The sequence below is a fragment of the Musca domestica genome, unplaced genomic scaffold, assembly GCF_030504385.1.
Source record: "Musca domestica strain aabys unplaced genomic scaffold, Musca_domestica.polishedcontigs.V.1.1 17, whole genome shotgun sequence".
In the NCBI taxonomy this organism is placed as follows: domain Eukaryota; kingdom Metazoa; phylum Arthropoda; class Insecta; order Diptera; family Muscidae; genus Musca; species Musca domestica.
Window position 1 is genome coordinate 11,792,721 of NW_026712230.1, and position 144,179 is coordinate 11,936,899.

A 144,179-nucleotide genomic window follows, 5' to 3' on the forward strand; every position below is an offset into this window, starting at 1 on the left:
CTTACCTTATTCTGTCAAAACATATACACATTTTTGTTTTGAATAAAAAATACAATAATTTGAAATTATTTCAAATTCAGTTGCAAAATAAATGCATATTTTCGACATTAATGTGTTGCCCATTGCAAATTTTTGGGATAAAACAGTATTTTCCTATTATTTTAGATTCAAACAAGAATGGAATTTTGGGTCGCTCAAAATTCCATTCTTGTTTCACGGGTTTTCGCAATATAAGAATTTTGTTAAAAATGAAAAAAAAAAACAAAACCAATTGTTGGATTTTAATGAGTCTGTTCCCAGCACAGAGTTGATTTTTTTAATTTCTTTAAAGATAAGCAACCTTTCTTATTGAGCCATGAACAAGCATTATGGTCCGAAATTAAATTAAGTCTACCTTTAAGGAAATAGCCAGCCGATGAATTAAGCCAGTCAAAAAAGCGTTTTATGTACTCTTAACTTAATACTCTTGAACATGTAGTCAATGACGTTAGCATCTCAAAACAAGGAGAGATAAAATGCTACACATTTTAATGTATGACGAGCTTCAATAACCTTTCGAGTACTTATATACAGTACCATTCTTTGCCGCACTTCCATGTTAATGGGGCAACTAAATATTAATTTTGATCTGGCAACATTGTAATGTCACGAGAATATTTTGACAATTCATCGCCGGGCTGGGTTTTTGTGTCTCGTACGGTCGTCGGTCGGTATCAAAAGGAATTTTTTGCAAAATACCTGAAGCCCAAGAAAAAAGTAGTGAAATAAATCCAGTGGAATCGGTATTTAATTAAGCAAAAAATCCTCTATTAACTATGAGTGCATTTCCGGGCACCGTTGCCTTTGATGAATATGGCAGACCTTTCATCATTTTAAGAGAACAAGATAAACAAAAGCGTATCACTGGAACAGATGCCATCAAAGTAAGATTTTTATTAGAACTTTGGAATTTTTCCTAAAAACTGTGTCGAAAGAATGGACTTGAAAGTGGAAAAGTGTATATTTCTAGTGTTGGAGATGATTTTAATAAACAGTTGTGCGTATTATTAAAAATTTGCCGGCTTTTTGGCTACCGGAATATTCCAGATGGTCCAAAAAGAAGTTAATTGGGATATGATTCATTATTGGAAATTGAAGAATGAAATCTTATTGAAACAAAATTATGAAAAATATGTGATAAAAGAAAAAATATTTTTGAAAATTATCTGTATTTTGTGAAAAATTAAACATTTGTGTTTGGAATTTCATTTATGTTTTCCATGACTGAGTAATTGTTACCCCCACTCAACATTTGTGCATTTATTAAAAATGTTTGAGGTTAAAGACGCCAAGCGGCAATGACTCAGACACAGTGAGCCACCATCTGATTCTGATGTCAGCCTTGCAGCGTGCAAAACTAAATCATACAAAACATATGGTGTTGAAAACATGAAAATTCGTATTAAAATGTAGTTCAATATGCCTTTACGTAGGTGTCTGTGCAATGGTACATATAAAATGTTAATACGAATTTATTCGAAACGTTAAGCAGTCAATGTGATGCAGTTAGTTACAAAAAGTATTCAAACCCCCAACTTCAAGAAAAAGGAATTTTCAAAAGAACAAAGGAGCACTCCATAGAATTCGATTAACTAGTTTTAAATACAGTAATCCATTCATAGAAGGCCTGTAAAAACCTAAAAATTGCATTTTAAAGTAATAGTTTTTATTCAAAATGAACCTTAAAATATTTTTAATTGAGAGTAGTGTACTTTAAGTTTGTGTAAAGGCGGTGACCTATATTAGGCTTTGTTATAAAAATTAAATTGAATAATTTATAAGTCCTATCTAGAAGTTTCTATCCATTGAGGTCTTGTTGAGTCTTGTGAACGAAAAAATAAAAAAAGTCGATTCATCTAACTTCATTTTAGTGTCCTTTATGTTCCTTCTGTCCCCGGGAGACATATGTCGTCTTTCTATATCTAATTTTTTTTCTCTAACAGACATGTAGAATGCATACCTAAAAACTTGTAAAAGGTTTCCTATCCAAAAATTAAACCCGAAAGGTCTATAATTTATAAATGGAACTTGCATCTTCAAAATATGTTTTATCTATTCTTTTTCAGCATAAAGCATTCTAGTGTCAAAGTCAAATTCTAACATCAACATAGATTCAAATACAAACTTCGCTTAAATGTAATTAATTTCTCAAGTTTATGACATCGCGCCATTTAGTCGAGCTGACACACTCAATTTAATATTTATTTTTCTTCTTTTAAAGAGTCACATTTTGGCCGCCCGCCAAATTGCCTCCACCCTCAAGACTTCTTTGGGTCCCAAGGGCTTGGACAAGATTATGGTGAGTCCCGATGGTGATGTTACTGTTACCAATGATGGTGCCACCATTATGAAATTGATGGATGTCGACCATGAAATTGGTAAATTAATGGTACAATTGTCACAATCTCAAGATGATGAAATTGGTGATGGCACCACTGGTGTTGTTGTTTTGGCTGGTGCTCTTTTGGAGCAAGCTGAGGGCCTAATTGATCGTGGCATCCACCCCATACGTATTGCTGACGGTTTTGAATTGGCTGCCCAGTGTGCTGTCAAACAATTGGAATCCATTGCCGAACCATTCCCCATTGATCCCAATAACAAGGAACCCCTTATTCAAATCGCCATGACCACTTTAGGCTCAAAGATTGTCAACAAATGTCATCGTCAAATGGCTGAAATGGCTGTTGACGCTGTTTTGAATGTGGCCGATATTGAAAAGAAAGATGTCAACTTTGAATTGATTAAGATTGAGACAAAAGTTGGTGGCCGCATGGAAGATTCTATGTTAGTTAAAGGTGTCGTTGTCGACAAGACCATGAGTCATGCACAAATGCCCAAGACATTGAGAGATGTAAAATTGGCCATTTTGACCTGCCCATTTGAACCCCCAAAGCCCAAGACCAAGCATAAGTTGGATGTTACCTCCGCCGAAGATTATCGTGCCTTGCGTGAATACGAACAAGAGAAATTCATTGATATGGTGAAGAAAGTCAAGGAAGCTGGTGCCACCTTGGCCATTTGCCAATGGGGCTTTGATGATGAGGCAAATCACTTGCTGTTGCAACATGAACTGCCAGCAGTACGTTGGGTTGGTGGTCCTGAAATTGAATTGATCGCCATTGCCACTGGTGGCCGTATTGTGCCACGTTTTGAAGAATTGACACCCGAGAAATTGGGCACAGCTGGTCTCGTCAGAGAAGTTTGTAAGTACATTTTAAAATGTTGCACAAAAATACGTTACTATTAATGAAATTGAATTTACTTTAGCCTTTGGTACTTCCAAGGACAAGATGCTGGTCATCGAAGAATGCAAGAACTCAAAGGCTGTTACCATTTTCTTGCGTGGTGGTAACCAAATGATTACGGCCGAGGCTAAGCGTTCCATTCACGATGCTTTGTGCATTGTGCGTTCTTTAGTAAAGGTAAGTGGAAATTCGAATTGCTCTTCGAATCCGGAAAATGAAAAAATAATAATTATATTTTCTTTAAAGGACTCCCGCATTGTTTATGGTGGTGGTGCCGCTGAAATTAGCTGTTCATTGGCTGTTGCCAAGGAGGCCGATCAATTGTCCACCTTGGAACAGTATGCCTTCCGTTCATTTGCTGTTGCCTTGGAAAGCATTCCCTTGGCTTTGGCTGAAAACAGTGGTCTTCATCCCATCGAAACCCTTTCAGAATTGAAAGCCCGCCAGGTTGGTGAAAAATGTCCAAGTCTGGGCGTTGACTGCATGTTGAGCGGTGATTCCAACATGAAAAATCACAATGTTGTTGAATCTTTGAATTCCAAGAAACAGCAAATCCTTCTGGCCACACAATTGGTTAAGATGATTTTGAAGATTGATGATGTACGCTCAAAGAATCAGGGTGAAATGTATTAAATGTTTCATGAACCAAAATCATCAAAAGCCTGAGAAATACATCATTTCAACAACAAAATTCATGTCGTCGTTACTTTTATATATATTAACCCATTTAATATCGGTTATGTTTCTCGCCACCACACTACCTTCTCTTCTTTATGCATTTTCACACAACCCAAACCATCTCGTATTCTCATTAAGTTCTGCGTATTAATTTGTTTGTTTTTCCTTTTACTGTTGGAAAGGCGGATCAATGGAATGTTTGAAAAAACAAAAAACCAAGATCAAATAAAAACTGCTTACAAAAATATAATTTTTCGTATATTTATAAATTACAAAAAAAGAAAAACAACAGCGCCTAATTTTAACTACATAATAAAAAAAATAAAAAAAAAACACAATTATAATTTTTGGCGTATTTTCTATCAGATATTGACGGAAGAAGCTAACTGTGCTTGGTTAAACAGGGAATAAATTTGTGGGACTCAAGAGAGACTAGAAATTCTACTTAAGCATCATGAGTGAGACGGATAAGATTGGCAGGCTTTGTCATCTGCAGATCCATTCTTATACCGCGCCTGAGCTTAGATTTGAAACTTAAATGACTACCGTTGCTGCTACTTAATGGGAGGAAAATTTGTCTAATAAAGTAAACAATTTTGAAGTCAAATGTCGAAATGATTTTCCCGCTTCTAATAACAGACCATAGTAGAAGAAACAAGTAAAAAAGCAGTAAGTTCGGCCGGGCCGAACTTTGAATACCCTCCACCATTTGAAACTAATTAGAAAATGTTCAAAAAAATAAATTCCATTAAAAATTCAGTTAAAATCTTTAAAATACCTAATATCGGAAGGTGCCGATATATGGGGGATATACGGTATTGTGGATCTATATAGACAAATCTATAACTGGAGGTAAAGTACTCACAAAGAACTCCTTGTGTAGAATTTCAGATGAAAAAAAAAAAATCCGTTGAAAAATGTGGCTAAAATCATCAAAATACAGAATATCGGGGGGTACCGTTATATGGGGGATATACGATATCGTTCTTTCAGGGGGTAAAGTACTCACAAGGAACTCCTTGTGTTGATTTTCAGGCAATTCCGTTGAAAAATGTGGCTAAAATCAAAATACCGAATATCGGGGGGTGCCGTTATATGGGGGCTATACGATATCGTGGACCTATATAGATAATTCTCTTTCAGGGGGTAAAGTACTCACAAGGAACTCCTTGTGTGGAATTTCAGACAATTCCCTTAAAAATGTGGATAAAATCATCAAAATACCGAATATCGGGGGGTACCGTTATATGGGGGCTATACGATATCGTGGACCGATATAACCCATCTTCGAACTTTACCTTTCTGCAGACAAAAGACAGATCTGTGCAAAATTTTAGCTTTCTGTCTTTATTCGTTTTGACTGTAGCGTGATTACAACAGACGGACTGACATGGCTAAATCGTCTTAGAATCTTACGCTGATCAAGAATATATACTTTGTTGGGTCTGAAATGATTATTTCGATGAGTTACAAACGGAATAACGAACTTAATATACCATCCATACTATGTATGGTGGAGGATATAAAAAGGTATACACACAAACGCTTGGGAGCATTGATATGTAAAAAAATTAAATGTTTTTCAAAGATAAGTAGATTTTTATATATTTTCTTATGCGACGTCATTCGTAGGTTATTATAATTCACGTTTCTCAAAATTTTTTACAAATTTAAATAATTTCTCAGACAACATTTTCAATTCCAAAATTGGTTTGACAGACCATTGTCCCAGCAGCTGTGTCGATGCGTCTACCTATATTCTTCTACCATGTCACAGACCAATAAGATATAGGCTGCAAAGCAAGTCTTGAGAGCGACGAACTTGAGAATCTTGCAACAGCTTTTAAATTTAGCGGGGGGCATGGTACAATAAGGATGTAGGACAGATTCGTAAAACTGATCCGATTTAATTATAATTTTAAAAAATTTACTTTTACACCAAATTCCGCCACAACTTTCATTTTTCATTGAAATTGGTGCGTCAAATATGTGAAATCGGCCGATAATATATATATGGGAGCTATATCCAAATCTTAACTAATTTCCAATTAATTTATCACATTTATTATTATAACCAAATTCCGCCACACATTCTGAATTTCATTGGAATGGGTCATATATATCGTGTTTGGTGCATAACATGTATGAAGTCGGTCGAAATATATGTGTTAGCTATACCCAAACCTCAACCGATTTCAATATAATTTGGCAATTTTTTTCTGGTGCCAGATTTCGTCTCTCTCGCTTTGGGTGCATCAAATATGTGAAATCGGCCGAGAATATATATGGGAGCTATATCCAAATCTGAACCGATTTTAATATAATTTGATTAATTTAAAATTCAAAATCCCGTCACATATTCCAATTTTTTTGGAATCGAACATACATATTGTGTATGGTGCATAAAATACGTGAAATCGATCGAAAATATATATGAGAGCTACATCCAAATCTTAACCGATTTTAATATAATTTGACTTATTTATTTTCTAATCAAAATCCCGTCACACATTCCCAAGTTCATTGGAATCGAACATACATATCGTGTTTGGTGCATCAAATAAACGAAATCGGTTGAAGATATATATGGGAGCTATATCCAAATCTGAACCGATTTCAATATAATTTTACAAATGTATATTTGTTTTAATTTCCGCTACACATTCCAAATTTCATTGAAATTATAGATACATATCGTGTTTGGTGCATCAAATAAACGAAATCGGTTGAAGGTATATATGGGAGCAAATCTGAACCGATTTCAATATAATTTGACAAATTTATTTTTAAGGAAAATCCATCACACGTTTCAAATTTCATTGAAATTTGGGATACATAGCGTGTTTGGTGCATCAAATGCTTAAAATCAGCCGAAAAAATATATAGGAGCTATATCCAAATCTGAACCGATTTCAATATAATTTGGCAAATTTATTTTTGTTCCAAATTCCGTTACGCATTCCAAATTTGGAGACTGTATCTGTAATCGATCAATAGTATATAAAATCTAAATTTTAGGAAGGTACCTCCGATTCTGATGCTATATCTCCACTTCCAAGTGGAATTTCAAAAATGTATATAGCCTATGTTACTTTCAAGCGATGTTGCAGAATACATGCAAATTTTCCGGAAAATCTGTTCAGCGGTTTTCGAGTCCATAAATTACAAACAAACATACAAACATTTTCCTCTTTTATAGATATAGAAGAATAAATACTATTTTTGTTTATTTGGTGTTTTCCCCATTTTTAAAATGAGTAAAATAGAGCGACAGATGAATGAAATGCATGGATTTTCTTTCGAAAATGTAATGTAATGCAACTTACATTTTTATTGTACCATGGCGGGGCGTATTTTTTCGATGTCCCCAGAAAAGGTGACTTTTTTGGCTATGAAGGGAAATTACATTGCATTACAAATACTCAACAACCTATGGCTTGGACTGATATAGTAATTTTCGAATTGGTAACGAACATCAATTTAGTGACAGGATATAAAAATTACAAAAGGTAGACGTTACGTTAAAGAGAGACTTAAAACCAAGATTCATGTGGGGTTTAAAATCATGTATTTATTCTTAATAGTCTAATTTGCACTGGAGTTGAAAAAAATGAAAAATTTACACAATCATATACAATAATAAATAACAAAACAAGAAAAAAAAATATCTTCTACATTTTAAACTTTTTTGCCATTGATTTTGCGCAATTGTTTCTTACTGATTTTGTCGAAGAATAATAGACCGGCCGCCCGTTCAATTGACTCAGGTGGCACCTGGAACACTGATAATGGCGTATCATCGCTTATCACTTGATTTGGCATTACATAGGATTCCATTTCCAAATGATTATCGGATGTTTCACCAACAATAACTTTATAGAAGTGTGTGGGAACAGCAACATTATTATTCCCAATTACTTGGTATTTTACATATTTTTTGCCATCGTCTTCCTGTTTGGGTAAATACAATGGACCCGTGCAAACATAAACGTTGGTATAGACTTTCGTTAATGCACGTGTATGGGACTCCAAACGTTCCCATGAATCACGATTAAACCCCTGACCAACTTGTGGTGCCATATTCGTCAGATAGAAGGTATCCTCACAATGCTTTTGATGGCGTTTGTGATTACCGGCTGCTGCCATATGTCCACGATCGAAACCCGAACGTCGGTAATCAGAATTTTGTGACTGAAAATAGGGATGAATGCTCTCGTCGACTTTAAAGTCACATTTCGAGCGATCAACATTTTCATTTTTAGCTATCGATTCTGCTGTTATGTGTTCAAATACCCAGTTTGGAACACGGTTTCTGCGGTCATAACTAAGAACAAAATCGGAATAGGAACGTACTGAATCCAAACTGGGGAAACCATATTTCATTATTTCTCCCACTCTTTGTGGTGTGGCAGTTAGATTAACATCTTTAGTGGTGGCAGGTACGGCAGCTGAGATGCTGGCAAATAATGGAAATGCTGGCTTTTGAGAATGCTGCAAAGTTTAATTTCTTTGTAATCGTGTAGGTATTTGCAAAAACAGTGCTTTCTCACCTTATGCAAGAGTTCGGCTTGTTGTAAAGGCAACAGTTGACTTATTTTCTTTCTTTCCTGATAACCACCATAATAATAGGAACCTAAGGCGGCAGAGGTGACAGCAAATAGTGTTCCAGCAACACGTTTATTCATTATATTCTAGAATTTTTCTAAATAATCTCGAGCAATAAATGACTCTTCGGCAGTGCACGTGAAGTAATAACCGCCTCCCTCCTGCAAGTAATTTTAAAAACATTCACTTCAAAATGGTAGCATTAGCCTTAAATGAAACAGCTGTTTTAAATTGGTTCTCGGGAGAACTGAAAATCAATTATTAAATTTTAAATAAAACACAGATATTTAAACAATTGTGAAACTATTAAATATCGTAAAGTATACACAATGAGGTTATGTATGGATTTGCAGGCACACGCTATTTTCGTTAATTTATAAACTTCAGAAAACAAAACATAAAGAATGAAAAGAATGGTCTCCAAAACGCGAAATTACACGATCGGGAAGTGATTGATGCAGCAATTGAATTGATTCTTTGGCTGTATGACATGTGGCGCGTCATTAGCTGGCCTGATGTGCCGAATGATAGCCGTTAAACTGCAAAACATCGATTTTAAATTGTGGGTTCTGGAGAGAAGTGATACATGAACTTCTTTATTGGATAAGTGCTAAAACCCCCAGAACCAGTAAAAAACCGTAGAAATAAGATTAAATTTGTATTTAATAGCTTATTGGAACCAAATTTGAAATATTTAAACATAATTTTTGCGTTCATCGCCTTTAGTATTTTCTATAAAGATTGCATTGTTTTAAAAATGAAAAACAAAATCTACCTATTTAGGAACGTGTTTTGCACATCAACAAACAGTAGATAAACGGAATTGTTGTGATTCGCCCAAATATATTTAACTTGAGACAGTCCTTTCTGACAATCTTATCTAAAAATGGAACTGTCGCGTGTCAAATTAATTTATTAATCAGGGAGTATTGCTTTTGAGTTTCTCTTTGCTACTCTATCACGAGCATGCAATATATGTTGCTGGCAAATCTTGTTGATGACATAGTCCGATGATGTAGGATCTTGTGCATGGCAGGCCTCTGTAAAAAATATATTTTAATCTACCAAGTTTACTCGATGATAAAATTTCCAACTAACCTTTTATAATATTGTATAAATAGAATTTTTGGAAACTGGGTTTGTTAGGAGTACCTCGCCAAGTAATATCAATGGCAACTTCATCGGTAATGATTGATTTAATTGACATTTTTATGAAGGAGGCCATATTTTTGCCGCCGACACGTCCTATTAATGATTCCTGTAAGAAATGTAAATTAAATGATTATGAGTTAAATGCTAAGACATCGTCTTTTAAATAGCAATAGCTACCAATTGCTTTCGCATGTCTTTATTTTCCGCGATATTTTTCTCGAACTGCATGTAATCCTCTAACGTAGTAAGTGGCAAAGTCGGTAATAAATCCTGTTCGGTTTTAATACATGTGTTTTGTCGTAACTCATTTTTGAGATGGATGAGTTCCTCCGTTAATGTCTTAATAAGTTGCTGCGTCGAATCCAGCCGTTGATTCATATCATCGTCCCGTTTTCTAAGCTCATTTCTAAGAACGCTCAAGTCCACATGTTCTTGGTATGGAGCATATGTATCATCTTTAAAATAGTTAAAAATAATATTACATTAAAGCAAGTATATACTTTTGTTAGTTTATATATTAATTTATATAAAGGGTTTCAAATGACGATATGGCAAAGTAGCCAACTTTCCGCAGACCATATATTTCAAGATTAATGTTTACAATTTTTCACATTACAAATACAAGGTTAATCTATGTAAATAATGTTTGGGTACAAATCCATCACTGGGATGCTTTATTGGGCAGGATATGATTCTGCAGGTCTCGAATCACACAATCCGATGCCCCTTCAAGAAGAGTTTGAGGAAGTAAGCTGGAAGAGCATATCCAGTTGTATATTTTTCGCTGGAAATAGGCAATCTGTAAAAACGAAGAAAAATACAGTAATAAGGTCTGAATAATAAAAAAAAAAAAAAAAAAAAAATATATATAGCCGGCTGCATTATAAGGAATTAGAAGTGTTTCTTTCCATCGAAGTGCAGTAGTCACAAACAAATCGTTAGAATGCTTCACTCGGCTGAAACTTTAGGTCTCAAATCACACTATGCGTCAGCAGCGAAGAGTTTCATATTCTAAGCTGGGAAAGCATAGGTAGTTACATCTTTTTTGCTGAGAGTCGAAAATCTGCAAAAATAAGAAGAAAAATACAATAAGGTTTGATTAATAAAAAAAAAATCAAAATAGTCAAATAAAATGCAGACGGATGTGCCGGCATGCATGTTGAAGAATTTGGAATTGAGCTTCTTAAACCCGAGGTATCTGCAGTCTACAGTGTTAGATAGTAAGCTGAAAGAACATAAACAGTAGTGGAATTAGACAATCTGCAAAAACAAGAAAAAAGGTCTTAATAAAAAATAATAAAAATACAGCTTTTGCGGGTCGAATCAAAAGAGACGTCCCCAACAAAATAGATAAAAAGTCAAAACACAATGCCCCGATAAAAAAATAAACAGAAAACAAAATCCAAAAGAACCAACGCAATCAGCTGGAACATTCAATAAATGAGCCGCGGAACTAGTACAAGGTGTTTCAGCGCCGGATTACCCATGGTACAATGAATTCAAGGTAGGGCAGAACTACCATATGATTTAAATTTTTTTATTTTTCTGGCTTAATATGTCAACTTCATTTGCTTATGTGTGTGTCTTCTTTTCAATAATAAAAAATTGTTCAGAAAATATTCAAATTCGGGTGTTTTCAAAATGCTTATTGCAAGGAATGCATCGACAAAATCTACAGTTTTTGTCGCGAAATAAACCATAAGAGATATATAGAACATGATATTGAAAATAAATTTTGACCATTCATTCAGTTTTCGCGGTTTTAAATTATTTATTCAAAATCAATGCAACAAGTTGTTTACTTTTTTATTGTTTTGATAGTAATTCTGACATTACAAGCCAAACAGGTAGACCTCTATACTTGCAATTTTTTCAAAGTTGACCTACCTTCTCTTCATTGTACCATGGGATTACCATTTGAAAACTAATCGGCTGTGGCATGGTAGAAGAATATAGGTAGACGCATCGACACAGCTGTTGTGTAAGTATTTATTGTTTTGAAAAACGAAAACAAAATATTTTCAAAATCAATGATTGGAAGAATCGTATATTGCAGGGTGAACATTAAATATAATAACTATTTTTGTCATGGAATTGGAGGATTGAGATCATATTTTTGGAAGAAAATCCAGGCATTTCATTCTCTATTTCTACTTTTTCGTTTTTTAATCAATATTTAAAATAAGCGGGCATAGCCTCGACAGTAAGCGGGCTGAAGTATGAAGCTGTTCTACCTCCTTATTGTTCCAAGGTAACCTGAGTTGGCAAAGCATACTTTAAAAGTTTTGTTCCAGTACTTGTTTGGTAGTAAAACTAGAAGAAGAGAGAACAGTTCGAAATGTCATTCTCATTTAGGTGTGCTCATGGTAGAAGAATAGAAGAATATGTCAAAATTTTAAAAATTGTTGTGTCAAAAATAAGTACATTTTTATATATTTTCTTATACGTTGCAATATGCATTTCTCAACAATTTTTACAAATTTTAATAATTTTTCATTCAACATTTTAAATTTCAAAATCGTTTTGACAGTTCATTGTCCCAGCAGCTGTGTCGAAGCGACTACCTGTATTCTTCAACCATGGGTGTGCTCAAAAAATAAGGGAACGGAAAATTAGCAGAAATGCGATAAAATTTCAAAATTCAAAAAGTAAACAGTCTAAATCGGACTGGTGAAACCTTACTGAGAATGACGCAAAATTTTTAAAAATGAGTATTGAAGACGGTAAGTTAAAATTATTAATCTATAATAATAATTAATAATCTGATTCAGCCAGTCCTCTTCACTGCTGGAATCATCCAAAAGTGAATACAGCAGTTGCTCCATATTTTCTCTTTTTGTTTTTTGCACGACAAATATTAGTTTTTCCTTTAGTTTTTAAGTTGATCATTTTCTTTATTTTTGTTGTGACGCGCGAACTTTGAAAAGTGTATATATATTTGTTAGCCTGCCAATTAATTGTCAAATTTACAATATGCACATTTCTGCTCGGCCAAATTCTTGTAGCTAAGACAGACATAAATGTGCACCACTCTGCGCCATTTTTTCTCGAGAGAGCTGCAAGTTTTGCTAGTAGTACTAATTTTTAGGTTCTGGAACACGTTACGTTTTCATTCGTTTTATTCGCAATGGCATGTATTTCGACAATACGGGTGAATTCGTGAGTACATAAGTAGCTTGGCATCATGGCTAGGCATAGTTATGACAAATTATAAGGAAAAACGACGGCAGGATTAGAGTGCGGCTCTGGCATTCCTTTACGATGTCACAAAATATGTCATACGAAAACTTCAAGCTGTTTATATACCCATGTTTTAGGTCGTTCAATAAGACCTGCTGATTTCAGCCGTACTGTCAAAATATCGGCAATTGGGATTTAAAAGTATGACAACGCAAAAAATATATTTTCAGTACAAGGGTGTTTCAATCTTTACAGTAGTTTTTCGTTGTGCTTACAAGACAAGTCTGATTTCTGATCAGCGTTCGAAAATAAACAGTACACAAACATAGTGTACTGTACCGGGACAGTATCACTAAAATAAATTTTAGCGGTAGTATACCGGTACACTACCACTAAAAAATATTTTAGTGATACTGTACCGGAACACAACGATGATCGTAGTGTACCGCAGTCGGAACAATAAAAAAATCGTAGTGTACCGGAGTCGGAGCATTAAAAAATCGTAGTCGGATAAACATTTGTATGTAAACTTTTTTAAGGACCTCTAAAGAATATTCCTGATCAGCGTAACATTGTAAGACGTTTTATGTCACCTGTCCGTCCGCCTGTGTTAATACAACATTTGATTGAATCGACCATGGTAGAATCAAGAAGGTTAAGTCATATGCATACAATTTTCTTTAAATATTTCTTTTGACAACATCTCATTGTCAAAATATATATTTATAAGTCCATTGTAAATACACAAATCAGAGATGGGAACCTATTTTTATGCAGTAAGATTTGACAAGGTAAATTAAAGAAAATGCAGAGGTGGGTATGCTTATTTGAAATGAGACTACATTGGAATAATTTTATCAAGGTCTATAGAAGATCGGTCAAGAAGACTACTCTTGACAACAATTTGACAATAAACAGTTTTTGCACAATTGTGATTTACGATATCGAAAAAAATACGAAACCAGTAGATCATTGTAGATTCTGGAACAGAGCAATAGTCCTCCAATATATCAATCAAATGATAATACCCGGGTAGAATCTGGATACATAGATATTTGCCATTTTTTGATATCAAGGGAATATAGGTTATCGTAGTAAAAAATTTTACATTCTCGCAGTTCTGGAACAGATCAATTATTAATTGAAACGGGGTTGACTTAGATGACAAAAAAATATTATAAATGTGTTGCGTACAATCACAATAAACATAAAGGATGTTTTTCTTGGACCAAATTATTATGATTGGTCGATTATCACAATGCATCAACGCTTGGGAACATTGATATGTCAAAATTGTTAAAATGTTTTGTCAAAAATAAGTAGATTTTTACACGTCTTCTTATACGATGCAAATTGGAGGTTGTTATGATATGCATTTTTCAACAATTTTTACAAATATCAAAAATTTTTCATTCAACATTTTTAATTTCAAACTCGGTTTGACAGTTCATTGTCCCAGCAGCTGCGTCGATGCGTCTACCTGTATTTTTGTACCATGCATGTTACAATGAAATGGTAAAGTAGAGCTACCAGCTGATTAAATTTTTCAAGTGTGCCCGACTTCTGCCAATTTTGTGTATGTATTTTTGTTTTGAAAAATAAAAAAACAAAATATTTTCAAAATTAATCATTGGAAGAAACATACATAGTGGAAATGGCGTCAAAGCTATTCGCCAGTTTTGCCATGGAATTGACAGATCAAACTGTTTGGATCATATTTATGAAGAAAACCCTTTCATTTTATTACTTTTTCGCGAGATTTAACTCATTTAAAAATGAGGAAAAATATTGCATAAATAAAATCAACTTGTTGCATGTGAATTTGACAAGAAGCGGGCATAACGTCAGGGCTGCATTTCTGTGGTTTTACGTAGTTGTTCTACATCCTTATTGTATCATGCCTGCAAGTATTTACTAGTTTTGAAATTTATATGCAAAAATACGTTTGCAGATGGATCTGGCTATAATTTGAGGCTTTTCCCGTATAGACAATTTTCGGTCATAGGAGGTTGTACTAAAAAAAAACTTGAAATTTCACACTTTAGTTCTTGTTATCATTGAAGTAAATCTTACATATCTACTTTTTATTAAAACTTTAATTTGCTTTATTATCATTATCATCATCAGTGTCCATTTTAAGCAATATCTAACCTAAAAGTTACAAAAATCAATATTATTCTGTTACTTAGCTGCAAAATAAAAATATCATTTTAATTATAAAATAAAATACTTGCTAGAACCCAAAAAAAAAAAAAAATGTTTGTATGTACTAAAATCGCACTTATTCTATTTGCATTAGGGAGCTATGGAAACCAAACCAATTTTAAATCTCATTTTTGTTATTAAAATTTTAGAAATTTCACAAGGAAATGGATAAGGATAGCGGCAGAGGATCACATTTCGGTTAGACAATCTACAATAATTAAAGAAAAATTACAAAAAAAAAAGGGGAGACATATTACAAATAAAAACTAAAAGTACATGTATATAAATTCTTAAACACAAAACTAAATACTTGTAGGTTAGATTAAGATTAGGTTACATTGCATAGATATTTCTTTTGTTTTTGCGTTTGTTTTTTGTTTCTTGCTTGGAAATTAGCACGATTCCTTGTTGCAATCGACAAAATTACTAAACTCGGTGGAGTTCGGTGGACCTTCACTGTAGAGATATGTTACAGGCCAAAGACGGGCAGCTGTGAAATCGCTTAAATTCTGCAAGCCGCCAGGTCTGGGTGGTTTTTGATATTCTTCAGATGTTGAGGCAGCCGATGAATAACTGTCGGAGGGTTTTCGTTTCTCGCTGGGTTTTAGAGGTTTAACACTGAGACCGGAATGTGTGAGGGTATGATTGCCAGGATAGTAACGATCGCTACATTTACGCCATTGATCTGGTTCGTCGCCAACAAAGCACCTGTTTGGGGGAAAAAAATTGTCATGTGGTAAGAGATTTTTATATGTGTTGTTGTTAAACAATTTTTTTTGCAAATATAAATTCTGTAAACTATTTGTTGTGATTTTCCTTCCTTCGATTGATTCTTGGCGAAATAGCTCTTGACAACGAGCTACTTCGCCATGAGGTCTAAATTCGCCTAATGGACGATTTTATAAAGATACATTGATCTAATGTAAGTTTTCTATAGTCTAGTATGAATATCAGCCGAATTCTAAGACATCACTTTCAGTTTCTAAACAGAAACAATACAGATTGTTCCTTTACTGTTGTACCCGTTAACCAAAGAGAAGATCATTAATTCAATCCCCGATTTCATTGTTTTAACAAGTAAAAAAACATTAAATTCGGCCGGGCCAAACTTTTAATACCCTCCACCTTAGGGTAAAATAAACATTAGAAGAAATGTGGCAAAAACCATTAAAATGCCGATTATGGGGAGGTACCGTAATATGGGGGCTACACCAAAACGTGGACCTATAATTACAATGTTTCGCCACACGAACTATGACCCATTATGGCCCACAAATACCAATTTTTAGACAAATCAGTGAAAAAATGTGGCAAAAACCATCAAAAACCGAATATCGGGAGGTACCGTTATATGAGGGCTATACCAAATCATGGACCCATACATGCAATGTTTCGCCACCGGAGCTGGAACCCATTTTGACCAACAAATACCGATTTTCAGACAAATCCGTGAAAAAATGTTGCAAAAATCATCAAATTACCGAATATCTGGAGGTACCGTTATATGGGGGCTATACCAAAACGTGGACCTATAATTACAATGTTTCGCCACACGAACTAGGACCCATTATGACCCACAAATACCAATTTTTAGGCAAATCAGTGAAAAAATGTGGCAAAAACCATAAAAATACCGAATATCGGGAGGTACCGTTATATGAGGGCTATACCAAATCATGGACCCATACATGCAATGTTTCGCCACCGGAGCTGGAACCCATTTTGACCAACAAATACCGATTTTCAGACAAATCCGTGAAAAAATGTTGCAAAAATCATCAAATTACCGAATATCTGGAGGTACCGTTATATGGGGGCTATACCAAATTTCGGACCCATACATGCAATGTTTTGCCACACGCTCAGGGACCTGCTATGACCTACAAATACCAATTTTAAGACAAATCCGTGAAAAAACGTGGCATAAATCATCAAAATACCGAATATCGGGAGGTACCGTTATATGGGGACTATACCAGAACGTGGACCGATATATCTCATTTTCAATACCAACCATCCTAGACACAATGCAAATAGCTCTGCTAAATTTTGGAGCTCTACGTCAAATAATGTGGGCTGTATCGTGATTTCAACAGACAGACAGACAGAGAGACGGACAGACAGACAGACGGACATCATTAAATCGACTTAGAATTTTATGCTGATTATGAATATATATACTTTATGGGGTCTAAGACGAATATTTAAGGATGTTACAAACGGAATGACAAAGTTAATATACCCTCCTTTCCAAGGTGGAGGGTATAAAAAAATCATACTGAGGCCAAATTCAATTTAGGAATGATACGTAGAGTATGAAGTTTGTTACTGCATCGATACGCTTCAGATAATCAAAAATCGAACATGTACCACGCATTCTTCGTCGCAAAGGCGTAATTTTGGCACCCTCTTTAGTTTATGTATGAAACAGTCCTATTCTCAAACTAATTTGATAATGGATGACCGAGTACAGAGCTTAAAATAAAACGAGAAATTTGCAGACGGAATGTAACAGTACGTCAGAGTTAGAATAATTTTCAAAGAATAGAGTGCAAGTGTCTTTAATGTTGAGGCTCAATTCAAAACAATTCTCACCCAAGTTTTGGGTATTACATTCTGTATAGAATATTCAAGCATATAACAGATTGGAATGTTTTGACCCTAATTTAAATGAATCTCAGAGTGTAGAGTAGAGTAGATTTTCTTCGAACTCCTTTGTGCAGGCCAAATCAAACCCATCCCAGTTCTGCAAAAAAAATTCGCTTTTGATGCATTTCTTATGTATGCCACGTAGCAAAACAATTGTGGTAGACTTATTTGCTACAACGAATATGGCAATCCTTTTCTGTCGTACTCGACCTTGTGATTTTTCAAGTAAAATTTAACTTCATACCTAAAATATATACGTATGACGAGTGGCATATTTTATGAATAAATATATAATCAATTATATTCGGCGTTCTTTGGAACATCAAAACAATTATATGTTCCATATCTTACGAAGACGAATTTTATGTGTCTTTTTTAAGCTTAATCATTCAAAAATATACTTTAAACCCATCATCTTGAGGAAGCTTTATCCGTGTTGTTAGGCGTGAGACAGATCAAAGCTTAATTCCTGACTTCGGCGTGAAAATACAACACTGTTTTCATTTAGCTGACAAGTGTTGCATTTTCTGGTTTCGTGCAACGAAAATATGTCGTATTTTTTCGCCGAAGTCACGATTTAAGCTTTGATCTTTGATCGAAATCTTACCCAGAAAATCTCGTGCACTCAACTTAAGGCCAATTCGACTGAAATTTCGGGATGACAATTTTCTAACAGCATTAAGGTTTTAAGTACATAGCTAGGAATACATGGCTAGGAATATTAATGACAAATTATAATGAAAAACGACGGCAGGATTTTAGTGCGGCTCTGTAATCCCTTGTCACAAAATATGTCTAGCCATGAATTCAAGCTTCATATGTACTTACGCCTTTATAGAAAAACAAGCGATATTGTTGATCTTCATACTTGTCCTAGCTGCAGCAAAATGATTTTTTAAAGCTAAATTCAAATATTTCAAAATCAAGTCTTATATTTCATAATAGAATGAGATTTCCTTGGTAATTGTACCGTGGTATGTCATTTAAGTAGTTCAATTGACAATGGTAAAACTTTTAATACAATTGTTAAAAAAAATTTTGGAGTTGGAAGAAATTCTAAATAATTTTTCGAGAACTTGATCCTATGAGCTTGACGTTTTCCGCCAGGGTGCTTTCAAGTGTCGTAGCCGTTCAAAGACGTGCAACGCTTGGTTTCGTCATAGGAAACTTTTAGCATAGGAAACTTTTAGCCGTCAAGTTTTAATTGATGAAAAATAAAGGGATTTTTACTAAATCCTTTGAAGTAAAAATGCTAGTAATCCGTTATAACTTTTCAGATTGAACACGGACACTTCTTCTGTGCCATTTTTAGCAATTCGTTATCTAAATCATTTAAGCAATTTTTTTATGTGGATGATCTATTGACTGTTGCTATGACATGAGTAGTCTGACATATTCAAATCACAGTTATATATTTTGACAGCAAACTTGCTGCGCTTACTGGTCGGCCTTAAGTTGATGTTACATACATGTCCTATTTTCCCTTATAATTTGACTTTAATATGCTATGCTATGCTATGCTATGCCAAGTTGCTTATGTATCACCACCTTTACATAGGCCAGTCCGACATTATATAGGCCTTGATAAAGTAGCGTTGTAATTAATTACTCAGTGATTACATAACTTACCATGGATAGTCGAATCCTTTCGAATAGCCACAAGGATGATCCATCTTACAGCAATAATCCCACGAGCCTATTTCACCACCCTCGATTTCACACGAATAGAAACCGGTTATGAGATTTTTCTCACAGGGACTATTGCGGCGGCACGGTTTCCCCGATACCGAATAGTGATGCCAAGCCAAATCACCTGAAAAAAAGATACAAAAGACAACAAAAATTGATAGAAAACGTAAATTCATTGGAATCATGCCACTGCTCCCAAAAATATTACCTGGTTCCCTAAAGATGTCCATGCGACGATTATTATTAACCCTTGAACCACCAATGGTGTTAACCTTATCCCGACATGTATAATCGAATGGATTCCAAGCAAATAACCAAAAATCTCTATCATCGGTGTGAGTGTAATGAACATTCAATTTCAATTCGGTTTGATCCAAATCGGACATTTCACAATTGAAGGTGGCTTTGCGTGAGCTGTGACAGATGATTGGAAAGACACACACAGAGAGAGAGAGAGAGAGATAAAATGACAGTTATGGTCAATGAAATGATAAAGCAGCACACTTACCCATAACTAAAGGAGTAGCACTTAAAGGACGTGGTATCCCGGAAGCGCATACATTCCTTTTTACACTCCATTTCAGAGGGAGTCGTAATGACTTTCTTTATCGCCGGTGGCAGTAGCTTGGCAGCCGAACCATAACCCAAATAGCAGAAGGCTTAAGGAATATAAAAGTTGTTAAAAACGGTATTGGTATTTGGAAAAAAAAAAAATATTTGGAATCCGAGGAATTATGTTCGAATTTCCAAGTGGTCCCTATTTACACTTGCGGTCTTTGCCGCAAAGAAAATATGATCTGGGAGGAAGTGAGTTAAATAAATTAAATTTCACTTTTCTTTGTGGCAATTTTAGCACGAGTGAATAGAGACACTGTTCGAAAAAATCGATAGAGCGTTCAAAATACACCGCGTTTTAATCTAATTTCAAAATGTTTGCCTTTCAAACTTCTACTCTTTGTTTGTCTTACATTTTTTGTGTTTCTCATCAACGATGGGCTGGATTTCACAACCATGTCCATAACTGGCTCTCTCGAAAATATCAAATGCCTTATCCAACACTAAATGGCGTTCCTTGTCCATATCTCTGACTGGCCAATCGCTGAGTTGGCAGTTATCGATAACACTAGCATGCCTCTGTTGACCATAACGGAAGGCAAAAGCACGACAGGTGAATTTCGTCGATTTAATGCATTCCATTTCACATTCCCCCACCGATCGCACGGTCAACGAATCTCTGACAATGGATTTGAAGAATCGTGTGGCATCAATGGCACGGAAGAAACATTCTGTTTGCAAGGAGACAGAGGTTAATTCATTTAAAGATGCATGCAAGGCCTCTCAAACTTACGAGCATTTCTGGGATCTGCCAAGGCCGTAGTTGGAGGCCCACCTCCTCTTGGGCCATCACTTCGCGAGGGCTTCCGACAAACGTTCATATCATCTGACATGGAATAGATATCGTAGTTGCGATCCGGTTCTATGTCCACGTAATAGTCCAAACGATTTATGGGTCGATCACACAGCATGCAATTGTCCCGACTTCCAGGGGAGTAGCGATAAGAGAAAGTGTGGCAAATAAAAGCATCCTGACCATAGCACAACCGTTCACATTCTGTCAAACTGGGTGCGGAATAGATGTGTTTTACAATCTTTTTGTGTAGACGAAATCCCTCTGAGGTTTTGGCGGAACATTCTTTAGCATAAAAAAAATTCAATTTTTTTAAATAATTTCCACAAAAGTTCTACAAAAGCATTTCTCACCATCTGGTCCAGGCCTCCGGGTCCATTGGTGGCGATAATCAAAGCGATCGGCAAAACCATCATGTTTGGTATAACCTCCATAACTGGAACCAGGATAACTTAAAACCGAATTGCTTTCATGGGGCGGAGCACCCTTACGCGGCGGTGGTCCCAAATCGAAGTAGTTGAAATCAATTGGATCCTTGGGTTTTGAACGATGATCTGTAAGACCCCAATAGGCAGTTTGTTTATTACGATAGCCACCATAATTGCCACCATAGGAACCCCATTCATTGTCGGTACCAATTAGGTAGGGCACATATTTCCCTCCTCCCCCACCACCACCACCACTGGGGCTACCACTACCTTTTTTGTATGTCGATGGACGGTCACGATCTAAATAATTATAGGAAGGTGGGGGAGGACCAGGACGATATGAATCCGGTGCATGGGAACCTGAGGGACGATATGGTGTGTACTCAGGACCTGGGCGATAGGGGGGACGATAACGTTCTTGTGAATGCTTACCACCATCATAGCCACCACCACTGCCGCTGGGTAAAGCTTCCCACTTTGATGGATAGGGCCGGTAACGGTCCCTATCACCATGGTGGATGTCATAACGATCAATGGGATCCAAACCGGAACCGCTGCTGCCATAACCACTATGCGAAGAATGTTCATAATAACCCGAACTGTGTGACGAAAATTCATGGGAACCACTGTGATGCTCATACGAATAAGGTGGAGGACGGCCATGGGACTCATAGGAGGGTCCCGACGGCCCTGAAGGACCATAATGCTCCAGCGAAGAACTGCTGCTACCCGGTGGAGGCCGACTATAGTAACCACCACTGCTTCCCCCACTTGGTGGTGAGGGCAAGTAATGATCATCCCTATATGGTGGTTTATCCATCCACGATCCACTTGGCTTGTTGTAGTGCGATGACGACGGTGGTAGTGGGGGCGGTGGCAGTTTACTACTACAATCTCTGCACACATTATACCGGCAACTTGGTGGAGCATTACGATCCCTCTCGTAATAGTCATAGTCGGGATGACGCAATAGATTTGAATCTCTGCGATTTGCACTGGAATACAAATCGATTTGGGCCAAGGGTATTTCAATTAGCTCACAATCACCCTGACCATGGCCGGAAGGATCCAGCCGGTAGTTGAAACCTTCACAAGTGAAACGTTTTTCGCGGCCGCACTCACGCATACATTCCTCGACGCGTTCACATGCTATGGTCCGTCGCACCCAATGCGGGGCAACGCGTTTGCCGGCCAGCACACGTCTAAAGCAAGCTGAAGAACAACAAAGAAAACAAAACAAAGAATGGAATAAATTTCGGCAATTTTATTTCGGCAAAGTTTAACGGCTAATAAAATTAATGGCTTCGCTTGTTTTTTTTTTTTTTTTTTTTTTTGCAAAACTCAAAGAGTATAAATTGCCTCTCGTGGGCTACCTTCTATGGGGATTTATAAAATACAAACATTGGCTCTGAAGTTTTCCATATTTATTTTCTTCGCCATTTATTTGTGTGAATTTTTCAATATAAACAAAAGACGTATATTTTCATTCAGCAAACGCTCTAAGATTTATACAATTTATGCCACACTTTGAAGGCCTGCTTCACGCTTTAAGTTTGAAAGGGATTAGCTGCATTCGAGCTTTATATTTTGTCACTTTGGATAGATGAAACGAACGGATGTGGCCAAAGTCATCTTCATTGCTGGCTGGCATTGAAAACTTCAAGCAGCAAAGACAATGATTTGTGGAAAATGGGAAACAAATGCACCCACAATAGTTACAATGGACATGGGAAATACATCAAATGATGGATTATCCATAGATGGTGTTGATAGTCTATGAAAATGTGTAAATTTGTTGTAATAGATAAGTGTGAAGATTTGTAATCTATAGTTGGACTTGTGGCACACAGCAAGATAAACTTTAAGCATAATAAGTCCTACAATATTTAGTTTTAATAAGTAAAAAAGTAGCCCGGCTGCCTGGCCTGAACTTTTGATACCCTCCATTATTTGGAAGGTACTGGAAAAATAAAAAAATCGCCCAAAAACACCGCTCAAATGAAAACTTTTACATGGCGACAATCCGAAGACGTGGTGCTGGATAAGTAATTTTTTGTCATAGGCTGTAGAAACGATTCCGAACTTCAAAAGCGAAATTCGAAACAATTCCGGTGAATAATGTCGTTAATATAATCAATTTAGGTGAATAATGTAGCGAAATTGCTGGAAATACCGAATATCTCGGGGTAGCGTTATATGGGTGCTATACTATAACGTAGACCTATATGAACAATTCTCTTCCAAGGGGTAAAGTACTCAGACGGTAGTCCTTGTGGGGATTTTCACACTATTCCATTGAAAAATGTGGCTAAAATCATCAAAATACCGAATATAGGGAGGTATAGTTATATGGAGACTATACCAAAACGTGGACCTATACATACAATGTTCTGCCGCACGAGCTAGAATCCATTATGACCCACAAATATCAATTTTTAGACAAATTCGTGAAAAATGTGACAATAATCATCAAAATACCTAATATCGAGAGGTAACGTTATATGGGGGCTACACCAAAACGTGGACCTATATATACAATGATTCGCCACACGAGCTAGAACCCATTATGACCTACAAATAACAATTTTTAGACTATACCAAAACGTGAACCTATACATACAATGTTCTGCCGCACGAGCTAGAATCCATTATGACCCACAAATATCAATTTTTAGACAAATTCGTGAAAAATGTGACAATAATCATCAAAATACCGAATATCGAGAGGTAACGTTATATGGGGGCTACACCAAAATGTGGACCTATATATACAATGATTCGCCACACGAGCTAGAACCCATTATGACCTACAAATAACAATTTTTAGACAAATCCGTGAAGTTCTAATAATAGATTTAATTAGCTTTAAGAAAGTAAAAATTAAAAGAGTTAGGGACTCCAGTTTTTTCTACATCATTTTTTAGTAGATCATTATAATTATAAGCATAATTATAAGTATATTTGTATTAGAATCGTATAGAGAAAGGCTACATCTTCACTGTAGCCTAAGTTATGTATTATATAGGTAAACTTAGAAAAATAAGATTTATGTTAAGTATAGATTAAGGAAATATTGTTAGCCGTAAGGTGTTCAAAAATTGTTTAAGGATATGGATGAAATAAATGAAACTGAAACTGACAAATCCGTGAAAAAATAAGGCGAAAATCATACCGAATATCGGGAGGTACTGTTATATGGGGGTTATTCCAAAACGTTGACAGATATTTTCAATACCAACCATCCTAGACTCAATACAAATCGTTCTGCCAAATTTTGTGGGCTGTATCGTGATTTCAACAGACAGACAGACGGCCATTCGACGAATATTTAGGGATGTTACAAACGGAATGACAAAGTTAATATACCCTCCTTTCTACATAATATTTCGCTATAAACCTCAGAATAAACCACATATCTAGGAACAATATTTGTTTGTGTGTTGTTTCTTTTTATACCCCTTCACTGGGGTATATTAAGTTCTTCATTCCGTCTGTAACCCATCGATATAATAATTTTAGATATAAAAAACTATATATATATATCTTGATAGTAAAATTCTAAGACGATTTAGCCCTTTTCGTCCGTCCGTCTGTTATAATTACGCTAGAGTCAAAACAAATAAATATAGGAATCTAAAAGTTTGCACAGATCAGTCTTTTGTCTGCAGTCAGGTCAAGTTCGAAGATGGGCTATATCGGTCCACGACATTGTTTAGCCCCCATATAACGCCCCCCCGATATTCGGTATTTTGAATTTTGTAGCCAACATTTTCAATGGAATTGTTTAAAATCCATACTAGAAGTTCTTTCTAAGCACTTTACCCCCTTGAAGAGAAATGTCTATATAGGTCCACGATATCGTGAAGTCCCCATTTACCGAAACCCCCCATATACGGAATTTTGATGATTTTAGGGACATTATTCACCGGACTTGTTTCAAATTACGTGTTTAGAATCCGTAATGGGTACTACAGCCTATGACAAAATATTGCGAATATTGCAGGCCCACGTCTTCGTATAGAATCCACATAACTGTACCTCCCAATATTCGGTATTTTGATGATTTTAGCGTCATTATTCACCGGAGTAGTTTCAAATTACGTATTTAGAGTTCGTAATGGGAACTACAGTCTGTGACAGAAAACTGTCCATGCAGGTCCAGGTCTTCGTATAGGCCCCATATATCAGTACCTCCCTATATTCGGTATTTTGACGATTTTAGGTACAATACTCACTGACATTATTTGAGATGTCGTATTTGAAGTTCATAATGAAAACTACAGCCTTTGACAGAAAATTGTCTATGCAAGTTCAGGTCTTCGTATAGCTCCGATATAACGGTACCTTTCTGTATACGGTATTTTGAGGATTTTAGCAACATTATTCATCGTTTTTTTTTTTCAAGTTTCGTATTTGAATATTGTAAATAGGTCAAAAATTTTTAACGGATTTTATTTTTTTGAAAATTTCTAAATTCGTTCCAAATGGTGAAGGGTATTCAAAGTTCAGCCCGGCCATCCTATAGCTTTTTGCTTGTTTCTTTTGTATGTGTTTTTTAGCTGTTTATCTAACACGTATTCAATCCGAGCCAAATTTCTCTTTTATACGTCATTATATGGGGAAAGTGTCAAAGTAAAAATTATTCTAGATCTTCATCATCAGTTTTTGTTAATAAGAAACATTGTTTATTTAAAAAAAATGAGCACTGTACACTAGCTAGACAGGGATAAAGAAATAAGAGTCTGGTCTAAAAAAAGGGTGGCTTGAAATAAGGGTGGGCCTAGAAAAAATGTATCCATAGATGGAATTTTTAGCCATAAAAGGACCCAGAATATTTAGCCATAATTAAAAAAAGAACTCAGAATGCACAATTTCTTCATTATATTATTCAAGTTTTTTCCTTTTTCAAAAAGAATAATAGGAAACTATATTCCTTTTAAACTAGAAAGTCCTTAATATCTTTCATTCTGGCGTTTACCGAGGAGGACATAAGTAAAACCATTGCACGATGGACCCACGTACAATATTTTTCAAAACTGATTGAACACCTCCATTTGTAAACCCTAGAAATCAACAGTGACCTCAATATCAACTTTCGGACTTTCAGCTTTTTCCCTTTACCCAACACTAAAATTAGGACTATTTAGTACTTTTCGAACAAATACAATACAAATCTCTTCATAACAAATTTCATGATTTTAGCTCTGTAATTTCCTTCCTTTTCTCAACCACCATATTATCCATATCAAATTTCAGGATTACAGATCTATTCCTTAACCCAATATCAAATTTAGTACTATTTAGTAGTGTTCGAACAATTATAGTACACTTTTCCAAACTACCGCCAAATCTCAAAAACAGATACCATCGCTAATCTAAATGTCAACTTTCAGAATTTTATCTTTGTCCGAAACTACCTCTATATTTCTATTCCAGGTACCAATAGAAGCCTCAAAATCAAATTTTAAAACTTCAGCTTTTTAAATTCCCCCATTACCCAATTTACTACCACTTTGTAGAATTATAGTACGCAAATCCAAATCCAGATCCTTCTCTTAAGGATATCACCGGCAATGTCATCCATATCAAATTTCAGCTCTATTCCTTTACCAAATACAAAAATTTAATACTGTTTAGTACTTTTCGTGCAAATATAGGACACATTTTCAAACTACCGCCAAATCTCAAACACATATACCATCAGTAATCTGAATATCGATAATTGTATTTCTATCCTCTCACCCAATACCAAATATAGTACTACTTAGTACTTTTCGTACAATTATAGTATACATTTCCGAAACCACTTCCATATCACCAGGCTACACATCAACGGCGACCTACACACTATACTTTCAGATTTTCAGCTTCATCCGTTCACTCTAAACCAAACTGTTCCATATTTTGTACCATTTAGTTCGCAGACTTAGTACACATTTCCGAAACCTTGATATATAAACTTACTTTCCAACCTTGATTCTCGCACCAAATTTAATGTTGTTAGCCCTATCCGTTTGCTTGATACCGAATGGAACCATTTTAGAAATTTCACTACATTTTTGAACTTTTCGAAAACTTAAAGTTCGACTTCCCAAAAAACAATTTTGGTGCATCTATCCTGCACTCCATCAGTTACTCTCATTCCAAATTTCAAAACTCTACTCTGATTTCGTTCGTCTATTACATTCGAAAAAATTCGAAAACCCCCATATCACACGTCTACGCACCAAGACTGAACCACGTGCAAAATTTCAAGATTTTAGCTTCTGCGGTATCGTCGGGGCGTTGATACTTGGTCAGTCAGCTATTTCACTACGCTTTTTTATATATAGATTATCGATTATCTTTTTTATATATAGAAAACTTCAAACAATTTCAGACTGCTGTCATTTCTAAGCCACTTGTCCGACAGCTGTAAAAATTGGTTCTCTGTGAGAAAAAATTCGTTGTTCAGCAGTTTGTAAACAAACAAAATTATCGTGCTTGCTTGCCAATAAGCACCTTCGTTTGGCCACCAGAAATCAAGCGCCGGCATGGTGATGGTTTGGGCCGCCATAACAGCCGATGGTCGCTTTCCGATCGTATTAATCGACCGTGGCATATTATCGCGAAAATATTCTGGAGGGTGTATTAAAGCCAATCATTTGGCCGCAGACCTTGGACATTCCAACAGGACTCAGCACCATCGCACTCAACACGCGCCACTCAAGAATGGACGCAAAATGAGGTTTCTCGCTTCATTTCCAACGCACAGTGGCCACCAAAATCCTCGCATATTATATCTGCAGTATTTTGGAAAGCAAGGTTGGCACTAAAAAATATCAAAGTGTCGATCACCTCAAGCAAGCGCTTCGCCGCTAATGAGCCAAAATACCTCGTGTGACGGTTTCATTGGCCGTTTGAAGATCATAATTCGTGCGATAGGTGACCAATTCGAACAAATCTAAACTCATTCTAAAATTTGATGCTATTTCCGACATTTTTGGTTTCATTCAATATAATTTAAAAAATTATGGCGTTTGACTTTGTTGTGGTTTTTTCTCTCACCCTGTATACCCTCTCTAATCATATGGCTAAGGGAATAAAAATAAAAAAATTTGAATGTCCTTTATGTGGCCATGAACGCTATTCTTCATGATCAATCTTGCATATTAGAAGAAATAATGTGAGTTATGCTGCGATATCCTTGGAGGGATATCATACAACCAATTACCTTTGGCATCCTCGACAATAATTATCGTACTGCTAATTCCACCATGGCCCGAATGTGATGATATCGGCACAATGCCATAACCCGAGCCACTGCCACCACCACCAGCATCGGCGGCTATGCAAAAAATTAGAAGAACATATGTCCCGATTAATGTCACGTAATCCAAACACGACCGCATTGCATCGACAATCGAACGAGACTATTTTTTACGAGATCCACTTAAATGATGTGCCGAAATTCGAACTTCGCGGGTTATGACAAATCACTGAAAATAAGTCACTGACATAGATGTGTGCGGGAGAGCGCGTATGTATGAAGGTATGTACATGAAATGTAATGACACTTAATTTGTTTTGCGTTTTTTGTTTGTGTGATGATGTTGAGGATTCAATGGAGTTTTTTTTTCTATGTGGAGTTGCTGGCAATCAAATGAAGAATCTCTCCACAAAAAATGTAAATTTTTATTTTAAAATTACGTAATGCTCATGAACATTCATATGTTGCTGTTGCTGTTGTTGTTGGTTTTTGTTTTGTTTCAAATGAAAATGAATTTATTTTTGGCTCGATGTTTATGTTTTTTGTAGATTTTGAATTTTCCACTGATGAAAATGAAATATTCTTTTGTTTGTTTTGGTTTTTTTAGGTGAATAAAAAAATTGGCTTTAGTTTTGTCTGAATGTCAAATGAATTAAACACTTGATGTCACACGCGTCCAATAGTGACTGTGATTTTAGACACGCAAACTTTTGGAACAATCCAAATTGGCCATCCATCACTTTCAAATGGAAAACATGGAAGACCAGACTCGATGAGGTAGGGAGGGAAGTATTAGTGTTTTCGTTTGACGAGTTTTTATGGATTAGCTATTGTTTTCCATCATGGACATTCAGCACTCATCCGTCGACCAATTCATTTGCATTCATTTGAAGTTTTAACCATAAATTTTCATTGGATTATGGCAAAGGTCGTTAAATTATTTTTTGAATGGTAATCTTTTGCAAAACACTTTCAATTTCAATATCATTTGGCTTTTCCGACAAAATACCATACATTAATAAACGTCTAAATTTAACACTTTTCTGTTGAATATATTTTTGTAAATTATTCCATTTTGTGACTTATATAGAAAATTTCGAAAATTTGTTAAACATTTAAACATTCACACTGAAGTTTGTGTTTGCCATCAATTCTATTTCATGTTTCAAATTTTCTTTTAAATTGTTAATCTTTCCCGCTGTTGGTTTGTTTTTTTTCGGACGTTTCGCCTCCGAATTTTATAATGATTCTAATGATTCGTTTCCCTATCAACGCGCTACTGAACGCCATGGCGTGGCCATAACATGGTTTTATATTTTCATGGCAAAATCTGAAATGCTGGAAATAAAAAGCTTCTCTGCGTTGTGGGTGGGAAATCAGAATGATAGTAGCCATGATGATGATGATGTTTTATCGTCATCAGCAGCAACACTAACAACACCAACTACAAACGTAGCAAATCAACGCAAAATCTCAGCTAAATGAACGCGCCATAACATCATTAACACTCGACTGCTTAGCATGGAACTTTAGTTCAAGTGGAAAACCCTAGCTCCATTATTAACGCTTGAATGTGATCATCTTCTCTTTTTGTTGGGTTCTTGGAAAAAAAGCTTTACTCATCGGGGTTCTTAAGGGGTTTGAATATGTAAACAAAAAATACAAGAATCCTTTTAAATTGAGATCTTACAAAGGCATTTAGAGTTATGTGCTTGTCTTAAGTCTTTAGTTTTGTCTAAGGTATTAGAGTAAATGTTCATTATATCTAGCAATAAATATGTATATGAATGACTTGACCTAAATTAAGCCATCATTCTAGGATTTTGTATAATTTGTGTTCTAAATCTTTAATTTTCAGTGCCAAACTTTGCGAATCATGGGGCTAAGGTATTAGACAATGTAATAAGGCAGTACAATTTGAATTTTAAATAGACTTTGCAATAGGAGGAGTTTTGAAATTTTACAATACATGTATTTTATTATTTGGAGACTTTGTGGTATGGCAAATATGTTTTTGTAAAACTACTCAGATTTGTGACTGAAATTTGAAACTTTGGGTTTGAGCAAATCAATAATTGTCAAGAGCATGTGATGCAGTAATGTACCAATCGATAAAGAGTGGAAAATATAACCGAAATTTACGATATTTTTCATGTTACCCGATTAAAGCACAAAAGTAAACAAGTTAAAAAGTATCTGTCGGTTTAGCCGACAGATGTATATCCTCAGCCAATGTTCGATTATTAAAATATATTTTGACTTGTGTTATGAATATTCAAATTGTTGACCTTCTATGCAGTTTGTTCATTTTGTATCAGGCCTAAACACATATGATATAAATATTGCGACGTGCCAGGTTTGAACTTTATTAGTAACTTCCTTCCCTTTATATGAGATATGTGATAATTTTTAGAAAATGTTAAAATGTGCGTGATGTACCACGTATAGTCGACCGAAGCATTCCATTTTCATACTTCAAGCAATACAGATAAATATATCGGAGTAAAAAATACAAGTAAATCGAATCTTTATATCCAATTTTATGTGAATCTCAAGTTTCTGGTTGAAAGCAATATTAAGACATAACAAGTTGTAAAGATAAAAGTATTGAAAATTGTGTTCCTTTGTGGGTGAGGCATCAGAAGGGATTCGCAGATATATGTCATTTTCACAACAGATCTTTTGTTAACCAAAAATGTTTGTAAGTGTAAAATTGAACACTATGTGGGCGAGGTACCAGAAGAAATCATCCGATCTCTTCCATCTTTATCTATCATCTAATAAAAATATTGTGATATGTCTAATTTGAAGAGAACTGGATGCTTTTTTCGGATTTTATGATCGTTTTGGTTATTCAAAACTTTCACCCTTTGTAGTGGAGGTACCAGTTGATGGAAATATTCAGATGTACCAAGTCTAAATCGAATCGGATGGTAAGTTCGCGTTTTGTGAGAGAGGTACCACAAGGAGTAGACCGATATATTCCTTCCTAACACCAGATCTTGGGTTCATAAAAATTTTGGGATGTGTTACATTTTAAGACAATCGGATTCATACATCACATTTTATAGGGGTTATAATTATTCAAAATTTTTACCCTTTGTGGGGGAGGCACTTAATGGAGTGGACCGATATTATCCAGTTTTTCACCTGACCTAGAACTGACGCAAATATTAGGATTTGCAAAGTTGGAGCAAAATAGGATTAATGCTTCTCTTTCTGTGCCGAAAATATTTTGTTTGTTTGTTTGTCTTTTTTTTTAATTTCTACCTTTTGTATGAATGACACCAGAAGGAGTGAACCGATGTATTCCATCTTGGTACCAGACATTGGTTTAATAAAAATATTGGAATGTGTGAAATTTGAAGACAATTGGACTCTTACATCACATTTTATTAGAGTTGTAATTATTCAAAATTTTGACCGTTTGTGGGGGAAGTACTTGATGGAATCGACCGATATTGTCCATTTTCCCCACCTAAACTATTAAGAATGCAAATATTAGGATTAGGATCAGAAAATATTCTGATGAACCAAGTTTGAACGAAATCATATACTCCCTTCGAGAGTTATCATGAGCACAAGCCAGACAGACAGACGGACGGACGGACATCGCTGGATCGACTCCAAATGTCCTGAAACGGATTTGGTCTAAAAGGACCTAGGGTCTAAAATTGTTATTTCGATGATGATGATATACAGGGTGAGATGAAAAAACTGCAACCAACTTCAGACTGCTGTCATTTCTCAGCCACTCGTCCGACAGCTGTTAAAATTATTCCAGTAACAGCTCATTATATTTTGGTGAGAATTTTCCAGAAAAAAAGTTATTCGTGGTGGAATTCAAGCGTGATAGTGAGATTTCTTTATATTTGGCTGTGAAATTTGAAGACAATCGGACTCTTACATCACATTTTATAGGAGTTGTAATTATTTCACATTTTGACCGTTTGTGGGGGAGGTACTTGATGGAGAGGACCGATATTATCCATTTTCGCACCTGACGTAGCACTGACGCAAATATTAGGATTTGCAAAGCTGGAGCAAAATCGGATTAACCTTTCTTTTTCTGTTCAAAAAATATACAACATCAGCAGAAATGGTTCGAAAAGTAAAGAAGCGACTTGATCGAAACCCTCGTCGCAGTGGCCGAAAAATGGCTTGCGAGCTGAACATATCGCAATATTCCATTTGGCAAATATTGAAAAATGAACTTACCTCGAGCCAGTGAAATTTCAAAAAGTGCAAGAACTTACACCGCAACAGAAAGAAAATAGACTCAAAAGAGCTTGGCCGAAAGTGGTAAACTGTCGAATTTGGTTTTTTCCCATGAGAAAACATTCGTTGTCCATCAGTTTGTAAGCAAAAAAAAAAAAAATTATCGTGTTTACTTGCCAAAGAGGTCAGTTGAAAATGTGCACCTTCGGTTGGTCACCAAAACTCAAGCGCCGGCTATGGTGATGGTGTGGGCGGCCATAACAGCCGATGGTCGCTGTCCGCTCGTATTAATCGACCATGGCATCCGAATAAATGACGAATATTATCGCAAAAAAATTCATGAGGGTGTATTAAAGCCTTGGGCACGCAAACATTTTGGCCGCAGACCTTGGACATTCCAACAGGACTTAGCACCATCGCATTCAGCACGCTCCATCCAAGAATAATTGTATGGAGTTAGAGTTTAGGGCTGGGCAGAAGCCTACCAATTTGGACGGTCATCGCACAATTTTTAGCGGCTAATATAAAGTATAACATTTATAACAAACTTCCACCAATACGCGAATGTATTAAATCCAGACCAAATCACAAATACATGAGAGGATCACTTCTGACCATTACAGTTATGTTGATAGCCAAGCTATAGGATATATAGAAAAATAGGTACAATATATATGTAAAAGAAATAGATCCTAGTTATTCTGCTCATAAGTCAAGAACCGCTGGATTGATTTTTACAGTTCTCACCAATTGGCAGTGGTCTCTTGTCAGAAAAGGATAATATCTATGAAAATTACTTTAAAATATTCCAATAAAAATGAGTATTTGTATACCCTCTACCATAGTATGGAGGTTATATTAAGTAACAACTCGAAATATACATTTTAGACCCCACAAAGTATATCGATGTCGATTTAGCGATGTCCGTCCGTCTGTGGAAATCACTCTAGCCTCCGAAAGAAATGAGGTGTCTGAGTGTTTGCAGGACTTTTGTTATTGAACATGGGCCATGTAGGTCCACGTTTTGGTATAGCCCCCTATATAATGGTACCTCCCTATTTTCGGTATTTTGATATTATTCATCGGAAATGTTTCAAATTTGTTATTTGCACTTCAAAATGGATACTACAGTCTATGACGGAAAATTGTCTCTGCAGGTCCACGGCTTCGTATAGCCCCCTATAAATGGAACCTCCCGACATTCGGTATTTGGATGATTTTAGCGACATTATTCACCGGAATTGTTTCAAATTTGGTATTTGAAGTTTGTAATGGATTCTACAGCCTATGACAGAAAATTGTCTGGTATAGCCGCCATATAATGGTCCTCTCCATATTCAGTATTCCGATGATTTTAGCTACATTATTTACCGAATATTGTAATGACTTATGTCGTCATATAGACTCTAACATAACGGTTTCATTCGGAATTTTTAAAATTTTAACAGAATTTTTAACAGATTTTATTTTTTTTTTTTGAAAATTCCCAAATATTATCCAAATGGTGGAGGGTATTCAAAATTCGGCCCGGCCGAACTTACAGTTTTTTTACTTGTTTGTTATATTTTTTATATTTTGTTATATTTTTTTTTTTGAATAAGATTTTTTTTGATATTTGACTTTGCTTTTTTGTAATATTTTTTCAACTTAGAACACTATGTGTTGGGATAATTATATTCAAGTCGTAATTATCGTCCGATCCTCACGAAATTACATTGAACCAAAAACACTCTGCAGGTCACAATTGAAAACAAATAAGAGAGTTAAGGACAGGGAAGAAGTCTAGCATTTTGGGTGAACATTGGATTATATCTAGCTGTGAAATGGACCAGAACTTTCGTGTGAAACAGTTTTGAATACCTAACATCTAAGGGTAAGTGTAACATTTGAGCATTATTTCAAAGACGAAATCTTCCAAAATGGATTTGGACATAAGGGGCTTCCAACATATTGTAGTGTTGTAGGGTATCGGGTACCATAGCCGCAAGACCATAGCCTTTGCTTACTTGTTAGAATTCATGTTCCATTTCGCCACAATCATATCTCAGCCACAAGGCATCTTTAATTAATTCCAAGTTTATTGACCCTACAATTGTAAAATACAAAAAGACATCTATAAATAGTCTTTGGAGTCATTAGGTCTTGTAATGAAATGCCTACAATTCCAAACAATTAACAAACTATTTTGTTTTAAAAATCACACAATTATGACTGGTTTTCAAATTTTTTTAATTTAATTCGCAACGCTTTGGCAAAAAAAAAAGAAAAAACAAACCGATCCATTCATGTTGTCACATTTTCAGGGTCTTTATGGCCATAAATACTTTGCGTTTTGCATATTTCTGCTAAATTTCTATAGAATAATTGACCAATTTTTGAGGGGCCATAATTAAAAACTATTTTGTTTATGTTTGGAACATTTTAATTATGAATATTGTGTAATTAAAATAGACATCTAACGTCATAAACATTTCATTTACATTTAATATTTACACTTTTATAAGTCAAAATAAAGTTTTTTTCGGTTTCTGTCCGTTTTTTTTTTTCACGCAAATAAACAATTCAATGTATATTTTTGGTATTTTTTTTAGATCGTAGCTTTGAAGTTTTTTTTTTTTGGATGAGAGCTTCTTTTGTGATTTTGGTTCTCCTTACAGCAGACTCCCTCATGGATTTATGTTTTTTCTTAAGTTTTTGTTTTTGGAATATACGGCAAGCCTCATTAACTGTTATAAATTTCCTGTCTTGCGTTGCCGATAAACGAATGAATGAAAACTCATTTACAACAATAGCCGACTTTGTGAGTTAACAACAATTTTTTGTTCAACCTGTCTAGTCTCATTTGGAAAACTTGTGGAAATGGTGAATATTTGTGGAACGAATGTCATTGAAGGCGTAAGTGTGGGGTCTAAAATATATATTTCGAGGTGTTACAAACGGAATGACATTTTTAGTGATTTAAAAATATATTTTCAGTCACATTTAGAGTTACAATCAGAAAGTTTTTAAGAACACTCACAGAGACATGTGCTATTGCAGAACCTGCAAGAATCTACTAGCTGTGTTGTTTTTTTTTTTTTCGATATCACTTCTGGAACAGAGTAATAATCGTAAATAAAAAAATATATATATTTTCAAAAACGTTCATAGCGTCAGATCTATAAGCATGGATTTTTAAAGAATATTTTAAATTGACTAGACTATCAAGGCCATATTTGTGGATTTTTATGGAGACCAAAAAGCAGTGGACTTTATCATTGAATGGGCTTTCTTACAACCAAATAATACAAAAATCCTCTCCAGCATATTATTTATTGTAACACCATTAGCTGAGTGTGGTTAAATCCCAGAACAACATTCAAACTATAATATCTTTAATAATTCTTGGTTTACGCAATCGAATGGCCATGTTCGAAAATGTCTGTTTTACGTTACTTGGCCACAACAGTGGCAAATGATGGTCATTGTATGCAAATTTCTTCTTCTTTTTCTATTCTCCCCTCTTTGAAGATGATGATTATTGTATTTTGCTACCCTGCCCCTGTAACGGCTGGTAACGGCCAAAGCCATCATTAGATGCCACCAGAGGCATCCATCCACTGCTTGTGGTGATGGCGGCGATTGTAATGATGATGACGCGGTACTTGAAACCCGAACATAACCTTTACATGAACGTTAAATGTTTTGATTTCCTCTTGTCTTACAAGAGGTTCGAGATGTTGTTCTGGTGTGTGTATGTGTTTGTGTGTTTGAAACGGAAGTGTTGATCACAAACACAGAGTGTGTATTACTTAGCAATGTAAAGAGCCGTGTTTATGCAGATATTTTTTTCTGGTTATTGTTGCTTGAATGGTAGTGCCAAATGACCAACAAAGGCCATTTTCATTTCCATTTGTGTTCAGATGTCGGGGTTTTTTGCATGGATTCTTTTCAAGATTGTTTATCTGTCTACTTTTGCCACTGTAAGCCGTATGGAGAGACGAACAAAATGTAAGCTCATTTAAACCATATTTTAATTGTTTATAAATCAAAAATTGTTTCTTTTCAGACTCTTCTCTTTTGGAGCCATCACCTGTCCGGCCGGTTGGTCAGTTAATGCTCTCATCAAGAATGTTGCACAACTTGCTTTTGTGTTCCAATGTTTCTTTTTTTTCGTTGCGTTCAAAAGGAGAATCTGTCTACGATGGCAGGTGTCTGTTGTCGGTTGTATGCAACCAAATTGAATACAACATCATTTTTGATGTATTCGACCCGTCAAAAGAGTTGCAATGTAATTTTTGTTTATTGATGCGGATATATTTCAACATCGGTTGTTTTGTGGAAGTTTTTTTTTTTTTTGTATTTGTAGTAGGAAAATGTAGCAATGATGTTTCTTGAAACAAATATGAAATATTTAAGGTCAAACGTCAGGTTGGACAAGTTTTATTTGTAGACTTGCGACAAAGTCGTGTCAACATGTTGAGTAGCGGATATAAATAGAAACAAGTAAAAAAGCAGTAAGTTCGGCCGGGTCGAACGTTGAATACCCTCCACCATTTGAAACGAATTTGGGAATAACAGAAAAAATAAAAATTCTTTTAAAATAATAAAAATGCCAAATATAGCCGATATATTTGGGTCTATACGAGGACGTGGACATGCATAGGTAATTTTTGTCATGCTACTTCGTTCATGTAAAACGAAAGCATAACAAGTGGAGAAAGATGAAAATGATGATTTATAAGTGCGGTTGTATGATTTAGAAGATTTTCCAAAAGAATTTTAGTTTTATGTAACTCTTTGGTTCCTTTTCTATTGAGCTTACGATATCGTCACTTGCTTAAAAAAAGTTTTTTGTTATAGGAGTTATTTTTAAAATAACTCCTGGGGCGAATATTCCAGACAAAAAACAAGTAAACTGATGAGGATTGGTGGATTTTTCCGAAACATAGGTATTCCCTGCCTTACCCCCTGGTAAACAATACCATCGTTCTCCACTAATAAACAAACATTGTTTTTATTAAAAAACAACAACAAAGGGATTAAGCCTTACCATTTTGCAACAACAAAACCAGTAAAGAAAGTCTTAAATTGGGGCGGGGCCGACTTTATGATCCCCTACACCACTTTGCTAATTTAGTAGAGCTCAAAGGACTAAATATGCCGAAGCATTTGTATCTTTTAAATTCGGAATTGTATTGCCCATTTGGTGCACAATTAATTTGAAATCGGATAAAGATATATATGGGAGCTATATCCAAATCTGAATCGATCTCGATAAAATTTGGCAAAGATATTTCTGAGCTGTATTTGATATATTTCCCTGAATATCGTTGTTACGGAGTGCATATTACGGTTGTGGGTAACAAATATAACAAATCGGAAGAATAATATATATGGAAGCTATAACTATATCTGAACCGATCTTCACCAAATTAAGCATACTAGCTTCTAGACTCAATTCGGTCGTAAGTGCCAAATTCCATCCCATTTGAACAAATATTATACGTTTGGTGCACAATCAAAGGTAAATCGGACGAAGTTATATATGGGAGCTATATCCAAATCTGAACCGATCTCGATAAAACTTAGCAAATGTATTTCTAAACTGTATTTGATATATTTCCTTAAATATTGTTGTTGCAGAGTGCATATTACGGCGGCGGTGGACAAAAATAACAAATCAGATGAACAATATATATGGGAGCTATAGCTATATCTGGACCGATTTCGATCAAATTTGACATACATATTTTCAGGCCTGATTTGGGTGTATATGCAAAATTCCATACGATTCGGGCTGATATTATATGTTTGGTGCACAATAAAAGGCAAATCGGAAGAAGATATATATGGGAGCTATATCTAAATTTTGGGTCTACCTCGTTTCCTTCTGCCTGTTACAAACAAATGCACAAAGACATAATACCCTGACCACCTTGTGGTGTAGGGTATAAATACTATGGTATCCCGAAGAAAAAAACCAAAAATGTTCTATTCCCGTGAATAATGTAGCTAAAATAATCAAAATACCGAATATAGGAATGTACCGTTATACCGGCGCTATACAAAGACTTGTACCTGCATAGACAATTTTCTGTCACAGACTGTAGGAGCTATTAGGAACTTATATATATGAATATAGGGAGGTGTAAATATATGGGGCCTATATAAAGACCTGGACCTGCATAGATAATTTTCTGTCATAGACTGCAGTTTCCATTACGAACTCTAAATACGAAATTTAAAACAACTCCGGTGAATGATGTCTCTAAAATCATCAAAATATCGAATATCGGGGGGTACCGTTGTATATGGCCTATACGATATCGTGGATACATATAGACATTTCTCTTCCTGGGGGCAAAGTGCTCAGAAAGAATTTCTAGTATGGATTTTTAGACAATTCCATTGAAAAATATAGCTAAATAAATCATAATACCGAATATAGGGTGGTACCGTTGTATGGGGCATACACGATGTCGTGGACCTATATAGACAATACTCTTCCAAAGTAAAGTACACAGAAGGAACTCCTTTTGTGGATTTTCAGACAATTTCATTGAAAAATTGGGCTACAATCATCATACCGTTATATGGGGCCTATGCGATATCGTGGACCGATATAGCACATCTTCGAATTTGGCCTGTCTGCAGACAAAAGACTGATCTGTGCAAATTTTAGCTTAGCAGACTAGGCTAAATCGCCTTAGAATCATTAGAATTACTCTGATCAAAAATATATATACTTTGTCAGATCTAAATTTATTAATTCGATGAGTTACAAACGGAATGACGAACTTAATATATGGAGGGTATATCAAGTTCCTCATTCGTCTATTTATGGTAGAGGGTATAAATAATGTTTTAACGCATATCTTTCAAGGATATCCGTCTTCTGGTTCCCCAAATAAAAACAAAAAGAAAAATATATAAAATCTAAATTGATAGTATGGTCCATGACACAATTACAGAAGGTAGAACAAAGCTACCTCCTAAATACAATTTATTTCTTTTGGGGCCCTTATTCTGTCAAAACACATACACATTTTGTGTATTGTTTTGAATAAAAAATACAATAATTTGAAATTATTTTAAATTCGGTTGCAAAATAAATATTTTCGATGTTGATGGACAACACATTGTAAAATTTCGGGATAAAACTGTATTGTTCTACTATTTTAGATTCAATCTTGTGGAACACAAAATTTCATTTATGTTTCTCGGATTTCTCCAATATAAGAATTTTGTTAAAAAATAAAAAATAAGCAACTGTTTCATTTCATATTTAAACGTCTATTTGACACTATAAGACTCCAGCACAGAGTTGCATTTTTCTTGTTTCATTGAAGTTGAGCAACCTTACTTATTTAGCCATGTAGACATAATCCTCAATGCAGTTCTTTGGATTATGACAGTTTTTTCGGACATCCGGTTATCCGGTTCGACCCGAAAGTTCGGATACAAAATACGGGTTTTATCCGGTTCGAAGATATTAATGATAAAAATCATTAAATTGTGATTTTCTCCTATAATATTACGAATGTTAGAGCTTTTTTAACTCCCTATCTTTTTAACTCCCTGTCCGCTTCCAACAAGTACATAATACCCACTTTATTGTGGGGTTATGACCAAAAACCTCATAATCTTCATTGACATTTTGGGGATTATGTCCGAACACTATTTTAGGTTTGAAGAATATTTCATGCAAATATTGATCGCGACTGGGCCTCTAATGATCCACCCGCTTCGTCCAATTTTGGCATACTCTTTCCAACATTTCGGTCGGTATCTCCCGAATAAATGCTTCAATGTTGTCTTCCAAAATGTCCTTTGAAGCAGGCTCGTCTGTATAGACATTAACTTTAATATAGACCCACAGTGAAATTAAATATTCACCGAAGCAACGTGAAATTAAATATTCACCGAACTCGCCTCTCAAGAGGTGACATATGGCACCATTTTGTTGAAACCACATGTCATGCAAGTCAAGTTCTTACATTTTGGCCAAAAAAAGTTCGACATCATCTTACGGTAGCGCTCACCATTTAAAGTACGGTCCAATGAAGCCACCGACTGAGAAATGAGAACCACTGATGGAGTACACGATAGATATATAAAAAAAGGGTAGTTGGAAAATTGGTGAAGGGACAGAGAAACATTTCTGTTTGAGATTTGGTGGCAGATTGGAACTTGATTTGGAATTAGCGTCGCTGTTCGTGTGTACTATAATTGTACGAATAGTACTGAATGACCCTTTATTTAATATAGATGTCACTGTTGGTATTTGAGGTTGAGATATGGAGATTGTTTTGTTTGTTTGCCTACTACAATTGTTCGAAGAGTACTAAATAGTACTAAATTTGGTAATATGTGAGGGAATTAGATTACGGATAGTATTTGTGTCTAAAATTTAGCTGTGGTTTGGAAATACGTCCTATATTTCTACGAAAATTACTGAATAGTACTAAATTTGGTAATGAAATAGCTGAAGTCCTGAAATTTGATATTGAGGTCACTGTTGGTATCTGAGTTTGAGATACGAAGATTTTTGTTTTTGAAAATGCGTATTATAATTTTTTGAAAAGCACTAAATGTTACTAAATTTGGTATTTTGTGAAGGGACAGAGCTGGCATCCCGAAATTCGATATTGGGGTCTCTGTTGGTATAGGCGTACTATAATTATTCGAAAGGTACTAATTTTTAATTATTTTTTTGGATGGAGAGTATATCTATAAAAGAGGAAAATGTTTGTATGTTTGTTTGTTTGTAATTTATGGACTCGAAAGCCGCTGAATAGATTTTCCTGAAAATTTCCATATATACTGCAACATCGCCTGAAAGTAACATAGGCTATAAACATTTTTGAATTTCCACTTGGAACTGGAGATATAGCATCAGAATCGGAGGTACCTCCCAAAAATTTTGATTTTATATGCACATATCTTTTGATTGGTTGAAGATACAGTCTCTAAATTTGGAATACGTAACGGAATTTGGAACAAAAATAAGTTTGCCAAATTATATTGTAATCGGTTCAGATTTGGATATAGCTCCCATATATATTTTCGACCGATTTCGTTCATTTGATGCCTCAAACACAATATGAATGTTCGATTCTAATGAAATTTGGAATGTGTGACGGGATTTAATCCGAAAAAAAATTTGTAAAATTATATTGAAATCGGTTCAGATTTGGATATAGCTCCCATATATATTTTCGGCCGATTTCAAGCATTTGATGCACCAAACACGCTATGTATCCCCAATTTCAATGAAATTTGAAACGTGTGATAGATTTTCTCTAAAAAATAGATTTCCCAATTTATATTGAAATCGGTGCAGATTTGGATATAGCTCCCATATACATTTTCGGCAGATTTCATGTATTTGGTGGACCAAACACGATATGTATTTCCAATTGTAATGAAATTTAAAATAAGTAACGGAATTGGGAGCCAAAATGGATTTTGGAAATTAAATTGAAATCAGTTCAGATTTAGATATAGCTCCCATATATATATTCGACCGATTTCATGTATTTGATCCACTAAACACGCTATGTATCTCTAATTTCAATGAAATTTGGAATGTGTAGCGGAAATTAAAACAAATATACATTTGTCAAATTATATTAAAATCGGTTCAGATTTGGATATAGCTCTCATATATATTTTCGACTGATTTCATGTATTTTATGCACCATACACGATATGTATGTTCGATTCCAAAAAAATTTGGAATATGTAACGGGATTTTGATTAGAAAATAAATTAGACAAATTATATTAAAATCGGTTCAGATTTGGATATAGCTCCCATATATATTTTCCGCCGATTTCACATATTTGATGCACAAAACACGATACGTATTTCCGATTCCAATGAAATTCGGCATGTAGCCACTCATTTGGTACAAAAATAAATTTGACAAATTATATTCAAATACGCTCAGATTTGATTATAGCCCCCATATATATACTCAGCCGATTTCACATATTTGATGCACCCAAAGCGAGAGAGACAAAATCTGGCACCAGAAAAAATTGCCAAATTATATTGAAATCAGTTGAGGTTTGGATATAGCTAACATATATATTTCGGCCGATTTCATATATGTTATGCACCAAACATGATATATGTGACCGATACCAATGAAATTCAGAATGTGTGGCGGAATTTGGTTACAATAATAAATGTGACAAATTAATTGGAAATTAGTTAAGATTTGGATATAGCTCCCATATATATATTCTCGGCCGATTTCACATATTTGACGCACCAATTTCAATGAATTATGAAAGGTGTGGCGGAGGTTGGTGTAAAAGTAATTTTTTTTAAATTATATTTAAATAGGATCAGATTGGGATATGGTTTTAATAAGAACCATTGACCCACAACGCCTTAGCCTAACACTAAAAAACAACACAACAATTGAATTGAAATACGCTTATTACGGCGAAGTATATTGCTATCTCGAATTCACTAATTGCAATAGAAATGCCACTCAACTTCAAAAGATTGCAGTTTACTGCACGCTTGGTATTTGCTATGAAATAAATAAATCCGAAGGACAAACCCTTCGTGTATGTATGTCATGTTACTTATTTTCTAATGGTTTTGGTTATTTACACATTAAAGTAGTGCAACAATTTTTTTTTTAATTTTTAAATTTGTTTTTTTTTTTAACCAACATATATTCGTAAATAAAATTTTGAATGCATATAAAATCAAAAGGGGTAGCGAAGCGCACCGGGTTCAGCTAGTATAATATAATATAAGGAATATAATATAAGGAATATAGCTGAAAATCTTAAATTTGATATTGAGGTCACTGTTGGTTTCTAGGGTTTACATATGGAGATGTCGAAATATAATTGGACAGAAAATTTACATGTGGGTCCATTTTTCAATGGTTTTAATAATATCCCCCTCGGTAAGGTTCAAATTAAAAGATTTTAAACATGAAAAATTTTAAAAAACTTGAACAATATATCACACTTTGAAAGTCGGAAAATTTAGTATAATATATGAAGTTTTAATTAAACATTTTGAATTTTCGGTAACAACAAGTAAATAGACAACGCTAAATCGACTTAGAATTTTGTGCTAATCCAGAATATATGTACTTTGTAGGGTCTATCATGAATATTTCGAGGAGCTACAAACGGAATGACTGGTTTAATATACCTTTCATAGAATAATGGAGGGTATAAAAAATCCTAACACAAACTATTGAAACGAATCGTAAATTTTAAGGTGGACTTTTCGCTGACGAAGTAGCGGGCATTTGATAGTATGGGTATAAATAACAAGGTCAAAACGGCAAGAAGTTTCAAGAATTTATTTGTGAACAAATAAATAAACTCAAAAAATAAATTCATTTTGCATTTTAAATAAAAGAAACCGCTTTACTTTTGTTCTTCTCCATTCTATGTTCTGCAATAAATCAAATGACAATTGTGGACAAGATAATAACAAGAAAACACTGGAAAATTATTTCCAAAATAGAAACATTTTAAAAGAACAAAAAAATTATCTAATTTTCACAGAACAATAACCTTTTCTCTCACACCTCAACATCCAAACACAACATTTGTTGGGACGACAACGGAAGTAAACAATTGTTGATGTGGTGCGTGTGACTCGCATGGGACAGAGTCATCTAACAAGCAAACAAGGCACAAGTCATTCGACTTGGATTTGGATTACTGGAACTAATTTGAAGACTTCAACATTTGTCAAGCCATCCTTTTCTCATCGCTGATGAGATTTTAATAGACCTTCAGCATTTGCTGGTCTAGTTTTGTAACTATTTATTATGCCGGACTTCGAATGCGTTTCCGAATATGACATGGAAGTTATGTTTTAGAACTGGAATTAAAACTCCTCCACCAGTCAGAAAAAAATAATAATAATGTTGTTTGTTCTTGTTATTTTTTGTTTTGTTTATAATTGCCATGTGATTATGTCACTTTTTCCACTTTATTATTATGTTTCGTATGCCGCACTTGTTTCTGCTAGAGGGTGGTTCTACATGTTGGTGTCACACTTGACTTCAATACTTCCTCATCATTTCAGACTTTCAGACTGACGACTATCCCAAATGTGACTACAACTTGTCTCTGACTCTTTTTGATAAATGATTGTTACACTTGTTTTAATAAAAATAATTTCATTCAAAAATGTATGAATCTTCTTTGTGATTTTGGGGTTAATGAAATTGTTTGTTTCATAGCAATAATATCACATCATCACCTGTATGAAATAGTTGTTGGTTGGTCTTTTAATTAGACTTTATTCTACAGATTAGCTTTTCAAATGTTAAATTCTAAGTCAACATAATTACATGGGCTCAACTATTTATTCACGCAAATGTATGGAGATAACCCTTGAAAGTTTACCTGGACTATAATCGTAGAGTTTGGGCAATACGTAGCCAAAGCTTCCATTACCATGTAATATGATTCCCAATCAATTTTTGGCAATCATTATTACTTACAAATTAATATATTTACCCTTTATTTTTACAAGCACATATCATTTTAGGGTTCCTTCCACCAGTCCAATTAAGATTTGTTCGTGGACAACATTTTCAAATAAAACTTCATAATTCGTTATAATTATACCCTACACCACAAGATGGTCAGGGTATTATGTCTTTGTGCATTTGTTTGTAACAGGCAAAAGGAAACGAGATAGACACATAGTTCCTTTTGATGACCTGCATAGAATCACATTCTGAGTCGATTTATGCATGTCCGTCCGTCCGTCTGTACGTCCGTCCGTCCGTCCGTGTATTTTTGTAAACAAAGTACAGTTCGCATTTATTGCCCTATCCAGATGAAATTTTGCACAAATCATTTGTTTGGCTCAAGGACGAACCCTATTGAAATTGGAGATAATCGGTCAAAATTTAGATATAGCTTCCATATATATCTTCGTCCGATTTGCCTTTTATTGTGGACCAAACGTGTAATATCAGCCCGAATAGTATGGAATTTTGCACATACAATCAAATTAGGCCTGAAAATAAGTATGCCAAATTTGATCGGTTCAGATATAGCTATAGCTCCCATATATATTGTTCATCCGATTTGTTATTTTTGTCCTCCGCAGCCGTAATATGCACTCTGTAACAACAATATTTGGGGAAATATATCAAATACAGCTCAGAAATGCATTTGCAAAATTTTATCGATAGCAAATAGGATAGGATATAGCTCCCATATATAACTTCGAACGATTTAACTTTTATTGTGCACCAAACGTCTAATATTTGCCCAAATTGGATGAAATTTGGCACTTACGACCGAATTGAGTCTAGAAGCTAGTATATCAAATTTGGTGAAGATCGGTTCAGATATAGCTATAGCTCCAATATATACTGTTCATCCGATTTGTCATATTTGTTACTCACAGCCGTAATATGCACTCCGTAACAACGATATTCAGGGAAATATATCAAATACAGCTCAGAAATATCTTTGCCAAATTATATCGAGATCGGTTCCGATTTGGATATAGCTCCCAGATATATTTTTATCCGATTTCAAATTAATTGTGCACCAAATGGGCAATACAAGTCCGAATTTAAAAGATACAAATGCTTCGGCATATTTAGTCCTTTGAACTTTAAATTATATTTATAATCATAGCGTGTATGATTAAATTCTCCCATAAAAACTTTTAATTGTTATGCGGAGTTCTACTAAATTAGTAAAGTGGTGTAGGGTATCATAAAGTCGGCCCTGCCCGACTTAAAGACTTTCTTTACTGGTTTTTCAGCAGCGCCAGTTCGAAAAAATATTACTTTGTGCTTCAAAAATGTTTGGACAATGGTTCCGCATCCAATTTTTCTGGCAGAAACTATTTCAACGTCTTTTGATAATAAAAATTTCCTCCACCATACCAACAATGACCTCAACATCAAAATTCAGGATTGAAGCTCTATCCATTCACCCAACGACAAATTTACTATCACTTAGTACTTTCGAAAATCATAGTACGCATTCCCAAATCCATCTCCTTCTGTCAAAATGATTATGATTTCCACATCAAATTTCAGAATCCAAAATTTATTACAATACTTTTCGTACAGTTATACTACGCAGGTCCAAAACCACCTCCTTAGATAGTTTTTAGAATTTTAGACAAGTCCATTGAAAAATTAGGATACAATCATCAAAATATCGAAAATTGAGAGAAACGTTACATAGGTGATATACGACGTCGTGGACCTATATAAACTATCCACTTCCAGGGGGTAGAGAACTCAGAAGGTACTCCTTTTGATGATTTTCAAACAATTCCATTGAAAAATGTGGCTTAAATCGTCAAAATAGCGAATATCGGGGGGTACCGTTATATGGGGGCTATACGATATCGTGAACCGATATAGCCCATCTTCGCACTTGATCTGCTTATAGACAAAAATTCGGGTCCAAAAAATCGATAATCTTACTATAACTTCCGAAACGTTTCAAATACCCCCATCATGTGACCACATGTTGTTTTTATAAGTTTTTTTCCAACTATACCCATATTGTCGATATTGGGTACGTGAATCCGTGTCTAGCCTGGGTCGTGAACCCGGGTTTGTCCCCTCCAATAGTTTTCCGGAATCAGGATAAAAATACCTACCATTAGAAAAAAAATTCAAAAAAATTGAGTTTTTACAAAACTAGCTTAGCGTCCTATCTTAATTTGTTTTGACTCTAGCTTTACTACAACAGACGTACAGGTCTAAATATGAGAATTTTACTTGATTAAGAATAAATATACTTTGTTAGGTCTAAAATTATTATTTCGATGAGTTACAAACTTAATATACTCTCCATACTATGTATTGTGGAGGGTATAAAAACCGAATGACGGGGAAACTTCGGGGATCGGTTCGGCTAGTATCTTCTATATCTATAAAAAGAGACATTTTTGTATGTTTTTTTCTAATTAATGGACTCGAAATTTTCCTGAAAATTTCCAAGTATACAACATCGCCTGAAAGGCTATAAACATTTTTGAAATTCCACTTGGAACTGGCGATATAGCATCAGAATCGAAGATACCTCCCAAAAATTTTGATTTTTATGCACATATCTATTGATCGATTACAGATACAGTCTCCAAATTTGGAATGCGTAAAGAAATTTGAAAGAAAAATAAATAAATTTGCTAAATTATATTGAAATCGGTTCAGATTTGGATATAGCTCCCATATATATTTTCGACCGATTTCATGTATTTTATGCATTAAACAGGCTGCGTCAATTTTCAATGAAATTTGGAATTATATTTAAATCGGTTAAGATTTGGATGTAGTTCACATATACATTTTCGACCAATCCGTCTATTTGATGCACCAAACACGACATGTATGTTCGATTCCAATGAAATTTGGAATGTGTGAGGGGATTTGATCAGGAAATAAATTTGTCAAATTATATTGAAATCGGTTCAGATTTGGATATAGCGGCCGATTTCATTTATTTTAAATCGGTTCAAATCGGTATTTGATGCACCCAAAGCGATATTTATGTCCGAATCCAATGAAATTCGGAAAGAGAGAGATTAAATTTGGTACCAAAAAAATTTTGCCAAATTGTATTGAAATCGGTTTAGTTTTAGATATAACTCCCATATATACAGGGTGAGATGAAAAAACTGCAACCAACTTCAGACTGCTGTCATTCTTAAGCCACTGTCCAACAGCTGTTAAAATTATTCCAGTGACAGCTCATTATATTGTTTACAGGAAGAAAACAGCAACATCAGCAGAAATGATTCGAAAAGTAAAGAAGCGACTTGATCGAAGTCCGCGTCACAGTGGCCGAAAAATGGCTCGTCAGCTGAACATATCGCAACATTTCATTCCACAAATATTGAAAAATGAGGTCGGGGTAAAGCCATTGAAATCCCAAAAAAAAAATGTTATAACTTACACCGCAACTGAAAGAAAATAGACTTAAGAGAGCAAAAGAGTTGCTTCGCATGACCGAAAATGGTGAACTGCTGAATTTGGTTCTCTTCGATGAGAAAACATTCGTTGTCCAGCAGTTTGTAAACAAACAAAATCGTCGTGCCAAAGAGGTCAGCTGAAAATGTGCACCTTCGGTTGGCCACCAGAATTCAAGCGCCGGCCATGGTGATGGTGTGGGCCGCCATAACAGCCGATGGTCGCTCTCCGCTTGCATTAAACGACCGTGGCATCAGAATAAATGCCGAATATTATCGTGAAAATATTCTTGGGCACGTAAACATTTTGGTCCCAGACCTTGGACATTCCCAGACCTTGTATGTTATCTACCAAACACGATATATATGTCCGATTCCAATGAAATTCCGAATGTGTGGCGGGATTTTGTTACAATAATTGATTTGACAAATTATTTAGAAATCGGTTAAGATTTGGATATAGCTCCCATATATACATTCTCGGCAGATTTCATGCACCTAACATGGTATGTACCTCCAATTTCAATGAAATATGGAAGGTATGACGGAATTTGGTGTAAAAGTAAATTTTGTCAAATTATATTAAAATCGGTTCGGATTGGGATACGATTTTATTAACAAGCATTGACCCACAACGCCTTTGCAATGGTATTAGGCTAACAGTAAAAAACTACACAACAATTTAATTAAGGATACGACTCTCTCGGGTAAGTATGTTGCTACCTCGAATTCTCTAACTGCAACAGAAATGACACTCAACTTCCAAAAAATTGCCGTTTCCTGTACGCTTGGTGTTTGCTATGAAATTAACAAATCCGAAGGTCAAGCCCTTAGTGTATGCGGACTAAATTTAGCGTGTTCCTGTCAAATTTATTCACGCGTTGACATGTTCACGCTTTGGTAGACTGAGCAATTTTTTGTTTACGCATTAAAGTATTACAATAATTACGTTTTTTAAATATTTGAATTTGTTTTATTTTATTTTTTTTAACCAACAAATATTTGTATATAAAATTTTGAACGCATAGGGGGTAGCGAGGTGAGTATCATATATTTAGCACAGCTGAGCTTAACACTGTCTTAAAATTTATTTATTTATTTATACCCTTTAAAATAAAGATAGACGAAGGACCTAGGTCAAATAACTAATAACGGAATTTCTCGATATTATCCCTAAAATGCACCAGGTTGCTCGGATAGGATGAAGTCAGTGCGAAATCGTATGTATGGAATATAGCTTATTATAAAGATTACACCTATTCGTGTGTTACTATCCATATAGATTCAAAATGATTTATAGAATCTTTTCCGGTATTTTCTAAAGGAAGTACACATATCAACCTGATTGCTCTCTGCGTCTTGTTGTCTGTTTTCAAGTTAAGTAACTGGCCCATATCCTATCATTTAGCTTGAGACGCGGCAGAAAAAAACCTTATTAAGAGTAGATAAATCTTAATTTATCTTTAATCTTTCCGTTTTTATACCCTACACCATTCTATGGAGGGTTTATTTGCTTTATCTTTCCGTTTGTAAATCCTTGAAATATTCATAATAGACCCTACAAAGTATATATATTCTGAATCAGCGTAAATTCCTAAGATGATCTAGCGATGTCTGTCTGTCCGTCTGTGGCAAACACGCTATCTTTCTAACGAATTGAGAAAGAAGGCTAACATTTTTCACACATGCATAAAATGGGCCATGTCGGTCCACGTTTTCGTATAGTCCTCATATAACGGTACCTCCAGATAATCGATATTTTCATGACTTTAGCGACATTTTTCACCGGAATTGTAATACATGTCGTATTTAATGTTCGTAATGGTACTACAGGCAATGGCAAAAAAAAAAAAAAACAGTAAAGAAAGTCTTAAAGTCGGGCAGGGCCGACTTTATGATACCCTACACCACTTTGCTAATTTAGTAGAGCTCCGCATAACAATTAAAAGTTTTTGTGGGAGAATTCAATCATACACGCTATGATTATAATTATAATTTAAAGTTCAAAGGACTAAATATGCCGAAGAATTGTTCTTTTAAATTCGGACTTGTATTGCTCATTTAGTGCACAATTAATTTGAAATCGGATAAAGATATATATGGGAGCTATATCCAAATCGGAACCGATTTCCATAAAATTTCGCAAATATATTTCTGAGCTGTATTTGATATGAAGGGCTCACAGCTATACCGAACTAAGTCATAAAAACATAATTCCAAGATATTTAGAGGTAAAGTAAATGTACTGCAATTAATTTCTGGAAGCAATATTTTAGTCTACCAAAAGAAAATGTAAAAGTCTATATTCAAAATTAACTAATGATATAAAGTTAAAAGAAAAATAATTTAAATATATTACTAAATAAATATTCAAAAACAAAAAACCTGTCTTTGGTTCGTTATTACTCTGAATAAAATTTGAAGGTTTTACAGCTAAAGCGAACCAAGTCAAAAAAATAAATAAATTGTTCATTTTATGACTAAATATAGTTGATGTTCCGCTTGTAATAGGCAACTGATGTTGATAGCTTTGGAAAAGGCAATGCTTTTTGAATGTCGAAAGTACAGAAATAGTGCTCATCAGATGGCACTGCTGAATTCAGTGAGTCTCGAGCTAGCTGTACTGCTTTTAAGTGAAGTTCCTTTTGCCAAATTAAATTTGTATTTTCGTCTTCATCGATTTTTATTTTCATGTTAAGTTCATCACATATTCGAAAGGTAATCTTATTCGGTCAGTGCCCCAGTGGTCCATTCCAACAAGTACCTGCCCCCACAAAGGGGGGAAAATTTTGAATAATTATAACTTTTATAAAATGTGATGAAATTTTCCGATTGTGTTCAAATTACACAGATCAGAATATTTTTATTAACCCACGCTCTGCTGTGAATATGGAATATATCGCTCCACTACCTCTGGTATCATCCCCACAAAGGGTCAACATTTTAAATATTCATGAAGCTCATAAGACGCGATATTATTCGATTTCATTCAGATTGGGTACATTTCAAAATTTCCTTCAACACAAGATCTGTTATAAAGATGGTAGAGATCGGACCATTTCTTCTGGTACCTTCCCACACAGGGTTCAAGATTTTGAAAAACAAAACTGAAAGAAAACGAAATAATCATCCAACTCCCTTTAGATTTCACACATACAAACATTTTCGCTAACACAATATTTGTTGTGAAGATGGAATATATCTGCGAACCCCTTCCGGTACATCACCCACAAGGGGTCACAATTTTCAATGCCTTTATCTGTCATAACTTGCGAAACAAGTCGATGATTCTTTACAACTTGCTATATCTAAATATTTCTCTCAACAAGAAACATGAGATGAATATGGAATAATGTACGATTTTCTTGTAATTGTGCCCATACTAATATTTAATGTGTATTAGGTAAAGTATATCAAATACGAAAATGTGGACCTGCACAGCCAAGTTTTGTCATAGTCCATTACAATATTCAAATAGGAAACTTGAAAAAATCCGGTAAATAATATCGCAAAAACATCATAATACCGAATACGAAATATGAAAAAAATTGGTGAATAATGTCATTAAAGTCATCAAAATACAGATCATTTCCAATACCAAAAGCCCTGTAGACCAAACACACATCTGAGTAAATTTTATCAACCTACTGCAAACGCCTCGGAAGCTAGAGTGATTTCCACAGATGGACAGACAGACGGATGGACATCACTAAATCGACATTGAATCATTGCTGATATCTATATATACGCTGATTCAAAGTGAAACACACTGACTTGGTTCATTTTTGCTTTGAATAAAAACGAAAATGACAGTCGTGGACTTAGGTTTTTTAACGTTATCTTTGGAACGAAACACTTTTTGACATTGTGCTTCACAGAGTAAACAGAGTTGCCATATGCGGGGACATTGGCACTAGTTTCGGCATTTTTTATTTTTCATGACTTGGTTCGGTATAGCAGTGAGCCCTCCATATATCTCCCTGAATATCGTTGTTACGGAGTGCATATTACGACTGTGGGTAACAAATATAACAAATCGGATGAACAGTATATATGGGAGCTATGGCTATATCTGAACCGATCTTCACCAAATTTGATATACTAGCTTCTAGACTCGTAAGTGCCAAATTTCATCCCATTTGGGCAAATATTATACGTTTGGTGCACAATCAAGGGTAAATCGTACGAAGTTATATATGGGAGCTATATCCAAATCTGAACCAATTTCGATAAAATTTAGCAAAGGTATTTCTGACCTGTATTCTTCTTCTATATCTATAAAAGAGGAAAATGTTTGTTTGTTTGTAATTTATGGACTCGAAAACCGCTGAACAGATTTTCCTGAAAATTTGCATGTATACTGCAACATCGCCTGAAAGTAACATAGGCTATATACATTTTTGAAATTCCACTTGGAAGTGGAGATATAGCATCAGAATCGGAGGTACCTCCCAAAAATTTAGATTTTGTATGCACATATCTATTGACCGATTACAGATACAGTCTCCAAATTTGGAATGCGTTACGGAATTTGGAACAAAAAGAAATTTGCAAAATTATATTGAAATCGGTTCAGATTTGGATATAGCTCCCATATATATTTTCGGCCGATTTCAAGCATTTGATGCACCAAACAAGCTATGTATCCCAAATTTCAATGAAATTTGAAACGTGTGATGGATTTTATCTAAAAAATTGATTTCCCAAATTATATTGAAATCGGTTCAGATTTGGATATAGCTTGCATATATATTTTCGACCGATTTCGTTCATTTGATACCTCAAACACGATATGAATGTTCGATTCCAATAAAATTTGGAATGTTTAACGGGATTTGATCCGAAAATATATTTATCAAATTATATTGAAATCGGTTCAGATTTGGATATAGCTCCCATATACATTTTCGGCCGATTTCATGTATTTGGTGCACCAAACACGATATGTATGTCCAATTTTAATGAAATTTAAAATAAGTAACGAAATCGGGAGCAAAAATGAATTTGTCAAATTATATTGAAATCGGTTCAGATTTGGATATAGTTCCCATATATATTTTCAACCGATTTCATGTATTTGATGCACCAAACACGATATGTATCTCTAATTTCAATTTTGATTAGAAAATAAATTAGTCAAATTATATTAAAATCGGTTTAGATTTGGATATAGCTCCCGTATATATTTTCCGCCGATTTCATATATTTGATGCACAATACACGATACGTATTTCCGATTCCAATGAAATTCGCCATGAGTGACTAAATCTGGTACAAAAATAAATTTGACAAATTATATTCAAATTCGCTCAGATTTGATTATAGCTCCAATATATATTCTCGGCCGATTTCACATATTTGATGCACCCAAAGCGAGAGAGACGAAATCTGGCACCAGAAAAAATGCCAAATTATATTGAAATCAGTTGAGGTTTGGGTATAGCTAACATATATATTTCGGCCGATTTCATACATGTTATGCACCAAACACGATATATATGACCGATTCCAATGAAATTCACAATGTGTGGCAAAATTTGCTTATAATAATAAATGTATAAATAATTGGAAATTAGTTAAGATTTGGATATAGCTCCCATATATATATTCTCGGCTGATTTCACATATTTGACGCACCAATTTCAATGAAATATGAAAGTTGTGGCGGAATTTGGTGTAAAAATTAATTTTTTAAAATTATATTTAAATCGGATCAGATTGGGATATGATTTTAATAAGAACCATTGACCCACAACGCCTTAGGCTAACACTAAAAAACAACACAACAATTACTTTGAAATACGCTTATTACGGGGAAGTATGTTGCTACCTCGAATTCACTAATTGCAATAGAAATGGCAATCAACTACAAAAAATTGCAGTTTCCTGCACGCTTGGTATTTGCTATGAAATTAATTAATCCAAAGGACAAACCCTTCGTGTATGCATGTCCTGTTACAGCTTTTCTAATGGTTTTGTTTATTAACGCATTAAAGTGGTGCAATATATTTTTTTTAATTTTTAAATTTGTTTTTTTTTATTATTTTATTTTTGTAAATAAAATTTTGAATGCATATAAAATCAAAAGGGGTAGCGAAGCGCACCGGGTTCATCTAGTTTGAAATATTTCTCCAAATATTGTTGTTACAGAGTGCATATTACGGCTGCGGAGGACAAAAAAAAAAATAACAAATCGGATGAACAATATATATGGGAGCTGTAGCTATATCTGAACCGATTTCGATCAAATTTGGCATACTTATTTTCAGGTCCAATCTGATCGTACGTGCAAAATTCCATACTATTCGGACTGATATTACACGTTTGTGGCACAAAAAAGGCAAATCGGACGAAGATATATATGGGAGCTATATCTAAATTTTGACCGATTATCTCCAATTTCAATAGGGTTCGTCCTTGAACCAAACAAATGATTTTTGCAAAATTTCATCTGGATAGGGCAATAAATGCGAACTGCACTTTGTTTACAAAAATACATGGACAGACGGACATGCATAAATCGACTCGGAATGTGTTTCTATGCAGATCATCAAAAGGAATTATGGGTCTATCTCGTTTCCTTTTGCCTGTTACAAGCAAATGCACAAAGACATAATACCCTGACCACACACAATCGTGTGTAGGTTCAGGATTTCGTATATCCCCCTTATAACGGTACATGCCGATATTCGGTATTTCGATGAGTTCAGGAACATTATTCACCGGAATCGTTTCAAATTTCGTGTTTGAAGTTCGTAGTGGGTATTACATCCTATTTACCGGAATTATTACAAATTTCATATTTAAAGTTCGAAATGGGTGTCACAGCCTAAGACAAAATTTGTTGTATGCAGGTCCACGTCCACCTTCCTCGGTATTTTGATGATTTCAGCAACATTATTCACCGGAATTGTTTCAAATTTCATATTGGAAGATCTTAATGGGTACTACAACCTATGGAAAACAATTTCCTATGCAGGTCCACGTCTTCGTATAGCCCCCATATAACGGTACCTCCCGATATTCGGTTTTTTCATGATTTTAGCGACTTTATTTCCCGGAATTATTTCAAATTTCGTAATTGAAGTTCGTAATGGGTACTACTGCCTATGACAAAAAAAATCGTATTCAGGTCCTCGCCTTCGTATAGTCCCCAAATTTTCATTTAAGTTGTAGTTTTCGGAATTTTTTGAAATTTTTAAGTTCCTTCCAAATGGTGGAGGGTACTTAAAGTTCGGCCCGGAACTTAGCTGCATTTTTAGTTTTCTTTGACTGGGAATCATTCTATTGCAAATTACATACGAAGCTAACACAAATACAAGCATTAGCATTTGCACGTAGCGTGGATTTTTGTCCATTTTCCCCCTTGTTTTCTTTTCAAGTTTAAGTCATACCCATTGACCTATTAAAATTTGATCATAACATTTCCACACAAAATTCGACAACTTTTAATTACAGTTATTCGATTTTGGAAACCGTTACATTTTGGTATTATTGACAATATATATTTTCGTTATGTTTTTGCTATTACTTTTCAAATAAATATTAAAAACATTAGAAACATACATATTCGCTTACAATTGCAGAGTTGTGGTTGTTGTTACTGCTTGCCACATTGGTATGGATTCAGAAGCGTACCCATAGAGAGATGATTATCTCTCCAACTTGTTAGAATGAACATCAACATAAAACCTAAAACTGAAATCCAAAAATTTAACAACAATTCCACCAACAATGGTAATAACCACAATAAGTGAATCGCTGTGGCAAATCAAATGACAATAACTCAAATGTCTAGTCCATCTATTTTTCGCGATAAACTTCGTTAAATTCGCGCTCTATTTGTTATCGGGGCATGCGAATTTTTGTTTCATTTTTCGGTCTGTTCTACATTTTTCTTTTGATTTGTTTGATGAATTTTGTTTGTGGTTTGGTCGTCGTGTGTGACTTTATATCTATAGGTGTATTTTCTATTGGGAGGTGTAAATGTAGAGAGTGACCAATGCTCATTGGGAGTTATTAAAACCCACTGATCATTGTAATTTCGTTGTCGTTATGTGTCGGTCACCAGCAAATGTTTTGACTTGGAATTTGGAACTTTATAAATTGGTTTCAATTGTTATGGGTGGTATTTTTATGCGTTTGAGTGGAATTAAATGACTCTAAATGATGATAATGTTTGGGGTAGGTCATGACAAATACAGCTAGTCAATTACGAATGTAAATAACCTCATTCGTATAATGGTGTGCCGCAAGGTGTTCTACATTTAATGAAGCCAATATTTTAATAAAATGCAAAAAATACATTTATTTCTATTGAACGGCTATATCAATACCAATTTGAAAGTTTTTCCTTTTTTTTTACTCATTACAAGTCGTGTTATTTTAATAAGAATATGTTGCATAGATCGGTAATAATTTTTTGGCCACTAAATATCGATTAAAGAAGTACTTATTTATCGTCGATGGTTACTGAAAGTCCTTATATAAGTACCTATTTATTAAATTTTAGTTACCAGAAAATAACAGCTTATTTCGATTTTTATACCCTACACCTCAAGGTGGTCAGGCCAAAGGAAACGAGATAGACCCATGGTTCCTTTTGATGATCTGCATAAAATCACATTCTGAGTCGATTTATGCATGTCCGTCCGTCCGCCCGTCTGTCCATGTATTTTTGTAAACAAAGTACAGGTCGCATTTATTGTTCGATCCAGATGAAAATTTGCACAGATCATTTGCTTCGCCCAAGGACGAACTCTATTGAAATTGGAGATAATCGGTCAAAACTTAGATATAGCTCCCAAATATATATCTTCGTCCGATTTGCCTTTTATTGTGCACCAAACGTGTAATATCAGCCCTAATAGTATGGAATTTTGCATATAGACCCAAATTAGGCATAAAAATAAGTACGCCAAATTTGATCGAAATCGGTTCAGATATAGCTATAGCTCTCATATATATTGTTCATCCGATTTGTTATTTTTGTCCTTCGCAACCGTAATATGTACTCTGCAACAACAATATTTGGGGAAATATATCAAATACAGCTCAGAAACATCTTTGCCAAATTTTATCGAGATCGGTTCAGATTTGGATATAGCTCCCATATATAACTTCGTCCGATTTAACTTTTATTGTGCACCAAACATCTAATATTTGTCTAAATGGGATAGAATTTGGCACTTACGACCGAATTGAGTCTAGAAGCTAGTGCGTCAAATTTGGTGAAGATCGGTTCAGATATAGCTATAGCTTCCATATATATTGTTCATCCGATTTGTTATATTTGTTACCCACAACCGTAATATGCACTCCGTAACAACGACATTTAAGGAAATATATCAAATACAGCTCAGAAATATCTTTGCCAAATTTTATCGAGATCGGTTCAGATTTGGATATAGCTCCCATATATATATTTATCCGATTTCAAATTAATTGTGCACCAAATGGTCAATACAAGTCCGAATTTAAAAGATACAAATGCTTCGGCATATTTATTCCTTTGAACTTTAAATTATAATTATAATCATAGCGTGTATGATTGCATTCTCCCATAAAAACTTTTAATTGTCATGTGGAGCTCTACTAAATTAGCAAAATGGTGTAGGGTATCATAAAGTCGGCCCGCCTGACTTTAAGACTTTCTTTACTGGTTAATAAGTATTTTAAGCTGTGTTATATTATGTCTAAGAATTTTGGCCCTCCATACAGGGTGAGATGAAAAACTGCAACCAACTTCAGACTGCTGTCATTTCTAAGCCACTCGTCCAACAGCTGTTAAAATTATTCTAGTTGCAGCTCATTATATTGTTTACAAGCCTACAAAAGCATTTTGGTGAGAATTTTCCAGAAAAAAAGTTATTCGTGATGGAATTCGAGCGTGATAGAGTTCTTTCTTTATATTTGGCTGGAAAACCACAAGTGGCACTCCAGCATTTAAATGTGAATCTTTTGTGTCTCGTACAATCGCTCGTTACCGTGATACTGGTAGCGTAGCCCGACGGCAAGGAAGTGGATGTGGAAGAAAACAGCAACATCAGCAGAAATGGTTCGAAAAGTAAAGAAGCGACTAGATCGAAAGCCGCGTCGCAGTTGCCGAAAAATGGCTCGTGAGCTGAATATATCGCAATATTCCATTCGGCAAATATTGAAAAATGATCTCAGGAAAGAGCAAGAAGAATTTGTACCGCAACAGAAAGAAAATAGCCTCAAAAGAACTAAAGAGTTGCTTCGCTTGGCCGAAAGTGGTGAACTGCCGAATTTGATTTTCTCCGATGAACAAACATTCGTTGTCCAGCAGTTTTTAAACAAACAAAATTAACGCATTTACTTGCAAAGAGGTCAGCTGAAAATGTGCACTTTCGGTTAGCCACCAGAACTCAACCGCCGGCTATGGTGATGATGTGGGCCACCATAACAGCCGATGGTCGCTCTCCGCACGTATTAATCGACCGTGGCATGAGAATAAATGCCGAATATTATTGTGAAAATATTCTAGAGGGTGTATTAAAGCCTTGAGCACGTAAACATTTTGGCCGCAAACCTTAGACATTCCAACAGGACTCAACACCATCGCATTCAGCACGCGCCACCCTAGAATGGTTACAAAATGAGGTTCCTCGCTTCATTTCCAGCGCACAATGGCCACCAAAATCTCCGGATACCAATGCATTGGATAATTGTGTCTGGAGTATTTTGGAAAGCAAAGTTGGTACTAAAAAAACCTCAAGCAAGCGCTTCGTTTGTTTACCGCAGAGCAACATTCGGGCAGCGTGTGGCGGTTTAATTGGCCGTTATTCGTGCCAAAGATGACCAATTCGAACAAATCTTAACTTATTCTAAAATTTGATGCTAATTCCGACATTGCTTGCTTTCATTCAATAAAATTAAAAAAAAAAAAAAAATTAAAAATTATGTCATTTGACTTTGTTGCAGTTTTTTATCTCACCTTGTATTATGTCTAAGAGTTTTGGCCCTTCATATATGGCTTCCGTAAATGCTTCGTTATTTAGGGGTTTGCAGTCAAATTTTCTGACTAAATAATTTTTCAATATTAATGAAAGTTGTAAGAAACCCCACAACAAGTACACGAAAAATACTAAATAGTACTATTTTTGGTACAACTTGGTATTGGGTGAAGAGATAGCGCTTTAAATCTGAAATTTGGTATTAGAGTCTCTGTTCATTTGTAGCCTGGATATAAGGAAGTGGTTTTGGAAATGTGTACTATAATTGTATGAAAAGTACTTAATGGTACCAAATTTGATATTGGGTGAAAAGATGGAGCTGAAAACCCGAAATTGTACTAAATTGACTAGAATGGTAGCAAATTTGGCATTGGGTGAAAAGATGGAGCTGGAATCCCGAAATCTTATATCGAGGTCTCTGTTGATAACTGGAATAGAGATACGGAAGCAGTCCTGGAAACGTGTACTATATTTGTACGAAAAGTACTAAATGGTACTTAATTTGGCATTGGGTGAAGATATGGGGGTGGAATCCCGAAAATGGATATTGAGGTCTCTGTTGATATCTGGAATTGTACAAAAACTACTAAATTGTAATAAATTTGGTGTTGGGTGAAGTAATAGAGCTAGAATCCTGAAATTTAATATTGTGGTTTTTAGAATTGAGATATGCAGGTGGTTTTGAAAATGTGTACTACAATTTTACAAAAAGTACTAAATTTTAATCAATTTGGTATCGGGTGAAGAGATGGAGTTGGAATCAAGAAATTTGATTTGATATGTTGGTATATAGAATTGAGATATGGAGGTGGTATTGCGTGAAGGGATAGAGCTGAAATCCTGAAATTTGATATTAGGTGTCTAAGGTTGAGATATGAAGATTGTTTTGAAAATTCGTACCCGAAAAGAACTTAATGCTACTAAATTTGGTAGCTGGTAAGGGATAGAGCTGGAATCCTGAAATTTGATATGGATGTCTCTGTTGGTGTTTATGGTTGAGAGATGGAACTGGTTTTGGATATGCGTACTATAATTGTACTTGATGGTACTACATTTGGTATTGGGCGTCACTGTTGGTATCTGAGGTTGAAATATGGGGATTTTTTGTTGAAAATACTGCGAGGTTTTGTAAATTCGTATTATGAACGTACACTGAATGGAATTCTGAAATTTTGTATCGACGTCACTCTGGGTGTCTTGAGTGGAGAGTAGGAGATGGTTTTGGTCATGCATAGTATATATAGGGGACCTCAGTTGGTATGTAGTTTAGAGAAGAGAAGGTGTATTTGTTTTTGGAAATATAACGATTTCAAATATTTTATCGTACATAAATGAACTAATCTCTGTTTAAATCCATATTTGTGTATTCCTCGTTGCAGAAAACGTGTATTTTTATACCCTACACCACACAGTGGTAAGGGTATTATGTCTTTGCGCATTTGTAAACAATATTTTTACGGCCTAACGACGAACCCTATTGAAATTGGTGGTAATCGGATCAGATTTAGATATAGCTCCCACATATCTTCAACCGATTTCGGCTTAATTGTGCACCAAATGGCCAATATAAGTCTAAATGACCTGAATTTCGGCACATCCAACCAAATTCAGTCTTTAAGCAAGTGGGTCAGAGTTGGAGAAAATTGATTTAGATATAGCTATAGCTCCTATATATATGTATTTTGGTGTTTAAATCCCTCACATTCGTAATATACAATCGACAACAATGATATTTCGTACCAAATATCTTATAGAGCTCGGAAATACCTTCGCCAAATTTAATAGAGATCATCCTAGATTTGGATATAGCTTCCAATGACTAATATCAGGTCAAATAGACTGAATTTTGGCGCTTCCGACGGAATTCAGTCTAGAAGCAAGTTCGTCAAATCGAGATCGATGTACATCTCATCCGATTTTACGTTTATCGCTTATAATCCTTATCGAAGTCATATTATGCTCTATACAGCATTGTTATTTAATTCATAGTTGGTATGATCTACTTCACATAAACTCGCAATATAAACTTTTTTGTTGCGTGAGCTCTACTAAATAAGTATAGTGGTGTAGGGTATCATATAATCAGCCTCGCCCGACTTTTGACGTTTTCTTACTGGTTTATAACGATTTGGAGCATATGGCTTATAAAGTTCAATTAACAAAAAAAAAAAAAAAAAAAAAAAAAATCCAGCTAACCCATCGTCAACAACGTTGCATCTCTACTAATTAGATCCTTGAAATGCAGGAAAATGATTCGGAATCATCTGATGAGGACCATTTTCATCTTGTATCACCATTGGTTAGTCTTTCCACCCTGAACGTGTGACTTTTTGTTTATGGTAAAGAGTGGTCAATAGACCTACTTTTTCCAAAACGAGGTTGGTTCGACAATTATGGTGCATTGGACTATCGAGACTGTTTAATTTTTTTATGGTCGTAGTTGACTGTTATTGTTCTATACAAGGCTTACTCTCAACATGCAATAAAACCATTGCTCTTTTGTCATTGCCAGTTTTCAGACCGTGTTACCTTTAGAATGTGTGATTATTATTGATATCGCGCCCTAGATGATGGTAATCCTGTGGTATGTTATCGAATTCACTATACACTTTCGTTTCTTTTGAAGAAACAATAATGAATATATATATGGATTTACAAAAAAAAAAAAAAAAAAAACAGGTCATATAATTTCCGGAATTCTAAATTTTTTACACTGTGCAACATACAAATTCTTTTTTTTCGAGTTTTGCTCTTCTAATCTAATACCAACAGCTCCACTTTTATTTCGACTTGGTAGTACCGTTAAATGGACCTATGTCGAAATATGTAGACAGTAGCAAGTGCCAGATACTTTGCCTGCGAAAACGCAATCTTAAAATTTAAGATACGAAGGTAACATGGTAATTCTAGTACATAAAATGCACAATTTGTTCTTTATTTCTAGGAAAAAATTTCTATTCAAGCTTTATCAATTCACTCAACTCAAATTTAGTATCAATTAGTACTTTTCGAACAATAGTACTCATTCCCAAATCCACCTCCTACAAATCAAAATTTTAGAATTCCAGCTCTATCTTAAAACCGCAATCCCAATTTTTTTACCATACTTTTCGTAAAAGTCATAATGTGCATGCCCAAAACCACCTTATTCTCTCCACCCCAGACACCAACAGTTATTTCGATACCAAATTTCAAAATTCCATCTCTATTCCAACACCTAACGGCACATTTTGTGACATTTTGCACTTTTCGTATGTTCATAGTACGAATTTCCAAAACCCCCTCCTTCTATCAACTAGAGACATCAACCGTGGTAAAAATATCAATTTTATGCTCAGTTCTGTTCTTTTTTAAAACAATCTCCATATCTTAATCTTAAATATCAACAGTGACCTTAACATAACATTGTAGGATTTCAGCTCTGCCAAATTTCAGCTGTGCCAAATTTAGCCATTGCCAAATTTAGTACCATTTAGTACAATAAGTTTCTTCTCGAAACTGCGGGCTCCAACAGTGACGTCTATATCCAAATTCGTGATTTCAGCTATATACTTTCTTCATATACCCAGTTTAGTACATTTCCAATACCACCTCCATATCTCAACCCCATACACCAACAGTAATATAAATATCACTTCCTTCGCCCACTAACAAGTTAAGTACTTTTGGTATAATTATAGTACACAGTTCCAAAACCACCTCCATATCTGAATTCCAGATACCAATAGAGACCTTAATAACGAATTTGAAGATTCCAACTCTATCCCTTCATCCAATACCAAATATATTGCCATTCAGTACTTTTCATACAAATATAGGACCTATTTCCATACCACCGCCAAACCTCAAACACAGACACCATCTGTAATGTAAATGTCAAATTTTAAAATTTTTTCTCTATCCCTTCATCCAATGCCAAATTTAGTACTATTTAGTACTTTTCGTTTTGTAGTACATACTTCCAAAACGACCTTTTTATCACAAACCTACCCCAGATACAACATTGAGAAATTCCAGCTTCATTCGTTCCCTCTAAACCAAAACTGTTCCAAATTTAGTATCGGACACAAGTCCACAACCACCTTCATTTACCAAATCCACTTTCAAACCTTGATTCTTATACCAACTTTCAATATTTTAGCTCTATCCGTTCCAAATGGTACCTGAATAAGCTTAATACGTTCTACCTTAACTTTCCGAGCCCAGTCAATTTGCAACCAACTTCAGACTGCTGTCATTTCTAAGCCATTCGTCCGACAGCTGTTAAAATTATTCCAGTGACAGCTCAATATATTGTTTACAAGCGTACAAAAGGATTTCGGTGAGAATTTTACAGAAAAAAGTTATTCGTGATGAAATACAGTCGTAATAGTGTGATTTCTTTATATTTGGCCTGAAAACCACAAGTGTCTATCGTTAGAGCTCTCCAGTATTTAAATGTGAATAAATCTTTTGTGTTTCGTACCATCGCTCATATCCGTGAAATTGGTAGCTTAGCCCGACGTCAAGGAAGTGGACAGAAGAAAACAGCAACATCAGCAGAAATGGTTCGAAAAATAAAGAAGCGACTTGATCGATACCCTCGTAGCATTGGCCGAAAAATGGGACGTGTGCTGAACATATCGCAATATTCCATTCTGCAAATATTGAGTAATGAGCTCGAGGTAAAGCCTCGGGGTAGGGTCTATACGACGACGTGGACCTGAATAGGCAACTTTTGTCATAAACCATTGTAATACTCAAATGCGAAACTTGAATAAAAAAATTAGGTGAGTAATGTCGCTAAAATCACCAAAATACCGAATATCGGTAGGTACCATAAAAAGTGGGCCGCCATAACAGCCGATAGTCGTTCTCCACTCGTATTAATTTACCGTGGCATCAGAATAAATGCCGAATATTATCGCGAAAATATTCTGGTGGGTGTATTAAAGCCTTTGGCACGCAAACATTTTGGCCGCAGACCTTGGACATTCCTACAGGACTCAGCACCATCGCACTTAGCACGCGCCACCCAAGAATGGTTACAAAATGAGGTTCTTCGCTTCATTTTCAGCGCACAATGGCCACCATGACTTCCGGTTACCAATCCGTTGGACTATTGTGTCTGGGTATTTTGGAAAGCAAGGTTGGCACTATAAAAAATACCATGGGTCGATCACCTTAAGCAAGCACTTCGCCGGGAATGGGCCAAAATACCGGAGAGCAACATTCGGGCAGCGAATTGACCATTTAAAGGCCATATTTCGTGCCAAAAGTTACCAATTCGAACAAATCTAAACTTATTCTAAAATTTGATGCTATTTCCGAAATGTTTTGCTTTCATTCAATTCAATTTAATAAATAATGTAAAAATTATGGCGTTTGACTATGTTGCAGTTTTTTTTATCTCACCCTTTATATGTTTCTTATTTGGTGTTTATGTCCCTCACATTCGTAATATGCATTCGACAACAATGATATTTTGTACCAGTTATCAGATACGGCCCAGAAATACCTCTGCCATAAAGATCGGTTCAGATTTGGATATTGGTCCCATATATATCTTCAACCGATTTCGTGTTAATTCTGCACCAAATGGCCAATATCTGTCCCAAAGTCCTGAATTTTGTTACATTCGACCAAATTAAGTCTAGAAGAAATCTGCATTCGACAACAATGCAAATATCAGATATCTTAAAAAGCTCGGAAATACCTTTGCCAAATTTTATCAAGAATGGATGTGATTTGGATACAGTTTCCACATATATCCTTAATCCGATTTCAGGTTTATTGTGCAAATAATGGCTAATATCAGCCCAAATGGAGTAAATTTCGGGACGTACGTTTCCATCTGGTGGAACTCGGCCCCGATATATATTTTTATACCCTACACCACATAGTGGTAAGGGTATTATGTCTTTGTGCATTTGTTTGTAACATGAAGAAGGAAACGAGATAGACCCATAGTTACTTTTGAGAACCTTCATAGAATCACTTTCTGAGTCGATTTATGCATGTCAGTCCGTCTGTCCGTCCGTCCGTCCGTCCGTCCGTCCGTCCGTCCGTCCGTCCGTCCGTCCGTCCGTCCGTCCGTCTGTCCATGTATTCTTGTGAACAAAATACAGGTCGCATTTATTATCCGATTGAGATGAAATTTTTCAAACAATATTTTTTTGGCCCAAGGACGAACCCTATTGAAATTGGTGAGAATCGGATCAAATTTAGATATAGCTCCCATATATATCTTCATCCGATTTCGGGTTAAATGTGCACCAAATATCCACTATCAGTCCAAATTACCTGAATTTTGGCACACCCAACCGAGTTCGGCCTAGAAGCAAGTATATCAAATTTGGAGAAAATCGGTTCAGATATAGCTATAGCCCCCATATATATCTTTCATCCGATTTGATTTTTAAGTCCCTCACATTCCTACTATGCACTCCACAACCGTGATATTTGGTACCAGGTATTAGATGGAGCACAGAAATAGCTGTTTTAAATTTTATCGAAATCGGTTCAGATTTGGCTATAGCTCCCATATATATCTTCATCCGATTTCGGGTTAATTGACCACCAAATGGCCAATATCAGCCCAAATGGCCCGAATTTTGGCAAATGTGACCGAGATTAGCCTTAAAGCAAATACAACAAATGTGAAGAAAATCGGTTCAGATTTGGATATAGCTCCCATATATATCTTCATCCGATTTCGGGATAAATGTGCACCAAATGTCCACTATCAGTCCAAATTACCTGAATTTTGGCACACCCAACCGAGTTCGGCCTAGAAGCAAGTATATCAAATTTAGTGAAAATCGGTTCAGATATAGCTATAGCTCCCATATATATCTTTCATCCGATTTGGTGTTTAAGCCTCTCACATTCGTAATATGCACTCCACAAGAATGATATTTGGTACCAGATATAAGATACAGCCCAGAAATAGCTGTTTGTAATTTTATCGAAATCGGTTCAGATTTGGATATAGCTCCCATATATACCTTCATCCGATTTCGGGTTAATTGTGCACCAAATGGCCAATATAAGTCCAAATGGACTGAATTTTAGTACATCGGACCAAATTCAGCCTAGAAGCAAGTATATCAAATTTAGTGAAAATCGGTTCAGATATAGATATAGCAACCATATAAATGTTTCATCCGATTTAGAGTTTTAGTCCCATACATTCGTAATATTCACTCTACAACCGTGATATTTGGTACCTGGTATTAGATGGAGCACAGGAATAGCTGTTTTAAATTTTATCGAAATCGGTTCAGATTTCGATATAGCTCTCATATATATCTTCATCCGATTTCGGGTTAAATGTGCACTAAATGGTCAATATCAGCCCAAATCACCAGTCTAGAAGCTAATACGTAAAATTTGGAGAAACCCGGTTCAGAGATAGCTATAGTTCGTAAAATGCACGATAGAATTAGATAGATTTTGATTTTGTACCAAATATCTCATAGAGCTCTGAAATGCCCTGTATAAACCTTTTTACGAGAGCTCTACTAAATATGCATAGTGGTGTAGGGTATCATATAGTCGGCCCCGCCCGACTTTTGAACTTTCCTTACTGGTTTAACATTATTCTTCTCCAAGAGATATCATGCACTCTATAGTAAACTATAACTGCTCTAAATCCAAATGTTGATAGGTGCTATGATCTACTTCAAATAAATTATTTAGTTACGGGAGCTGTACTAAATGTGCATAGTGGCGTAGGGTATCATATAGTCGGCTTCGCACGACCTTTGACTTTTTCTCACTGGTTTTAGTTATCGACGAAATTCAATAAAATTCAAATGCTTATAATTTCGGTAGTTAACGAAATTTGTAGTCGCTAAGACCTACCGATAGATTCCAATGTTGTCAATCTAAACTTCCTTTTTATGTCAAAACTGGGGTTTAAATTTACCGATTTTTAGGTAACTTAAAAAATGAGTAAGAGAATCCCACTACTGATGGATTTTTCCTGTAATCTATATATATAAAAATCAATTGTTGTTTGTTGGTAACGGAATCAGTTGAAAACGGCTGGACCGATTTGCATGATTTTTTGTACAAACGTTCGTCATACCCCGAGTTAGGTTTTTAAAGAAAAAAATATTGACCACGCCTACTCTTACGCCCACTATTTCGATTTATCTAAAATCCTTATATTTGCTAAAATAATGAAGATATCGGTTTGAGAATTATAAATGAGATACTGTTGGCTTTCCATCCAACCGTAAGTATTTATTTAGGGGCTGAGGAACGCGCCTACTTTTAAATCTGTCTCTCTATATGTAAAAGAAGGTTGTGTTAGTTACTACGCTTATAACATAAAGACCGCCGGTCTGATTTTAACGATTCAGATAAATTCGGAATTGCCTCTTGGCAAAAAAGCATAAAAACCAAAAAAATCGCATAAAAATGTGAAATTTTGAACATTTTCATTATACCCTACACCACATAGTGGTAAGGGTATTATGTCTTTGTGCATTTGTTTGTAACATGAAGAAGGAAACGAGATAGACCCATAGTTACTTTTGAGAACCTTCATAGAATCACTTTCTGAGTCGATTTATGCATGTCAGTCCGTCTGTCCGTCCGTCCGTCCGTCCGTCCGTCCGTCCGTCCGTCCGTCCGTCCGTCCGTCCGTCCGTCCGTCTGTCCATGTATTCTTGTGAACAAAATACAGGTCGCATTTATTATCCGATTGAGATGAAATTTTTCAAACAATATTTTTTTGGCCCAAGGACGAACCCTATTGAAATTGGTGAGAATCGGATCAAATTTAGATATAGCTCCCATATATCTTCATCCGATTTCGGGTTAAATGTGCACCAAATATCCACTATCAGTCCAAATTACCTGAATTTTGGCACACCCAACCGAGTTCGGCCTAGAAGCAAGTATATCAAATTTGGAGAAAATCGGTTCAGATATAGCTATAGCCCCCATATATATCTTTCATCCGATTTGATTTTTAAGTCCCTCACATTCCTACTATGCACTCCACAACCGTGATATTTGGTACCAGGTATTAGATGGAGCACAGAAATAGCTGTTTTAAATTTTATCGAAATCGGTTCAGATTTGGCTATAGCTCCCATATATATCTTCATCCGATTTCGGGTTAATTGACCACCAAATGGCCAATATCAGCCCAAATGGCCCGAATTTTGGCAAATGTGACCGAGATTAGCCTTAAAGCAAATACAACAAATGTGAAGAAAATCGGTTCAGATTTGGATATAGCTCCCATATATATCTTCATCCGATTTCGGGATAAATGTGCACCAAATGTCCACTATCAGTCCAAATTACCTGAATTTTGGCACACCCAACCGAGTTCGGCCTAGAAGCAAGTATATCAAATTTAGTGAAAATCGGTTCAGATATAGCTATAGCTCCCATATATATCTTTCATCCGATTTGGTGTTTAAGCCTCTCACATTCGTAATATGCACTCCACAAGAATGATATTTGGTACCAGATATAAGATACAGCCCAGAAATAGCTGTTTGTAATTTTATCGAAATCGGTTCAGATTTGGATATAGCTCCCATATATACCTTCATCCGATTTCGGGTTAATTGTGCACCAAATGGCCAATATAAGTCCAAATGGACTGAATTTTAGTACATCGGACCAAATTCAGCCTAGAAGCAAGTATATCAAATTTAGTGAAAATCGGTTCAGATATAGATATAGCAACCATATAAATGTTTCATCCGATTTAGAGTTTTAGTCCCATACATTCGTAATATTCACTCTACAACCGTGATATTTGGTACCTGGTATTAGATGGAGCACAGGAATAGCTGTTTTAAATTTTATCGAAATCGGTTCAGATTTCGATATAGCTCTCATATATATCTTCATCCGATTTCGGGTTAAATGTGCACTAAATGGTCAATATCAGCCCAAATCACCAGTCTAGAAGCTAATACGTAAAATTTGGAGAAACCCGGTTCAGAGATAGCTATAGTTCGTAAAATGCACGATAGAATTAGATAGATTTTGATTTTGTACCAAATATCTCATAGAGCTCTGAAATGCCCTGTATAAACCTTTTTACGAGAGCTCTACTAAATATGCATAGTGGTGTAGGGTATCATATAGTCGGCCCCGCCCGACTTTTGAACTTTCCTTACTGGTTTTGACTTTTAAAATGTACAATAGTAATGTTTTATTTTGCATGATTTTTTTTTTTTTTTCATTTTGACTTACTATTTTCGAATGTACATTTGTACTGTTTTTTTATACCCTACACCACATAGTGGTAAGGGTATTATGTCTTTGTGCATTTGTTTGTAACATGGAGAAGGAAACGAGATAGACCCATAGTTACTTTTGAGAACCTTCATAGAATCACTTTCTGAGTCGATTTATGCATGTCAGTCCGTCTGTCCGTCCGTCCGTCCGTCCGTCCGTCCGTCCGTCCGTCCGTCCGTCCGTCCGTCCGTCCGTCCGTCTGTCCATGTATTCTTGTGAACAAAATGCAGGTCGCATTTATTATCCGATTGAGATGAAATTTTCCAAACAATATTTTTTTGGCCCAAGGACGAACCCTATTGAAATTGGTGAGAATCGGATCAAATTTAGATATAGCTCCCATATATATCTTCATCCGATTTCGGGTTAAATGTGCACCAAATGTCCACTATCAGTCCAAATCAGCTGAATTTTGGCACACCCAACCGAGTTCGGCCTAGAAGCAAGTATATCAAATTTGGAGAAAATCGGTTCAGATGTAGCTATAGCTCCCATATATATCTTTCATTCGATTTCGAGCTAAATGTGCACCAAATGTCCACTATTAGTCCAAATCAGCTGAATTTTGGCACACCCAACCGAGTTCGGCCTAGAAGCAAGTATATCAAATTTGGAGGAAATCGGTTCAGATATAGCTATAGCTCCCATATATATCTTTCATCCGATTTGATCTTTAAGCCCCTCACATTCTTACTATGCACTCCACAACCGTGATATTTGGTACCAGGTATTAGATGGAGCACAGAAATAGCTGTTTTAAATTTTATCGAAATCGGTTCAGATTTGGATATAGCTCCCATATATATCTTCATCCGATTTCGGGTTAAATGTGCACCAAATGTCCACTATCAGTCCAAATCACCTGAATTTTGGCACACCCAACCGAGTTCGGCCTAGAAGCAAGTATATCAAATTTGGAGAAAATCGGTTCAGATATAGCTATAGCTCCCATATATATCTTTCATCCGATTTGATCTTTAAGCCCCTCACATTCTTACTATGCACTCCACAACCGTGATATTTGGTACCAGGTATTAGATGGAGCACATAAATAGCTGTTTTAAATTTTATCGAAATCGGTTCAGATTTGGATATAGCTCCCATATATATCTTCATCCGATTTCGGGTTAAATGTGCACCAAATGTCCACTATCAGTCCAAATCACCTGAATTTTGGCACACCCAACCGAGTTCGGCCTAGAAGCAAGTATATCAAATTTGGAGAAAATCGGTTCAGATATAGCTATAGCTCCCATATATATCTTTCATCCGATTTGATCTTTAAGTCCCTCACATTCCTACTATGCACTCCACAACCGTGATATTTGGTACCAGGTATTAGATGAAACACAGAAAAAGCTGTTTTAAATTTTATCGAAATCGGTTCAGATTTGGATATAGCTCCCATATATATCTTCATCCGATTTCGGGTTAATTGACCACCAAATGGCCAATATCAGCCCAAATGGCCCGAATTTTGGCACATGTGACCGGGATTAGCCGTAAAGAAAATACAACAAATTTGGAGAAAATCGGTTCAGAAACAGCTATAGCTCCCATATATATGTTTTATCCGATTTGGTGTTTAAGCCTCTCACATTCGTAATATGCACTCCACAAGAATGATATTTGGTACCAGATATAAGATACAGCCCAGAAATAGCTGTTTGTAATTTTATCGAAATCGGTTCAGATTTGGATATAGCTCCCATATATATCTTCATCTGATTTCGGGTTAATTGTGCACCAAATGGCCGATATAAATCCAAATGGACTGAATTTTAGTACATCGGACCAAATTCAGCCTAGAAGCAAGTATATCAAATTTAGTGAAAATCGGTTCAGATATAGATATAGCAACCATATATATGTTTCATCCGATTTAGTGTTTTAGTCCCATACATTCGTGATATTCACTCCACTACCGTGATATTTGGTACCAGGTATTAGATGGAGCACAGGAATAGCTGTTTTAAATTTTATCGAAATCGGTTTAGATTTGGATATAGCTCCCATATATATCTTCATCCGATTTCGGGTTAAATGTGCACTAAATGGTCAATATCAGCCCAAATCACCTGAATTTTCGTACATAAGACCGAATTCAGTCTAGAAGCTAATACGTACAATTTGGAGAAACCCGGTTCAGAGATAGCTATAGTTCGTAAAATGCACGATAAAATTAGATAGATTTTGATTTTGTACCAAATATCATAGAGTTCTGAAATGCCCTGTATAAACCTTTTTACGAGAGCTCTACTAAATATGCATAGTGGTGTAGGGTATCATATAGTCGGCCCCGCCCGACTTTTGAGCTTTCCTTACTGGTTTTTTTTTTTTTTTGGAATTCTAAGCGACAACGGATAAAACTGTTATTTATAGATTATATGTATTTATTGGGTAATACGAATAATATCATTTCAGAAGAGAATAAGATATGAAAATTCTAAAATCGGGAAAAATCGAAAAATTTCCAATGGAATCGAATTTCAAAATAATAGTACATTCTACAGACAAACAACATAAACACCTTAAAAATTGGCCGTAAAAAAATCAGCGAACCAGTTGAAGATTATTTTTATGTTTTCAATTCTTATTTTTTTCTATATTGAAGTGTACATTTCTTATTGTTTTCAATTCTGAATGAATAATATTAAAAATGAAATGAGTGCGTAATACGATGTTAAATGGCGATCTTTCATGTATAAAATTGGCATCTAGCTTTCAACTACAGGGCCTCCAGCTGGAAGATCCGAACACATTTATACAAACAAAAATGACCGAAAAAGCATTTTGGGGTTCATTTGGACCTGCTTCTTTCATATGACAATAAATTGTCAAATGAGAACACAAAATGCAAAATACATTGGGACTGCAATCAGTCAAATATCGGCTATGAAGGACGCAAAAAATAAATTCTTTCTAAACATTCAATATACCTTTAATCGCTTTGGCAGGTCATGATATGGGTCATAACCCCCGATAACGGAACAACCGGATTTCATGTATATTCAACATTTTAACCATATTGTTCGTACTAATTTTAGTTTATGTTGATAATTTAAGAAGAAACCATCCTTGCAAAAAATGATCACATTCTGGTATCACCATCATATGATTTAAGGTATTTTCGGGGTCTTGGCCACTTTTTTAATTTTTTGGCCCTTTGGTCATCTTTGTTTCTAAGGGGGAAGAAAACCTCTTCTTATACAATTTTTATTTTTCGGAAAAGGGCGCATCTTAGTCTTGAGGTTACCTGGGGTAAAAAACCCTGTGGTAGAAAATCATCTTATAGATAATTATCCACATAGGCATTTATTTAAGGATAGTCCCCACATTAGTATACCCCCAAGTCCACCTTCCTAACCAATGTGTGGTCAGAAAAGATAATTTGGTATTCTATTGAATTTGTAACCCCTAAGAGAATATTGGCTGGGAACGTAGATTTGGGATGTACATGAAAATTTGTGGCAGAAACATGAAAAAATACGAAATTAGAAAGTAACTTCATTGGATCTCCACCGCACAATTTAAGTGACAAACAATTAATGCCCATCTTGCAGTAATCGGAGCACAAGAGTAATTTTTTGGCTATTCTGACAACATTCTGCCTTCAAGTATGAATTGGACAAAACTAGATACTTCGCAGTACGGGATTTTAAACGTTGGAAATACAAATTTCAAATTATAGCTCTCTTAAATGCTTTTTACAATACCAAAAATTGAGCTGAATTTTCACATGGGGCTATTATAGATGTTATTTATCATATAGGTATTTAACACTCAAATTAAATCATATAGCTTAAAAATAAGATCAGGCTATTCAAAATATAATCAAAATTGTGCCGCATACATAAGTAAGATCTGTGATATATTACGCTTTATAAACTAAAAGTACGGGCCGGCAACGCGGACCGGGCCAGCTAGTATTTGATAAAAAATAAATTGTGTTGGAGTGTTGTTTTTACATGTTTATATTTTTCGAAAAAAAAAATTATGCGAAAGAAAAACAATAATATATATGTTTTTCAAAATTTTTAAATGTCATTCAATTAAATAAAAATTTGAAAAACGTGCACAGAATTCATTTTTCTTCCGATACATAATAAACGAATTTCAAAATTTTATTCTTATCTCCCACTTATTTAAAATTTCATGAGTTTATAATCATCTTTGGTCCCGGCGAAAGGGTGTCCCTCCTCTTTTCGAACAAAATCACCACATACACTTTTTTGCATAAAGCGATTGAAGGATGGAATATGAGCAAAAGCTATCCCAACCAAAAGAGCTTCGTAGGCATTGATGAAGTGAATAACCAAAATGGAAGCCATTAAATTACAGCTACAATGGTGTTCTAAAAAAAATTCACAACAAATCTTACCTTTCATTGGTGTACGATTGAGGTCAAAACGATCACTATCCTCATAGGAACCAGGACGTTCTGTAAATTCGAAAAGTCATTATCAATTTATCTTCCATAAAATAATTTCCAACTCACTTTTATTTCCCGGCAGATAGTCATCAGGATTGAAATAGGTATTGATTTTCTTGTCATCATGATAGCCATTCGGAGGACGACTGGCAGCGGTGCCATTACGTCGCACATAATTATTGTCATTGTTAGGACCATAAGGTGCCGAGGTGGAGGGTCTTGAAGCGCCATCAACCGGTGGATCTGGACGATTTGTGTAATCGACAAAATCTCCAGGCTGTGACGAAGATGGTCGCGAACCATATGGTGGGGCCGAGGAGCTATGACCATTATTCTCCGGTCGTGGAGCGTATCCAGGTGATGGCCGACGATCATTTTCTGGTCGTGGGCTGTATGACCCGCCTCCAACGCGATCATTTTCCGGCCTCGGACCATAAGGCGAGCCACCATTGCGATCATTATCCGGACGAGGACCATATGGGGGACCACCATCATTGCGATCATTATTAGGTCTTGAGCCATATGCTGGACCATTACGATCCCCATTTGTTGGCCTTGAATCACTATTTCCCGGTCGGGGACCATAGGGAGATGTAGCAGAGTTGGGATCATTGTTTGAAGGCCTTGAATCTCCATAATAACCTGGTGTGGTATTGTCATAACCCGGCAAACGCATGGGATCACGATGTGAGCTCTCATAGTTTGGTCTATTGGGCCTTGGCGAGTTGGAGGAATATCCCGAATCTTCGGGTCTCATGGTATTGGGATTGTAAGATTCTGGAGTGCCATAACTATAGCCATTACCATAACCCAAACCAAAAATGGGCTTGGGTGGACCACTTGCACTTTGTGAAACTGAGGGTGGCCTGGAGCCGTCATACGACGTTGGACGGTCTCCCACCTCAGGGGCATTGGAAGCATAACCACCCGGTATGTAAACATCTTGATTGGGGGCGGGATAGTTTGGTTCATACAAAGTGGGATATTTAAACAAAGGATAAATGTCCTGAGAAAAATAAAGACGATCTCCATTCGGAGCGGCTGGTGTAGTGGGTACGGTGGAATCTAATATTGTGGGTGAACCACGATTATACAGAGTCGTCTCGCTATAACCTGTTGTCGGAGTTGGATATCGGGTATTTTCTTCCTCCACTGTTGTCAACACCGTAGGTGTGGGATCAACCACCAACAGTGGCGTACCCGGTGATGGCCTGCTCGATAGAAAAACTGGCGTGGTTGGGGCCAAACTACTACCATACCCATTCGTCTCGGCCAGATTATCATTCGGTTCATCCAAATCAAAGCAATTCGTTTTGCGGGCATACAAATCAAAGTCTGGATCAAATATCACACCATTCGGCCTGCCACCTGATGTTCCGTATTTTTCCTTGGACAGCTGGCAAGTGCCGTTTCCACGCCGATGAACCCTGCAAAAAGAAAATGTCAATGATGTAATTTTGATGCTACGCCAAATGCCAGACTCACCCAAATGAAATTGATTGACACTTGTCACCCTCCTGCAGACACTTCTCTTTGCAACTTCTCAACGAATTGGTGTCTTCGGTGCGAAACGTCTTCTCAAATGGCATCATTGCCTCCAAAGCAATGCGTTCAAAACAGTCTACAAGGAAATAGAAAAAAAAAAAAAAGAAAATCGATTACAAAATTGACAGGTACTTTGAAAATTAAATTGTAATCGCTTCAAAGTGTAAAGGGGAAATTATGCAATTTGATGAAGTGAAATTGATGAAGCTAAGTGGTTTCAGTACTTATCAAAATCATAGTCTGATCAAATCTATACCAAACAACATAACAACAGCAAGCTGTTTAAACTCCCACCATGGGAAATCTTCAATTATGGCAAAATGGGGTGACTAAATAGTATTTAAAACCAGTTAAAAAGTATCAGTAGGTTTAGCTGACAGATGTATACCCTCAGCAAATACTCGATTATTTAAATATATTTTGGCTTGTGTTATAATCATTCATATATTGACCCTTTATGGGGTGGGTTCCGAAATTATGGGCCTAAATAAAAATAATATAGATATTACGACGTGCCAAGTTTGGACTATATTGGATATTTAGGTCACTTTATATGAGATATGTGATAATTTTTTGAAAATGTTAAAATGTGCGTTCCAGACCAGATAGAGGCGACTGAAGTATTCCATTTTCATACTTCATCTAATATAGATAAAAATATTGGTATGGGCATGGTTTATGGGCAATTGCAAGAAAGTCGAATATATATTCCAATTTTATGCGAAATCATAAATTCCATATTCATCTGAGGCTTATTGTTAGAGAAATATTTAGTTGTAAAGAATCGCTGAAGTCTGGTGTTAAGATGGAATATATCGGCCTACTCCTTCTGGTACCTCCCTCACAAAAGGTCGAAATTTTTTAAAAATATTTTTTTTTGCACAGAAAGAGAAAGGATAATCCGATTTTGCTCCAACTTTGCAAATCCTAATATTTGCGTCAGTACCAGGTCAGGTGCCAAAGTGGATAATATTCACTCCATCAAGTACCTCCCCCACCAAGGGTCAAAATTTTGAATAAATAAACTCTCATAAAATGTCCGATTGTCATCAAATTTCACACATTCCAATATTTATATTAACCCAAGGTCTGGTGTTAAGATGGAGTATATCGGTCCACTTCTTCTGGTACCTCCGATTGTCTTCAAATTTCACACATCTTACTATTTTTATGAAGCCCAGATCTGGTAGTAAGAATGAATATATATGTTCACACGTTCTTGTACCTCCCCCGCAAAGGTCGGAATTCTGAACATCCATTAAGCTCATAAAACGCGAAGTTAACATCCGATTTCATTTAGACCTGGCACATCTGAATATTTTTATCAACCGACCATTCCATCTGGTACCTCCCCCCACAAAGAGTCAAAGTTTTGAATAACCGAAACGTTTATAAACTCCGAAATAAACATATTTCATAAATACAAACAGTTTTGCTAACACAAGATCTGTTGTGAAGATGGGATATATCGGCCCTCTCCTTCTGATACCTCCCCCACAAAGGTTCAAAATTTTGAATATCCATGAAGCTCATAAAAAGCGAAATCAACATCCGATTCCACTCCAGACTTGGTATATCCCAATATTTCCATCTATACAAGATCTGCTATAAATATGGTAGAGATCGGAACATTTCTTTTGCTACACAATTTTCAATACTTTTATCTGACATAAATTGCGAAACAACTCAGCTATTCTTTACAATTTCCTAAATCTAAATACATATCTCTCAACCAGAATTTTGAGGTGAATGTGGAATTTATGATTTCCCTTAAATTGGATCTTCTCATAATTTTGGCCATACCATTATTTTTATCTGTATTAGATGATATCTGTCTATTATATCTGGTAAATCACGCACGTTTTAACGTTTTCTAAAAATGATCACATATTTCAAATAAAGTGAAGGAAGAAACCAATATAGTCCAAACCTGGCACGCCGCAATATTTATATCATATATATTTAGGTCCGATATGAAATAGACAATATTGGTCCATTCTTTCAAAATCCGCTCCATAGAGGGTCAACAGTTTGAATAATCATAACAAAAGTCAACATTTTTTTTTAATAGTCGAACATTGGCTGAGGGTATACATCTGTCGGCACAACCAATCGATATATTTCTACTTTTTTTTTTTTTAATGTTGATCTTTTTTGGCGGAGGTACCAGATGGAGTTGTCCGATATTGCCCATCTCCGAACTCGATCTAAGTTTGATTATAATATAACGATATACCAAGTTTGGATCAAATCGGATACTCCCTTCGAGAGTTATCGAGCGCACCAAGCAGACAGACAGACCGACAGACATCGCTAGATCGACTCCAAATATCCTGAAACGGATTTGGCCCGAAGAGACCTAGAGTCTTAAACCGTTATATCGATGAGGCACGTTTTGTCCGTATCAAATGATATATACCCTCTCTAGCCATATGGCTGAGGATTTGATAAAAACAAAAAAAAATTATCTATATATTTGACATTAAATATGTTAAATATATGTAAAAATTAATTTCTCTGCGGTTTATTTAATGGAGGACAGCCATTTAAGTACAGTTCCAAAAGCAATATAGAGTTGAGATTAGTACTACGATCATCCTTTGTATACACACATACATATGTACACATGTATATAATCCTATTATCTTAACTATAAAAACATGTCCCATCAATTTTACGTTTCAGAAGTTTTCTAATAGCATCTTTTTAAAAAGACATAACAACTGATTATGACAATTAAAATAGTTTTCCATTTAAATGACAAAAAAAAAAAAAAAAAAAAAAAAAACAATTCATAATTATAGTCCCCTAGCTGTAATGACATATGTATTCCTGGTGTGGCATAACAAAAAGACACGCTTTTCGCTAAATAACAAAAAAGCTACGAAAAAGGAATTCTAGCATAAAAATTCTAACAAAATGTCTATGAACTCCTCCTTACTCCAGTGAATACCACCCAAAAAATGGCAACAACCTTCCATCGAAATAATTCTTCCATAATAAACTACAAAAATATTTGAGTTCATATTAATTATGTAAATGAGTTCCAGGTCTATGTTCAGATAGATGAGTGGCATCATAGCCATTCATATGTAAAAATAGATTACCATCTGCAAAAAACAAATTTATATGACCTTCAAAATTTAGGTACATTTACGAGTTGGTTTGTTGTTGGCATTTTTGTGAACCTTAAAACAATGCAAAAAATGTTAATTATTTTTTTTTTTCGAAAAAATGCCAGCAGTCTTCTGGTGATTTTTTTTAGCAACAACATAAATTACAATAAAACCAGCAACAAATAAAATACAAAATAAAATGGTAATTAATTAAAAGGAAAAACATCTAACATCCAAAAACACAACACTCATCCGTTCGGAACCATCAGACATCAGTTGAAGCCAAAACATGTCGGGTTAACTAAAACTAAACCAACACCATGGCATCACCGGCTTGGTGAAGTACATTCTATAGCCTCGACCATAAATATGGAGGGTATATTAAGTTCGACATTCCGTTTGTAACTCATCGTAATAATAATTTTAGACTTACAAAATATTAATATTTTTGGTCAGCGTAAAATTCTAAGACGATTTAGACCTGTTCGTCTGTCCGCCTCTTGTAATCAAGCTAGAGTCAAAACGAATAAAGATGGGAAGCTAAAATTTTGCAAAGATCAGTTTTTTGTCTGTAGACAGGTTAAGTTTGAAGATGAGCTATATCGGTCCAGGATATCGTATAGCCCGATATTCGATATTTTGATAATTTTAGCTACATTTTTTTATGGAATTGCCTAAAAACCCATACAAGAAGTTCTTTCTAAGCACCCCTGGAAGAGGAATGCCTATATAGAGGTCCACAATATCGTATAGCCCACATACAACGGTACCCCCAATATTCGATATTTTGACGATTTTAGAGAGATTATTGCTTCAAATTTCGTATTTAGAACTCGTTGTAGGTACTACAGCGTATGACAAAAAATGCGTATGCAGGCCCACGTTTTCGTATAGCCTCCATATAACGGTACCTCCCAATTTCCGGTATTTTTATGATTTTAGCGACATTATTCACCACAGTTGTTTCAAATTTCGTATTTAGAATTCATAATGGGTACTACAGCCTATAACAAATTAAGGTCCAAGCTTCCATATATATATTTTTCCGATTTTGTGAATGCGTCATGCGCACTATGTATTCCCAATTTCAATGAAATTTGGAATGTAAGACGAAATTCGGTACAAAAATAAATTCGCCAAATTATATTGAAATCGCTTGAAATTCGGATACATATTATCGGCATATTTCACATATTTGATGCACCAAACACGATATATGTGTTTGATTCCAATGAAATTCGGAATGAGTAACGGAATACTTTCGGTCGATTTCGTATATTTTATGCACGATACATTTTGTACAATATGGTATTGGGTGAACAGATAAAAAAACAGAAAAAACTGCATCCAAATTCAGACTGCTATCATTTCTAAGCCACTCGTTCGACAGCCATAAAAATTATTTCAGTGACAACTCATTATATTGTTTACAAGTGTACAAAAGCATTTTGATGAGAATTTTCCAGAAAAAAAGTTATTCGTGTTAGAATTCAAGCGTGATAGTGTGATATCTTTATATTTGGCGGGAAAACCACAGGTGGCTATCGTTAGAGCACTCCTGCATTTAAATGTGAATAAATCTTTTGTGTCTCGTACCATCGCTCGTTACCATGATACTGGTAGCGTAGACGGACGACAAGGAAGTGGACGGAAGAAAACAGCAACATCAGGAGAAATGGTTCGAAAAGTAAAGAAGCAGAAAAATGGTTCGAGAGCTGAACATATCACAATTTTCCATTCGGCAAAAATTGAAAAATGTTCTCGGGGTAAAGCAATTGAAATTCCAAAAAGGGCAAGACCTTACACCTAAATAGTTGCTTCGCTTGGCCGAAAGTGGTGAACTGCCGAATTTGGTTTTCTCCGATGAGAAAACATTCGTTGTCCAGCAGTTTTTAAACAAACAAAATGATCGTGTTTACTTGCCAAAGAGGTCAGCTGAAAATGTGCACCTTCGGTTGGCCACCAGAACTCAATTGCCGGCCATGGTGATGGTGTGGGCCGCCATAACAGCCGATGGTCGCTCTCCGCTATTATTAATCGACCGTGGCATCAGAATAAATGGCGAATATTATTGCGAAAATATTGTGGGAGGTGTATTAAAGCCGTGGGCACGCAAACATTTTGGCCGCAGACCTTGAACATTCCAACAGGACTCAGCACGCGCCACCCAAGAATGGTTACAAAATTAGGTTCCTTGCTTCATTTCCAGCGCACAATGGCCACCAAAATCTCGGGATACCAATCCAATGGACTATTGTGTCTGGAGTATTTTGGAAAGCACGGTTGGCACTAAAAAATACCAAAGTGTCGACCACCTCCAGCAAGCACTTCGCCGGTAATGGGCTAAAATACCGCAGAGCAACATTCGGGCAGTGTGTGACGGTTTTATTGGCCGTTTGAAGGCCATAATTCGTCCGAAAGGTGACCAATTCGAACAAATATAAACTTATTCTAAAATTGTATGCTATTTCCGACATTTCTTGCTTCCACTTAATAAAATTTTAAAAAAAAATTATCTCACCCTGTGTTTGTACGATAGGAGTGGAGTCCTAAAATTTGATATCCAAGATTTAGATATGGTGGTGGGCAATTTCCGTTGTGCTAGGGTTTAACTAAATTTTAAAATAAAAGATTTTAAAGACTTTAAGTTTCATAAAGTAATAAATTTTCGATTATTTTGTTCGTAGTATTGTGTGGAAATGTTGTCCAAAATATAAAGAATTAATTGTGCATTATGAGTACTACAATGATCAGAATCTAAAATATTAAGGTGGACTTTTCGCTGACGAAGTTATAGGCACTTCCTAGTCATATATAAACTAATTGACATTTAATTTTTTCATCATGTTTTTCATAAAATTTTGTAAAATATAAAATAAACAAGTAAGCAAAGGCTACAGTCGAGCGGGGCCGACCGTTGAATACCCCACAACACTATAATAAACGATACAGTTTATATAGGCGAGATACTCGAAAGAATTCCACAAGATATTGTAACAAATTATAAAAGAAAACCATCAAGTTTCGTTCTCTAATTTTCGAATAATAGCAACTTAAACTAATTTGCTCATTTCCAATTTATTGGAAATGGTCTTCCTAGATCTGAAACCAATATTTCCCAAAGACCTATAATTTCTTAGAAGTGGCAAAAGATTAACATTTATTATTGGTTTTTGACTGAAACACATCTATATGGGATACAGACATTTGACTATATTCGTTAACGAAATAGTCAGAAGTGCGTCTTTCCTGTATTTGTGAATTCCCCAAAAAGTCACTGGAATCGACATTTTCGTATTTCGTCTACAAAAGTTGGCAAACTATTTCACACATTGAATATTTTTTTATGGCCATCCAAAACTGCTTGGCTTTTGCAATGTCCGGTAACCCCCTTTCAAATGTGCGTGATGATCGGGCGATAATTACTACCTGCCGACAATTTTGCAGTTTTTTGGTCCATTTCAACCGATCATCTCCAAAAAGAGTAGGCTTCAATTCTGACCCTCATCTTATCCCCATGCAAAATTTCGTAAGGATCGGGCCATAAATGCGATCTGTATATGATATTCTGATGTCATAACTACTTAGTTTTGTTAGCTGTAGAAATATTACCAGATGTTTAATTCAAAATGAAAATATGCCAAAAATATGACAAAATTGAAAAAATATGAGAAAATTTTACAAAATCAATATTTTCATCTTTAGAGAGATATTTTTATGCGATTTTTTTAGACGTTTTTTTTTTTCCTGCCAAGAGGCCATTCTGAATTAATAAAAACTGTCGAAATCAGTTCAGCCGTTCTCGACATATAAGAGATCTTTCAAGCATATCTTCTTTGATAAACATATATATCGCACATATTTTGCTATATATCCGATTTGTTGGATGTTAACATCAATGTAAAGGTCAGGATTTAAAATATTCGCGGTTTAATGAAAAATTTTGAATTTTTTCAACACAAAATATATGGTCTATTTTACCCGCTAAATATTATCCGATGACCACCCAAATTGGTAGACTTCTTCCCCGTCCTAAACTCTAGCTACATGCGAAATTCCGCGTCGATTGGTCTATAATTGCGACCTGTATAGCTACTGCAAAATTCGACATTTTTTCAGTATTTGGTCCATTTCAACCCCTAAACATTTGGCGATCATCTCAAAAAGAATAGGGTTCTATATTGGCCCAACCCCGACCTCCATTCCAAATTTCGTGAAGATCGGGCCATAATTGCGACCTGTAGAGTGATTACAAATTAACATGGACAGACGGACAGACGGACGGACGGACATACATAGCTAGATCGACTCAGCTCGGCGAGCTAGGATGATCCATATATACTTTCCTATATGGGAAACCAATATTTCGTGGTGTTACATAATTTTTGGCCCAATCAAACTTATAATACCCCCAACACATAGTGTTGTAGGGTATAAAAACAAAAATATCTTCATGCTTAAAAATGAAATATTTCGGCCACATTTGCTCTAATTCTAATAGGGCAACCCTGTTTTTCCATTTTAAATTTTACTGACCTTTGCAGAAGTTCAAATTGGCCAGGTAGGAAATTCTTTGTTCTGTTTTCCATTGGCTTGCGAAATTGAAATTACATCATTAATGGGGCTAATCACTCTTCTTTGGTGAGTGACATGGTGTCACTCCATCACGTTTTGAATAAAAGAGGAACACCAACATACATACTAATGACGAGTACATACATACATATTCAAATTATGACATAATCATCATAACAATTGTCATTGATAAAACATTTGTTCACCCACGAATATGTGCATATGTATGTGTCCATGCATCCAACATAGCTTTTATTTATTATGCTAATTAAATTCAAGCTCTATGATTTATTGGACATTGGAACGAAAAGCTGCATGTTTTGTTTTCGAGGTGAGAAATTCACATTATGGAATTTTATTCGCTTTTGATTTTTTTTGTTTTGGGAGGGGAATAAGAAAATAAAAACTTTTAAGCCCTCACCTCATTATGTTATTAGACGTTAAGGTTTTATTTATCATCGATAAAAAAAATATGCCCATTTAATTATAAATTTGGGAGAAGCAGAAATATTATATACTAGCAAGTGTGCGCTACTAAAATTTGGTATTTAAAGATCTTAATGGGTTCTGCCGCCTATGACAGAAAATTGTCTATGTATGTCCACGTCACCACATAGCCCCCACATAACGGCTTTCATTTAAGCGGTATTTTTATACCCTCCAAGATAGTATGGAGGGTATATTAAGTTTGTCATTCCGTTTGTAACACCTTGAAATATACATTTTGGACCGTACAAAGTGTATATATTCTTGATCACCATAAAATTCTATGTCGATTTAGCAATGTCCGCCCGTCTGTGGAAATCACTCTAGCTTTCGAAGGAATTGAAGTAGATTGATAAAATTTTACCCAAATGTATATTATGTCTACAGGACTTTTGGTATTGAAAATGGTTCACGTTTTGGTATAGCCCCCATATAACGGTACCTCCCGATATTCGGTATTTTGATGAATTTGCGACAATATTCATCGTAATTGTTTCAAATTTGGTATTTGAAGTTCGACATGGATGCTACAGCCTAAGACATAAAATTGTCTGCGCTGGTCCACGTCTTCGTATAGCACCCATATGATGGTAACTCCCGATATTCGGTATTTTGATGATTTTAGCTACATTTTTCATCGATTTTTTTAAGTTTCGCATTTGAATATTGTCATGGCTTATGAAAAAAGTTGCAGGTCCATGTCGTCGTATAGACCCTAATGTAACAGCTACATTCGGTATTTTTAAGATTTTAGCAGAATTTTTAACGGATTTTATTGTTTTTGAGAATTGCCAAATTAGTTCCAAATGGTGGAGGATATTTAAAGTTCGGCCCGGCCAAACTTACAGCTTTTTTACTTGTTCTACATAGTTTTTTTAAGTTACTTTCAAACGGTGGAGGATATTAGAAGTTCGGCCGGGCGGTTTGACAGACATTTTTAATCAAAACTTCATACATCGTGGTAAATCTTCATATTTTCAATGGTTTATATATTTTTCAAGTTTTTTTTCCTTTTAGGAATAAATAATAGGAAAATGTTTACCTCTTACACCAGAAAGTCTTTAACATTTTTAAATTTGAAGCATGACGAGAAGGACATAAGTAAAAACTTTGCACAATGGACCCACAGAAACCCTAAACCATAGAATCCAACAGTTACCGCATTATCACAGCTCTATTTCTACACTCAATACTAAATTTAGTTACATTCATTACGCAGATTCTAAATGATCTACATCTTTCCATCATAAACACCAGGAGTGATCTAAAATTAGTACCATTTAGTACCACACCAGATAACAATCGAGATCTCAATATCAAATTAAGGGATTCCAGCTATATATATTCGTTCAATACCACATTTAGTGCAGGACTTTTAGAACAACTATAGTACACATATCTCAACCTCATAAACCAACAGAGACTAAATTACAAATTTTGGGATTCCAGCTCTAGTCCTTCGCTTAACACCAAATGTAGCACTTTTCCAAAACCGCCTTCATATCTCAATTACAGATACCAACAAATATGAAGATTCCAGCCCTATTTCTTCACCCAATTCCAAACTTAGTACAATTTAGTACTGCTCGTACAGATATAGGATGCATTTCCAAACCACCGCCAAATCTCAAATACAGATACGATCTTTAAATTCTAAACTTAGTACTCTTCGTACAATTATAATACACCCTTCCAAATAAACATCTCTGTCAGGCTTCACATGAACAATGGCCCTAACACCAAATTGCAGATTTCATTTCATTTCTAAAACAAAAATCTCAGGATGTCAGCTCTATTTCTCACCCAATACCAAATTTAGTGCTATTTCGTAATTTTCTTACAATTGTAGTACACATTTCTAAAACCATCCACATATATTGGTTCAATCCACATATATTGGTTCAATTTTACTATTCCAGCCCTATCCCTTCACCCAAAACAAAAGTTAGTACCAATCAGTACTTTTCGTTCAGTTATTGTACACATTTCCGGTACCACCTCCATTTCTAGGTGACACATGAACAGCGACCCTTATACTAAATTTCAGATTAAAAGCACTTTCTGTTTACCCAATACAAAATTGAAGGAAATATAGTGCTATTTAGTACTTTTTGTAGCACTTGTAGTACACATTTCCAAAACCCAAATCTTTGTTATAAGTCTACCATTAATAGGGACCTCAATACAAAATTTCAGCTTCATCCGTTCTCCCCAAACCGAACTTTTCCAAATTTAGTACTATTTAGTATAGTTCACACACTTGGTACATATTTCCAAAACCACATTCATATATCAAACTTACTATCCAAAACTGATTCTAATACCAAATTGCAAGCCTTTAGCTCTAAAAGTTTACATAATACCAAATGGTACCATTCGTACAATTGTAGTACATATTTTCGAAAGCACCTCCGTATGTCCAGGTTACACATGAGCAACGACCCTAACTCCAAATTTCAGATTTCAAGCACTATCTGTTCACCCAATACCAAATTGTAGCAAGTATAGTACTATTTAGTACTTCTCGTGCATCTCAAACACAGTAAACTAAATATCAAGTTTAAGAACATAAAATATAGTAGCACACATAAAAATATAGTACCATTCAGTACTTCTCGTACAATTATAATACACATTTCCGAATTTCAGATTTTAAGTATCATATGTTCACCTGTACCAAATAACAAAAACAGCAGCGACTCCAATACCAAATGTCAGATTTCAAGCACCATCTGTTCACCTGTACCAAATATAGTGCTGCTTACTACTTTTAATGCAATTATAGTACACATTTACAAATTTTCGTTTTATCCTAAAGCAAACGGTTCCAAATTTATTACCATTTAGAACTGTTCGCACACTTAGTACATCTTTCCACAACCACCTTCAAACTTACTTTCCAAGCTTGATTCTCATATGGGATTTTATGTTTCAGCTCTATCCGTTCACAAAATAGCAAATAGCAAACATTTTAGACCTTAAAGTTAAAATTTCCAGAAACTCTTTGGTACATTTATCCAGCACTTCATCAGTGGCTCTCATTCCAAATTTCAGAATTCGAGCTCATTCCGTTTGTCCAAAACAAAGTAATAAATTTTTAGTACATTTTAGTACTTTCCGCACCCATTTAGAACGAAATTCTCTATCACACGCCTACGCACTAAGACTGACCTCGTGCAAAATTTCAAGATTCTGCGTAAAATTGTATGTCCATTGTTAAATTGAAAAATGCCCTTTTTTAGTTACAGTTCTTTTACAAAAACATCCGCCATATAATGGAACTTTTAAATTTTAGGGACTTTGCTAATAACCTATTTCGGTTCGTCGTTTATACGTTTGGTAATTTATCCATATATATATATATATATATATATATATATATATATATATATATATATATATATATATATATATATATATATATATATATATATATATATATATATATATATATATAGATATATATATATATATATATATATATATTTATATATATTTAGTATTTGCCAAATTTTTGAATCTACACCACTGTTTATACCCTACACCACATAGTGGTAAGGGTATTATGTCTTTGTGCATTTGTTTGTAACATGAAGAAGGAAACGAGATAGACCCATAGTTACTTTTGAGAACCTTCATAGAATCACTTTCTGAGTCGATTTATGCATGTCAGTCCGTCTGTCCGTCCGTCCGTCCGTCCGTCCGTCCGTCCGTCCGTCCGTCCGTCCGTCCGTCCGTCCGTCCGTCTGTCCATGTATTCTTGTGAACAAAATACAGGTCGCATTTATTATCCGATTGAGATGAAATTTTTCAAACAATATTTTTTTGGCCCAAGGACGAACCCTATTGAAATTGGTGAGAATCGGATCAAATTTAGATATAGCTCCCATATATATCTTCATCCGATTTCGGGTTAAATGTGCACCAAATATCCACTATCAGTCCAAATTACCTGAATTTTGGCACACCCAACCGAGTTCGGCCTAGAAGCAAGTATATCAAATTTGGAGAAAATCGGTTCAGATATAGCTATAGCCCCCATATATATCTTTCATCCGATTTGATTTTTAAGTCCCTCACATTCCTACTATGCACTCCACAACCGTGATATTTGGTACCAGGTATTAGATGGAGCACAGAAATAGCTGTTTTAAATTTTATCGAAATCGGTTCAGATTTGGCTATAGCTCCCATATATATCTTCATCCGATTTCGGGTTAATTGACCACCAAATGGCCAATATCAGCCCAAATGGCCCGAATTTTGGCAAATGTGACCGAGATTAGCCTTAAAGCAAATACAACAAATGTGAAGAAAATCGGTTCAGATTTGGATATAGCTCCCATATATATCTTCATCCGATTTCGGGATAAATGTGCACCAAATGTCCACTATCAGTCCAAATTACCTGAATTTTGGCACACCCAACCGAGTTCGGCCTAGAAGCAAGTATATCAAATTTAGTGAAAATCGGTTCAGATATAGCTATAGCTCCCATATATATCTTTCATCCGATTTGGTGTTTAAGCCTCTCACATTCGTAATATGCACTCCACAAGAATGATATTTGGTACCAGATATAAGATACAGCCCAGAAATAGCTGTTTGTAATTTTATCGAAATCGGTTCAGATTTGGATATAGCTCCCATATATACCTTCATCCGATTTCGGGTTAATTGTGCACCAAATGGCCAATATAAGTCCAAATGGACTGAATTTTAGTACATCGGACCAAATTCAGCCTAGAAGCAAGTATATCAAATTTAGTGAAAATCGGTTCAGATATAGATATAGCAACCATATAAATGTTTCATCCGATTTAGAGTTTTAGTCCCATACATTCGTAATATTCACTCTACAACCGTGATATTTGGTACCTGGTATTAGATGGAGCACAGGAATAGCTGTTTTAAATTTTATCGAAATCGGTTCAGATTTCGATATAGCTCTCATATATATCTTCATCCGATTTCGGGTTAAATGTGCACTAAATGGTCAATATCAGCCCAAATCACCAGTCTAGAAGCTAATACGTAAAATTTGGAGAAACCCGGTTCAGAGATAGCTATAGTTCGTAAAATGCACGATAGAATTAGATAGATTTTGATTTGTACCAAATATCTCATAGAGCTCTGAAATGCCCTGTATAAACCTTTTTACGAGAGCTCTACTAAATATGCATAGTGGTGTAGGGTATCATATAGTCGGCCCCGCCCGACTTTTGAACTTTCCTTACTGGTTTTTTTTTTGTTATTTACATTTTGTTGTTGTTAGCTGACGTTTGCCGTCATGCACCAAAAACCAGCATATCACCTCGTTGTGTACCACAGAGGTTAGTTTGTGTTATAGCATTACTACTTAAAATACATCTTTATTAGGGTGTTTCAAAAAAAAACTTCACAAATTTAAACAAGTGAAAAAACTGTAAATTCGGCCGGGTCGAACTTTAAATACCCTCCACCATTTGAAACGAATTTGGCGATTTTCACAAAAAAAAAAAAAAAAAAAAAAAAAATAAATAAATAAATAAATAAAAAATAAAATGTGTTAAAATTTTTGTTAAAAAAATAGGCAAATCATCAAAATATCGAATATGGGGAAAATATCGTTATAGGGGCTATACAAAAACGTAGACCTGCACATAGAATTTTCTGTCATAGGCTGTAGTATCTGTTACGAAATAATTCCGGTGAATAATGTCGCTAAAATCATCAAAATACCGAATATCGGCAGGTATCATTATATGGGGGTTATACGAAGACGTGGACCTGCGGCTGGATTCTTGTTCTATGAAAATATGAAATTAAAAATATTTCTTTTATAACTTTTTTAATTTGACATTTCTTTCCATTATAAATTTTTTCATTGACATTTCTTTCCTTTATGAATTGAGGCCCTGCACAGAAAATTTTCTGTCACAGGCCGTAATATCCATTTCGAAGTTTAAATACCAAATTTGAAACATTTCCGGCGAATAATGTCGCTAAAATCATCAAAATACCGAATATCGGGAGGTATCGTTATATGAGGGCTATACGAAGACATGAACCTGTAGAGACAATGTTCTACCATAGACTGCAGTAACCATTACGAACTTCAAATGCCAAATTTGAAACAATTCTTGTGACTAATGTCTCTAAAATGATAAAAATACCGAATGTCCGGAGGTACCGTTATATAGGGGATATTTCCAAACGTGGACCTACATGGGCCAGTTTTTATTACCAAAAGTCCTGCAGACATTATATACATTTGAGTAACATTTTATCTACCTACTTCATTTCGATCGGAAGCTAGAGTGAAACTTACAGGGTTGCCCATATTCGACGGACCTTTGGGCCCATTCCAATCGACGAGGCTTGCCCGCAGGCAACATTCTTTGCGTCAATTGAATTTTGTACGGGAACAAATGCAAATAAATGCGAATAATCCGTTGTAAAGTGGACCATGCCCAACTGCTGAGAACGGCGTTTTGGGATGTTCTTGGGGACCTCTCAAAACTGGCTCGTACGGCAGCGATATTCTCGGCCGATCGCCTTGGTCGACTTTTATATGGCCTCTTCGGATTAGAAAGAGCCTTACCAGTCGAAAATTTTTCGTATAAACGCTTAATTGTGTTCTTAGAAGGCGCACTTCTCACATTTTTTATTTTTTTTTAAAGCACGTTGAGTTTTCACAATTGACTTCTTTTGTTGAATGTAAATTTCAGAGCGCTCGCGTGGCGTGTATTGGTTCATGGTAAAAATCTGCTTGGACTGACGCTTCAAACGCGGTATGTCATTAAGCGATGTGAGATCTTTGTCAAAAGTTATGGCGTTGCCAGATGGGTCCGTCGAATATGGGCAACCCTGTATTTCATGTTATAGAATCACAAAGTCTTGGCATTGAAGTCATTTATTTCTATTAAATTTTTTGGGTTCTGAAGTAGGATTATCCAACTCTTACTCGGGATACCGACAAAAATTGATAAAATTAAAATGCTTATAATTTAAAAGTAAAATTTTTGATAAGTTAGTGACCAAAATACATAGTCGATATATTGCTGTCAACTTTTTCTGACGATATCGATGTTTGTCTGTAACAAAAAAGAGGTGTTAAAGAACCCCACTATTGAGCGAGTCATGTGATAAAATGTTTTAGATTCGATAGTTTTTGTTTAGCCCACAACAGAACTTTTCAGATACTTAACACTTCCAACATTAACTTTTTCATTTTCTTCGAAACCACCCTAATGTATTTACGAATGTTTGTTTACATATGCCATTCCGATTAACATTCTGACACTATTTTTGTAATGTTTTACATTTATTTAAATTGCAAATTTAGCCGCAAACCAGAAAAAGTTAATGACACCGCGAGTTGAAGCGGTCGTCGTTTTCAGTTTAAAGTGATTTACATGAAGATTTTTTACGTATTTACAGAACAGTTAGCAATTCAAGAGCTGTACGAGTACTTTGCTAAGTATGTTAACACTAGTTTTTTTTTGGCGGAACATCTCATTTGGCAAACAAGGTCGTGGCAACTGCTTCATACATTTTTGTAGATCTATGTAAGTGATGGCATTAAGGGATGATGATTTGGAAAATAATTAAGGTTAAGCACACAGTTATGAAAACAGTTATGTTAACTTTCTGGTAACATTTAAAGGATCAGGGTCAGATGGGGTAGGTGGAAGAAAAATTGTATACATATAAAATATTTATATTAAAGAGTGGTACTGAAATAACTGACTGACTGATCAAGAATCAAAGTCCAGACGAAACGGCTGAAGCAGAAATATCAATATTTTGCACTAGGGTCAGCGTTGGTGACCAACAGTGTGATAAGGGTGGGTTTTAGAAAATTGAATACTTCGTATTGAAAAAACAGAATGACCTAAGCCAAAGTGTTTTTGAAAATTTGAACTTTAAGGTAACGAAAAGTTCGAAAATGGTCCTTAACTTCTAAAATGGTACCATTTAGTACAATAGTGCTTTATTTGGTACAATTCGGTATTGGGTGATCAGATAGTATTTGAATCTGAAATTTGGTATTAGGGCCACTGTTTATGTGTAGCTTAGATATATGGAGGTGGTTTCGGATGGTACTAAATATGGAGGTGGTTTTGAAAATGGGTACTATAATTGTATGAAAAGTACCAAATTTGGTATTGGGTAACGGAAAAGAATTGAAATCCTGTAATTTGGTATGGATGTCAGGATTTTATATGTCCAAGATGAACTCCAGGTCTTTTAGTGCGAAGAGCTGCAGGTATTCTATGGAAAAGAAGACCAACTGTAAACCTGTAGAGCGACTGTAAATTTGGTAGACGTTGCAGTTTTCGTCCACTTCAACCCCTAAATGTTTTACATTTTCAAATAATAGGCTTCTATTCTAACTCTAACCTGACTGTCATGAAAAGTTTCACTAGAAGTATGTAAAAAATCCCAACATTATGTAAAAAATCTTAAAAAATGAAATGATAAAATATGAAATGAATCAGAATTTCACCTCTATCCTTCAACCAATACCAAATTTAGAAACCTTTATGCATATCCAACAAAAAAAAAAAAAAAAAAAAAAAACTACATCTCTCCTCAAATTCTCTACTCAAAATTAGTACTATTCTGTACTTTTCGAATAATTCGATATTAAGAACTCAATCCCAGATACCAACAGAGACCTCAATATCAAATTTCAGGATTCCAGTTCTATATATTCACCCAATACCAAATGTATAAACTTTCAGTACTTTCCTATAATTTCAGTACTCATTTCCAAAACCAATCCACATCTCAACCCTAAACACCAACAGTTATCGCAACATAAAATTTCACGTTTTCAACTCTATCGCTTTACCCAATACCAGATTTAGTACTTCTCGTTCATATTTTCAAACCACCACTAAATCTCAAGCACTGATGCTATCAGTAATCAAAATATCAAATTTCAGAATTGTACCTCTATTCCTTTACTTAATAGCAAATATAGTAACATTCAGTACTTTTCATACAATTATGGTACAAATAGCCAAATCAACCTCCATATGTCCAGGCTACACATCAACAGCAGACCTAATACCAAATTTCAGATTTCAAGAACTATTTGTTCAGAGAATAGTAAATTGTACCAAATATAGTACTATTTAGTACTTCTCGTAGTACACATTTCCAATATAACCTCTTTATCACAAAGCTACCACTAAGAGGGGCCCCAATACAAAATTTCCAAATTCCAGCTTCATCCGTTCAAGTTAAACTAAACTATTACAAATATAGCACCATTTAGTATACGTAAGTATTTCCATAACAACCTGGATCATACAACCCAATAGAAATATTATTTTCCAATTTCAGGATTTCAGCTTTATCGCTTCAGCCAAATCCAAATTGTTCCAATTTTTGGTACCTTTAGTACACATAAGTAAGGATTTTTTAAAGCAATATACGAGCCTCAATTCCACACTCCAACAGTATTCTTCATTTCAAACTTCAGGATTCAAGTTTTATGGGTTCATCCAAATCTTAATTGTACTAAATTTACTGCATTTTAGCACGTATAATTTAAAATTTTCAAAACCACCACCATATCTGAGTCCTACACTCTGACGGTAATCTTATTTCTAAATTTCAGGATAACAGATCTATTGGTGTACACATAAGTACAAATGTCTAAAGCTCTCATCATACATTCCGATAGAAAATTTAATTCAAAATTTCAAAATTACAACTCTACCGGTTCCTCTAAAATCTAAATTGTACCAAATTGAGTACCTTTTAATGCACATAAGTAAGAAGTTACAAAACTACCTCAGTCCTACAATGCAATGGTAATCTTATTTTCAAACATCAGCATTCCAGCTCCATCGGTTCACCCATGTCGAAATTTTACCAAATTTAATATTTTTCGTGCACATATATACAAATGACTAAAACTATCTACATATCCCAATTCTACACTCCGCCAGCAATGTTTATTATACCCTCCACCATACTATATATGGTATATTAAATTTGTCATTCCGTTTGTAACTCCTCGAAATACTCATGTCAGACCCAACAAAGTATATATATGATCAGCGTAAAATTCTAAGGCGATTTAGCCATGTCCGTCTGTCTGTCTGTGTGTCTGTCTGTCTGTTGTAATCACGCTATCTTTCGAACAAATTGAGATAGGAGGCTACAATTTTGCACACATGTATATTTTGCCAGTAGGCAGGTTAAGTTCGTAAATTTCGCATGTGAGCTTCGTAATGGATATTTCAGCCCATGCCAGAAAATTGTCTGTGCAGGTCCACGTCTTCGTATAGCCAACATATAACGGTACCCCCTATATTCGGTGTTTTGATGATTTTAGCTACATTATAAACAGATTTTCCTTCAAGTCTCGCATTAAAATATTGTAATAACTTATGACAAAAGTTGCCTATGCAGGTCACGTCGTCGTATAGGCATTCGGTATTTTTAAGATTTTAACAGAATTTTTAACGGATTTCATTTTTTTTTTTTTGGAAATTGTCAAATACCAAATGGTGGAGAGTATTAAAAGTTCGGCCCGGCCGAACTTACAGCTTTTTTACTTGTTTTAAAATTCAGGATTCCAGAATTAGTAATTTTATTATTTTATTATATACACTTCCAAAAATATTTCCTCACATGGACCATACGCTTCCACCTTGATTCCCATTCCAAAATTGTAAGTTATTAGCTCTAACCTATACGAAATGATACAAAAAGTAGTACATTTTAGTACTTTTCGTACACTTATAGAGAGAATACCCAAATGCATCATAAACTTCATCAACGGCCCTATTTCCAAAAATTTAAGAGTTCTACCTCTATTCGTTCGTCAAATACAAGGGATACAATATTTAGTATATTTTGTTATTTAGTTCTTTTTAGTACTCTTTTTTATCTGACACATTCGGAACAAGGGTGACCATCGCCCAATATTTTAAGATGAATTATTAAGTTAGTCAATTACATAACTCTTTTATTAAAATAGATCTTTTCGGGAAAAAATGGTTTTATTATTCGGAACTTTTCTAGGACAATTCCAACCAATTTTGATGGAACATAACTGTGTGAACTTTAAATATAAAATTTGAAACAATTCCGGTTAAAATGTCTCTAATATCATCAAACTGGAAACAATTCCGGTGAATCATGCTGCTAATATCATCAAAATACCAAATACAGGGATATGCCGTTATATGTGGGCTATATGAAGACGTGAACAAACATATACAATTTTCCGTCATAGGTTGTAGTATCCATTACGAGCTTCAAATATAAAATTTGAAACAATTCAGGTGAATCATCTCGCTAAAATCATTAATATAACAAATAGGGGTTCCGCTGTATGGAGGCTATTCGATATCGTGGACCTATATATACAATTCTCTTCCAGAGTGTAAAGTACTCAGAAGGAACTCCTTGTGTGGATTTTCAGACTGTTCCATTAAAAATTTTGGCTGTAATCATCAACATTGCGAATATTGGGAGGTAACGTTTTATGGGGGATATACGACATCGTAAAATTTTATAGACAAAAATGTCTCCAATATCATCAAACTGGAAAAAATTCCGATTACTCATACCGCTAATAACATCAAAATACCTAATAATGGGAGGTGTCTATATATAGGGGCCATATGAATACGTGAACCAAAAAGACAATTTTCCGTCATAGTTTGTAGTATCCATTACGAGCTTCAATAACAAAATTTGAAACAATTCCGGTGAATGATGTCGCTAAAATCACCAAAATAGCGAATATGGGGGGTACCGTTGTATGGGGCTATTCGATATCGCAGATCTATGTAGACAATCCTCTTTCGGGGAGTAAATTACTCACAAATAACTCCTTGTGTAGAATTTCAAAATGGAAAATGTGGATAAAATCATCAAAATACCGAATATCGGGAGGTACCGTTACGGGAGCCCCTCTTCGAATTTGACCTACATGCAGACAAAAAAGTGATCTGTGCAACATATTAGCTTCTTATCTTAATTGGTTTTGACTCAAGCGTGATTACAATAGACGGACGGTTAAATCGTATTATAATTTTATGCTGATCAAGACTATACACACTTTGGTAGGTCTAAAATTATTATTTCGGAATGACGAACCTAATATACCTCCTCCATACTATGTTTGGTTATTTGCTGTTATTTGTTTCAGATCTCCCTTTGGAAGAATCTACCAAAAAATCTGTATGGATCCAGTACAGGTCATTCTACGGCACTGCTTAATTATTGGTACCTCGAAAGTTTTTGTCTCAAAATTGTCTTCTGTCATGTTTAGGTATTTTAAGGCTAGTATCCACTCGAATTGCTTTTTAAAATCTTAATGAGTAAAAGTTCCCAAAAATTCAGATAGACAACAGACACTAAAATCCCAAACTTATTGGAAATTTTTACTATCGCTAGATATTTCTGAACCAGTTTTGTTATATTTACACTATTCTTGGCAACGGAATTAATTGTTTCTTTCCAAATCGTCCTGCCCTGTTGGCAAGATATTACATTTATTTATCATCAATATTCCAGAAATATTAAATGTCATATAAATTTACATTTATACTTACCATTTCTTGCCGATACCAATTGATTATCCACAGTAAGTGAGTTGATGGTGGGTATCACAAGGGCAATGGATAATAAAGTCCATGTCAAGTTGATGATATCCAAAGATTTCCAACGTATCATTTTTTAAGTTTTCTTTTAATTTTCAATTCTCTAATTATTTTCTTTTATTAATTACACTTTTTTCAAATCCTTTTTGAAAAATGATTCAACTTTTTCCAAGTTTTCTTTTTTTTCTTCTTTTTTTTAAGAACTCTATTCGTTTAACATCATTTGCAGATTATCTTTGAGATTGAAGAAATGTAAAGAACTCCACATCCGTTACTGTTGAATTACAAATTAACAATGAATGGTTAGAATTTGTTCTGCTTTGGAAGTGAAAAACTTTTTCTCTTCCTCGAAATAAAATTGTGGGAGTTGTGTGTGTTTTTGTTGTCGTGATATTTGTATTCTTTTTCTTCTTCCAAGTATTTGGGTTCTCTGGCAAAAAAAAAAAAAAAAAAAAAAAATGATACAAAATTCGTTTACACACTTCCGCCAATTGCCGGTTACTAAAAATAAGTTCTAACAACTTTTCACCTTTAAGTTGGAATTTTCAGTTTGTGAGCCGTAGAAAAAACATACATCTGATATAGTTAGTATTAAAAAAAAAAACGAAGAATTAAAAATAATTATTTTAACAAACAAAAAAGGTTCATTACACAGACAATCTCAAGCCTGGCAAGAAAACCATTACCAAGAACCAAAAAAAAAAAAAAAAATACAGAAGCCACGCTTGGATGAATGGTTAATTGTATGGCGTTCAAAAGAAGCAGAAGCAGCAGCAGAAAGAACAACAAACTAACAACGAATTGAAAAAAATGCTTGAGTGATTTCTTCTTTCTACAAAGTTGGAAATTCGATGTCCAATGAATCTGATTTTTTTCGAAAAGAAGAACCCATCTTTCACTCAATTAATTTGTATTTCTGTTTTCTTGACTCCTCCAGTGACTAAGAAAAAAGGTCAGATTCTTCTTCGTTAAAATGCAAATCCCTTCTATTTCTGACTCATGATTTTTGTCATTGTTGCTATTTTTATACCCTCCACCATACTATGGAGGGTATATTAACTTTGTCATTCCGTTTGTAACTCCTCGAAATACTCATGTCAGACCCAACAAAGTATATATATTCTTGATCAGCGTAAAATTCTAAGTCGATTTAGCGATGTCCGTCTGTCTGTCCGTCTGTCTGTCCGTCTGTCTGTCCGTCTGTCTGTCTGTTGTAATCACGCTATCTTTCGAATGAATTGAGATAGGTGACTAAAATTTTGCACACATGTTTATTTTTCCAGTAGGCAGGTTAAGTTCGTAAATGGGCCATGTAGGTCCACGTTTTCATATAGCCCCCATATAACGGTACCTCCCGATATTCGGTATTTTGGTGATTTTAGCGAGATTATTCACGGGAATTGTTTCAAATTTGGTATTTGAAGTTCAAAATGGATACTACACCCTAAGACAGAAAATTGTCTGTGCAGGTCCACGTCTTCATATAGCCCCCATATAACGGTACCTCCCTATATTCGGTATTTTGATGATTTTAGCGACATTATTCACCGGAATTGTTGTAAAATTGGTATTTGAAGTTCGTTATGGGAACTACAGTCTGTGACAGAAAATTGTCTGTGCGGGTCCAGGTCTTCGTATAGCCCCCATATAACGGTACCTCCCTATATTCGGTATTTTGATGATTTTAGCTACATTATTCACCGTTTATTTCAAGTTTCGAATTTGAATATGGTAATGGCTTATGACAAACAATGCCTATGTATGTCCACGTCGTATAGACCCCAAAATAACGGCTATATTCGGTATTTTTAAAATTTGAACAGAATTTTTTAAAGATTTTATTTTTTGAAAATTTCCAAATTCGTTGCAAATGGTGGAGGGTATTAAAAGTTCGGCCCGGCCGAACTTACTGCTTTTTAACTTGTTAAGCTTCCCATGGGCTCGGGGGCATTTCGAAAAAGCCAAAAAACAACAACAACTAGTCAGTCAATAACCTATTCAGCCAAGCATTTAAATCGCTCAACACCAACAACAACAGCAAAAACATTTGGATCGTTGCTTTAGATGACTTTGAAGACAAAAAGCTATTAAGACGTCTTTAAAATATCATTAAGACATGTGAATATTTCAATGTGTGTGTCTGAACATATGTGCTTAATATTTGAATCACAAAACCATGTAATTTGTGTATGGCTTAAAAAAGATTATTTTAATTAAAATGTGTTTTTATGTGTTACAATTATATTTAATAAAAGTTTGAAATATTATTCGCTTGAAACATATTTCAAGTTCATCTCTTAAGTCTTCTGTTTTTGGCCTTAGTTATTATCTAGACCATTATGTGATACATGGTATGATCAATTTATCAGACAAGTTTGAGATTGTAATACATGGAATATGTTCATTATATTGACAATGCTCCACAGTGGTGCAATCCAGCAAATAGGTCAAATCTGTCGGAGATAATATAGGGGTATATGAGCAACTTGAGTCTATGGTCATATATTTCTAAAATTACGGATTTTAATCGCATGCAACTCAAAATGACAATTTTCCTTAAAATGTATTCAAAAAGCATTAGCTACCTTAATCCGGATGTATCGCTAAAGGGAGTCTAAGTCATAACGTGGGCCAATATATATCACTTTTGCAGAATCATATGTTAACCCATCAGAAGAAATAGTACCAAATGTTACATAAATCTAATGAAGGTTATATTATATACAGGGTAAGATAAAAAACTGCAACAAAGTCAAATGCCATAATTTTTAATTTTTTTTTTTATATTTTATTGATTGAAAGCAAAATATGTCGGAAATAGCATCAAATTTTAGAATAAGTTTAGATTTGTGCGAATAGGTTACGTTTGGCACGAATTAAGGCCTTCAATCGGCCAATGAAACAGTCACACGCTGCACGGACTTTTCTCTGGGTATTTTGGCTCATTCTCGGTGAAGTGCTTGCTTGAGGTGATCGACACTTTGGTATTTTTTAGTGTCAACCTTGCTTTCCAAATTACTCCAAACACAATAGTCCAACGGATTGGTATCCGAAGATTTTGGTGTCCATTGTGCGGTGGAAATGAAGCGAGGAACCTCATTTTGTAACCATTCTTGGGTGGCGCGTGCTGAGTGCGATTTTGCCGAGTTCTGTTTGAATGTCAAAGGTCTGCGGCCAACATGTTTGCGTGCCCAAGGCTTTAATACACCCTCCAGAATATTTTCGCGATAATATTTGGTATTTATTTGATACCACGGTCGATTAATACGAGCAAAGAGCTATTATCGGTTGTTATGGCGGCCCTGGACAACAAATGTTTTCTCATGGGAGAAAACCAAATTCGGCAGTTCACTTTCGGCCAAGCTCTTTTGAGTCTATTTTCTTTCTGTTGCGGTGTAAATTCTTGCACTTTTTGGAATTTCAATAGCTTTACCCCGAGATCATTTTTCACTATTTGCCGAATGGTATATATGTTGCGATATGTTCAACTAACGAGCCACTATTCGGCCACTGCGACGCGGGTTTCAATCAAGTCGCTTCCTTACTTTTCGAACCATTTATGCTGATGTTGCTGTTTTCTTCCGCTCACTTCCTTGAGGTCGGGCTACGCTACCAGCATCACGGTAACGAGCGATGGTACGAGACTCAGAAGATTTATTCACATTTAAATGCTGGAGTGATCTAACGATAACCACTTGTGGGTTTCCAGCCAAATATAAAGAAGTCACACTATCTCGCTTGAATTCCATCGCGAATAACTTTTTTTCTGGAGAATTCCACTCACCAAAACGCTTTTGTACGCTTGTAAACAATATAATGAGCTGTCACTGACAGCAGTCTGAAGTTGGTTGCATCTCACCCTGTATATTCTTTATCAGCATAAGATTCTATGTTGATCTGTCTGTCCGTCTGTGAAAATCACTCTAGAGTCTGAATTGAGTGAAGGAGGTGGACAAAAGTGCACTCAAATTCATATTATGTCCGCAGAATGGTATTGAAAATGGCATATATAGGTCCACGTTTTGGAATAGCCCCATATAACTATACTGAAAGATTTAGGGTGTTTTCAGTGTTAGTCACACTTTTGTACAGAATTTGCTGTAAGTTGACAGTTTGTGTTCCCAGTAGGTAAAAACGGCCCTTGCAGAAAACAATATCGGTAGGTCCAAATTTTTGTTACAGACCCCATACAATTGTACCCAACGATGGTAGGTACATAATTTGGTATTTGGAGTTCGTAATGTGTACTTCTTCCTACGAAAGAAAACGAGGTTTCACCTTCTCTCATATAAATGTACCCTCCAATATTCGGTATTTTGCGGATATAAGAAGTTATCTTAAAATTGCTATTTGAAATATACCAAAGGTACCCCCTTCTCTGCTATCGGGCCTGTGGTCATACGTGTCTACGTTTTCGTATAAACCTCATATGACTGTACCGTCCGATATTCAATATTTTAATAATTTCAGAGGCTATACCAGAATTTTTGAAATTGTGCAAGTTCCCTCGGAATGTTGGAGGGTAATAAAATGAGCTTTGCTGACTTTTTACTTGGTTAGATTTTTAATCACTAGGAAATTTACTATTTTTTTTGCATCGTTTGTCCCGCAGTCACACTTGATGATGTGGACTATATGATGTTCACATGTTGTAAAGAGGCTTTAACTTCTAAGCGACAATATATCCAGTCCGCAACGAGGAAGTAAATACGAATAAAGCATGAAACGGGTCTTTAAATAGGTCGTTGGGGACTACCAGATGGTTTTTCTGAAAAGTGAATGACGGAAACGACAGACAGTAAATTTTGTTTCAACCTGAGGTATCCTATGACCCTATAGTCAAATTTGTGCTCGAGTTCTTAAGGGGATTAAAAGAAAAAGCATTGCTAAGTTCAGAGTTGCGGGAAAATATACCCAGCTTCTGATTCTTGTTCCGGAAATACTTATGAGACTCTGTGCCAGATTGATTACTCAAGATCAGGTTCGCAGAGTCGAGTCACTTTTTTTACAAGGTTTTTACTGCGGAATTGTTTTTATAATGTTCGGAGTCAGAAACCAAAATACTGTTTACTTTAAAGAAAGTTAAAATGGAGTTAAGTTGAGTTGTTTTAAAATCCCATAAATGTGGGACATGGCTGTACGTCAAAACTTGTAAAATTGTAGACGATTCTTTACAAGATTTTGGTTGGGATTTTCAAAAACCCATTACTTGAGTCAAGACTTTACAACATCAAATTACAGGATCATAAAATTATCTAGAACCGACCGGTGTGGTGATTTAGGAAAGAACTCTTAAAATGTCAAAAATCAGGAGGTGCCTTTATGTGGGGACTATATTGAATACTGGAACTATACAGGTACGTTGTTTCGACAAGGAACTGGAATTAAAGTCGTTTCTGTACAGAGAAAATATATTAAAAAATAAAAAATAATAGTGTCCATTTTATATTTGACCTAAGTCTGATATAAATTTGCAACCAGATTTGGTCGAAATTTAATGAGATATGTGATAATTTTTGTAAAATGTTGCAATGTGAGTGAGATACCATAGGGTGAGATGAAAGAAATGCAACCAACTTCAGACTGCTGTCATTTCTGACTGCTGTGGCTATCTTTAGAGCACTCAGGCATTTAGATGTGGATAAATTGTGTGTGTATCGAACCATCGCCCGTTACCGTGATACTGGTAGCGTAGCCCGACGTCAAGGAAGTGGACGGAAGAAAACAGCAAAACATCAGCAGAAATAGTTCGAAAAGTAAAGAAGCGAAATGATCGAAACCCGCGTCGTAGTGGCCGAAAAATGGCTCGTGAGCCGAACATATCGCAATATTCCATTCGGGAAATATTGAAAAATGAGCTCGGGGTAAAGCCATTGAAATTCCAAAAAGTGCAAGAACTTATACCGCAACAGAAAGAAAATAGACTCAAAAGAGCTAAATAGTTGCTTCGCCTGGGCGAAAGTGAACTGCCGAATTTGGTTTTATCCGATGAGAAAACATTCGTTGTCCAGCAGTTTGTAAACAATCAAAATGATCGTGTTTACTTACCAAAGAGGTCAGCTGAAAATGTGCACCTTCGGTTGGCCACCAGTGAAAATGTGCACCTTCGCCGGCCATGGTTATGGTGTGGACCGCCATAACAGCCGATGGTCGCTCTTCGCTCGTATTAATCGACCGTGGCATCAGAATAAATGCTGAATATTGTCGGGAAAATATTCTGAAGGCTGTATTAAGGCCTTGCGCATGCAAACATTTTGGCCGCAGGCCTTGGACATTCCAACAGGACTCAGCACCATCGCACTCAGCACGCGCCACCCAAGAATGGTTACAAAATGAGGTTCCGCGCTTTATTTCCACCAAAATCTCCGGATACCAATCCGTTGGACTATTGTGTCTGGAGTAATTTGGAAAGCAAGGTTGACACTAGAAAATACCAAAGTGTCAATCACTTCATGCAAACGCTTCGCCGGGAGTGGGCCAAAATACCGTAGAATAAGGCCATAATTCGTGCCAAAGGTGACCAATTCGAACAAATCTAAACTTATTCTAAAATTTGATGCTATTTCCGACATTTTTTGCTTTCATTCAATAAAATTAAAATTAAAAGAAAAAATAAAATTATGGCTTTTGACTTTATTTCAGTTTTTTATCTCACCCTGTAATTATTCAAAATATTAACCCGTTGTGTGGGAAGTATAAGAAGGAGTGGTCCGATAAATGTCATCTTCATACCAGATGTTGTATTTGTAAAAATATTGACATGTGCGAAACTCGAAGACAATCGGATACTTATTCCACATTTTAGAAAAGTTATAATTATTCAAAATGTTGGACCTTTGTGGAGGTAGGTACAAAATATTCCATTCGGAAGGCCATTTTGGAACAATTCCACACAACATTCCATATTAAGAAATAAATATAGATTTTTGCGACTTTTCTGGAAGTATATCTCAAGATATTCCTTCGTAAAAACCTTCCCACTGCAATCATAAACAATCGAGATGTGAGGTAAATCAATCCATCGGTTCACAAATGATAAGTTACTATTCATTTTTTGCACATTTTTATTATATATATATATATATATATATATATATATATATATATATATATAGATTTAGGTTAGATACCAAAAATGGCAATATTGGTCAACCGTTTCGTTACCTGCCTTATAAAGGGTTATAAGCTTCAATAATCGTAACACATGTTAATATATATATATAAACAAGCAGACATTGGCTGATATTTTTTAACTTCTTGTTTTTTTTTTATCTAGTAGACCAATATTTCCTTATAAAACAAATTTGCATTGAAGTCTTAAAGCGTTTTTAAACTAATTATTTCAATTTACTCATTAATTACGCGAACAATGAACAATTTAGCTCCCACAATTTGTCTTCAGTTTGACACAATTTTCTGCCAATTACAAATGCATAACTTTCAATGGTTTTGACAATTAGTTTCAAACTACCTCAGGTTAATTAATGACTTAATTGAATAAATTACTACAGCATTATGAATCAACAATATTTGATGGATGACGATGACCATTAAAATGACTTGGCATAATATTATGTGAAATAGCAATTTTAGCAAAATTGTTTGCTGGGTTACAACAACAGAGATTCGTTAGAAAATACACCATTTATCATTTTCCAAAAACCCGGCTACCGATGGACTACCAATATTTACTCAGTTCGTTTTTTTTGGCAAATGAGTGGGATCTCTCTCGCCAGTGAGTGACAGGGGTTATGGCTGAGGTTAAATATGAATTATGGTTTGCAATGCTTGTTTCCCCCTTTTTTGTTGGGTATCAATTTTTCTACATAGAATAAAAAAAAACTTCGTCATAATAATAGGTTTATTTAGTTTTAAATGACATTACCAGCAATTGTTGTTTGAATTGGTTAAAAATAAATTCGGGGGTCATTGTTGCTGTTTTTTTCTGTTTATTTAAAACATTTAATTAAAATATTTGTTATTTTTGGCAAAAAAAAAATTAACTATAACAACAACAAAGAATCATAATAATAAACTTGAATTGTTGTTGCTAGTTGGATGCCAGTGAACAAAAGGCCAACCACACTTCAACTATTTGTTAAATATGGATTTCAAATACAATCGGGGGAGTTATTTGACGGAATTTGTTGTTTCGTTTGAATGAATGGCAGCAGCCATTCATTGGCCTGTCCTTCCATTGCCCGAAATGAGAGAATGAGAATAGCTTGTTGCGTTCATTGCGATTTGTTTTATAAAGTGTTTTTGTTTGTTTTTAATTAAAACGTTGCTGTTTTATTTCTGTTTAAATAAATTATTATAAATAATTCTTAATAACTACAATGCAAAACTGATGTCATATCCAAATAAAAAAACAATTACAAGTTTTTGATATTGTTATTTTTATGGGAATAGTTTTAGCCAACTGAAAACTGCAATGAAGGGAAAGTCCAACTCGAAACGATAGGCCTCAGACTGAAGTAGAACTCTTACGGTTAGTTGCTTGGTTTCTATGTAAGAATTCATTTCGAATGTATCATCGAAATCACGTTGATTTCGTATCTATAAAATATCTCTCTCTCACGAAGTCTATAAATTTTTTTTCAGGAGAGAATCTTTAATAGATTTTCTATAAGAGAAACCCTCTGGAATGTGTTTCATCAACTATATAAGCTACCTATAGAAGATCTTTAAATGTACAGAATTAATAATTTTATATAACACCAAATATTTCCAAATGTAGAACTTTTTAGTACACATAGTTGTAATTTTCAAGAAATCATAGGTACTTCTATCCTACACCCCAAAACCTATAACTAATACTAAATTTAGTTCCACTTGGTACTCACGTTGGCATTTCCAAAACTACTTCATATCTCAACGCTACACACAAATATCCTCCATAATTCAAATTTCATCCATATTCCAACACATACATACCACACCAATTCTGACCCCAATACTAAAATTCGGTTTTATACCGTTTATTACCTTTTAGACTCCTGGGCCTCAATTCTTGTTCTATGAAAATGTGAAATAGAAACTTTTATAAAGGAAAGAAATGTCAAATGAAAAATATTGTAAAGGAAATATTTTTCATTTCGTATTTTCATAGAACAAGAATCCAGCCCCTGCACTGCTTATTTCCAAAAATAAAATCCAATTTTTATACCCTACAACACTATGTGTTGGGGGTATTATAAGTTTGATTGGGCCAAAAATTATGTAACACCTCGAAATATTGGTTTCCCACATAGGAAAGTATATATGGATCTTCCTAACTCGCCGAGCTGAGTCCATCTAGCTATGTATGTCCGTCCGTCCGCCTGTCCGTCTGTCCATGTTAATTTGTAATCACTCTACAGGTCGCAATAATGGCCCGATCTTCACGAAATTTAGAATGGAGGTGGGGTTAAGGTCAGAATAGAACCCTATTTCTTTTGGAGATGATCGCATAATATTTAGGGGTCGAAATGGACCAAAAACTGAAAAAATTCTTGATTTTGCAGTTGCTCTACAGGTCGCAATTATGGACCAATCGACGCGGAAATTAGCATGGGGCTAGAGCTTCGTGCAGAAGCCTTCCAATTTTGGTGGTCATCGGGTATATATATAGACTAGACTATATAGACTATACATTTGTGTTAAATAAGAGTCAAATTTCCATTAAACCGCGAATATTTTTAATCCCGCCGAAATCACAAGTAGATGAGCAGATCAATTCTGACCGTTACGTAAATGCCGATAGTAAATATATCGGATATATATAGCGAAATATATACAATGTGTATATACAAAGGAAAGTAAAATGTTAGATGGAATGCTTATATCTCAAGAATGGCTGGACCGATTTTGACAAATTTTGCCAATTCAGAACGCGCTCTTAACATAAAAGTATAAAATCTAAAAAAAATCCCATAAAAATATGTCAAACATGATGTAAATATAGATTTTGTAGTATTTTGTGACATTTTTTATTTTTTTTTCATATGTTTTATCGCATGCGATTTTTTCAATTTGACTTATAATATTAAGGTATACATATACATATTTTACCACCTTACAACACAGGTTTGGGATATTATATACAGATTGCAATTATCGTCCGATCCTCACGAAAAGGGTAGGATTAGGCTCAGAAGGGCTAGGCCTATTGTTTTCAAAGATGTCCGCAATATATTTAGGGGTTAAAATGGACCAACAACTAAATTGTTCCTGATTTTGCAGTCGTTATAAAGGTCACAAATAAAAACTAATGGACACATAATCTCGCATGAAGTTAGAGTCTAGGACAGCGGGTAGAATGAACCACTACTTTTGTCTGAAAAATACCAACATTACTTACAGGCGATAGCCGAAATACACAAAATGCGAACTTCTGCCCAAATATCCTAGACAAGCAAATCATATAGATGAGTCTAAATTTAGAAATACAGAGGGACCTCTTGCTTTTGGAGATGATGGCAAAACATTCAAAAGCAGGGAAAATTTCCTCACACAATTGAAGCCAATCGAAACGCCTGAGAAGAAAGTTAGGGACAGGGAAGAAGTCTAGCATTATGTATGGCCATTGGATTATATTTAGCTGTAAAATGGACCACTACAACAGCACGACGAAGTTCGTAAATATTGGTTAAATGTCCCTGGTCAAAATGCTAGTAATATCTGGGCAGTGCTCCGTGACATAATTTCAAAAGCGAAATCTTCCAAAATGGATTTGGACATAAGGGGGCTTCTAACATATTGTAGGCCCCGCACGACTATAGCCTTTGCTTACTTGTTATTTAGAACCATTTAGTATATATATGAAATAATTTCCAAAAGTTCCTACATAAACCAAACCTATACCCAATTCCATCTTTCCGGATTCCAGTCCTATCGGTTTACAAAAATCCAAACTGTACCGCATTTATTACACAAAAGTACGAATTTCCTACATACTTCAATCATACAATCCCATAGAAATCTTATTCTAAATTTTAGAATTTTAGCTCTACCCAAATTTTAGAATTTTAGCTCTATCCGTTCTCCCAAAATTTAAATTGTGTAAGATGTATGCAATATTAATCTTATTTCCAATTTCAGCATCCCCGCTTCATTAGTTCACCTCAATCGAAACTGTACCAAATTTAGTTCTACTTAGTACTTTTCGTGCAAATAAGTACAAATTTCGAAAACTACCTCCATATCCCAATCCTACTCACCACCAGTAATGTTAATTTGAAATTTAAGGATTCCAGTTCCATCCATTTCTTCAAATTCAAATTGTACAAAATTAAGTTCCGTTTAGCACATTTCGCATACATAAGTATACACTTCCAAAACTGCCTCCACTTCCAAAGATGGTGCCGTGTACGAACTTAAAACAGAAAATTTTGGCTTTGAATATAGCTAATTCGTCAAAATACCGAATATTGGGAGATAATGTTATGTAGGGGCTACACGAATAAGTGAATTTCTTATAGGATGCGGCAACCACTACGAACTTCGAATTTTAAATAATTCTGGTGAAAATTAAAATACCAAATATCTGGAGATCATATGGGGTCTTTAGGAAGCCTTTAGATTTAACAATAATCTGCCAGAAAAGATGGTGCCCATTACGAACTCCAAATACCAATTTTGAGATAATTCTTTTGAAAAATGTAGCTAAAATCCTTAAAATTCCGAATATTTGGGGTTACGGTTCTATGGGAGCAATACGAATTTGTGGACCTTTATGAGCGATTTTAAGTCATAGGAGGTAGTATCCATTACGAAACAATTCAAATGAAAAGTGTGAAACAAATAATCAAAATACTGAATATCTGGAGGTTTTATGACCTGGACCTTTATAGCCAATTATCTTCCAGAGAAAGAACTCCAAACACCAAGTTTGAGGTAATTGTATTGAAAAATGTTGCTAAAATCCTTAAAATATGGCACAGTAATACTGGGACGTACAGGGTGAGATGAAAAAACTTCAAACTGCTGTCATTTCCAAGCCACTTGTCCGACAGCTCTTAAAATTATTCCAGTGACAGCTGATTATGTTGTTTACAAACACTCAAAAGCATTTTGGTGAGAATTTTCGTGATGGATTTCAAGCGTGATAGTGTGATTTATATTTAGGTGGAAAACCACAAGTGTCTATCGTTAGAGCACTCCAGCATTTAAATGTGTATAAATATTTTGTGTTTCGTGACATCGCTCGTTACCGTGATACTGGTAGCGTAAGTAAATAAACGTCTTGATCGAAACCCGCGTCGCAGTGGCCGAAAAATAACTCGTGAGCTGAGCATATCGCAATATTCCATTTGGAAATATTGGAAAATGAGTTCGGGATAAAGCCATTAAAATTCCAAAAAGTGCAAGAACATACACCACAACTGAAAGAAAACAGACTCAAAAGAGCTAAAGAGTTGCTTTGCTTGGTGAACTGCCGAATTTGGTTTTCTCCGATGAGAAAAAATTCGTTGTCCAGCAGTTTGTAAACAGACCAAATGATCGTGTTTACTTGCAAAGAGGTCAGCTGAAAATGTGCACCTTCGGTTGACCACCAGAACTCAAGCGCCGGCCATGGTGATGGTGTGGGCCGCCATAACAACCGATGGTCGCTCTCCGCTTGTATTAATGGACCGTGGCATCAGAATAAATTCCGAATATTATCGCGAAAATATTCTAGAGGGTGTACCAAAGCCTTGGGCATGCAAATATTTTGGCCGCAGACCTACCTCCATATCCCAACAGGACTCAGCACCATCGCACTCAGCACGCGCCACCCAGGAATGGTTACAAACTGAGGATCCTCGCTTCATTTCCAACGCACAATGGCCACCAAAATCTTCGGATACCAATCCACTGGACTAGTGTGTCTGGAGTATTTTGGAAAGCAAGGTTGACACTAAAAAATACCAAAGTGTCGATCACCTCAACAAGCGCTTCGACGGGAATGGGCCAAAATACCGCAGAGCAAAATTTGGGGAGCGTGTGACGGTTTCATTGGCCGTGTGAAGGCCATATTTCGTGCCAAAGGTGACCAATTCAAACAAATCTTAACTTCTTTTAAAATTTGATGCCATTTCCGACATTTCTTGCTTTCATTCAATAAAATTTTAAAAACAGTTTTATTATCTCATGTTTTATGGGAGCTATACCAAAATCTGGACATGCTGTGCCCATTTCCAGTACGTACAGACCTAACACAGATTTTAGAAAATATTTATCATCCTACTTTATTTCGTTCGGAAGATAGAGCGATTTTCATAAACGGAGTGATGTATGACATAAAAAAGGATATTAAAGGAGGCAATTTCGAACGGAAAATTTTGTACCACAATGGTGTAAGAGAAACAAAATTTATGTCACTAAAAAGCTAGATCTAAAAATAAAAATTTTTGGAAATAAAGACTTGTTTCTTGTGTTTAAATATGAGTACCAGAAATGGGCAACTGGTACGGAAAGTAGTTTCAAATGAAAAGTTACCGAGTCCTAACTATGGTACGGGGGCTAAGTCTTGGTTGACCTCAGTCCCTTTACAAGACAATGACGTATGGGAGACAAATTTTTAAAAATCCCGCATAAGAACAACCAATCCAATTTCGACTGATACTGGTGTGGACATCTTGGTACTTTTAACGAAGCTAACATGACCTTAATATCGGACTCGGAGAGCGATTCAGGATCATTTGTCAGCACTAGCAGGCCGAAGCGGACGGGAAGCCTTGGAGGATATAATAATCTGACTCTTGACTTTTTACACAAATCGTAAAAGAGAACAGCAAGAAATCTGCCAGATCACTGCGGATATGGGACCTTTATGGCTGAGTCAGCACAGTATCCTGCAACGAGCAGTAAACTACTGTAGTAGATATATCGATGGGGATACATCAAAGCTCTCTGCTAACTTAAAGAAATATGACTTTTTTGGAAAATTTTATATCCTAATATCTGAACTTGTGTGAAGTTTAAAGAAAATCGGACACTTCTTTTACATTTGATACCCTAAAATACTAGGACTGGACCGATATCGACCATCTTCACAATAGGTCTTGCTCTGATACAAATAATGGGATGTGTGAAATTTGAAGAAAATCAGATTTTTATTTCACTTTTCCAAGGGTTATAATTATTCAAAATGTTGACCCTTTGTTGGGGAATGCCAGAATCAGTGATCATTTATATTCCATCTTCATACCAGAACTTTTTTTAGTAGAAACTTTGAGATTCACACCTTAAGTGAATTGGATGATCAACTTGCTTTTTTATGATCGTTTCGGCAATACAAAATTTTGACCCGTTGTGGGAAGGTACCATAAGGAGTGGACCGATATTTGTAATTTTCTCAACAGATCTGGTGTTGATAGAAATATTGAGATGTGCCGAGTTTGAAAAGAAATGGGATGCTCATGTCGCGTTTTACAAGCTTAATGGCTATGCAAAATGCTATGCAGAAGGAGTGGACCAATACATCCCAATTTCGGCTTAGTCCGATTATTTTGTTTATTAGTGGGGAAAGATGGTCATGTTTACCATGGGGTAAGGCAGGGGATACCTAGATTTCGGAAAGAGCCTTCAATCTTCATTAGTTCCCTTGTTTTCTTTTCTATTTTAAAACCAGTAAAGAAAGTCCTAAAGTAGGGCGGGCCGACTTTATGATACCCTACACCACTTTGCTAATTTAGTTGAGCTCCACTTAATAATTAAAAGTTTTTATGGGAAAATTCAATCATACACGCTATGATTATAATTATAATTTAAAGTTCGAAGGACTAAATATGCCGAAGCATTTGTATCTTTTAAATTCGGAATTGTATTGCCCATTTGGAGCACAATTAATTTGAATTAGGATAAAAATATATGTGGGAGCTATATCCATATCGGAACCGATCTCGATAAAATTTGGATATTTCTGAGCTGTATTTGATATATTTTCCTGAATATCGTTGTTACGGAGTGCATATTACGGCTGTGGGTAACAAATATGACAAATCGGATGATCAGTATATATGGGAGCTATAGTTATATCTGAACCGATCTTCACCAAATTTGACATACTAGCTTCTAGACTCAATTCGATCGTAAGTGCCAAATTCCATCCCATTTGGACAAATATTAGACGTTTGGTGCACAATAAAAAGTAAATCGGACTATATCCAAATCTGAACCGATCTCGATAAAATTTAGCAAATGTATTTCTGAGCTGCATTTGATATATTTCCCCAAATATTGTTGTTGCAGAGTGCATATTACGGCGGCGGTGGACAAAAATAACAAATCGGATGAACAATATATATGGGAGCTATAGCTATATCTGAACCGATTTCGATCAAATTTGACATACACATTTTCAGGCCTAATTTGGGTGTATATGCAAAATTCCAGACAATTCGGCCTGATATTACACGTTTGGTGCACAATAAAAAGCAAATCGGACGAAGATATATATGAGAGCTATATCTAAATTTTGACCGATTATCGCCAATTTCAATAGGGTTCGTCCTTGGGTCAAGCAAAAGATCTTTGCAAAATTTCATCTGGATCGGGCAATAAATGTGACCTGTACTTTGTTTACAAAAATCCATGGACAGACGGACGGACGGACATGCATAAATCGACTCAGAATGTGATTCTTTGCAGATCATGAAAAGGAACTATGGGTGTATCTCTTTTCCTTCTGCCTGTTACAAACAAATGCACAAAGACATAATACCCTGACCACCTTGTGGTGTAGGGTATTAATAGCTTCTATGGCAAAATAAAAACTTTGTATTATCCAAGTGACGAGACCGTAAGAAGAGGGACCAAAGAATTGTATTAAACTAAAATTATTTTGGAAAATCATCTAAATCTTACAACCGCACTTATAAACATATTCAAATAGAGCATACAAATAAACTTGTTATCAAATGGCATATACCTTCTGTAGCCATCTGACTGAGGGTATATAAATTCATTTGGTACTAAACAGGGACGTACGCAGGGTCCTTGTTATTGTAAGCCAACAATGTGTACTTCCACCAAATTCTTGAACTTTACCAACTCAATATTGACCAAGACTATTATGAACTTGGTGTGCCGGACCCTCTCCGAAATAGCACATGGAAAAGCAAATTTTTTGACTGTTAGACATTCCCAATATGGTTTCGAAATGTATTTCTGTTCTATTGGATTGGAGAAATATTCTATAGCTATAACTTTAAATTCACATGAAAAATGTTGATACCATGATTACACCGTCATATACACCAACATATATTCCGCAAACTAAAAATTTGCGATTGGCACACATTTTATGTGAACGTTTTCATTAATCCCCAATTTCACTTTTTAAATGTTTCCAACTTCTCTATTGTAGTCTGGCAATTTGGCTATTGTTCTCCATGTTGTTTGTTGTTGTTGCGCAATATTATCTATTCATAATATCCGAAATAAAAAACGATTCAAATTTATTCAAATGTAAATTTATGGCCGAAAAAGTATTGGTTACCGACGAAAAACAGAAGCTCAAATTTCACTTTTTTCGAAAATTGCTGGATTTTAAGTCAGAATAATAAAAACAAGGCAAAATTAGAATTTGGCTCATTGGAGTTCCTGATTCATGACGTCAGACGCATCATTACTTTTTCTTTATTAAACAAAACTTTTGGATTCTACGAAGAAAGCTTTGACCTGTCCAGAATTAGGCCAGAAGCTTCTTATCATAATTATTTTTTTTTTTTTTTTGTATTTTTCTTGTTGCTGCTGCTGCTATTGGAGGGGTTATTTAAAATATATTTTTTTGAATCTAATTTAGTTACGGACCCTAAATCAAGATTTAATTTGGTTCTCTTTTGGCATTAATTTGTCTCATATTTCTTTAAAATTTATTGCGGTTCGCGGCAAATGACCCAAACATCACCGAGACAGACTGCCGTTAATATCCATGGACGCCCTAGTGTGTGGTTTTTTTTGCAATTAGCAAACTTCCAACTTCCGCTTCAATTCATGTGTTCTATATTTTTTCGTAACGCAAATAAATTTCATGTTTTTTTGTTTTTGTATCACAAAATTTGGTGAAAGATCCGACTTTCTTTTTAATTTCATTCCGCGTTTTTTTTTTTTGAGATTCTTACACTTCTCTTATTTGCCACGATTTGTTACAGTGCGAATGGGCTAAGAACGCGCCTCGATATTTCGCTTTGGTTAGAACATCGATGGTGTTTTCTGTTTTATTGTTGGTGTTACTTTTTTCTTATTTTTTTTTTTTGCGTGCGTATTACCGTGGCGCGTACCCGTGCGATCGAATCGAAGCGTTTTGCACTCTCAACGGTTGAAATGGTGAATAACGTTAGAAAACGGCTACGGCAAATATTCTGAATAATGATTTAGTTGTTGAATTTCTGTTGTGTTCCCTTTTTGAGTCGAAAATGAATTTTTTGTATTCTTCTTTTTGTTGTTGTTGTTTGGATCCCATGTCTGTTGTTCCCAATTTCATCATGATGGTGATGGCGGTGAGCATAAGCATCGGCATTAGAATGATCATTGCCATTTAGAAATGCTACCGGCATCCAGCACCACACCACGATAATCATCGTCATCGTCATCATCACCATAACCACGGTCGTTGAATCCACTCTTTTTTATGTGGAGTGACTCCACTCGGTCGTCTATCAAACATTGAGTATTGAGATTTTCTATAACTTCAGCACCATGAATGAAGAGTGGAGAGGGGGACGCTATGACGACAACAATTAGTTTTATTCACTTTTTTACATTAAATTTTTTACAGCATTTTAGTTTTGAGCTCATCTGAGGCCCAGAAGAGTTACAAGTGGAAAACAACAAAAACAACAACAATAAAAAAGTATTTGCAACCAAGCCACCCATACATGCAACCAACGAAGCATTCCATCCTCGTTAAATGAGGCACCAAATGGAAAAAAGTAACACTAGGCCAGACACAGACCATAGCCATTGCCATCATCATCGCCACCAAAAAGAGTAGATAATCGACAGCTGCGCCAGATTTGAGTTCAAACTCAAATCGAAACTCATTCATTCTGTCAGTCAGGCGGTCGGTTAGAGTACATAAGTCATGTACCCATAAATATATTTGCAGTGTCATTGGAAGATTGTAGCCATACCTTCATAGCTTTGCAATGTAGTTTTTGTTTATATCAACTATTTATTTTATTTTTTTTCTTTGGTGATTTCATTTCAGTAATATTCAAATAAGTTATGCAGATGGGGAAGTAATCCCATGTGATTTATGTCATCGTAACAATTTATATCGTCTTGTTTGTATTCTACCAATTTATTTATGGTACACAACAAGTCTTAAACTCCAGCCACTGCAATGGGCTTTATTACAAATTATCAGGAGTGAAAGACAGATATTCACCACATTTTATATAGAGAAACCAGAAAGAGAAATTCAAAAGACAGGCGGGGCCGACTATGTGATACCCTACACCACTATGCCTATTTATAGAGGTCCCGTAACAAAAGAATTAATTTGAAGTAGATTATACCACCTATAAACATTTGGCTTTAGACCAGTTATAGTTTGGTTTCAGAGGGAACTAATATATTTGAGGTATCGAATCGATTTTCACTAAATTTGACAGAGACATATTCAAATCTTAGCCGTATTCGATAAAATTTGGTATATGCATTTCCAAGCTCTATAAGATATTTTGTACCAAATATCACTGTTGTCGAATGCATGATAAGAGTGTGAGGTACTTAAACACCAAATCGGATGAAACATATATATGGAAGCCATAGCTATATCTGAACCGATTTTCTCCGAATCCGATGTTCTTTTTAGACTGAATTCGGTCGGATGTACTAAAATTCAGGACTTTTTGACAGATATTGGCCATTTGGTGCACAATTAACCCGAAATCGGTTGAAGATATATGTATGGGAGCTATATCCAAATTTGAACCGATCTTGATAATATTTGGCAGAGGTATTTCTGAGGTGTATAATGTAAAATGAATGTAAATCTGGTACCAAATATCATTGTTGTTGAATGCATATTACGTTTGTGACGGATTTTAAACCCCAAATCGGATTAAACATATTTATGGAAGATATAGCTATATCTGAACCGGTTTACATCAATTTTTAAATACTGGTTTCTAGGATGAAATCCGTCGTAATTGCCAAAATTCAGTCTATTTGGGTTGATATTAGCCATTTGGTGTTCAGTAAACCTGATATCGGATAAAGATATATATGGGAGCTATATCCTAATCTGACCGATCTCGATAAAATTTGACAGATGTGTTTTCAAGCACTATCTGATGTCCGGTCTGGTCTGTTATTCTTGTGCGTATTACGCATGTGAGGGACATAAAATCCCAAATCAGATGAAACATATATATGGGAGCTATAGCTATATTTGAATCGATTTTCTGAAAATTTGATGTAAAAATTTTTTGATGTTCTAGACTGAATTTGGTGGGATGTACCAAAATTCAGCTCATTTGGACTTATGTTGGACATTTGGTGCACAATTAACCCGAAATGGGTTGAAGATATATTTAAACTATATCTATATAGGCCACAATTATAAATCTATCGACGCGGAATGTGGCATAGAGTTATAGTTTAGGGCTGGGCGGATGCTTACCAATTTGGATGGTCATCGGACAATACTTAGCGGGTAAAATAAACCATAAATTTTATATATAAAAAAATAAAAAAAATTGTCATTAACCGCGAATATTTTTAATCCCGACGAAATAACAAATACATTAAAATGTCATATTTGACCACTACATTCTGATAGCCAAGATGTGGGATAAAATAAATAGATCTTTGTTATTCTGCTTATAAGTCAAGAACGGTTGGCCTGACATCTTTTGACATCTTTTAAAGTCGCGTAACATTTTTTTTTCAATTTTTGTCATATTTTTTATCGCATGCGTTTTCTAAAGTTTTTCTACACCCTGAAACAGTATGTGTTAAGGGTATTATATATAGGTCGCAATTATCGTACAATCCCTACAAAAGTTTACATGGGGTAGGTTTAGGGTCAGAATTAAAGTCTATTGATTTTTTGAAGATGTACCTTTAGAGCTTCAAATGAATAATTTGATGTTACACACAAAAATCAGAAAAAAATAGTTCTTTCACTCGTTTTTACTCGAGTGGGAGTGTGTTACTTTGGGAGTGTGGGACCAAAAGAAAAGAGTGAAGTGCAGACTCCGTAAAAAACTTCCACTCCTAGAGCAATCTTGTTAGCGTGTAATTTATTCTCTGATCATAAACTCGAAATGAATCACCTATTTTCTTCAAACTTTAATATACTGGAGGGAAGGTGAGTCATCTAATTAAGGTTTGATAATTCTCATAAAAATTGAAAAGAGTACCTCATATCAGACTAAGGTCTCGTGCGAGAATGAACAATATTGGATCAGCTACATAACCATTTCGGCGGCTAATCTAGCAAAAATTTCACTTTTCCACGTAGAATGAACAAAAAGTAACTATTTCGGAGGATCTACTTGAGCCGCAGGATCCCCAACATACGTACTTCCCAGTATTGGACCATTGCTTCTCGTAGTAGCTCACACCTCAGCCCTCCCAAAAATTGCCATAATTTTTTATACTATAGATGCTTACCAAATGTTTAATCAGTGTCCGATTTTCCTTATGTCGGTCGACCCTTTCGTTCATTGGTTTCACCCGGTATTTTGAAGGTATTTTATTTCATATTGAGTACGTCAACTCGGTATGAAAAAAAAATTCTAAATCAGTTTACATCTTCTAAAGCCTCATAAAGGGTCAACTGTTTTCTTTACTCAAATTTATGAACAATTTGCTGCTGTACTTCTTGATTTATATTTAAAATCATAACACAAAGTGTTCGATACATGCTTTTCACAATATTCAGCCTTAAAATTGTTATTTGCTTTTTTGTTGTTATACCCTACAACACAAGGTGGTCAGGGTATTATGTCTTTGTGCATTTGTTTGTAACAGGCAAAAGGAAACGAGATAGACCCATAGTTCCTTTTGATGATCTGCATAGAATCACATTCTGAGTCGATTTATGCATGTCTGTCCATGTATTTTTGTAAACAAAGTACAGTTCGCATTTATTGCCCTATCCAGATGAAATTTTGCACAGATCATTTGTTTGGCCCAAGGACGAACCCGAACCCTATTGAAATTGGAGATAATCGGTCAAAATTTAGATATAGCTCCCATATATATCTTCGTCCGATTTTCTTTTTTTGTGCACCAAACATGTGATATCAGCCCGAATAGTATGGAATTTTGCACATACAACCAAATTAGGCCTGAAAATAAGTATGTCAAATTTGATCGAATCGGTTTAGATATAGCTCCCATATATATTGTTCATCTGATTTGTTATTTTTTCCTCCTCAGCCGTAATATGCACTCTGTAACAACAATATTTGGGGAATATAGCAAATACAGCTCAGAAATACACTTGCTAAATTTTATCGAGATCGGTTCAGATCTGGATATAGCTCCCATATATAACTTCGTCCGATTTACCTTTTATTGTGCACCAAACGTCTAATATTTGTCCAAATGGAATGGAATTTTGCACTTACTACCGAATTGAGTCTAGAAGCTATTATGTCAAATTTGGTGAAGATCGGTTCAGATATAGTTATAGCTCCCATATATAATGTTCATCCGATTTGTTAAATTTGTTACCCACAACCGTAATATGCACTCCGTAACAACGATATTCAGGGAAATATATCAAATACAGCTCAGAAATATCTTTGCCAAATTTTATGGAAATCGGTTCAGATTTGGATATAGCTCCCATATATATCTTTATCCGATTTCAAATTAATTGTGCACCAAATAGGCAACACAAGTCCGAATTTAAAAGACACAAATGCTTCGGCATATTTAGTCCTTTGAACTTTAAATTATGTTTATAATCATAGCGTGTATGATTGAATTCTCCCATAAAAACTTTTATTGTTATGTGGAGCTCTACTAAATTAGCAAAGTGGTGTAGGGTATCATAAAGTCGACCCCGCGCGACTTTCTTTACTGGTTTTTATTTTATGTTTTATATTACCAAACTTAAATCCTGTTCAATATAAATGCCAACACTTCGAATAAACATACATATAAAAAAAATCAATTATGGAAAGCTTGGACGCTAATAAACTAACTCAGCCAGTGGAACACGTTTCGGTTTTACTCTTTGGACTATTTTTCTATATTTAGGTGTCATTCCCATTTCCTGTAGTTTTTGTTCCATTGAGTCACCGGTTTCAATTTCCTCGAAAAAGTCCACCAATTTTAAATTCATTCAAATAAACTTTATAAAATGTTCACTCATTTTCGATGAGCAATAATATTGTATGCCGAACTCAGTTTTCATCTCTCCAACATTTCTCTTTGATTTCTAACACCTGACTCTAACTCAAAACCTCTCTCCATTAAAGAATCGTAAAAATATATGTAAAGCCTAGTCATTGTTCCTCTAACAACAACAAACACAAAATACCAGACTGAACTTCTCGAAATGAGTTTGCAATAATTAATTTTTAATTGTTCGAAATTGTGATGATGTTGTTGTTGGGAGCGGTGGCGGTAGTGGTCAGTGTTGCCAACATTTTGAGAGCTAAAAGCGTAATTAAAAACCAGAGAAGCGTAAATGGCGTAAAAAAATTCCTTAAAAAAGCGTAAAAAGCGCTATGTATTTTTTTCTTACCAAAAAGCCGAAATTGTCAACAAAACACTTTTTTTAAACTAAATACTGTTTTATTCAAAAATTCAGACCGTATCTTATATAAATATTGCAGGTATATAAGTGCATACATATTTTTAAAAAATATGATATGTTAGGAACATTTTATATGTGTTTAAAAACAGACATATACATTTTTACAAACAATTATGCTCACCTATAAAATCCATAGCTTCAAATGCAGTTGAAATGTCTGCATCAGTTTCTTCATTTTGTCATAAGATAGTTTGTAAAAAATAGTTTGACTTTTTGTAAACTTCTTGTGTAGAATTTTTTTTACAGATATTTGACGGCAGGTCATATTTGCCACAGCACGTATTCTCTCGACGAAGGCCATATTTAATATGTAAAATAGAATTTACAGAATTTAATGATAATCTGTTTCTGATTTTCTGATTATATAAATTCATAGCACTAAATGCTCTTTCTACTTCTGCATTTGAGTATGGGAACCTTAACAGTTTTATAACGAATTCTGATAAATCTTGAAAGGGATTTTGCCCTATGGAATCTTTGAAATCATTTACTTCTATCCATAAAATATCTGTTCGATCTTTATTCTTCCATTCACAATTTCTGATGTTATCAATACTAAGTTCCATGTTAGAAATGACATCCACGTCTTTAATATAAGATTTAATAAATGTCAGTATTTCATCTCTATTGTTGTTATATAGAATATTTTTTACACTAAACAATGATATCTTTTGTAGTGTTTCAAAGTTGGTTGGAAGTTTACATCGGATTTCGTATACAAGATGTTTGGTGAATATAATACATTTTTCTTTAATTGTTTTTTTTTTTCGTCTTCTTAAAATCAACGAATCCTTACACGCTTTTTCAAAACTATGCTCAAGGTAGCAAAATTCGTCTAAAGAATTTTCAATAGGATCTTCGAAATAATTAAAACTTTCTGACTCTATAATAGTTTTGTTGGTTAAACTTTTAAGTAAACGATACAGGTCACAATGTAATTTTACTTGATCTGCGTTGTCTGCTTCAAAGGCCAAATTTACTCTTTGAACTTCACCCAATATTGAACTTAAATATGTTAGATAATTAAAATTTTTCTGATCGTTGTACATATTTCTTAGTAATGTCAAAACATACTCCTTTTGCTTGTCATGGATAACATTAAAATGAGTTTTAAGTTCCAACCACATGCCTAATATAAGCTTGACAGCCTTTTCGATGGACATCCATCTAGTGTCAGAAACTCTTGGTATTTTATACGGATCTAGTGCGTCGCTAATTGTAGGGAATGACACACACAACGAACCAATACTAAATTTTCTAAACCATATTTGGTTTTAAGTTTTTGGTAAAAACATTGTGCACTTCCGTCATGTTTGACGCATTGTCGGTACCAATTGCAATCAGTTTTTCCAAATTGATGTTAAATTTATTCATTAGGCGCTCCAGACCTTTCAATATTGAATCTGCATTTCCTGCAGCTAAATCAATCAGACCAAGAAATGTTGTCACGAACTGTTTTTGTTGTTTTTGTTTATTCTGTAGAAATATCGGTCCCTTCATCCAAAATTAGGCTATATGGAACATCCTTTATATCATGTAATAAATTATCGATAAAATGGGGAGCCAGGATATTATTAACTATATTTGCACATTTTGTGCTATGCAGCGAAAAGTTTGCTGCTTTGCTGTCAGCGAACTCCAATTTGCAAACTTCTGCCAAATGATTCACGGCCAGAAATGACGAATGTACAAGCCGTTCTATATTTTTGCAAATGTTTATCCACCTGTAAGAATCAATGTAAACATTTACGTTTATTCTGTAAACTCGTACCACAAAGAAGCCCTGTATGAACTTACGTTTTTTTCTCGTTCATTTTACTTTTCCTTCAATTGGTTTATAACATACAAAATTAATTTTATTTTGCTTTATTGAAAAAGAGTAAGAGTGTATACAAAAGAAGTGACAAGAACGAAAGACACTTTAAGAATTTGCAGTAAAGAACTTGCGATAAGTAGATGTCATACTATCAAAATATTCGAATGTATGAACATTGCCACATTTTAAAATCTAAAACCCAACAGAAAAGATGAAAAGCGTACGTACAATGCTTTTTTTTGTTTCGCGCTATGCCCATTATTTTGGCGTTTTGGAGGTTCTAAAAAGCACCATTAATAGCGCGAAAAGCACTAAGTTGGCATCGCTGGTAGTGGTCTCATTGTTGTGAGTAACTCACTGTATTTTACTCCCAGAAAGCCATGATGAAGTACTTTACTTCTGTTGTATTACTATTATTTATATTGTTGTTGAAGTTGATGGTGTTGTTGTCATAGTTTGTTTACATTCGATCTCTATTCTGTTGCATTTCCATCGTTCATTTTCCAACTCTTGTTTGCTGCCTAGATTTTTGTCACCAATCTAAGCCATCAGATATAATAATTAGCCGCAAACACGTATACTCGTAGTTGTATGTTTTGGAAAATGCATATAAACATATTTGGATTGCAGTTTAATGGAGGGTTATTTAGTAAGTTTGGGAAATTAGGTAGAAGTAAGAAATATATTGCTTAAAATTGAAAAAAAAAAAAAAATCAAAATTCCAAATAGGTATGAAATATTGGTCAATGCCAGGGAAAAAACAACAACAGTGTTATTTATTGAGATAACGTAGTTATTTTGATGTTCCAAAATACTTAGGTTTCATACCATTGTTGTTTTTTTTTATACAAACAACGGTATAGCGATCTATATTTTGAAATTCAACAGCATGGTATTATGTCTTGTACATTTGTTTGTAACATAGAGAAGGAAGCGAGATAGACCCATAGTTACTTTTGAGGATCTTCGTTATGCATGTCATTCCGTCCGTCCGTCCATGTATTCTTGTGAAAAATTGAGATGAAATATTGCAAACAATATTTGTTTGGCCCAAGGACGAACCCTATTGAAATTGGTGACAATCGGATCAGATTTAGATATAGCTCCCATATATCTTCAACCGATTTCGGGTTAATTGTGCACCAAATCGCTAATATAAGTTCAAATGACATGTATTTTGGTACATCCGAATTAAGTCTAGAAGCAAGTAAATCAAATTGGAGAAAATTGGTTCAGATCTAGCTATAGCTCCCATATGTACGTTTCATCCCATTTGGGGTCACTCACATGCGTAATATGCGCTCCAGAAAAATGATATTTGGAACCGGACATCAGAAACTGCTCGAAAATACCTCTGTCAAATTTTATCGAGATCGGTTCAGATTAGGATATAGCTCCCATATATATCTTGATCCGATATCAGGTTTATTGTGCACCAAGTTGCTATTATCAGCCCAAATGGACTGAATTTTGACAATTACGACAGAATTCATCCTATAAACCAGCACTTAAGATTTGGTATAAATCGGTTCAGATATAGCTATAGCTCCCATATATATGTCTTATGCGATTTGGGGGTTAAAGTTCCTCACAAGCGTAATATTCATTCCACAATAATGATCATTGTACCAGATGTCAGATACTGCTCAGAAATAAGTGTATCACATTTTGTCAGGATCGGTTCAGATTTGGATATGCTCCCATATATATCCTCAACCAATTTCGAGTTAATTGTGCACCAAATAGCCTATATTAGTCCAAATGACCTGAATTTTGGTGCATCCGACCGAATTCAGTCTAGATGCAAGAACATTGAATTCGGAGTTAATCGGGTCATATGTAGCTATAGCTGCCATATATATGTATCATCCAATTTGGTGTTTAAGTTCCTCAAATTCGTTATATGCATTCGATAACAGTGATATTAGGTGCCATATATCTCATAGAGCTCAGAAATACCTCTGCCGAATTTTATCAAGATCGGTTCAGATTTGGATGGAGGTAGGCTCGGAAATACTTTTGCCAAATTGTATCGACGGCTAAAATTTGGATATAGCTCCCATATATCCTCAATCCGATTTCAGGTTTATGCAAATAATGCTAATGTAAGCTCAAATAGAGTGAATTTCGGGACGTACCTTTCCAAGTAAGGAGAGTCAAAAGCCTACACTATGCATATTTTGTAGAGCTCCCGTAAAGAATTTATTTGAAATAGATCGTTCCAAGTATCGTTTAGAGCAGTTATAGTTTACTATACAGTGCATGATATCACTCATCAATTATTTATATATATATATATATATATATATATATATATATATATATATATATATATATATATATACTAGCTGGCCCGGTCCGCGTTGCCGGCCCGTAGTTTTTGTCTATTATGCGTATTTGACAAAGCATAATTATTCACAGATATGACTGATATAAGTGTTCCCGTACTGGTCGATTAAAAGTGTTTTAAAATACCTGTACCCATATTTAAGCCGTGGGCTTCAAAGGTGTGGATGTGCTATACAAATCTATTAAAAAGTATATATCAATCTTATCCCCATGTAAGGGATCAAATTAATTTTTAGTATGGTAAAAATCGTAGCAAAATCTTCCAGTGAAATGAGCAGTAATTTGGAATTTGCTGTATTTTGTACACCTCATAATTGAGCGCTGAATGAATTAAGAATAGCCAAAGTTATTTACTTTTTTAAGCCATTAGCACCTCAGATTGTCCATTAGCGTTCTTATAAGTCCCCCTAACCATGTCGGTCTGTTTGTCCGCCAAAAAGTGGACTTGAGGGGGTACTATTATATGGAAAAAATTCTAAAATTTGAAGATATGTTCATATTTTTGTGTAAGTTTTCACCCCCCAAATACACATTTTTAGCCAAATCCTTTGAAATATGGTAAAATCAGGAGATACTTTTACATGGGCACTACTCCGAGACATCGACCTACATTGAAAACATTCTTCTAGCCCTTATAATCCAATATGACAAATAGAGACCAAATCAAAAATTTAACAGAACAACATATCATATCAAACTGAAAAACATTCCGCGTGATTTAAATGAGTAAAAATAGTTTTATCCACCATATTATCATATAGATGTATTTCCCAAATCTACGTTTCCAACCAATATTCTCTTGAGAGTTACAAATTCAATAGAATACAAAATTTTCTTTTCTGACCACACATTATATGTGAAAGTGGACTTGGGGATACTCCAATGTGGGGACTTTACTTAAATAAATTCCTATGTGGCAATTATCTGTATGATGGTTCCCTAACCCCTTAGAGTCAAAGATGCCAAATAAGGGCCAAAATATGAAAAAAGTGGCCAAGACCCCAAAAATAGCTTAAATCATATGATGGTTATCTATATATATAAATGTAAGTTGTGTTAGTTACTACGCTTATAACTTAAGAACCGCTGGACTGATTTTAAAGATCCACACAATTTCGGAGTTGCCTCCTCTCCGAAAAGGATAATATCCAAAAAAATCGCGTAAAAATGTGATATATTAACATTTTCATTTTGACTTTTCAAATGTACAATAGTAATGTTTTATTTTGCATGATTTTTTTCTATTTTGACTGGCTTTTTTCTAATGTACATTTGTAGTGTTTTTTATTTTTTATTTTTGAATTCGAATATTAAAACCAATTTATTTAATTGACTTGATTTCTTGAGAACTGAAATTGATGGCGGGTTACATGGAAGTGTAATACCGAATTATATGGTGGCGAAACGGAATAGATGATATCGAAATAATTTAACGCGGTCACACCAAAAGAAAGATAATTATTAATTAAAAGTTAATTACTTTTTCAAATTCGCTAAAAAATCACGAAAAAGAGATCTCATTGCAAAAATTCTCAAATCGGGAAAAAATCGAAAAGATTTTCAGTGGAATCGAATTTTAAAATAATAGTAAGGGTCTTTAAACATTTGCTGTAATAAATCAGCGAACAAGTTGAAGATTTTTTCAATTTGCTATTCTTCTTTTGTCATTTTTTTTTAATTTGTATTTGCGAACACATTTAAACAACCAAAAATGACAGAAAAAGCCTAATGGAGATCATTTCAAAGCGTGGACCTACTTCTTTCATGTGACAATAATCCGTCCAATGAGAGCTCAAAATGCAAAATTCTTTGGAAGTACAATCAGTAAAATACCAAATTTAAAGGGTGAAAAATAATAGAGCGAATGGGACTTTTAGTAAGAAAAGGATTTCTATCCTTCCAGGAATTCTTCCCAAACATTCAAGATACCTTAAATCACTTTTGCAGGTCATGATATCGATCATAACTCACGAATAAGGGTACAACCCGATTTTATATTTATATAACCATCATATGATTTAAGCTATTTTTGGGGTCTTGGCCACTTTTTTCATATTTTGGCCCTTATTTGGCATCTTTGACTCTAAGGGGTTAGGGAACCATCATACAGATAATTGCCACATAGGAATTTATTTAAGTAAAGTCCCCACATTGGAGTATCCCCAAGTCCACTTTCACATATAATGTGTGGTCAGAAAAGAAAATTTTGTATTCTATTGAATTTGTAACTCTCAAGAGAATATTGGTTGGAAACGTAGATTTGGGAAATACATCTATATGATAATATGGTGGATAAAACTATTTTTACTCATTTAAATCACGCGGAATGTTTTTCAGTTTGATATGATATGTTGTTCTGTTAAATTTTTGATTTGGTCTCTATTTGTCATATTGGATTATAAGGGCTAGAAGAATGTTTTCAATGTAGGTCGATGTCTCGGAGTAGTGCCCATGTAAAAGTATCTCCTGATTTTACCATATTTCAAAGGATTTGGCTAAAAATGTGTATTTGGGGGGTGAAAACTTACACAAAAATATGAACATATCTTCAAATTTTAGAATTTTTTCCATATAATAGTACCCCCTCAAGTCCACTTTTTGGCGGACAAACAGACCGACATGGTTAGGGGGACTTATAAGAACGCTAATGGACAATCTGAGGTGCTAATGGCTTAAAAAAGTAAATAACTTTGGCTATTCTTAATTCATTCAGCGCTCAATTATGAGGTGTACAAAATACAGCAAATTCCAAATTACTGCTCATTTCACTGGAAGATTTTGCTACGATTTTTACCATACTAAAAATTAATTTGATCCCTTACATGGGGATAAGATTGATATATACTTTTTAATAGATTTGTATAGCACATCCACACCTTTGAAGCCCACGGCTTAAATATGGGTACAGGTATTTTAAAACACTTTTAATCGACCAGTACGGGAACACTTATATCAGTCATATCTGTGAATAATTATGCTTTGTCAAATACGCATAATAGACAAAAACTACGGGCCGGCAACGCGGACCGGGCCAGCTAGTATAAATATAAAATCGGGTTGTACCCTTATTCGTGAGTTATGATCGATATCATGACCTGCAAAAGTGATTTAAGGTATCTTGAATGTTTGGGAAGAATTCCTGGAAGGATAGAAATCCTTTTCTTACTAAAAGTCCCATTCGCTCTATTATTTTTCACCCTTTAAATTTGGTATTTTACTGATTGTACTTCCAAAGAATTTTGCATTTTGAGCTCTCATTGGACGGATTATTGTCACATGAAAGAAGTAGGTCCACGCTTTGAAATGATCTCCATTAGGCTTTTTCTGTCATTTTTGGTTGTTTAAATGTGTTCGCAAATACAAATTAAAAAAAATGACAAAAGAAGAATAGCAAATTGAAAAAATCTTCAACTTGTTCGCTGATTTATTACAGCAAATGTTTAAAGACCCTTACTATTATTTTAAAATTCGATTCCACTGAAAATCTTTTCGATTTTTTCCCGATTTGAGAATTTTTGCAATGAGATCTCTTTTTCGTGATTTTTTAGCGAATTTGAAAAAGTAATTAACTTTTAATTAATAATTATCTTTCTTTTGGTGTGACCGCGTTAAATTATTTCGATATCATCTATTCCGTTTCGCCACCATATAATTCGGTATTACACTTCCATGTAACCCGCCATCAATTTCAGTTCTCAAGAAATCAAGTCAATTAAATAAATTGGTTTTAATATTCGAATTCAAAAATAAAAAATAAAAAACACTACAAATGTACATTAGAAAAAAGCCAGTCAAAATAGAAAAAAATCATGCAAAATAAAACATTACTATTGTACATTTGAAAAGTCAAAATGAAAATGTTAATATATCACATTTTTACGCGATTTTTTTGGATATTATCCTTTTCGGAGAGGAGGCAACTCCGAAATTGTGTGGATCTTTAAAATCAGTCCAGCGGTTCTTAAGTTATAAGCGTAGTAACTAACACAACTTACATTTATATATATAGATATATATATATAAATATATATATATATATATATATATATATATATATATATATATATATATATATATATATATATATATATATATATATATATATATATATATATATATATATATATATTTATTTATTTATTTATTTATATATATGAAAGCGATGGTGCTGAGTTCTGTTCGAATGTCCAAGGACTGCGGCCAAAATGTTTGCGTGCCAAAGACTTTAATACACCCTGCAGAATATTTTCGCGATAATATTCAGCATTTGTTATGATAAAACGGTCAATTAATATAGGCGGATACTACGGCCGCCCAAACCATCACCATAGGACTAATCTATAACTTTACGGTGGACTTTTCGCCGACGAAGGACCGGGCGCTTGCTAGTTCTTATATATAACAATAACTCTCGATTTGAAGTATTTTGAATGTTTCACATGTATATTTTGTTGGAAATATGTTCTAATTTGAAGATTTGGGATCTGAAAGGCTATAAAATCTACCTCCAATAGGTTTCATTCCAATAGAGATCGAACTGTTGGTAATACATACATATCCAAATTTTCGGTGTTTTTAGGTGTTTAAATAAGACTGGGACTATTATTTTCCACCCGAATTAGCAGCAACTAAATAAAGCGATTAGATCTAACTGTAGCGATTTTCCAACCAGCCGGTTTAAATATAATTTAAGTTCTCTCATGGCACAGAGTATAAATCCATTTTCCTTTTTTTACAAAGAAATGTTCCCGTAGTATTCGAAACTGATTTAACTCGCCTCTTATGCTATAATTGTCACAGCTTAATTTAGAGTAATTTTTTGACTGTGAAATAACATGCACTGTAAGTATGTTCAACATTGTTCTCACACGATGAATATGATAACGGGGTTGTTTCGACTTGTTGTAGTGATTAGTGTCATCAGAGTTTTCATCAAATTACTTGCTTTGATATGCCTCCAGGTTTCATATTTCATTTGGACGAATTGGAGAATAGCGAAGATCCTAAGTAATGCACACAAACATAATGTTTGTCGAAAGGTACTAACTAGCAGTCGACAGTTTTTAACTTCCATTCTGTAGGTAGAATCTTCAACGTTTGCACTGGGATTACTATTGTATGTTATTAATCGTAGTTTTGGGTAAATCATAGTAATATTATATACAACAATCATAATAATTTTAATTATAGCAAGAAAAGGCTTTAAGTTGAAACCTACATTAGAATCCCTTAAAATATCCATAAATGGAAGCCACTCATTATATTAAATTGGTCAATTTTAGCGAGGATTTTTAAAAAACATTAAGATATATATGTAAACAGATGGTAAGAAATAAGTATACAAAATCGGAACCGAATAGTGAATGCCATGGTTAGAAATTGTAACAGAAACCGAAAACAATATACCATAATATACAGGATGAGATAAAAAAAACTGCAATAAAGTCAAACGTTATAATTTTTACATTTTTTTTTAATTAAAGCAAAAAATGTCGGATATAGCATTAAATGTTAGAATAAGTTTAGTTTTGTTCGAATGGTCACCTTTGGTACGAATTATGGCCTTCAAATGACCAATGAAACGGTCACACGCTGCCCGAATGTTGCTCAGCGGTATTTTGGCCCATTCCCGGCGAAGCGCTTGCTTGATGTGATCGACACTTTGGTATTTTTTAGTGCCAACTTTGCTTTCCAAAATACTCCAGACACAATAATCCAACGGATTGGTATCCGGAGATTTTGGTGGCGATTGTGCTCTGGAAATGAAGCGAGGAACCTCATTTTGTAATCATTCTTGGGTGGCGCGTGCTGATTGCGATGGTGCTGAGTCCTGTTGGAATGTCCAAGGTCTGTGGCCAAAATGTTTGCGTGCCCAAGGCTTTGATACACCATCTAGAATATTTTCGGGATAATATTCGGCATTTATTCTGATGCCATGGTCGATTAATACGAGCGGAGAGCGACCATCGGCTGTTATGTTTGAATAGCTGCCGGAACAGTAGCGTAGAAGTGACAGAAACCTGAAATTGGTTGCAGTTTTTTATCTCACCCTCTATATTCTTGATCAGCGAAAAATTTTAAGACGATTTAGCCCTGTCTGTCCGTCCATCTGTTGTAATCACGCTAGTGTAAAAAGGAATAAAGATCGGAAGCCAAAATTTGCACAGATCAGTCTTTTGTCCCCTGGAATAGAAATGGGTATATATGTCTACCATATTCGATATTTTGACGATTTTAGGGACAGTATTCACCAGATTTTTTTTTTCAAATTTCGTATTTAGAACTCGAAATGGTACTACATCCTATCACAGAAAATCGTGTATGCAGGCTTCCATATAACGGTACCTCCCAATATACGGTATTTTGATGATTTTAGGGACATTATTCACCGGAGTTGTTTCAAATTTCGTATTTAGAATTTGTAATGGGTACTACAGCCTAGACAGAAAATTGCCATATCAGTATCCTCCCTATATCAGTACCTCCCTATATTCGGTATTTTGACGATTTTAGGTACAACATTCACCGAAATTGTTGTTTATGCAGGTCCACGTCTTCGTATAGACCCCAATATAAGAGTTATATTCGGTATGTTTAAGATTTTAACAGAAATTTTTTACGGATCTTATTTTTTGAAAATTTCCAAATTTGTTCCAAGCATTTTTTGCATTTACAAAACTTATGTCTATATCTATAAAAGAGGAAAATGTTTGTGTGTTTGTATTTTGTTTGTAATTTATGGACTCGAAACCGCTGCACAGAGTTTCCTGAACATTTCCAAGTACCACTTTGAACTGGAAATATAGCATCAGATTCGGAGGAACCTCCCAAAAATTTTGATTTTATCTGCACATACCTATTGATCGATTACCTATTGATCGTAACGGAATTTGGAACAAAAATAAATGGATCAAATTATATTGAAATCGGTTCAGATTTGGATATAGCTCCCATATATATTTACATATCTATATCTATAAAAATCAATTGTTGTTTGTTGGTAACGGAATCAGTTGAAAACGGCTGGACCGATTTGCATAATTTTTTGTACAAACGTTCGTCATACCCCGAGTTAGGTTTTTAAAGAAAAAAATATTGACCACGCCTCCTATTACGCCCACTATTACGATTTATCTAAAATCTTTATATTTGTCAAAATAGTGAAGATATCGGTTTGAGAATTATTACACGAGATGCTGTTGGCTTTCCATCCAACCCTAAGTATTTATTTAAGGGCTAAGGAACGCGCCTACTTTTAAATCTATCTCTCTATATGTAAAAGAAAGTTGTGTTAATTACTACGCTTATAACATAAAGACCTCCGGTCTGATTTTAACGATTCAGACAAATTCGGAATTGCCTCTTGGCAGAAAAGAATAAAATCTAAAAAAATCGCTTAGAATGTGAAATTTGAACATTTTCATTTTGACTTTTAAAATGTACAATAGTAATGTTTTATATTGCATATTTTTTTCCATTTTGACTTACTGTTTTCGAATGTACATTTGTAGTGTTTTTTTTTTTTTTGGAATTCTAAGCGACAACGGATAAAACTGTTATTTATAGATTATATGTATTTATTGGGTAATACGAATAATATCATTTCAGAAGAGAATAAGATATGAAAATTCTAAAATCGGGAAAAATCGAAAATTTTCCAATGGAATCTAATTTCAAAATAATAGTACATTCTACAGACAAACTACATAAACACCTTTAAAATTTTGCCGTAAAAAAAATCAGCGAACCAGTTGAAGATTATTTTTATTTTTTCAATTCTTACTTTTTTCTATATTGATGTGTACATTTCTTATTGTTTTCAATTCTGAATGAATAATATTAAAAATGAAATGAGTGCGTAATACGATGTTAAATGGCGATCTTTCATGTATAAAATTGGCATCTAGCTTTCGACTACAGGGCCTCCAGCTGGAAGATCCGAACACATTTATACAAACAAAAATGACCGAAAAAGCATTTTGGGGTTCATTTGGACCTGCTTCTTTCATATGACAATAAATTGTCAAATGAGAACACAAAATGCAAAATACATTGGGACTGTAATCAGTCAAATATCGACTATAAAGGACGCAAAAAATAAATTCTTTCTAAACATTCAAGATACCTTTAATCGCTTTGGCAGGTCATGATATGGGTCATAACCCCCGATAACGGAACAACCTAATTTCATGTATATTCTACATTTTAACCATATTGTTCGTACTAATTTTAGCTAATGTTGATAATTTAAGAAGAAGCCATCCTTGCAAAAAATGATCACGTTCTGGTATCACCATCATATGATTTAAGGTATTTTCGGGGTCTTGGCCACTTTTTTAATTTTTTGGCCCTTTGGCCATCTTTGTTTCTAAGGGGGAAGAAAACCTCTTCTTATAAAATTTTTATTTTTCGGAAAAGGGCGCATCTTAGTCTTGAGGTTATCTGGGGTAAAAAACCCTGTGGTAGAAAATCATCTTACAGATAATTATCCAAATAGGCATTTATTTAAGTATAGTCCCCACATTAGTTTACCCCCAAGTCCACCTTCCCAACCAATGTGTGGTCAGAAAAGAGAATTTGGTATTCAATTCAATAGAATACCAAATTCTCTTTTCTCTTTTCTCTTTTCTTTGTAACCCCTAAGAGAATATTGGTTGGGAACGTAGATTTGGGATGTACATGAAGATTTGTGGCAGAAACATGAAAAAAATACGAAATTATAAAGTAACTTTATTGGATCTCCACCGCACAATTTAAATGACAAACAACTAATGTCCATCTTACTGTAATCGGAGCAAAAGAGTATTTTTTTTTGGGTATTCTGACAACATTCTGCCTTCAAGTAAAAGGTGGACAAAACTGAATACCACGCAGTACGGGATTTTAAACGTTGGAAATACAAATTTCATATTATAGCTCATTTGAATGCTTTCTACAATATCAAAAATTGAGCTGAATTTTCACATGGGGCTATTATAAATGTTCTTTATCATATAGGTATTTAAAACTCAAATTAAAGCATATAGCTGAAAAATAAGATCAGGCTATTCAAAATATCTAATACCGATGGCAATTATAATTTTTGCCATGAATATTAATTTATATTTAGTCATGGAGTTATTACTTATAATCAAAATTGGAGTCATCATAATGGAGTCATTACTTATAATCAAAATTGTGCCGCCTGTGATATATCAGGCTTTAAAGACTAAAAGTACGGGCCGGCAACGCGGACCGGGCCAGCTACTATATATATATATATATATATATATATATATATATATATATATATATATATATATATATATATATATATATATATATATATATATATATATATATATATATAAATCAATTGTTGTTGGTAACGGAATCAGTTGAAAACGGCTGGACCGATTTGCATGATTTTTTGTACAAACGTTCGTCATACCCCGAGTTAGGTTTTTAAAGAAAAAAATATTAACCACGCCTACTCTTACGCCTACTATTTCGATTTATCTAAAATCCTTACATTTGCCAAAAAAAATGAAGATATCGGTTTGAGTATTATTAAATGAGATACTGTTGGCTTTCCATCCAACCGTTAGTATTTATTTAGGGGCTGAGGAACGCGCCTACTTTTAAATCTGTCTCTCTATATGTAAAAGAAAGTTGTGTTAGTTACTACGCTTTTAAAATTAAGACCGCCGGTCTAATTTTAACGATTCAGATAAATTCGGAATTGCCTCTTGGAAGAAAAGCATAAAATCCAAAAAAAAAAAATCGCATAAAAATGTGAAATTTTGAACATTTTCATTTTGACTTTTAAAATGTACAATAGTAATGTTTTATTTTGCATGATTTTTTTCCATTTTGACATACTATTTTCGAATGTACATTTGTAGTGTTTTTTCTGTTTTTTTTTTTGGAATTCTAATATGATGTGTAGTTTTTTTGGGTAGTATAAAGCGACAACGGATAAAACTGTTATTTATAGATTTTATGTATTTATTGGGTAATACGAATAATATAATTTCAGAAGAGAATAAGATATGAAAATTCTAAAATCGGGAAAAATCTAAAATTTTCCAATGGAATCGAATTTCAAAATAATAGTACATTCTACAGACAAACTTCATAAACACCTTTACAAATTTGCCGTAAAAAAATCAGCGAACCAGTTGAAGATTATTTTTATTTTTTCAATTCTTACTTTTTTCTATATTGAAGTATACATTTCTTATTGTTTTCAATTCTGAATGAATAATATTAAAAATGAAATGAGTGCGTAATACGATGTCAAATGGCGATTTTTCATGTATAAAATTGGCATCTAGCTTTCAACTCCAGGGCCTTCAGCTGGAAGATGCGAACACATTTATACAAACAAAAATGACCGAAAAAGCGTTTTGGGGTTCACTTCAAAAAGTGGACCTGCTTCTTTCATACGACAATAATTCGTCCAATGAGAACTCAAAATGCAAAATACATTGGGACTGCAATCCGTTAAATACTCACTATTAAGGACGCAAAATAGTGGAGCGAATTCCTTCCAGAAATTTTTCCTAAACATTCAAGATACCTTTAATCGCTTTGGCAGGTCATGATATGGGTCATAACCACCGATAACGGAATAACCCGATTTCAAGTATATTCTACATTTTAACCATATTTTTCGTACTAATTTTGCTTATGTTGATAATTTAAAAAAACCATACTTGCAAGAAATTATCACGTTTTAGTATCACCATCATATGATTTAAGGTATTTTCGGGGTCTTGGCCACTTTTTCCATTTTTTGACCCTTATTTGACATCTTTGTTTCTAAGGGGGAAGAAAACCTCTTCTCATAAAATGTTTATTTTTCGGAAAAGGACCCATCTTAGTCTTGAGGCTACATAGGGTAAAAAACCCTGGGGTAGAAACCATCTTACAGATAATTATCCACATAGGCATTTATTTAAGTATAGTCCCCACATTAGTATACCCCAAGTCCACTTTCCCAACCAGAAAAGAATATTTGATATTCTATTGAATTTGTAACCCCCAAGAGAATATTGATTGGAACGTAGATTTGGGATGTACGTCTATATGAAATGTCAATCTGGGACTCATTCAGTCGGAAATTGTGGTAGAAACATGAAAAAATACGAAATTAGAAAGTAACACGAGACCGAACATTTATTTAATCGTCATTGAATTACACTACGATGAAAAATGTGGACTTTATTGGATCTCCACCGCAAAATTTAAATGACAAAAATGTATGCCCATCTTACGGTAATCGGAGCAAAAGAGTAATTTTTTGGCTATTCTGACAACATTCTGCCTTCAAGTATGAGGTGGACAAAACTAAATACCACACAGTACGGAATTTTAAACGTTGGAAATACAAATTCGAAATTATAGATCATTTGAATGAAAATGTTAAGCTTTTTACAATAATAAAAATTGTGCTGAATTTTCACATTGGGCTATTATAGATGTTCTTTATCATAAAGGTATTTAATACAAAAACTAATTTCTATTTAGTCATGGAGTCATTACTAATAATCAAAATTGGAGTCATTATAATGGAGTCATTACTAATAATGAAAATTGTGCCGCTTACATAAGTCAGATCTGTGATTTATTATGCTTTAAAAAATACGCATTAAACGGACCGGCCCAGCTAGTATATATATATATATATATATATATATATATATATATTATCTATATATATATATATATATATATATATATATATATATATATATATATATATATATATATATATATATGAGACCGATTTCGTTATTTGATGAACCAAACACGACACGTTTGGTTCAAAAATAAATTTGTCAAATAATATTCAAATCGGTACAGATTGGGGTACAGCTCTCATATATATTTTCGACCGATTTCACATATTTGATGCACCCAACGCGATGCGAATGTCCTGTTCCAGTCAAATTCGGAATCAAATTTTGGTACCAAGAAAAAAATTTACAAATTTTATTGAAATCAGTTAAGGTTTATATATAACTCCCACATATATAATTCGGCCGATTCCTTGTATGATATGTACCAAACACGATATGTATGTCCGAATCCAATGAAATTCAGAATGTGTGGCAGAATTTGTTTACAATAATAAATTTGACAAATTAATTAGAAATCTGTTAAGTTTTGGATATAGCTCCCATATATTCATTCTCGGCTGATTTCACATATTTGATGCACCAAACATGGTATTTACCTCCAATTTCAATGAAATATATAAGGTGTGACGGAATTTGGTGTAATAGTAAATTTTTTCAAATTATATTAAAATCGGTTCAGATTGGGATATGATTTGATTAAGAAGCATTGACCCACAACGCCTTTGCAACGGTATTAGCCTAACAGTAAACAAGTAAAAAAGCTGTAAGTTCGGCCAGGCCGAACTTTGAATACCCTACACCATTTGGTACGAATTTAACAATTTCCCAAAAAAAAAAATAAAAAAAAAGGATTTTAAAATTCTGTTAAAATCATGTAGACGTATATTAGAGCCTATATGGCGACGTGGACCTGCATAGGCAACTTTTGTCACAAGGCAACTTATATCACAATATTCAAATGCGAAACTTGAAAAAAATCTGTTTACAATGTAGATAAAATCGTCAAAATCCTCGAATATAGGGAGGTACCAAGGTGGTTACAAAACGTGGATCTGCACAGAAAATTTTTTTTCATAGGTTGTTATATCGAACTTCACGAACTTCAAATGTGAAATTTGAAACAATTCCGATAAAAAATGTCGCCAAAATCATCAAAATACCGAATATCGGGGTGTACCGTTATATGGGGGCTATACGAAGACGTGGACCTGCACAGACAATTTTCTGTCATAGACTGTAGTATTCATTACGAACTTCAAATGCGAAATTTGAAACAATTCCGGTAAATAGGTTCGCTAAAATCATGAAAATACCGAAGATCGGGGGTACCGTTATATGGGGGCTATACGAAGGCGTGGTTCTGCACAGACAATTTTCTGTGGTAGGCTGTAGTATTCATTACGAAGACGTAGACCTACATGGCTTATTTTCTGTCGTAGGATGTAGTATCCATTATGAACTTCAAATACCAAAATTGAAGCAATTCCGGTAAATAATGTGGCTAAAATGATCAAAATACCGAATATCGGGGGGTACCGTTACATGGGGGCTATACGAAGACGTGGACCTACATTGCCCATTTTCTGTTTTATGCTGTAGTATCTATTAAAAACTTTAAATACCAAATTTGAAACAATTCCGGTAAATAATGTAGCTAAAATCATCAAAATACCGAATATCGGGAGGTATAGTTATATGGGAGCTATCCGAAGACGTGGACCTATATGGCCCATTTTCAACACCAAAAGTCCTGCAGACATAGTACACATTTGAGTAAAATTTTATCAACCTACTTCATTTCGTTCGGAAGCTAGAGTGATTTCCACAGACGGACAGGCGGACAGACGGATAGACGGACAGACGGACGGACATTGATAAATCGACATAGAATTTTATGCTGATCATGAATATATATACTTTGTGGGGTCTAAAATGTATATTTCGAGGTGTTACAAACGGAATGACAAACTTAATATACCCTCCATATATAGGGTATAAAAAATACACAACAATTTAATTGAGGATACGATTATTATAAATGAAGGACAAACCCTTCGTGTATGTGGACTAAATTTGTCATTTTCCTGCTTTTCTCATGGTCAACTGTTCCTGGTATATTCACGCATTGGTAGACCGAGCTATTTGTTTGTTTACGCATTAAAGTATTACAATAATTAGGTTGAATTTTTGAATTTGTCTTATTTTTACCAACAAATTTTTGTACAAAAAATTTTGAATGCGTATAAAATCAAAAGAGGTAGCGAAGCGCACTGGGTTCAGCTAGTAATACATAATTTTCCACGAATAGTCAATCCAATAGAATATAGTTTCCTTGTTTACTTCCATGAATATCATGCACTATGTCCTTGTTAAGTTATCTACAAATTAATCCTCGCCGACACACCTCTTTTCAAGGTTATCATTAGCCAAATGGTAAACAAAATATTGCAACATCAAATCCATAAATTGTTGACCCTGCTCAAAAGTGGGTCTGGCATTATTAAAACCTATGAATGTCTGTACCTACAATCGCACATACTGATGTGATAATTATACAAATTATACACCATTTACCTTGTATTTACGACCATCTAACACCAATTTTTGGGGCATGGCGTTGTTACCGCTGATGTGGTTATTGCTGTTGTTGCTGCCGTTAAGACAGCTTTTGCTTGATTTATTTCTTTAATTCGAGTAAACAAATTTTGTTATACGCCAAAAAGGTAGCAGGCATGCCCCACATCAAACATTGTGGAACAGATAAAATGCCAAGCAATTTTAGATTAAAAGTGTGCTGTCCGATATTGGTGTTGTTGTTGTTGTTTTGAGTTTATTGGTCATTGCATAAGATGATGATTGTCGTCGTTACAGTTGTGATATGCAAATATCGAATCGAAAATAAAGAAACATTATTGTCCGACTGACTACGTACCAAGTACATGAAGTGAATGTTAATTTGTTGTTTCTGTTGGTGGCTCCCTTCCGAATTGGAAATAATTTCAAATTTTGTTTGCACCCAAAAAACAGACATTTGTAACACTTCAAAGATGGCAAAGCAAAAAGTGTAGCAATGACCATCTGACAATGCAAAAACGCCGATCAGGAAACCCCGGCAAATAGAAATACTGACAACATTGTTTTGGCAAAACTCGTTTAAGGTTTTTGCAAAATAACAGACGTTGAATTTATTTTCTTTCGCTTATAATCACGTTCGGTTAATATCAATAAACTAGACGACAAACTGAATGTTTTTCTTTGACATTTTTATGACAACACTTTTTCTCTTCGATTTGTTTTACTTTTTTCCATTGGCACACAAAAAGAGATTCACTTTTCCTTCCGTTGTTGCCTGATATAGGTTAGGTTTTTATTTGATTTTGTTGAAGTGGTGATTGCAGCACGTTTTATACGTTGGAGATATTTTAAGAAATTTGAAGGAAAAACGTTTAACATACATAATTTATTGACTTCCTTATTAGACAGTAACATGACTACATTTTTGGTTCATGTCAATGTTTGTTGCAGGAGAAAGAGCGGTAGAGAGTTGATTAACAATTTTATAATAAAAATCTTAAAAATTGTGGAGAAATCTATCGCATCATCGTACGGTGGTTATGGTGGCTAAGAATAGCAAATGACAATTACAAATACTTTTAGCTAGCAATATGTACTAAGGGGACGTTTCGTGTATGAATAGACACATTTGCTGTAGTCGACCTTAAGAGCAGAGAGTAACACTTTAGTTTAGTAACAAATTTAGACCCAAGGTGTCTTTAGATGTAAACTAGCCAGTATCCAGTTTTGCACTGAGTATTTTTTCTGGGTCGTACTATTTATATCAATCTTAAATCGAATTCTGAGATGGGAAAATCTGGCATAGCATAATTTACCTTATAAAACGAAAGAGGTTATCCGTTCAAGGTTCCGTTCAAGGTTTACGAATTTCACGCACTCGGCTCACAAACTTCAACATGTTCCAAAAACTACTTGAATAGTCGAGTCCTGGCATAATATTCATATCATACTTAAATCAGGTGCTAAAATTTACAATTTAGGATCTCTCCTTCTGTAACTTCCTATTTTAGTCACAACCTTTCAACATTTTTATACCCTCCACCATAAGTTTGTCATTCCGTTTTAGACCCCACCAAGTATATATATTCTTCATCAGCATAAAATTCTATGTCGATTAAGCGATGTCCGTCCGTCTCTGGAAATCACTCTAGCTTCCGAACGAAATGAAGTAGGTTGTCATAATCTTCCTCAAATGTATATTATGTCTGCAGGACTTTTGGTATTGAAAATGGGCCATGTGGGTCCACGTTTTGGTAGAGCCCCCATATAATTGTAGTATTAGTATTTTGGTGATTTGAGCGACATTATTCACCGCAAATGTTCAAATTTGGTATTTGAAGTTCGTAATAGATATTACAACCTATGACAAAAAATTGTATGTGCAGGTCTACGTCTTCGTATAGCCCTCATATAACGGTACCCCCGATATTTGCTATTTTGATGATTTTAGCGGAATTGTTTTAAATTTATTATTTGAAGTTCGTAATGGATAATATAGCCAAAGACAGAAAATTGTCTTCGTATAGCCCCCTATATAATGGAGCCACCCAATATGTTTTTGATGATTGTAGCTTCATTATTCACCAATTTTTTTTATTCAAGTTTCGCATTTAAATATTGTAATGGCTTATGACAAAACTTGAATATGCAGGTCCACGTCTTCGTTTAAACCCCAATATAACGGCTACATTCGGTATTTTTAAGATTTTAGGAGAATTTCTAACGGATTTTATTTTTTTTGAAAATTTCGAAATTTACATTTCGGCCCGCCGAACTTAGAAATATGTCCAGAAATTCATATCGAAGCCATTTCGAGAAAAAGAAAAAGCCCATTAACAAGTGCCCCCTCGTTCTTCCCATGCTTCTCAAAAGATAAAAGATATATTTTTGTTTCCGCTTGCAACACCCAGAAATATTCGCCAGAAACCCCACAAAATATTTATGCATGATTAGGGTCATTAGTCAGTCTGCTTTTTCATCTTTGAAATGACGATATAGTTTAAAATATTTGGGATAAAGCTTTGAAAAATTAAACATTCCTTTATATAACTAGGATATTTGATACATGAAAATGGTACTGATTTGTGGTATTTTTAATACTTCGGTACCAATTTTCACTAAAATCAGGAGAAATTTGACATTTTGGATTCTCAGTGGGTAGTTGAACTTCTCTCGTAGAAGATTCAACACTAGCAAGTACCAGCTACTTCGTCAGCAAAAAGTCCACCTTACCAATTTATATTCGTTTCACCAGTTCATTTTAGTACTCGAAATGACCAATTTCCAATTCTTCTGTCCCACACCACTTCAATGTCTCCACATGTAAAACCTAGAATTTAATTTCGGGATTCTATATATTCACTTAATATCTTATTTAATATCATTTAGTACTTTTCGTACAGTTATAGTAAATATTTCCAAAACAACCTCCATATTTAAACCTCAGATACCAACAGAGACCCCAATATAAAATTTGACGATTCCAGCTCTTTCCCTTCAACCAATACCAAATTTAGCACCATTTAGTACTTTTCGTACAAGTATAGTACTATTCTTACCACTTTCATATCTTAACCCCAGACAGTAACAGTGACATCTGTACCAAATTTCAGGACTTCAGCTCTATTCCTTCACCCAATTCAGTACTTCTCTTACAACTATAGTACACGTTTCCAAACCATCTCCATATTTTAATTCCATATACCAACAGAGACCTCAATATCAAATTTGATGATTCCAGCTCTATCCCTTTAACCAATACGAAATTTAGCACCATTACGTACTTTTCGTACAAGTATAGTACTTTTCACACAACTTTATTACACATTTTACAAACCTACCACCAACAGGGATCTCAATACCAATATTTCAAATTACCAGCTTCTTCCCGTTCACCCGAAACGGAATTGTACCTAATTTAGTACTATTGAGTACAGTTCTAACACTTTTCGAAAACCACTCCCTTACATTAATCCAGCAATTGGTTCTCATTTCTAATTTTAATATTTTACCACACAATTCCAAATAGTACCAAATTTGGCGTACTGTAATGCTTTTGGTATACGTATTGTAAGAATTTCGAAAAACCCTCAATCTAACTCCATCCCTCACCCTAATACCAAATTTAGTACCATTTAGATATTTTTAGAACGTATATCCAAAATAACCGAAACCAAATCTCAACCTAAACACTAACAGTGATCCTAAAGCCAAATTTCGAATTACAAGCAGTTTTCGCTCATGCAATAACAAATCTGGTACCTTTCGTACGCTTGCTAAACGAATTAAACCTCTCTTATGCAACAAGCATATACGCTAATATCAACATTTCAAATTTCCAGATCAATCCGTTCAACCAAAAGCCTATTGTACCGAATTGTACCGTTTTTACACTTAGTAGATATTTCCAAGAAAACCTACTTACCGCATTGGCCGTTTGAAGGCCATAATTCGTGCCACAGGTGACCAATTCGAACAAATCTAAACTTATTCTAAAATTTGATGCTATTTTTTGCTTTCATTCAATAAAATTAAAAAACAATGTAAAAATTATGGCTTTTGACTTTGTTACAGTATTTTATCTCACCCTGTTTTTATACCCTACAACACTATGTGTTGGGGGTATTATAAGTTTGATTGGGCCAAAAATTATGTAACACCTCGAAATATTGCTTTCCCACATAGGAAAGTATATATGAATCTTCCTAGCTCGCCGAGCTGAGTCGATCTAGCTATGTATGTCCGTTCGTCCGTCTGTCCGTCTGTACATGTTAATTTGTAATCACGCTACAGGTCGCAATTATGGCCCGATCCTAACGAAATTTTGCACGAAGGTGGGGTTAGGGTCAGAATAAAAGCCTATTTCTTTTGGAGATGATCGCCAAATGTTTAGGGAATTTCGCATGTATCTAGAGTTTAGGGCGGGGAAGAAGCCTACCAATTTGAGTGGTCATCGGATAACATTTAGCGGACAAAATAGACCATATTTTTTGTTTTGAAAAAATTCAAAATTTTTCATTAAACCGCGAATAATTTCAATCCCCGCGAAATCACAAAGCCATGACAAGGTTACTCCTGATCTTTACATTGATGTTAACATCCAACAAATCGGATATATAGCAAAATATGTGCGATATATATGTCTATCAAAGAAGACATGCTTGAAAGATCTCTTATATGTCGAGAACGGCTGAACTGATTTCGACAGTTCTCATTAATTCGGAATGGCCTCTTGGCAGGAAAGAAAAACCTCTAAAAAATCTTATAAAAATATCTCTCTAAAATGAAAATATTGATTTTGAACATTTTCTCATATTTTTTCAATTTTGTCATATTTTTGGCATATTTTCATTTTGAATTAAACATTTGGTAATATTTCTACAGCTAACAAAACTAAGTAGTTAGGATATCAGGATATCATATACAGATCGCATTTATGGCCCGATCTTAACGCAATTTTGCATGGGGATCAGATGAGGGTCAGAATAGAAGCCTACTCATTTTGGAGATGATCGCCATATATTTAGGGGTTGAAATGGACCAAAAAAGTGCAAAATTGTCAGCAGGTCGTAATTATCGCCCGGTCCTCACGCACATTTGAATGGGGGCTACCGGGCATTGCAAAAGCCAAGCAGTTTTGGATGGCCATCCTAAAATATTCAATGTGTGAAATAGTTTGCCAACTTTTGTAGACAAAATACGAATATTTCCATTCCATTTCTTTTTGGAGAATTCACAAATACAGGAAAGACTATTTCGTTAACGCTGATTTCGTTGAAGAATATAGTCAAATGTCTGTATTTCATATGGATGCATTTCAGTCAAAAACGAATAATAAATGTTAATCTCCTGCCACTTTTGAGAGATTATAGGTCTTTGGGAAATATTGGTTCCAGATCTAGGAAGACCATTGGAAATGAGCAAATTAGTTTAAGTTGCTATTATTCGAAAATTAGAGAACGAAACCTGTTGGTTTTCTTTTATTATTTGTCACAATATCTTGTGGAATTCTTTCGAGTATCTCGCCTATATAAACTGTATCGTTTATTATAGTGTTGTAGGGTATTTAAAGGTCGGCCCCGCTCGACTGTAGCATTTGCTTACTTGTTTTTTTTTTTTGACTCTAACAAATAATTCCCATAAGGGTGGACATATAAAGACATTAGGTTTCAGCTGCAATAAAGAAGCTGGATAAATTTTGCCAGTGCTTTTAGAAACAAATATTTCCTTGTTTTCCCATGGCAGAGGTTAAACTAAGAGATTGAGCAATAACACTATGTAACCAACTACAGCACAGCACATATCAGGAAGCCTGGAAAAAAACATAAATGTAACACACGTAACATGGCAAAATTTTATACATACAACACGTAATATCAGAACAAATTTTCCCATGCAAAAGCAGGTTGTTCACACAAAACTCGTAATTCGCGCAATAATTCCGAAAGAAAGTTGTATATTTTTTTTCTCAAAATATTTCCTATGTTATGTGGATCACATGAATGAGTGACTGGCTGTAAGCAGCAAGTGTGAATTTCCCTAAAGAAAATTAATTGGCTTAGCTAAAGCACCACAAATGCTATGGAAATTGGGCTGTAATGTGCAGAAGAAACAAAGAAATGTGGGCTATACCAAAGGCCTCTTTTTTGTGTTTTTTTTTTTTTTTTTATTTTTGGTGTCCTCTTTAGCTTAGCCCTCATCTGTCAACGTACATCTATTCCGTTCATTGCATTGCATTGGCGGTGACACAAAACCAGTGCCAATTATCTGTGAATTGATGTGGTTGGCGGAGATACCACCACGGAGCAGAGCCAGCGAGTATGTCACCGGGACAATGTACGGTGTTAACCCTGACCTAAATATTATTTGTACCCACAGCTGAGG

General features: G+C 34.9%; 4 protein-coding genes across 4 annotated transcripts; 1 reads left to right on the top strand and 3 right to left on the bottom strand.

Moving 5' to 3' along the window:
• Positions 1-655: 655 nt before the first annotated feature.
• On the top strand, positions 656-4,251 carry LOC131801651 (T-complex protein 1 subunit epsilon-like). The gene is made up of 4 exons (XM_059120537.1): positions 656-923; positions 2,261-3,242; positions 3,307-3,461; positions 3,531-4,251. Exons 1-4 carry the CDS (start codon positions 816-818, stop codon positions 3,915-3,917), a joined length of 1,632 nt encoding a protein of 543 aa, XP_058976520.1. The 5' UTR covers positions 656-815; the 3' UTR covers positions 3,918-4,251.
• Positions 4,252-7,534: 3,283 nt separating this feature from the next.
• Positions 7,535-8,745, bottom strand: LOC131801722 (endonuclease G, mitochondrial-like). Its single transcript, XM_059120662.1, has 2 exons — positions 8,513-8,745; positions 7,535-8,453 (listed from the first exon to the last, which is right to left on the bottom strand). The coding sequence occupies exons 1-2, from the start codon at positions 8,645-8,647 to the stop codon at positions 7,641-7,643; spliced, it is 948 nt and encodes a 315-aa protein (XP_058976645.1). The 5' UTR covers positions 8,648-8,745; the 3' UTR covers positions 7,535-7,640.
• A 495-nt stretch (positions 8,746-9,240) lies between these two features.
• On the bottom strand, positions 9,241-11,156 carry LOC131801652 (uncharacterized). Its single transcript, XM_059120538.1, has 3 exons — positions 9,897-11,156; positions 9,666-9,825; positions 9,241-9,607 (listed from the first exon to the last, which is right to left on the bottom strand). The coding sequence occupies exons 1-3, from the start codon at positions 10,095-10,097 to the stop codon at positions 9,483-9,485; spliced, it is 486 nt and encodes a 161-aa protein (XP_058976521.1). The 5' UTR covers positions 10,098-11,156; the 3' UTR covers positions 9,241-9,482.
• Positions 11,157-15,000: 3,844 nt separating this feature from the next.
• LOC131801653 (uncharacterized) lies at positions 15,001-96,884 on the bottom strand. Its single transcript, XM_059120540.1, has 11 exons — positions 96,632-96,884; positions 75,826-75,961; positions 74,407-75,767; positions 74,290-74,349; positions 21,204-22,490; positions 20,791-21,135; positions 20,411-20,728; positions 19,951-20,101; positions 19,651-19,856; positions 19,383-19,566; positions 15,001-15,812 (listed from the first exon to the last, which is right to left on the bottom strand). The coding sequence occupies exons 1-11, from the start codon at positions 96,750-96,752 to the stop codon at positions 15,497-15,499; spliced, it is 4,485 nt and encodes a 1,494-aa protein (XP_058976523.1). The 5' UTR covers positions 96,753-96,884; the 3' UTR covers positions 15,001-15,496.
• Between the last annotated feature and the right edge of the window lie 47,295 nt (positions 96,885-144,179).

Excerpts from the sequence above, each read along its gene's own strand:
- LOC131801651 (XM_059120537.1), top strand. The coding sequence starts at position 816 with ATGAGTGCATTTCCGGGCACCGTTGCCTTTGATGAATATGGCAGACCT. Across the intron at positions 924-2,260 it reads CTGGAACAGATGCCATCAAA|AGTCACATTTTGGCCGCCCG; the intron begins GTAAGATTTTTA and ends CTTCTTTTAAAG. Across the intron at positions 3,243-3,306 it reads TGGTCTCGTCAGAGAAGTTT|CCTTTGGTACTTCCAAGGAC; the intron begins GTAAGTACATTT and ends AATTTACTTTAG.
- LOC131801722 (XM_059120662.1), bottom strand. The coding sequence starts at position 8,647 with ATGAATAAACGTGTTGCTGGAACACTATTTGCTGTCACCTCTGCCGCC. Across the intron at positions 8,454-8,512 it reads AAGCCGAACTCTTGCATAAG|CATTCTCAAAAGCCAGCATT; the intron begins GTGAGAAAGCAC and ends TAAACTTTGCAG.
- LOC131801652 (XM_059120538.1), bottom strand. The coding sequence starts at position 10,097 with ATGAATCAACGGCTGGATTCGACGCAGCAACTTATTAAGACATTAACG. Across the intron at positions 9,826-9,896 it reads AAGACATGCGAAAGCAATTG|GAATCATTAATAGGACGTGT; the intron begins GTAGCTATTGCT and ends CATTTCTTACAG. Across the intron at positions 9,608-9,665 it reads TTTATACAATATTATAAAAG|AGGCCTGCCATGCACAAGAT; the intron begins GTTAGTTGGAAA and ends TATTTTTTACAG.
- LOC131801653 (XM_059120540.1), bottom strand. The coding sequence starts at position 96,752 with ATGATACGTTGGAAATCTTTGGATATCATCAACTTGACATGGACTTTA. Across the intron at positions 20,729-20,790 it reads GGCAGATCCCAGAAATGCTC|AATGTTTCTTCCGTGCCATT; the intron begins GTAAGTTTGAGA and ends CCTTGCAAACAG. Across the intron at positions 15,813-19,382 it reads AAAGGATTCGACTATCCATG|GTGCTTTGTTGGCGACGAAC; the intron begins GTAAGTTATGTA and ends TCCCCCAAACAG.